Raw genomic sequence first — 144179 nt, 5'->3', positions numbered from 1 at the left:
TTTGACAAGACTAGTGAAATATGCACAATTTACATTACGTTGAGCTTGTTTCCAACAGTTTTAGTTGTTGAATGGGTTAATCAGGTTTTGTACAGTTTAAACCATAAAAGCTCTAATTCATAATATTTAATGCATCAGTATTGATGCTCGAGTTTAATTAAACCAAATGGTCACATTTCAGTGTATTTGGGTTAGTTTTACTATCTGGCAATTTATTTTACTGGATTGAAAAAAGACTGCTGCAAATTTTCACAACGTAATTATTATTTTTTTGTGGGTAAAACATTACACCAAGTTTTTCTTTTTGTGCATGCGCACAGTTTGTCCAGAGTTCTGGGGTCTCATGTATAATCTAGAGAATGTGTGAAGAGGAGTGGTCCAAGATCCCTTCATGCTCCAACCTTGTGAAATGTTATAAAATACAAAGTAGTATTAAAACAAAAGGCTCGGTGCTGTAATAGAAATCTACAAATTTTTTAGGCTATTTGCATACACTTACCAGGGGCTCCTATCAGTCTGTAAATTAAGAAATTGTTTGAAAATATTCCAATCCAGCATGTTTGAGTCTTATCTATTGCAAAGTTTATTTTCGCCACATGACGTGTACAGTCCTAGTTTCCAGCAATGTTGCGTTTTAAATCAGGTGTTGCTGTTGGCAAAAACAAAATAAATTCAGAGCACTTATGAAAAAGTTGACCAAAAGCGTTGTAAACTGAGTTTTGGGTTCTGTATTCAAAGCAAATTTAAAATGCAAAGTTATTCAGTGTCAGCTTCCAAAGATTGGTTACAGGGCATGTGGCAGAGAGAGTAATTAATATGAGAGAGATTTCAGAGCAGCGTCTTACCAGTCAGAGGCAGTAACAGATTGGGAGAACAAAAAAGAAAGGAAGAGGGTAAAGTGAAATCGTGTTCTACTGCAGGCTTATACATTAGTATATTTGTAAAATAGAGATACATTCCTACGGATTTAGGCGGTTTTATATTGAGTAGAGTTGCATCCAGTTCTCCCAGCGATACTTTCAGGTCCCCGTGCAATGCAGTGTGGGAGGATCCTCCATTTCTGTGAGATAAATGAACCAAAACCTTTCTTTGATCCTGGTGTTCATTGCATTTTCAAAACATGCTATAATCAGCACAACTTAAACTCTGGATGCTCTGAGCCTTGCCCTGGTTTATGTCGATTTTTGAACCACAGCATCAGCAGTTTTACATCATAGCCTTTATAGCGTTTCATAACCTTTTGCAAATTCTCACTTTTTATCAAGAGTAGTGTTTTCCTCTTGTGGGAGGCTGGTCTAGCCAGAAATTGAATCAGCTCTTTTTAATTGGATCAAAGAACATTTGTCTGGTTACCTATAAAACATCTGTTGAACTTGTGCCCGCAAGCACTTGAAAGATAATTTCGCTGGGCCTCAAATTTAAGTAAAATCCTGCATTGCACATTCTCTGAAACAGTTGTCTCCAACTCCAGTCCTGGAGAGCTATTGTTTTGCAACTTTTAGATACATCCCTGCATTCACATCTGAATCAAATGACTGAATTATCTCTTCTGTATGTCATAAAGTTCCTCTGAGGCCTGGCAAGGAGCAATTAATTTGATTTAGCTGTGTTGGAGAAAGGGTTGCATCCAAAATTTGTTGGATGGTAGCTCTCAAGGACTGGAGTTGGATAACCTCTCTGCTCTAAATTATAAATGGCTCAGTGTTGAATTTATTGTTGCTACTGTTTGTATGTATACTAACAAGTATTAGCAGAGAGGAATGTAACTTTTTATTTCTGAATCCAGTTTTGCGCCATTATGAATCAAGGGCCTGAGAAATTACATCCATAAAACAAAAACGCACAAGTATCTGTTCCCCTACAAGGGGAAATCTACATGTTAAACTCTGCTGTCCTTGAAAGTGTTTTGTTTTACATCCGTCCGTCTTCTTCCGCTTATCCGGGGTCGGGTCGTGGGGGTAGCAGCTTCAGTAAGGAGCCCCAGACGTCCCTCTCCCCGGCCACTTGGGCCAGCTCCTCAGGAGGAATCCCAAGGCGTTCCCAGGCCAGCCGGGAGACATAGTCCCTCCAGCGTGTCCTGGGTCTTCCCCTGGGTCTCCTCCCGGTGGGACGTGCCTGGAACACCTCACCAGGGACGCGTCCAGGAGGCATCCTGACCAGATGCCCGAGCCACCTCAACTGGCTCCTCTCGACGTGGAGGAGCAGCGGCTCTACTCAGAGTCCTCCCCGGATGACTGAGCTCCTCACCCTATCTCTAAGGGAGAGCCCAGACGCACTACGGAGAACTCATTTCGGCAGCTTGTATCCGGGATCTCGTTCTTTCGGTCACGACCCAAAGCTCGTGACCATAGATGAGGGTAGGAACGTAGATCGACCGGTAAATCGAGAGCTTCGCCTTTTGGCTCAGCTCTCTCTTCACCACAACGGATCGGTACAGCGCCTGCTTCACAGCAGACGCTGCACCAATCCGCCTGTCGATCTCCCGCTCCATCTTTCCCTCATTCGTGAACAAGACCCCAAGATACTTGAACTCCTTCACTAGGGGCAGGACATCCTCCCCAACCCGGAGAAGGCACTCTACCCTTTTCCGGTCTCAGATTTGGAGACGCTGACTTTCATCCCGGCCGCTTTGCGCTCTGCTGCGAACCGCTCCAGTGAGAGCTGTAGATCACGCCCTGATGAAGTCAACAGGACCACGTCATCTGTAAAAAGCCGAGACGCAATCCTGAGCCCATCAAAACTGATCCCCTCAACACCTTGGCTGTGCCTAGAAATTCTGTCCATAAATGTTATGAACACAAAGCATATGTAGGCTGGTTGAACAAACTCCCATGAACCCAGCTGAGGGTGTAGAGCTGGTCCAGTGTTGCACAGCCAGGATGAAAACCACACTGCTCTTCCTTAATCCCAGGTTAGACCATCTGATGGACTTTCCTCTCCAGAACCCCTGAATAAACCTAACCCGGGAGGCTTAAGAGTGATTCCTCTGTTGCATATACATTAATTTTCAGTAAATGACATTTGATTCAGTAACTTGACTCTCAAAACAGTGTAATTACACAAAAAATAATGTTTTTAAGCCTTTATTTCTGAGGATTTCCTGCTTACATTAAATAAAAACATGGCATTTAAGATTAGAATATCACATTAGACCAATGAATGCTTTGCTTTCAAAAGGTACTTTAAAAGACAAACAAGCTTCATCGAATGCATATTCTAATCGATTGAATCTGAGCCTCCAAGAAATTTTACTATTGGTTTAGTTTCTGAGAAATTGTTAGTTTCACTGTATTTAATTGTCTGTAGAAAACTGGTTTATTTTATATTTAAACACTGATTATTTTAGGTTAAGTTTAACAATGACTTTTTTTTCTGCAATTTGCTAGTTCTGGTCCATCCAGTCCATGATTTTTTTTTTTCTTTTTTTTTTTTTTTTTTGACGACTATGGGCATGTTACTGAAATATGAAGTAAAAATGTTAATTTATGCACTATTTTATAGTGTAAGGTAGGGATTGCATGTTTTTGCATTAAAAAAACATGCATGCTACTCAAAACAAAAACTGGAGCAAATTTAGAAGTTTATTTTCTCTTAACATGACTAAATGTTTTGAGATCAGACTTTGATACAAATTGTAATTTTGGGATGTATTTAGATTAAACTATTGTTTTGGAAAACTAAGAACTTTGTCAGTGGTCTCAAACTCAAATCTTCGGTCTGGTGTCCTGCAACTTTTTGCTCTACACGCCTGAATCGCATGGCTAAACTTCCTCACTAGCATGCAGTTGAGCTCTGCCAAAGAGTTTATATTGGAGTCGTGTGTGTGTGTGGAAGCAGAGGCGCATTTAAATGTTACAGGATACAAGTCTTTGAGGAGTAGAGCTTGAGACCACTGCTACAACATGGAGAAATTGTTGATATTTTGACCATTATGTGGGTCTGAATTTTGTACTTTGTACCTACTATAATTGGACACAGAAATCTGATCAAGTAACAGTCGGTGGGGACACATTATTTTCCAGTTATACAGTACCTGCAATTATTTAAAGTTGACTAACCAAAAGGAACATCTCAGAATGTGACCAATATTTGTTCAGGGAATGCACTGCAGATACATGCTATATTCTGAATTTGCTCTTAATCTAAACATGCAAATGAGGCTATGCACCTGCAAAAAAGGTTAGCTTGACAGTCCAACCCACGTGATGCTGAGACAAAAGAAACTGATGAGCGAGTTTAGGCTGTATAGACTGTCAAATGATGCACTTATACCTTAAGGGCCACATGCAGAGATCAGCGTTGCACCTTGATTTCTGCTTTATACCTGTAATCAGTTTGCAAATGGTACAAAACTGGTAAAAATCTTTTCTACAGCTGCAAAAACCTCAAGTTATTAGGTACTTTACAAAATGCAGTTAAAAGGCTGGATTTACAAGTACAATAGGCATTTAGCCTGAATTTGTCTGTAATGTTGGCCATGCAGTAAAAAAAAAAAAAAATTATAGCAAGCAAAGAATAAAAATCCCAGAAATGCTCTCCTAGATGTTGGTCCAAATTTAATTACATGCTGGTGGTTGGAATAAAATTTTTTGTTTTGTTTATTTTACCATCAGGCAAACAGGTTTCTGGTTAAAATTCTGCTCTTGCATGTAACAAACTAATGAGAAGCAGCATGAAAATGGAACGGCTGTTAACAAGGTGACACTTCTTTAACAGAAGTATATAATCAATCACCGCAAGCAAAAGGCCTAGTCACTTTGAAAGCTGGTCACGTAATTGCTCTCCTTTTTCTTGTAGAAGCCATTTTTAATGTTTTTAAAGACAAGCAATCTGAGATATTAATACAGTTCGTTTAGGAAAATTAACCTTTTAGTGTGACACGGCAATTTAAGCATGAAAGAGGTTTCCATTGTTCTGGAAGCTGTATTATTCTGTTCTCTTGGCAGATTGTTCGACTTGACAAAGTTGATAGTCGGGAGATTTAGCCGGCTTTGTGCAGCGCTGTGTTGAAATGCACGTTGCAGTTCCAAGAGGTTGAAAAAGAGTTTGATTAAAATTCCAGCCAACTACAAAATGATGGCTTTTAATAGAAGCCTAAGCGCTTCCCCCCAGTCTGGCTGCTGGTCCAGGCCACGTTTAATTACAGTATGCTCACCAGCTGCTTCGGTCTGAAAGCAAACATTTTTTCTGACTTTGATTTTTGATCGCACCGCGTTTACTATATTGGGTATAAACTTTCATGGCATTTGGGAATGAACGTAAACAGATCTCATCTGTTGCTGGGGTCTAAAGGAAAGTGACATGCTGCATTAAACTGCCAGGCTGCTCCTCACCTCCTAATGAAGTCTGTGAAAAATCCCTTTTAATTAAGTACAGGGGGCTGTGGTCGATGCCTCTCCCTCTTCATTAGAAAATAGGATTTCTCCCATCTCGCAACTGCCAATGAATGAGGAGGTGCTGGTGGTGGGCATGTCTCTCTCTTTACAGTCCAATCTATACAACAGAGCGGGTGGAGGTTAAAGGCAGAGGCGATCAGTTTATGCAAAGCATATCCTCTGTATTCAGCGTGAGATTTTCTGCTTGGCCTCTCGATGAAGTGCCTTCTTATAATCCACAGTGATGCGAGGCCTTACTCCATCAGCTTAACAGAGGAATACTTCTGATAGCAGCACTCATACATCCCCGAGACTTTTGATTATTGAACAGCAGCAGCACATGCTCTGTGGAAAAGGTTATCTGTGAATAAACACTCGCTTGGAGACATGTGTGTGCCTCCCTCTATATATGGTTTGTTGCTTGAGCCTTCTCGTCACCTCAGGGTTAACTATATCAACTGTCTAATTCCAAATTAAACTGCTTAACTTCTTTGTCTGTAGAATATTTGATCTTTTGTAGCTGCCAATGCATTTATGCATGATTTTGAAAATGAATACTTTTTTTTTTTTTTAACCACATGCTTTATGTGACTCATGCCGTCATATTACCACAGCAACAACTGCTGGAGGCAGAGCAACGGTCTAAGAAGCAGATATGATTTTAAATGTGGATTTCCAGTACTTTACAAAAGATTTTATGAGATTTAATCAGTCAGTCGTCAATTCTGTCTGGTGAGAGAACATGACTTCACCAAAGACGGGTTTAGCAGGGATTTCAAGCAAATATGTTTTTGTCTGAATTTCTCTTACAAGTTTTGTCACATATTTTGGCAATACTTGACATATTTGTACAATGTTGAATATTTACACATTCATAAGCTGTGACTTTGAAGGAGCTATACCCAAATTTATTTTTGTCTAGTAAAGAAAAATGCTTTATGCAATGCATTTTGAGTTAAAAGCTGTAATTTGATAACAGTGGACTAATTGCTGATTCCTACTATATAAAAAATCTGGACTTGTTCGATTGCGCAGTGAACTGGGGACAACCCGAGACGACTTTCTCTGCTAGTGGCACGAGGTGCAGAGCCATTACTAAGCAGCAGCTTCTCCAGCGTATGTGTGACAGGGCATGTAAACAGAACGGCATGCATGTTGCATGGCATGCCGTTCTGTTTACATGCTCTAACTGTTGAACGTTCACATGAGAAGATATAATTTATCGAAGACGTTTAACCTTGCCTGCAAGATGAATTTTTGTGGTATTTGTGTTCTCAAATGCACAAAAATGATCTTGTTCTGCTCCCATCTCAAGATCAAACCAAAAGGATCTGGGCCAATCACGTTGCTGTACTATGGTTTAAGGCGGGACCTACAGCTGTGACGAAAGCAAGAGCGGCCGAGTCCACAGCCAAACCAACATAAATATGGTAGCGGAGGAGGAGCTGCTGCCGTCGCATCTGTTTTGTCAGAATCCACAATTTCCCAAAAAGTGTCACTATCCAAATAAGTGCACCTTGACAGGCGTAACTTGTTGTGGTTTCTCATGGCGCCTGCTGCTTAGATCTTTTAATTTGATACTGAGTTTGGCTAAAACAAACATTTTGGTAGGCAGGCACTAGGTGTCGCTTCACCATCACCCTAATCTTTACCCCCCTCTAGATCCTCTATCAGATTCAAGTTAAGACTCCTGCTGGGCAACTCCAGATCATTAATTGCCTTAAGTCAGATTTTGGTTTACAGTAATCCTTCAGTTTCACCAACAAATTTCTTCTAAGTTCTTGCAAAACTGAATTTTATTCCTTATTGTTGAATGTAGCTTTTGTTTACCCATTAACTTTTTTTTCTATACAGCTATTTGAAATACTTTGCGTCACCAATGCTATACAGATGATAGCATGCTTGAAATCGGAACAACTTTCGTAAAAATATTTTGAATTGCTTTGATTCTTCATAGTGAAAGTTATATATTTAAAGCTTGTTGCTATAGCTTGAACTTGTCTTACTTTTTAAACTATGTGGTGTTTGTAATAGCTACTGTGTCTCTAGCAATGTTCCCAGAAAGGCAATAATGCATGGTATATAACCTGTGTGTGAGGTCAGGTAGTGGAAATGTGTCAGTCTCACTCAATGAACACAATATACAGTTTGACTTTCGGCACCATAATCTGAATGATTTATGTATTCTCTTTCACCGTTAGCCTCTCTGCTGCTTCATGGTGACACATGGCTCCAGCCCTGATATTCTGCGTGGCCTTCGGGCGACGGAAGAGCAGTCATAAAGAATTCTGTTTTCTGCTAGTTGCCGTTAAATGTCTGTCAGCATTTTTATCGTGTAACATTTCGGCTAAAGGCGACTGAATGGATTTGTTTTTTCTTTTGGGTGTGCTCCCACAGGCGGAAAGTGTGGCTCTGAGAAAAGAGGGGAGCGGAGTCGTCTTGGACTGCCAGTTACCTCATCTGATGAGCATCAATGAAGACCAGCTCGCCACAGGAGTCTATTTGAAAGTGAATAGATGCAACCTTTATTTAAAAAAAGCCATTTGTTTTAAAATGAATCAGTTTCTCCCTTAAATTTAAGCTTGTAGCTCATGATTAATAATTTCCATATTCGTTGTGGAGAAATATGTAAATGACCATAAACAAAATGGAGAATCAGGCAGCCAAGCATGCAGTTAAAACTTGCCAAAGAGGGACATTGTGCACCAAACTGTGTCCAAACGTAACACAATGGTCACCCAAGGAGAAAGCGGCTGTAGCACCTTTCCAATTCGAGACATGGCTCCAGAGGCTTTTGATAGAAAAGTGGGTTTAAGAATTGCTCTATTGAAAAAGGCTGAATGGGGTTTGTTTTATACTTTTAAGGTTTTCAGGTTTTGTGGGATTACAATGACGTGCATGCTTTGTGTGTTTTTTGGAAATTTAAGCTTTGTCCTTTTTTTTTCCTTCACTGTAGGAGGGCAGAACCTGGATTGGTAGTGATGGAGCCTCATGTAGTCAGGATATTGGTGAGTGAAAGTCTCTAAGCTGAAAGCCCCATGCCGTATCTGTTGCTGCTGGTGTATTAAAGCTTTTCAAATTGTCCCGTAGTGCTTTCTGGACCTGAACTCCTCCGTGAACACTGCCTGCTTGAGAACTGTGCTGGGATTGTTACTCTGCTCCCTCAGGATGGCGCGCTGTGCTCAGTTAACGGCTCTGTGGTCACACATCCCTGCCAGCTGACTCATGGTAAGCATTCCTGCTAAACCTAATTTTCCTCCTGATATTCTTGCATAAATATGAGGAAGGGAGGGAGTAAGACATGACTATAATAATGAAGATTTCTCTCCCAGAGTTGCAATTATTTGGCTTGTTGGAGTCAATAACCCTTTTATCCATTTTGAGTGCGGTGAAATGACATCACTGGATCTCATCTGCAAATGAAATCCACTTTGTGCCGCTGGCTTCCCCATGGAAACACACTCAAGGCATGAGTGGATTGTGAGCGCTGCTCTTCACAGGGCAGATGCCATTTCTCTTACTAAACATTTTGAAGGGCGAGGGGCCCTGGACAAAGCTCTAGACAAAGCCTGAAGCCCTCAATTTAATTGGCAGATGGAGTTGATAGGGCCAACAGGTTTTGAAGTGGGCCAGAGCATTAACCTTTCAAAGGATAGAGGGGAGAGTCTAGTTGAAACTCTGGCCCCCCTGAGCGGCCCCCGTTTGTCGAGGCTGGGAGCTGGAACCGTTTCCTGACTCCTCATCCATATAGCTTTGGTTTTCATGACATAAAAGCCACGTACAGGCAGATTGTAAGCTGGCTATAGTGGTCTCCTTTTTTTACTTTTTGTAACATTTTCTATCTATCCAGCATTCCTGTCAGAAATCACTGCATCTATAGCTTTTTTTTTTTTTTTTTTTTTTTTTTTTTTTTTTTTTTCCATTTTTGTTGAACAAATAGTAATTTTTGATCCAAAAGCAGCTGGAATCGATCACAGGTTGTTTCAGGAGCTTTGTTCATCATCAGTAGTAGTTGTAGGATTAGTATTTGTAGTGGAGGATGAAGAGAAAGAAAAGACCTAGAGAACATCTGTGGATATGGTCCTCTGAAGAAATTAGGTGATATAAGGGTTTCTATCTCAGACCTGCATTCAGCTTTAGAAGACTGAGGCTTCTGTGGACCACTTCCTCTGATAAATGATCCTCCTGGTCAAGGCTGCTGTCAATCATGTGGGGAAGGGGGGATTATGTTCCTCATGGCAACTGAGCAACTTCAATTTCTGCGGCAGGTCAATTCAGTGGAAGAAAAACTCGAAGGCCAAATAAGTTCTCAAAGTTCAGTGTGTAGGCGAATCGGTCATAGAAAGCATTCAGTGTTTCCTCTGTGACTGGTTTCCGCTGTTTTTATCCTTTTTATAAACACTGCAGATTTCACTTTTAATTTGCATTCAGGGAAATCGTATTAGCAGTGCTTAATCCCACATTTGTGCATAATTATAACGTTTAAGATCATAATTCTGGGCCTTGATGGATTCCAGCCTTCTCTAGACTATATAACTTTGTATTCTTCTGATTTTACACGCTTTACTTATTTGGTTCCCTTTAGGTGCAATTATACAGCTAGGAAGAGGACCCATCCTGCGCTTTAACCACCCAGGTGAAGCTTCACAGCTGAGAGAGAAACAGCAGGTACAGTAGACAAACAAGCTGCTTCCTGTGTTACTAATTTCTGTACAAGTCTTGAAGAAATCGCTGTGTCATCTGCGTTGTCTAACCTTAATTTCTTTAAAGCAAGTCAGCATCCTGTTCCCTGTTGCCATAACTACCAGCTGACAGCCTGCAACCTGAAGTGAAAACTGTTGACACTGTAAACTCTTTACGGGCACCCACCTGTCCGCTTCTCTGCTCGTACTCATTTGTTTTTATCATTACTATGCAATAGTGATATTATACGACTGTGGAACTGACTTTGCACATTAAGAGATTTTTTTTTATTTTTTTTCTAAAATATACTAAAATATAGTACAAATAAAAGGGTCCAGGTGCAGAAATTCAATTCGTATGTGCAGAATGCTGCTTAGTGCTGCAGGTTTTCTACCAGACAGGGGACTCTGCAGGAGGCTGCTGCAGTCCCAGGCAGACAGACACAAGGCATCACCCCAGGGCACCAAGCAGCAGAGAACCCACATCACCCCTGGCCAGCATAGGCAGCATTTTAACTGTATTTATACCACGTTATATAACTTGTTTTATACAAAACAAAAGTGAGATTTTATCATTCTTAAAATGGCCGAAATACCAATATTCTATGCATTCTTTGATTTTGCTATGTAGACTTAAACCAAAGTCAAGCACACAGCCCCTCTAAACTTTAAAGTGTGTTTGAGGATCATCATGCACAGAATATTATACACATTTAGGCACTTTTCAACAAAAGCCAGGGCAGCTTTCTCGGGCCAGTATTAGTTGTCTGAATAATGTACTACATATTTTTTCTACAAAGTATCATAAGCATTTTAGGTGGATTATTTTCTAAGGCAGAAAAATCGCTGAAAGCTTTTTTTTTTTTTTTTAAACCACTACAGCTCTGCCACTACTCTTCTTGGGTGTCTCTGAGGCTTCAGTTATTAAACATTTGAATGTGACAAACTTCCCCTCAATTTTTTTTAAATGTGGTTATGATAGTTCCCCCCAGTAAATGCTTTGACATGATTAAGTTTATGATTAGAATAATGGGATTTAATGCCACTGAAGCGACTTCACTTGTCCTGCTTCAAAACCTGTAGGACATGTCTGCAAAATTCATTCAAACTTTATTTTCATTCACACAAACTGACCCCTGCCTCATCACCATTTATTTTTTCACAACTTTGCTTGGCAGGATTTCTGTTAAAATAAACACATGTGAGAAGCATGAGCAAATAAGCATAGTTTTGAAGTATTGCAGCGCTCCAAACAGGACAAAGGTATGTTTTGGTTGCGGTACGTGATCCAAATGGTCTCACTTTGACCATTTGGGTCACATGCTTACCGCTAAGCTAAGACCTTCGTCAGCCAATCAGAATCCTTCAGAGTAATGATTAATGTCAATGTGTGGTGAATCCATTTAATAAAAACTTTTATTGGCAATCTGAAGACAATGCAGAAACAGAAGGGGCCAATACAAGTTTAAAATAATGCTCAGTGGTGAATTTGTATGGGTTTGTGTGGATGAAAACTTTCTAAAAACCATCCTGTGTATATTTTTAAATATTGAGGGGAAATATGTTTTTACAAAGACCCTGCTAACTGTGTACAAGGTCTTATTGTGCCCAGTTTTGCTTTAAGATACATTTCTGACTTAGTAAATAAGTGTCTTGGAATAAATTAAAGGAAAAAGGATTAGTGCACAGCTGTAGTTTTGTTTTCAGTCAGTTGTTGGTATTAACGTCTCCTCTAAATGGGATCGCCTCAAGTTCAATTATTGTGAATATTTTCAACCTCCTGTCATGTTTTAGTTTTATTTTTGCCCAAGTTTTTTTTTTTTTTAATGTTGCAAATTCAAACTCCATATTGTTACTTTTTAACTGATGGAAGCACAAAATAGTTTGTTTTCATGCATTTAATGGGGTTTTTAAACTGTATTTGTCTAAATGTTGGGTGTTTCAGCTACGTTGTTCTGTGAATCTGTCATGGATACTGATGATATACAGTATATACCAAAAGGAAGGCATTGTATAATTCAGACCCACCATAGACAGTTGCCAGTCATTTCAAACTCTGAGACAGGGTTTTTATTCTAGGTGTTTCTCTTTTTTTATCTGCAGAGTGGGCTGCTGTCTGCATCTTCCCTTTCTTTGACTGACTTGTCCAAATCTGGAGAGAATCCATCCAAGGCGAAGCTGCAAAACTCTGGGTAAAACATGCAGTATGCTGGCATCTTGTAAAACACTTTTCACTCTGTCCTCCTCAGTCTGCACAATACCTACTCACTGAGCACCAATCATCAGGTATGTGGATCAAATCAAAGCCATAAATCAAGGCGGTATTATTGTAACGGGTGGGACATGCAAAAGGTCTTTGTTCAGAGAGCAAAGAGCGAGTAATAGACTTACCTTTGGTTTACTAGTGAACAGCCTACTGGGATATTTCCTGAATCACCAGTGTACCTTAAATTCACATCTAACAAGGTCCCAAAATGCAGTATTTATGCTTTTGACCATCATAAAATCTCCTCTGTACTTGCCAGGAACTTTTTTTGTAAAATAGTACTTGTTCAACAACTAACTTTTTTTTTTTTTTTTTAAATGCATTGGAGACATAGTTTTCCTTACCATTTAATAACATATTTCTCAGCCATTTTAGTCCAAAGTTGGTGCATTAAAGTTTAATGGGTAGCTACTAGTAAGGCTGGCCATGTGAACGGCAGTGATTTTAAAACTACTTAAAGATGAAATTAATAGAATAGAAACACCTTCATTGTCTCACAATGGGGAATTTCAGGTGTGCTAGTGGGAAAAAGTCAGTTTAAACATCAAGTAATACGAATAAAAAGCTAGTTTAAAGTTAAGTTCTGAAGAACCCATTATTTCTGCCCTTTCTGATGGGGGGGGGGGGGGATATGGCGATGTGGCATATTCAAATAAAAATGCAATGTTCAAATTAAAATCTCCTGTCAGACTATCTGGAGATGACTTCAGCTCGTTAACAGTCTGATCTGAGCCAATTTAATGAATATACGTTGCTAGCGTGGGCTGTAAAAGCTCAAGCTCTCCATTATCGGCTGGGATGCATTGATTTGATCTGATTTGGGGCTTCTGCCATAAATGCATAACTTAAAAGCAAACCACTTGAATTCTCTTGGGTTTTTAATGTCTGTTTTCAGTGTTTTGCAAATTAGGCGCTTGTGATTTGATCCTGTGGTTTAACCAAAAGCAGCACTGTGATTTTAATGTTTATTTCCTTCAAAGCTAAACTTGCTTTAAATTTAAATGGACCAAACATTTAAAACTCCAAAATTGACTTCTGTCTTGGTTTATTTTGCTGTATGATAATGAGTCGATATCTAGAGCTGAGGATAGAAGTTTTAAGACCAAAAGTTTTACTTTACTTCAACTTTACTGTTGCAGTGCTTAAAAACTCTTTAAAAAGACGTATGGAAAACCGATGCTTAATAACAAACTTCATGCGTTTCAATGAGGGTTATCAAAGGTGTAATTATTTACAGTGTGGATCTTTCTTTCGCAAGACTTATGCTATTTCCCCCAGTGGCTGGACATCAGTTCACCTTTTCTTTTCCAGATGCTCAAATAGCCTGAGGGTGTCTTTATGAAAAAATAACTCTGTCCTCTGCAGTCCAATCCTTATACTTCCTGCAAAACTTAAGTTTGCCTTCAATGCTCTTCTCAGACAAATGTTGCCTGGCGTTTAAAAAGGGCAGCAAAGATGCATGTATTCAAAAATGTCTACCTCACAAGGATTGCAGAAACATTTCACATGCCTGTTGCCAGCAACCTGCTCTTATTCTCAGGCAAACTCTTTAATGGCAGCAACAGAGATGTCAAATGACTAGTCACAAATACTTTTACCTTTTTAGTCTAGTAGAAATTGTGGTTATTTATACTTTAGTGGAGTAATTATTATTTTTTTTAGCCTACTTTTTACTTCTTACATTTTCATGCAATTATCTGTACTTTCTTCCCCTTGTTGAAAAGTCTCATTACTTTTATTTTGGCTTGTTTTTGTTCTGGCTTGTCAAAAAATATTCAGATACATGGCGCTTCCCAAACGGTGATTTTGATTGTGGTTGTTAGCCAAATGCCCCAACAAAAACTTAAGAACAAATCATAGAAGAACAACATAGCATTTTTATGATTATTGGTAATTTCCTTTTTTAAATGCACTTAAAGGTTAAGTGCATTATAGGCCGCTGTGGTCTGGGTGGTTAAAGCTTTTGTCCTTAGTGGAATTGTTTTACTTGAATTACTGTTAAGTATGAAAGTACCAGCTTCAAAACTACTTAAAGCATTGAGTAAACGATTTGAGTTGATACTAGGGTTTAAAAAATACTAGAAGTATCTCTACTTGAGTAATAGATGTCGATACTTTTTATACCCTTGGGTGGTAACCCAAACTCTTTCGTTGCATCCTGAATCCATCCTTCAAGCTGGAGATGATCTGATAAATGGTTGCTTTGGGTACACACCTTCTTGGAGGAAACGATGTTTGACAAAATGTCTTCAAAGACAACTTCCATTTAAGGCATTCATTGTCCTTGTCTGACTTGTCGTGAATTTCATGCATTTAATTTAACCAACTTTGCATCACATCTGATCGCCCTGACTAACTTTACTGCTTAAGTTTTATGGAGGCTGTTTCTTTTTGGTCTAGATTGCTTCACTCTCCTTTGCATGTGTGCCAATCCTCAGCTTTTATAGCTTTGATAATGAAATAATAAACAGAAAACTGGGCTAGATAAAAGCCCTAAGACTGTTTGACCCAAACCTTTTGATCTGATTGTTTTCACACAACGGCAATTTGAAGTGGCATGACGCAGTTCAAATACCCGGATAAACATGTGAACTTTGCATAGTTTTCTACTTTAAAAGGTCGTCTTTGTACATCAGATATAAACAAAAAACAGAATTTATGCTCAGATGAGTCTGTCCCTTAAGCTTCAGTTAAAATCTGTCAACAGGTTTTAAAGTTGGATCTGTACAGCAGCCATTAGTTTGAGTTGACGGTTGTTTTTATCAACTGCTGCTGGTATTTCTATAAAGGATAGCAGAGAAAAGTCTGAGGTATTCTGTGACATCTTTATGCCATGCCACAGCCTTGGCATTGTGTGACAGTTCATTGATCTGTCACTGTGTCAGTGTTCGTTGAATTAGTGTCCACAATCCAATTCTCTTGTCAGTGATTCACCACTGCCTGAGGTGGCGAGCAATTTGAGACACCTCCCCTGGTCTCTTATGATCTGCTAACCCTGATGTTTTACAGCACGTGGAACAGTTTGACGTGTAATTTCCTTCACATTGCAGCACCCCACTCCCCCAGAAAGTGAACCTTCTGCTACTGTGATTAATATAGTTTTCACTCTGACACCTGCAGCTGGCGTCTAGATCGACCGCTCTGTTTGCTTCAGATGTGAAATGGTTAAACTACATGACTGTGGCTTGCAAAAGTATTCATACCTCTTGAGCTGCTTCTATCACAGCAGGAAACTGCAATGTGTTTCACTTGGATTTTATGCGATGGACCAGCATAAAGTGGAGCATATTCAGAGTGAAAGATGATTTCACTCCGTGGTTTTAAAAACAGAAATGTATATGCATTTGAGCGCCGACCCCAGAGTCATTACTCTGTACCATCTTTCAGTGCCGTTATAGCTGCAACAATCTCCCAGCTTTGCACATGTAGTGATTGAAATTGTTGCTCATTCCCCTTTGCAAAGTGCCTCAAGCTCTGACGTGTTTGATCAGGAGCGTTTGTGAGCAACGGTTTTCACAATTTTCTTAAGTGAAAATCTCCAAATGTTAGCCGTATCCTTTACATAAGAATCCAAAGCTTGACATATTGTTTTATAACATAATTCTTTTAAACTCATCCACAATCCCTGCGCTATCTTACTTTTGGTCTACATGCTATTTGTTGATTTCTCATGAACCTCTGTCGCCTTCACAGAACATCTGCATTTATCCTGAGATTAAACCACTGAGAAGAGGACTCTTATCACAAAGATGCCCTCTGAAGCAACTGATTAGGCATAATTGATTTAGGGGGATCAGAGTAAAGGACTGAATATAAATGCAAACCAGTTTTTAAAAATTATTTTTTAGAAAATGTCAAACCTGTTTGATTTTCCCCTAAAATGTCGTAATTGAGTGCTATTTTTGTATTGGTATATCACACCTCTCAAATATAATCTGTATCATGTTGTGAACAAATTCAAGGGTTATACCTTTGCAAGATGTTTTATTTATGTTGCTACTTTTTAAGCACTGGGAACATTTGCTACACTGCTTCCAATGAGTTTACTTCCTCCTGCAGCAGACTGAGGATGTTTGTGACCACTCGGTCACGGTATGCTTTAATTAAAGACATTTGATATAGCGGTCTGACAGATGTAAGGACTGTTCCTGTAAACATGCACCATTCAATCTTAAACTATTGCACTTATTTATTTTTCCTTCTTTAACCTCACTCTATTTAAGCTCTCGAGACGAGCCAGGAGCTCCAATATATATTCTATTCTTGTTCCGCTTCTCGCCTCACTTGGCTTGAACTCCCTTGCAGCAAGGACAGAATTGATCTCAATAATCTTGGAAATAACCCTCAGCAGTAAGTAAGAGCAAATAATTTGAATTCAAATGCTGGCTGAGGATGTGTTGTACTCTGAGAGTGACATGGTATCAATGAACTGACCCGCAGCTGCTCAGCAAAGTGCTACTTTACAACAAAAAAATAGCCTGCCTATTATGGACCACATCACTTGAATTCCGATTTTTCTTTTTCTTTTTTTCCCCAGAGTTGAAAGTCAAAAGAGGAATGTAACTCTATATCTTTACAGTAGGTTGGACTCTGTTTTTAAAGGTGTTTACTCTTTGTGGATATCCAGGTATATTGTTCACCATGTAAGCAATAATCCATTACAGATTTGCTCACCTTCTTGGGTCTTTAGGAGTGACCCACATAAATAACTTGGGAGGTGTTTGGACAAAAAATGTAAAATGTTGAACACCTTTAAATGGTAATGTTAAAAAAAAAAAAATTAAAGTTAGGGAAACTTATGGAAATATAAAAGACTCTAAGTCCATTTTTTGAATAACTGCATGTGCAAGACCATCTTACCTGCTATTCCACTCAAGGGGATTGCATGAAAAGAAACTCTCCCAAATCCACTGGTCTTATTTCTTCTACTGAGGCCTACATCGTCTCAAACTGCATGGTTTGCTTCTTGCAACTCTAGGCCATGTTCAAAGTACACTGAGTGATCAGTGAAGCTACAATGAACGGCTAAAAAAAAGATCGCCATTCGGACCGAACAGCAGAGATTGGTCCGTTTTTTTTTTTTTTTTTTTTTTTTTTTTTTATAAAGGCCTGCAGGTTTCACAGATTAAATTTTTCGGCCACCTTTTTCTGAATACATAATGTATTCACTACTATCAGGATGGAAGGAACATTTCAACCTCTATAACGAGGTGTTTCTGAACATGATTACCCTCTATAGCTTTAATTCCTTTTTATGCCACAGCCTGGGGAAAAATGCCCTTTAGAAATAGTTTCAGTTCTATACTATAGTTACTGTCTTAATAATTTGGTAAAACTGGTAACTGGGTTTTGACAAAATTTTCACGGCTGTTTTTTTTAAGATGAGCCATTTTTCACAAGTGCTGGTTTTGTGCCAATTAACATAGCTAGGTCATTGGGGGGAAAAAAAAACATTTTGCCACATGTTTCAGCACAAACTTTTTAAATGTGAAAAGCCTGGACCTAGTACTAGTACCACTCCGTTTCTTTTTAATTTGGGGCTTATAGGTTGAGGGAAAGATGCTAAACTTTTCTGGGTGTTTAACTTGGCTGTGAGTAAAGTACAGAACACATAATTTTCTTGCCAAATTTGGGGTCGTAAGTTCATCCTCAAACGATTTAGAATTTTACATTTAATGATAATAAATAAATTCAGTGGGCATGATGAAGATAGGAGTATGGTCTCCCTGATCAGATGCAACAGCAGCATGTGGATTGCGGTGAAGCCAGGTGTTCTGTGATGCTGGTAATGAGTAGCTGCTGCAGTGTTGTTGGACCTTAAGGAGAACACTGTAAACCTCTGCATGTAAGCTTCTGAATTTGGACTTTAGAAAGAGAAAAACATAACCACTTCCCTTTTTTTTTCTCTGAGCTGACAAGCATCGGTGCGTACCGGACCTCCTCCGAGCTGATCCTTAGGATTTTCTAAAATCCTTTAATCGTTACTAGGACCTGAACTGTGTCCCTCTTGTTGACGCTGCCAATGCTTTACTTCTGTCGCTTTCACACTTTGGCAACCTGCTGATACACACAAAGCTCTGCGAAAGCTTCGGTTTACTGTCAAAAATCATTCTGGGCTGTATACTGGGTTTCTGCCCCCCCTCCCTCTAGGGCTCTCAGTATTGTATGTAAATCCTCAAATCAACATGCACAGATTCTATTTAATTTCACAGCTAGTAGAGTGTCTCTAATCTCATCCAGCCATTTGGGGTGTTTGCTTTTCAAATCTAATGAATGTGTTTTTTTTATTTTTGGGTGGGGTGGTGGTGAGGATTATTGGGGTTTTCTTTTGCCAACTGTTCAGGGTCTCCAGTGTCAACTCTACATCAAATAATTAAATTTGCTCTCAAACAAAGCCTTGCAACATAAGAACGGAACCTCAGAAGTATTATGCTCTCACCTCATCTAATCAAAATGCAATTTTTAGTCCTGTGAAAGAATGTGAAATGTATTTCTTTTTCATTTGTGTGTCTTGACTGCAGTCAGATGGATGTGCTGGCTGCAGGGAGCGAGTCCAAAGACCAACAAATTTGTCCTAAATCTACTCCTACAGAGAACCTAATTACAGTATGTATTTGACTTTCTTTCTTCCCCCGCCATTTACATATTAAACAATCTGTACTGTGGGTAAAGTCATTGGAACGCATGGCCCGATTACTTGTATCAATGTATAGCAGGATTTTAAAAAGCAGCTTTTAAAACTAAAATCTTTTTTAAGGCAAACTTGAATGACAAATTCGCCCCATTACATACATTTTCCATTTGCTTTTTATTGTGTTTGGAATAGGAACTACAACCAAAATGAAACTTTGTGCCGTTTTCTTTAAAATTTCGTCTTTACTCTATAACTAATCAGGAGGAGGGGGAAATGGCTTTATACGGACAAATTTTAGACTAATTACTCAAATGGATTTGTGTCAAGGTTTCAAAAGGTAAAGTCTTCAAAACTGTCATTGTCATAACGTTTTTGTACTTTTAGATGTCAATGTGCTGGTGACTGAGGTTCTAGTTTCACATACAATTTAGTATTTAAGATGGGGACACTACAAAGACTATATATATTCACGATGACAGACCAATTTTTGTTTTACGACTGACAAACTTGATATCACGCACTTAACTAGACCCGCTGCTGGAACACAGACTACATTTTTCAGACCAATTAAAGCCAATTAAATTAACTCTAACCAGGCGACAGACTGAGGTTGGATTAGACAAACCAGTAGGTGGCAATAATGGAAAACGGGCTGTTTCTGTGCGTTTCCTACATGAAATTAAACGAGGCAACTGAGAATATTTTTCTCAATTTAATATAGTTAGCATAAAAACAATTTTTAGAATAAAGTCAACATTAAGTCTATTCAAAACCCACAAAAAGCTCAAGTTTTCCGAAACAACATAATGCTTTAAACATCCAGTCTACAATACGTTTAGCATGGACCACACGTTAAACTGTATGGCATATTGGTTTATTCTTTATTTAAAGGTGTTCATTCGGGATTTTCAATTTGGTTTAATCCATTATCTTTGTGCAATATGTTAATTATTTGGTTTATTTAAATAAGACCTTTTCATTAATGGTGTTTTAGTCCTAATTATCAGATTATTTGTTTTTAAGTTGTTTCCTTGTAATTAGTTAAAAGGATGGTGATTTGAATTCACAACCTACAGCAATGCAGTGTTTAAAGGCAGACTAGGCGGCATGCATTGGATGTGAGACTGTTAATTAAATTAGACCCGGACTTATCTAGGCTGAAAACCCAATTATATAACCAGCTAATGTCAGTTTTCTGTATGTGTGTTGGTCTATTAGAACAGCAAAAAATAATGCTCAGCTGAATAAGACTGTAAAAACTACAACTAAACTTCATCTTTGCTCAAATCTATACATTAAACCAAAGTAATTTTCTGGGTTTATCTATATTTTAGCAGCAATAGAAAGATGTGTGATTTTTCAGTTTTTACATTAAATCAGTTGGATTATTATATATTTATACATTTTGTGAAATCAGTTTTTTACTTGGAGAATCTCTTAGTAGCAATGCCGAGTCATATAAATCGGCTTGCTCTAAAATTGTCTCTGCATTAGTGATGTTTTACCGGTGAGTAAGTTTGAAGAGCTAGCCCATCTCCAGCCAGGCCCGATCCAGATTTATGAGCCATGAAACACTTTCTCCCATCGCTTGTTATGCATATTTATTATGCACATATTGAAACCCTTCTACATATTCCTGTAGGGGTTTAAAGGAAATGATACTTTATGAAAGCACAGTGCAGTGAGTGCACGCATGCGTTTGTTTTTATAAATGTACCGTGTAATTCCTCACTTCATTTCCCCTCATTTTGTCTTTGTGCATTCAAATATAATTGAATGCATAAATAAAAGTTAGCCTCTAAAGTGAACTGCATTAAATTGGTTCCTTCTCAGCAGTGCCAGAAATTTAAAATAATTTGCATAAATCAGGAATTTTGTTTTTGTCATCTTTTAAAAGTTTAATTTTCTTTTTCTCCCCCCGAATTCCTTCTCTTATCCACCTGCACCACATAAACTAGGCCATTCCTGAAAGAGATCCTGTCCCTCAAACACTCTTCCAGTCGGGCGGAGATGCACTTCAGGGTCAAGGAAGCATCTGGGATGGCCAGGAGCAGGAGAGGGACTCGTGTCATAAATCAGGGCCAGGGCTCGTGTCTGAGAGCCCGCAGAGGACAACTCATAGTGGAGCTGGTGTTGCAAGTTGTGAGAGAGGGGAAGTTTTGTCAGGGGATGGCAGCCTACAACAGACATGTGTCCTGGGCCCCGGTGATGGATGTGGCACGAAGCCAGATGGGAATGCTAATGAGATCCAAGGTGTCGACGCAGACTGCTATAAGGGGAGACCCGGCTCTGGTGGGAGCTCATTAGGCAGCGTGTCCCACCTGCAGAGAAGCGGAGGAAGTGGCTCCTTGTCGGTCCTCCCACAGACCGGCACTTATTCTCAGCTCGACAGAAAACCACTTAGCAGTCAGGTGGCCTGCTGTCCACCCAAAGACGCTGCTTTCCAGGACCGGTACAGTTGTGGCGAGACGGATGAAACTGGAAGTTTGAAGGAGATCAAGGGAGCTGCAGAAAACCTAGTTAGAAAACCAGGGCTGGGCTCCTTTTTTTGCAAAGTTTCCTGTATCGTCCACAACGCACGGAGTTTCCTTCAGAGGTCTCCAGCATTTCTGCACCAGTTGACAACTGAGAAATTGCAACCTGTTGGCGCCTGCCTGTCCAGCTGTGTGTTGTCTATAGTGAAGGACAGCCACATCCTCTCCATGGTCGGAGGCAGCTTTGCCTTTTCTCTCATCAGTAAGACTCCCGTTTTCTCTGCTGTGAAAGGCCTGCCTCTCGTACAGCACATCCAAATGAATATAACTCATCACCTTCAGCCCAATGAGGCAGCTCTTATGATTCAAGACTGCAGTAATCCCAGCAACACACAACTCTCAGCCCAGACGCCAAGACAAACCGTGACAGAGAAATTGGGAGGCGATGTGCTGCAAATCTCGGAGGATTTCTGCAAGAGAGATTTGCAATCACCAGAAAAGCAAGATGGGAATAATATTCAAATAAAACGAGAAGACAAAACTATTCCAGAGCCTTTGCTGCCAAAACAAAGGCTGCCTCTCTCTTACGGCAAAGGCTGCAGCACAAAGGTTTTCCAAGCAACTGAAGATGAAGATCAGACGGGAACTGTTGACGTTTGCATGCAAACATTGATCAAATATCCTAACCCGCTTCTGAAGCTCCAGACTCTGCCACCGGGAGAGCTGATGGGTGTTGTACAATCACTCTCCTCTTCGGCGCCTACCTCCCAGAGCATTGTAGCGCTTCACTGGTTGAACGTAGCCAAATGTGGGCAACCAGATCCCCAGCCTGGCCTCGTGATTCTGACAAAAACTGATCTCTACGCACTGACTGCCAACTCTGGGCCCCTCGTCTTGTTCCATCACCTCCCCTTGTTGCAGCTGCGGGACGTACTGATGGGCTTTGCTGGCCAAAGTTTACGTTTAATGGGCACTACAGAGGAAAGCGTCCTGGGTGTTTATGCTCACAGCCAGAAGCAAACCAAAGAGCTCTGCTGGGCCATACTAAATGCTGTCTGTTGTGGGGACAGCAGGATATATCAGTACCGACTGCTGCATGAAAACTTGATGAAGCTATCCCTAGAGTGTGAAGACTTTGTGCCCGACCTGCTGCTGGACTGTGGTTTAAGGCTTTACTGTCAATTTCAGAGGAGTTTGACTGAACTGCTGTATCTTATTTATTGTAATATGGATCAAGTGGCAGTCACTATAGGAGAGTTGGAGCTATTGATGTACACGAGTGTGGCCGTGCACATGAGGTGTCATATTCATAGTGAACAGATGGCCCAGTTCTTTCTTACTGATACCCATCTTGGTCTGGCAAGAGAGGATGTTGTGTTTTCAGGAGCAAAGTTCCCTCAGTTTGACATTTTGACTCTTTGTCGGTGCGCGGATGTGCGCTGCATTCTGGTGCACGATGAAGACGGCAGCGGATCCGTCAGGCTGGATGTAATCGTTGGAAAAGCAAGGGCCAGGGGTCACCCTGAGAGCGCGACGAAGCCTGATACCCCGTCTGAACATCCTTTCAATTCATCTCCGCACGCAGAAGTGTGGAAATTAACTTTCAGTAGCTCCGCGGAGGCCACCTGCCTGATTAATCACTTGTCAAACTTCTGATCAAGGAGTGAACGGTTGGTAATGAACAGCCCAGCTTGAAAACTCTCTCTCTTACTGGGAGCAGTGGCAAAAAGTGCATTCTAACCAGACACTGCAAAGGATGACTTCTCCCTTTAATGACAGAGAAAACAATGACCTACTTTAAAGTTTTTGAATAATTTTATTTCTGTCATATTAATGTCAAATGGCTTCTGCACTCTGAATTTTATCTTTAAAACACTTGAATATCTTATCATTCACTGCTTAGTTTGGTGTAATTTGTAATGTTTTTTAAATTACTATTTGATGTCTTGGCATTGGGGATTAAACATGTCTGTTACATTAATAGGTTTTGTATTTTGTATTGTTTTTACGTCTGATAAAATGGAAAATAAGGTGATATGTTCTGTTATAATGTATTTTATAAAAAAAAGTATGTGAATGTTTAAAATAAAAGTTGAGTCTACTTCTGCTTTTGAGGTCTTGTTTACTTTTGTATTCAAGATGAGCTCTGATAGTTCAGCTTTTAACTTTAAAAAGAAGAAAATTGAGGCTGATGCATTTCAGTGGTTTCTCAGATGTCTCCCCATCTTCTCAGGCTTTCTGTCTTCTAAAGTGCCAAAGTATTTATTTATTTATTTTTTATTTTTTATTTTTTTTTTTTTACTTCTAGCCTCTTCCTCACAGCCCCTTCTCACATAAATCTGTAATGTACTCGCATAGAACCTGGCTGTGTCGATACAGATTTGGTATGCTGCAACTGAACATTTGAGCATACTTTTCTTTTTTAAACCACAAACAGAACAGTTCATTTTGATCGATTAGTAAGCACAGGTGTGATGTTTCAGCATACCCAATGCATTGGCTGAGGTCATTATTTGGGATCATTGTGCTGTCGGAACAGCCAACTGTGTCCATATTTTAGTGTATTTCTTGATTACAGCTGAAGTTGAACACAATGGAGATGGTCATCATCAATTTTTTCTTTAAAAAAAAAAAAAAAAAAAGCTTCACATTGACTCCTCCAGAATTTACTAATTGTGGGCATATATCTCAATCTCTCTTCTGTTAATGAAACCTTTCTCCAGTAGGCATTCGGTGTAAGTAATAATTTGGGTAAAGTTAAGGCGTTGAAGTTTTTAAAACCAGTTTTAATGTTTGTCTAGGTCTGTCTTCTGTTGGAACATCCGGCTGGGTCCACATTTAAAGCATAAGGCTGATGGGAGGTGAAGTTGAAAAAATGTGGAGGTAGTCGTCGTCCTCCTATTAACTTGCACACAATAGAACCAGAATCACTGGTTAAACAGACCCTGAGTATGATGCTGCCACCACCATGCTGGTTAGCTGGTGCAATGTTGGGTTTAAAAGGTTAACTTGGGTGACTTCTCCAAAAAAAAAATGTTGTGGCCAAATGGTTCAGTCTTTATGCCTCACCATAAAAGATGTTTGTTTTGGAGCAGGCCCCTCTTATTTTTTTGGTGGGCACCCTCACTGGTATTAGTGTTTCTACATTTTCTTGATTGACTGGCTTAAGCTTAGGTGGTTCCTGGGTTATTGAACAACCAATTTGAATGAACTCCACCAATTCTGTCATGCGGAGTTGTGAACAATAACCCGTTTTGTCATCTGAGGGTCACATTCTTGTTGCTTGGACACAGTTGGCTATTCCAACAATATGTTTCATTGAAAAACATTGAAACTGATTTTAGAATGGACATCAAGCATCTTGAGTAGTATTCACACCTCAGCGGTATCAAGAATTGATGGGTAGTGCTTAATAGAGGCCATTGAAAGGAAACAATCTAAATTAACTCCACCTATTCTGCCACAAAGAGTTATCCGAGGAGCTTTTTAATGGCTTGTAAAATAAAATGCGACCTGTTAAACAATTATCCAAATAATGGTGGTGCTGCATTTATAATTTTGACTCTGAATTGCAGAATCCAAAATGAAATCAAACTTTTGCTCAGTTTTGTTTTTTAGGAATTCTTTTCACTACATGGTTTGCCGTCTAGTGAACATTATTCACCCGCACATGTAAATCCACTACTTTTAAAATAAAAGCAACATTTTCAAATTGTTAATCTCTCCACCTCTTCCAGAATGAGTTATTTCATACTTAATGCTGTCGACCCAATTTTAATCTACATGTTTTCTTGACTTGCTGACCCTCTTAACCATTGTAAATTGCATGGGAAACCCAGTGCAATTAGTCCTCTTGTCTGCTGCTTGAGGATGAAGGATGCAGATCTGGCCTCAAGTGGAGAAAAAAAATAAAAAATTACACCCTGCAGCAGTGGAATCTGAGACGGGATCAAGAGATGTGAAATCATTCCCTTTTTCCCTCGATTATGTAAGCCTTCATGTGTATGAAAACCCAGAACAGACACAACTTTAGATCAGGGCTCAACAAAGTCAGCTGAAGAGATATTTGATGTTTCTGTTTATATTGAAAAATCCCTCTATTCCCACAGACTCCAAGTTTCTGCATGGTGTTAGCCCACTACTGGTTTGTTCGTATATACATCAGAATAAAACAAATTAGGGGGTTTGACTGTTTTAGTATAGTTATTTAACAAAAGGGTTAATTTATCTTTAAATTCTTGAATTGGATGCACAACTTTAAGTTTAATGGATTTTCTTTTGCGCCTCACAGTGAAAATTATACATGCACCCCTATTTGGTTCAGTGTTACTACCAACTTGCACCTCGACTACATCGTCATTGCGATCTTGTAAAATTCTGTGAATGTTTGACCCCTTTTTACAGCTAAATCTGAATGTGTACATACCAAGAATTTAACTGTACATTGCTCACGATTATTACAAAACCGGAACCCTTTAATGCAGTACTAAAAATCAGTCTGCGTTATAAAACTATAAACAAGCAGACAAGCTGAGACAATGGTGCAATGAGCAGAGTGCAAAAGATGTAGGAGTTAATCAATTTCTCTGAGGTCTCCTACTGTTCTCCAAATTGACATTATTTAAACTTTTGTTTTGACTTTTTTCCTCTTAAAAATGGGTACATCTGGTCTGGCCTAGCTGTGACACCATCCAGTGGGCCGATCATCTTCCATTACCGTATAACACAGGATTCCTGAATCATTGTGTGTGTCTATGCTTTTTGTGTCTCTGCTTTGTCTTCTCTAACCCCCAGTTGGTCGAGGAGCATTCACATTGAGTCTGGTTCTGCTTGACGTTTCTTCCTGTTAAAGGGGAGTTTTCCTCTCCACCTTCGCTTGAGGGATTGCTGCAAAGCCACCAACAATGCAGATGACTGTCCACTGTGGCTCTACGCTCTTTCAGGAGTGAATGCTGCTTGTCAAGACTTCATGCAATCTGCTGGGTTTCCTTAGCTAGGAAACTTTTTGACCAATGTGATTTGATTGAATTTGACTTTGTAAAGTGCCTTGATGACGTGTTGTGAATTGGTGTTATATAAATTGAATCAAATATTTCCATTGTTTTATACTTATAGGAAGTGGAAGTGATGTACAGGTGCATAAATGCACACAAACATGTCCAGTGAGAGTGTAGAAAATGGGAATGCTGGAATGAATATTATATATGGTCTTACGTGCATGAGGTTGGTAAACTTGGTATGAAGTGTATATACACAATATGAAGATATGAATAGCACTGAAATGGAGACTAATAAATAAATAAGTGGTAGCCAGTAAACAGGTGGTGGAAAAGATGCAGAATTACTGGGTTATTGCACAGGAGTTTTCACAGATCTTTTTGGACACGGTGATTGCTTGTGGGAAGAAACTGTTCCTGAATTTGTTGGTTTTGGCATACAGCGCTTTGTACAGTTGACTGCAAAGACTTAAATTTTGAGTCTGCGTATGAAATGATTATCTAGTAGTATAGGTTACACAAAGGTAATAAGTGCTATTTGAAGTTTTTATTCTTTCCAAACAAATCCAAGTTGGAAGAGTCTGAGATGGAAAACACTGCTGATGGATTGACTGGTTTGTTACTAAAATAGAAAGAAGCGCTTGTTGGACCCAGCTTGGTCAGAGGAAGTTCTAGGCCTCTGATTACAGATAACAAAGCGTCACCACTGTCAGGTCCTGGATCTTTAAATCATTACGCTGTGACCTCCCACTGAGCTTCCAGCTCTAATGCACATTGTCATTGACCGCAAATAACAGGGTAATTTGTTTACCTCCTGCTTCAGAAGCATCTGAACGTGATCTGGTCACATCTGTCGTTGCTTAACCGCTGATGGGATAAATCTTAAAGCTGATTGGGATCATTCTGTCGATTTGTCCTAGCCCCAATTGTTCACTTATGTTTTCTTGATGTTTTGAAATTAGGTTTGGAGCTTACTTTTGTGTATAGATTAGAACGAAGCTCTGGACCAATCTGTTTTACAATTGGTTTCTGGGTGTCAAACTAAACGCAATCTGGTTTCCTGTAGTTTCATTTGCTTGAATCAACTGGTTGGTTACAAATCAAACGGGGAAATTGCAAATCTTTCAGGCTTGCCTGTTTAATGTTGGTAAATGGTGTACTTTTAAAAAGAGTGAGCATATTACATTCAAATGGAAGTTATATTTATACATAAAAAAATCTCAATGTTCTTGTAAACCAACACACTTTCTTGACTAGATGATCTTGTCATTGGAGTAGAATACATCAAAATGTAATTTTCTGTTTCTGCTGTTTACCAATCTGATCAGTCATGTTAAACTAGGCTTAAAAATGCTTAATATTTCTTGTTGGGGTCTTGTTTTTTTGGAACTTGTCTTTGTTTAGGTTGGTGATGCACAAAGGTGTAGAGATGCAGTTCAATCTAGAACAAGTGATCTGCATAATACTATGGCAAAAAAATTTAAAGCAATTTATCAACAGAAGTTAAAAAAGGCACTGCAATGTAAAAAAATATGCCTTTTTAGTGTTATGTTCTATACATTTTTGACATTGTGTTGTTTCTTTACCTAAACAGGGTGTTTGTTAATACAAGATATTTGTGATATATTAAAAACAAGCATATCAGAGGTAGTTTTATGTTCAGCTCCAAGGCTAAAAACTTAAGGCACCAAACTTCTATTTGTCAAAAAAATCTAAAAAGCATCAATATTCACCAAAATAGTTTATTCTCTGCATACATGAAATTGAAAATTTAATCATGCAAATTTAGAAAAACGGTAATGGACTTTTCTTGAGTCTGTGAATGTGTAATTTATAAATGTTTTCAGGCACTGACAGGCTGGTAGCTCGCTTTAGTTATTTTCATTTACATGTTTGACTTTGAGTAAAATGTGTTTAAAAATGAAAGGAATAGCAGGTACCCATAAAAACACTCAGAAATTGCTGTTACATTTGGAAAGCTGAAATCAGTCCTCAATGCAAAATATAATGGCCACCAAAAAGGAAAGCAGTGATGGCAAAGTCTCCAGCTTGAATTTGTGTTCTTAAAGTAAAGATTTATACAATGATTTTCGGGTGAGGAGAATGTTAAGAGAAACGTCTTGAGAGCAGTTAGGAGCTAGGAGACCTAGCAGACCGGCATCCAATACAGGAATTTAAAAGCGCTTTGAGATTTAGCTCTCCATTGTGGAGAATAATAGATTGTGACAAAATCTGTCCTTTAAAACAGATTTCAGGCAACTTTCAGTCTGCTGTTGCAATCTCTGCTTTGGTTCAGACCAACATTGCTGCGCACATGCATCAGCACTCCCAATTCCTCCTGGATCCTCAGAGTCGGGAGCTGACCTGAAGCATGAGAGAACCAAGACACTGCTTAGTCCTGAAACACTGTTAGTGCTGGTGATGTTCTTAATGGGAAGAAGGACCCCAAATCAAATTCTGCTTAAGACCCTAGACACCCTTGAGCCAGCCATGCCAGAAGGGCTCATGTTTTTGATGAACTATAGTCTTTGTGTGATTTAATCATGAGGGTTTAACTACACTAAGATAATTTAGCTGACAAACATTACTCCCAGGACCCCTCTGTCATGCCACTCAAATTCTGAGTCTGTGTACCGTTATAATTGTGTGGCTTATCCATAAAAAATATATAACCCTAAATGCCAGATATGTGGATAAATGGGAAATTAAAATATGACAGTCAGACAGCATTTATAACACTCCTTCATTTGACACAAAGAAAAAGCTCTTAATTGATGTGATCTAACGACATCAGATGGGTTGGTGACATCTAGTTGGACCTTTCTGTTGTGACTAACGTGAACTGTGTTTTTTTTCTTTCCCTTATCTATCCATTGTTCCTTACTTAAAAGCCACAATACCAATTTCTGCCATAACCTTGGGGCAAAAACTATTTAGAATACGTTATTTGTTTTTGGTGGTTTAAAGAATATTTAGGCTTTAGAGCTTTGCATCTTTTTTGTTTTTCTATAGAGCTCAACCACTTTTCCTGTATAGATTTTTACAGCAAAAGTGCCCGCTACTTGCTTTTCCTGCATTCCCAATAAGAAGCCACATATGCATTTAATACAGTACATCCCATTATCTCTTTTTTTGTCAAGGAAACAATTTGTTCTGAGATTACTTTGAGAAATATCCAGATGGTGCTGTTACATATCGATATGCGAATGGGCGCATCCAATTTGAGGGCATGATTTCAAAGACCTTTGTGTCAGAAACGTATTTCATACTTTCTCATATTTTAAACAAGATTTACCAGCTCTAAAATATATTTTAGAGTTTACTGGTCCTTTAAAAAATGCTCAGAAAGATAAATGTCCAAATGAGTGTTAGGCTGATTTCTACAATGTATTAAGTTATACAGTACACTGGCAAACACGAAACTCCTCAAATATAAACTGGTTGAACGTTTTGATATTTTTTAACTGTTGGGATATGGCTTGTACTTGTATTGCGCTTTATCAAGCCCGACGACCCCAAAGCGCACTACACTGCAATCAGTCATTCACCCATTCACACCCTGACGGTGGTGAGCTATGTTAGTAGCCCCAGCTTCCCTGGACTGACAGAAGCGAGGCTGCCATACATCAGCAGTCACTGAGCCCTCTTACCATTGTCAGCAGGAAATTCAGATGAAATTTCTTACCCAAAGACGGTCAGAGCAGAGGCTTGAACGGCAACCTGCCAGTAACAAGACAAACTCCCTGCGCTACTGTCGCCCACAGTTTCTAAACAAGATATTAATAACCTGCTGCTTGAACATGGGTTTTAAATCCCGGTAAGCATGAGGTGCTTTCATACAGACATTTAAAGACTCCATGTTAAATAATAGAACTATCCGGCCGGTTAAAATAGCTCCAGCACCCAACGTCACCTACACACCATCAGTGACGTGGTGTGTACCACACTGAACACGGATCACACGAAGCAAAGGAGAGAGTTGTCTCTGGAGATTAGAATGAAAATTTTAGAAAAACATGTTAAAGGTAAAGGCTATAAGACCATCTCCAAGCGGCTTTATGTTCCTATGACTACAGCTGCATAAATTATTCAGATGTTTAACCTCCCCGGACGTGGCTGCAGGATGAAAATGATTGACAAATTGAAGAGAAAGATAATATGAATAGTAGCCAAAGAGCCCAGAATAAACTCCAGGTAAATTAAAGGTGAACTCTAAAGTAAATGTACATCAGTGTCAGACCGCACCATCCCTCACTGTTTGAGTCAGAGTGGACTTCTTGGGAGACTCCGCTGTTGAAAACAATTTATAGAAAGCTAGATAGTTTTGCCACAATGCATTTTGTAAAGCCGTGAAGATTCTGGGATAATTTCCTTTTTGGAAAGACGTGACAAAACTGACGCTTTTTGCCAAGGCACATCAACTCCATGTTCACAGATAAAATAAAGCATGCCTAGAAAAGAATATCGTTACTGTGAGACATGGAGGAGGCTTGGCTATGTTCTGGGGCTGCTTTGCTCCAATTGGCACTGGGTGTCTCAGATCTGTGCAGGGTTCAATGACATCTTAAGACCATCAAGGTATTCTGGAGAGAAATGTGCTGCCCATTGTCAGAATGCTTGGTCTCAGTTGTAGGTCATGGGTCTCTTTCAAAAGCATAATGACCCAAAACACACAGGTAGAACCTCCCAAGAACTAATACGACTATTCTGAAGTGGCCTCCTATGAGCCCTGATCTAAATCCTATTCCTATCGATAGAAGCTTAAGTTAGTAGATGATGTTGTCTCTCCCAGCCTTCAAAGAACAATGTGTGGTGTGTCATAGTATCTGGCTCAAAGAACCTTTATGTGAGGTGTAAAACGCTGGTGCTGGAACATAAACCCTCCACCTTTTCCATTTTACCTTCATCGTTGTATAACAAAGGATTGGAATCTTAATCTATTGTGTGCTAGATTTGAGGTTTGTATTAAAAAAATTACGATCTCATACAAAACATCTCTGTGCCCTGATATTTGAGTCCAACAAGTGAAAGAACATTCTGTTTTTCAACAGCTGCATACATTTCTAGTTAACTTTCTGTTTTTCTAATTCATAGGATGAGCTCAAAACATTTAGATGAGTCAAACACCAAAGGTCTGGGGTTAAGTAAACATTTTAGCTACCACATACCAAATATTAAATCTCTGTAAATATATAGCTTGTGTAATTGTGGGTTTGCTCGGCTTCATATTTTTACCAAAGTTAATAAGTGGTTCCAGTTCCAGTTCATAAATATTTTATATTATGAACTGGAATTTTCATAATTTTTTTTCTAGTAATATTATTCATGTCAGTTTATTGCCTCATTTTACCTTAAGGAAGCTGTCAGCATGATTTGTTATATTTACTTGTTGCCAATGTGCCGTTTTTTTTTCTATTTAAGTTTTTGCTTTTGTTTTGGCTCTTTTGCATTTGTGTTTTGTGCTGGTGCTTCACTTATGGAAGCCAGCAGTATCATGTATTAATAATTATGATTATTACGGCACGTAACTTTTCATAAGAAGAGATTATTTGCTCCAATCCATTAATTCGTAACTAATGGGCATGAATAAACATTTGAAGCGCCTGCAGACGTACTCTGCATATGAAGTGGATCACTTTGAATTTGGGGTGGGGGTGGGGGGGGACCTGCAATAGGCTGGATTCCCATTTTGTTTACCTGTACATATTATGCAGTCGGTCCTAATAGCTGTGATATGGCTCATCTTATTATGGGTGCTTGGGCAACTCACCCTCCAAAGGACTATGGTTAATACGTAGTCCATTGTCTCATCCCTGTCTTCTGTTGGCCTTCAGACACGCTTTACAACTGAAGATTGTTTTTAAATTATAGTTTAAGTTGATTATAGTTTGAAAGTGTTTCTAATTAGTGACCTTGTTTCTGTGGGGTCTACAGTAAGTATGACGTCACACTGAGGTGCATCTTTTTCTGAGCCACAGTACATTAGACGAGGTCCCATGTTTATCTCACCACCAGACACAGCAAGAATTAATTAAAATCTTCAAAGCTCACTGTTTAGAACACCAAACCCAGAGTGGCATCTCCTTGACACCAAGCCTTTATGTCAGCTTTTAGATCCAGTCTGTATAACAAATGGTTGTTTTTTAAGACATGCAAGAAAAATAGCCCTGTCGCAATTTTAACGTTGGCAACAAGGAATTTGAACTTTAACTGGAACTGTGAGCTTTTCTCTAGCCAGCAGATGGGTTCCAATATTAAACTAAATATGAATATATGTAAAAGTGTTTGCTGTGCAGTGTTAGGTATAGCGGATGATTTGTGTTTCTATGGGCCCTGGGTTCTTTTCAAAAAGCTCTGGTAAGCATGTTGGAGTTTTTGACAAAATGAATGCTTTGAAATTCTGTGACACAGAGTAAAAATCTGGGGGACTTCATCAGTGATTTGAAAATGATTCACCTTTGGGTCTTTCAGTTTGATTGGGATCCAAAACATGACCAAGTTGACATAGAAATGGTTCACCAGAAACAAAATCAAATATCCTCTTTGGCCAGATCTGTTTCTAGAGCTCCAGTCCTCAAGGGCCGGTGTCCTGGAACATTGTCTTCCTGGTCCAACATACCTGAATGAAATGGCTGAATTACCTCTTCAGTATGCAGTCCAGTTCTCCAGAGCTCTGCTAATGACCTGATTATGAGGAAAAAAAGACCTAGGACAATAAAGTACAAAAAAAAGAAAAAAAGAAGTGGTAATGTTATGAGAAAAACGTCGTCTTATGAGAATTAAGATGGAACATTTCCAGAATTAGTAATAACCCTAACCATTTGCAGAATTATTTCACTCCTGTAGTAATAGGGCCAGGTTAGATTATTTTAATAATGTATAATAACATATTCTTTACAGGAGTAAATTCAGGAGAATGAAGCTAAAGGGATACAAAAATAAACTTGTAATATTACAAAAATAAAAATGTTACAAATACAAAGTATATTCTGAGATTAAAGTCCCTCTGATACTGTTTAAGTGACTGAGTAACTGCAGATTTGCCACATTTAACATGGCGGTTACTCTGACGCATCGCAGCATAGGCAGAACCCGCCCAACGACGCATCTACGTATATGATGTCTATGGTGGCCCCTGCCAACCCACATAAAGATCACGTTAAACGTGTAAATGTTTGTGTCTGATCCCTCGCCATGGTGCTGTGTTTACTTCACGAGTTGTCTGTGCATGCCACTGAGCTATATTATACACTGGAGTGCTAATAGTCCGCTGTTAGAACGAGTTGCTTTGAAGCCACCAGCCGCCATATTGATATTCCCTATTTCCCCCCAGTAACTAGGGAATATGTGTGCTACAGCATCGAATAACGAGGATTTTTTCATGTTCAGGGGGGGCTTAAAACTTTTAAAATGTCAAATGCCATATACTTTTGTTATGTTCTAAAACTATCAAGTACTGAGAAAGTCATGTGCTGAAATATTTTGCATTTTATACATTTAAATATACATATATAAAATTTATAAATATATAAATAACAATATACAAAAACATATATTTACATATATGTATACATGTACAAACATTTATATATACATATATGTATATTTAATATGAATAACATGTAAAATATTTCAGCACCTAATTTCCTAGTAGTTGATAGTGTTAGTACATCCACTGACTGTAGAATTACCTGTGAAACGTTTTCACTCAGCCAGAAAACTGCTTGTTGTTGCAACCAAATCCTATGGGATTCTGTGAGAGTAGGGAGTAGCAAGATGGCGGCCAGTGACTTCAGTTTTTCCGGCAAAATCAGCAAACCAGTGTATTATATAGCTCAGTGGTGCATGCCCGGTGTTTTTTACATTTTACATTTTTGTGGCAGTGTCACAGCGCCACCAATGGGCCCGGCATAACTACTACAGTCTTTTCAGTTGTGTTGTGTCCTCTCGTGTGGACGCACATTTTTTTTTCTTCATTCATGAAAATGTACTGTTTTGGTTTCTGTGTAGATGAGGCTTTAGTGAGGACCCAGGTAACTAGATGACTGAAAGTGTGCAAAGAGGAATCAGGAAAATGCTCCCTTGCCCTGGCAAATGTTATCAAAAGAAAAACTGTTACATCTTGCTGGCAAAATGTGGTTTTTCACATTAGTAGTAGTGCCAACAATTGTACCAATTAGGATTTTGTCAAAAAAACCCTTGTCCTAATAAGAGATTTTTTTATTGCGCAACTGAATAAATGTTCTAAAAGATTGGATTTTTTTTCCACGTTTTCTCAGTGTGAGATTGCTGTACTGCAATAAAATAAGTTATTTTTAACACATCTTTATTTGAGGTGCCAACAAATTTGTTCTTTTTGTGGTAATAATGTAGAAAGTTTTTTTTTTTTCCCCATCCTCCACAAAGGTCATACCCTGTTGATTAGTAGAACAATCCCCAGGACTTCACAGCCTGCTGAATCTTCCTGGAAATCTTTTTCACACAGCTGCTACTTTAATTAGTTTTACAAGCAAATCTACAGGCACTTCTTTCCAAAACCACTTCTTGGTTTTCTAAACCTCAGCTTTGCCTCCAACAGTCTTGTTAACTGCTGTTTCTTAATCAGCCTTCATTACAAACCAAGGAAACGGCTACCTGATAACCCTGAGTTTTTTTTCCTTTTGTTTTTTTTTAGTCTCATCCTTCTTTGAGGGCATCAGTAATTTTTCTTTTTGGCCAGCTCAGGTGGGCTTTAGGAGTCTGTAGCCGCTGATTGTTTGAAGAGTCTGAGAATTAGACTTGAAGCACCTGGACTTCCCTAATGAAATCTGCGAGCATGCCAAAGCTCGGTACGTGTAAGCTAATTAAGGAGTAAGACCTTGTTAAAAGTTGATTCTGAACTTTTTAGCTTTTTTTTTTAACAAAATGCTCCAAATAGTTTAGAAAAACGTTTGGTTTTCATCTTCTACTCATGCACTGAAACAGAAATATTGACTAGAGCGTGTAGAGCAGGAATCATCCTGCAACCTTTAACATTTTGTTCCTTTTAGAACCTCAAACTTGATTGTCTTTTTGTTAATACATTAGGTGATAGACCAACACACAATAGTGTAGAAGAGGAAGAAAAAAGGATTTATGGTTTAGTTTTTTTAGGTATAAGAAATTTTAAAATTATGACATTTGTATTCAGTCCCACGGAGGCAATACTTTGGACGGCCACCTTTCACTTATAGCTGTACTTTTTTTGGGGGGGGGGGGGGTACGTCTGTACCAGTTTCTCCACATCCAGGGAATCAATTTATTGCTTGTTCTTTGCAAAACAGCTCAGCCTCAGAATGGATAGTGTCTGTGAGCATAAATTTTCAAGTTTTGCCACTGATTCTTAGAAACCTCTGCCACAATCTCATGTCTTCTGCAACCGATAACACGTTATCTTTTTGGATTGAGTTGTATTTGCATCTATTATTCTGTTGGCCCAAAAGTAAAATTTGTGTCTGTGAGCAAAGCATCTTCTTCTACATGATTGGCACCATCCTACATTGCTGTGGCAAACTTCAAATGGCGTTTCTTTGCAGCTCTTCCATAAAGTCAAATTGAGTGCATGACTAACAATAGTAATAACTAATATTTGGAACTAATAACACTAATAGTTGTCTCAACAAGATCTGTGGATCTACATAGCTGCTCCAGAGTGCTCAGTTTTTGTTACTTCTCTTAATGATGTGCTCCTTTGCCGTCCTGTCAGTATAGGTGAACATCCTCATCTTGGTAGGATTGCAACTGTGCCATTCTCTTTCCATCCTCAGATGATGGATTTAACTGTGCTCTGTGAGATGTTGATTATTTCATAACCTAACCTGAATGTCTACTTTTAAGACTAGGCTAAAAACTTTCCTTTTTGACAAAGCTTATAGTTAGAGTGTCTCATGTTACCCTGAACTACCTCTATGGTTATGCTGCTTAGGCTGCTGGAGGACATCAGGGTCTATTTTTCTCTACTGTTCTACAGTTTTGCATTGCTTGTCGTCATTTCAGCTTTTAACTTTTTGTTCTCTCTCTCTTTTTTCTTCATAGTAGGTACACCTGGTCTGGCGTTCTGTTAACTGTGACATCAACCAGGGAAGATAGATCCCCTGCTATCACCATCTAATGTAGAACAGATTACTAGATCAATGTGTGCTTCTGTGCTTTTTGTTTCTCTTGTTGTGTCTCTGCTCTGTCTTCTGTAACCTCCAGTCGGTCGAGGCAGATGACTGTTCATACTGAGCCCGGTTCTGGTTCTGCTGGAGGTTTTCCTTCCCATTAATGGGGAGGTTTTTCTTTCCACTGTCGCTTCATGCTTGCTCTGTATGAGGGATTGCTGCAAAGTCATGAACAATGCAGATGACTCTCCCTGTGGCTCTACGCTTCTCCAGAAGTGAATGCTGCTTGTTATGACTTTGATGCAATCAACTGGTTCCCTTATATAGAAATTTTTGACCAATCTGTATAATCTGACCCAATCTGTATAATATGACTGATTCTGACTTTGTAAAGTGCCTCGAGATGACATGTTTCATGAATTGGAGCTATATAAATAAAATTGAATTGAAAAATTGAATTGAATATAAATCTTAACCACCTTTTTGCTGAATCTGTCTGAGTTCCTTGTTCTTAATGTTGCTGTTTGTTCATCAGTGTTCTCTAGCAAACCTCTGAGGAATTCACAAAACAGCAGTTTTTGTACTGAAATTAAATTACAAACAGATGTACTCGATTTACTAAACAGGCGACTTCTGAAGGCAATTGTTCGTGGTATCAGATGAATGGAAGCTGAATACAAAACACTTTAATTTTTATTTTTAGATAAAAAAAAATAAAGAATGCTTCATTTAACTTCCACTTCCCAAATGTATTAAATGATGTCTAAGTCTAGAGTTATAATGTGACAAAATGTGGATAGTTTTCCAAGGCCCTGTAACAGCTGTACCTTCAGTATCTGTCAGTGCATTCAGGATTATTTAAACAAAGGTTGAGTGTTTCAACTTGTTCATTAAATAAAACAAAGCCACATCAATACTCTCCTCTAAATGCTTTCAAAGCCACTTTTGAAGCTCAGTTCCCACTGAGCAGAGGTCATAAAAATGTCCAGTATGAGTACCCCTACTTGTTTAAATTCATTTCGCTCAATAGCAGGACAACCCAATTAACATCATACCCATGCACTGGTCTAATGAGGGGTAACGTTTGCCAGCAATGGCAGGTGTTACGCCGGCCTGTGATGGAATGTGTTTGAAGGGGGGGCGACTCTCAGAGGGGACAGACACAATGGCGGTCTGAATGTGACGGGGGTTTGTTTACTTATGCGCGAGTTTCTTTCTGTGGGCCAGAAAGTAAAGAACTCTTGTTTCAAATTGGACTCCATTGTCGCCCTGCTCAGCCCCAGCTCAACTCTGGACCTCACATGAGCTCCATTAGCAGGAGCCATGAGACATTTACTACCATGGATTGTGACAGATTTCACAAGCTCAGTTTTACTGTCAGGGTGGCGAGGAGTGGTGGGGGGGGGGTTACTCACCATCTGTTGATTGTGACTGTACCAAACACTTTCTGCAGTCATCCAACAGGCCACTAACAAAGCTGGCTTATGCAAAAGAAGTGGGAAACAATTTCATTTGCAATTTCATTACCCTGGACAGTGAGACACGGATACGTCTGTTCTTTTTTTTTTATTTATTTATTTTTTTGGGCAAAATAATACAGTATGAATTTGCTGCAGAAAGTTAATTCAAAAGTTTTCGCTTAATTGACAAAATCACTGTTTTACTACCGGGGTTATCCCCATTTTGTGCAATGAAATTGTCAGTGCATAACTTTTTTATTCACTTCAATTTTATTTATATAGCGCCAATTCACAACACAGGTCATCTCAAGGCACTTTACAAAGTCAAATTCAATCAAATCACACAGATTGGTCAAAAAGTTTCCTATCTAAGGAAACCCAGCAGATTGCGTCGAGTCTTGACAAGCATTCACTCCGCCTGAAAGAGCTTAGGACACACAATAAACAATAAGCAATGACTGCAGGTAATAACATAGTGAACAATATGTACAGTTTTTTTTTTAAGCCTAGTCCTAAAAGTAGATCGGGTGTCTGCCTTGCAGACCAAAACTGGGAGTTGTTTCCACAGGAGAGGAGCCTGATAACTAAAGGATTGTTACACACCACCATGGTGTATGTAATGTTCTGATCCAACCTGTAAATGGTTTTAGGATGATGATTTACACACACATGCTAAAAATGACATCTGAAGACTATAGTAAAAAGTAAAAAGGCATTTATTTGACATTGTTTGACTAAGCGAATATAATCAACTTAGTTTTTCATTGCTAGAGGCTCCTGTTATGTTTCTATAAAAACTGACACCAACAGATTGTTCCAGTGACACTCTGCTAATTATGTTTCAGCTCAGCAATTTCCCTTTGTGGGCGTTTTTTTTTTTTAATGTAGTTCCTTTAATCGTGAAATTGAATGAGAAATGTGCCAACTACCACCTTGACAAAGCAGCTCTTTTTATTTGAGCCGGTGACATTGAAGTCCTACGAGAGCTGAAATGGTTCCAGTTGGGTTTGAATAAAATGGGGAAGTGCTGTGCAACCCATCGCACAGATGAGAGTGATCATGATCTTCTGTTAAAAAAAATTATTAAAATGTGCTGGGATGTGAAATATTTTTGAGTAGGGCTAGACAGAAAGGCTTTTCTCTTCTTCCACAGAAACATGTAAATTAGTCAAGGCTTCGCTTTCTGCAAGAAACATTGCATTGATCCGGTTATCTAAACGAACATGTCTTTGGCAGCTCGGCATAAACCAGCTGAGAGACTGGTGAGTGATAAGAATGCTTGACAGTCTGACGGCGTTGCCGTTTAAATATGCGCCTCATGTCGACATCTTCCATTCAGGAAGATGGCACGCGACTCTTTGAGCAGCAGCTGGGCTTCAGCGTCTCGCTTCATTATGAATCAAATGATCATGCCATTGCCGTGTTAATGCTGATTCAGGCGGGTCTGGAGTCACTGGAGTGCAGAAGAGTTAGATCAGTAAATTGTCCAGAAGAATCCTCTGAATTGTGGCTCTGTTCACTTTCAGCCAAAGCCTAATTTTTTTCCAGTCCAGATCTGAAGGGGAAAATGTGAGATGTGACCCCACTATTTGTGTGATCAGGTGAATGTGTAGCAAAATGATTTAATGGATCTAATGATCATTTATTGCTTGTGAGAATGGGTTATTTGATCCCCACATTCTGTTTATTAGGTTGCAAATAATCTCTGAGGAATAGTGTGTGAGAACAAGTCAAAATATGCATGTACATAACACGGCATCAGAGAGCAATCACAACAGGTTTACACGGTCAGAGATCAGAAAAGGAGATCAGTGTCAGGTCAGCAGTGTCACCTTACTGTTGTGCATACAGGTGCTAATCACATTATTAGAATATCATGAAAAAGTAAAAAAAAATTCAGACTCCATCCAAGGAAAAGGAACCCCAACTAAGTATTGAGTGCTGTGCATGCTCATACTGTTCATGTTCATACTTTTCAGTTGGCCAACATTTATAGAAATCCTTTTTTTTTTTTTTTTTTTATTGGTCTTAAGCAATAGTCTAATTTTCTGAGACACTGAATTTCGGGTTTTCGTTAGTTGTCAGTTATAATCAAAATAAAAGAAATAAACGCTTGAAATATATCAGTCTGTGTGTAGTAAATGAATATACTATACAAGTTTCACTTTCTGAAGGAAATCACTGAAAGAAATCAACTGTTTTCATTGTATTCTAATTATATGACCTATACAATACCTATTCACGTATAGAATGGCACAGTCAAAAAAGAGGCCTAAATCCAACTGAGAATCTGTGGCAAGACTTGAAAGTGGCTGTTCAGACCGTAGCCATACAGTCTGGGCATGAATTATTAAATTGAATGGATTAAATTAAGTGTTAACTCAGAACCCAGTCCTAATACAGGACACACGTTTAGTTATTTTTGTTGAATAAATGAATGTACCCCTTGTAACTATCTAGGACATAAAATTGTGAAGGTTGTTGTTGTAATGTCACAACCCCACTATATATGTATATATTTGCTGTGAGAATAGTTCAGTTTATTTAAAAAAATGGGGCAACACATATAAATGAACATTAGCATGCGAGATGATAGCCAAGTAGCCAATTTTCTCTCTCTCGTCCCACATGATTAGTTAATAATCATGTGATTATTAACTAAAGACTTACAAATGGTTTGAATGCACTGTGCCCCAGCTTCCTGCTTTGGTGGGATAAAAACAAAGCATTACTGATCTGTGGGAAAGAAAAGAGGGTCATCAAATAATCAGCCGGCGATAAATCACTGCTCTTATAGGCCCGTAATTGAAACAAATGATAACAGCACATGTTAACAATGGAGATGAGTAAGCTACTTACAGTGCCAAGAGAAATGGGGCGGTGGTAATGCATCACGCAAGCGGATCCTCTGCTTCCCATGCAGCCCCTTCCCTTTACTAACGAACAGGTGAATTATTAGAAATTTTGTACCCAAACAGAATCTCAGGGTGACTTGTTGAAGTCTCCGATCCCCATGGCTGAAGCGACCGCTTAAAACCGACAGTAATGGTATTGATCGTGCACCCTATCGGAGCTGTGCTGATGTGATTCAGCATTGTCATTCATTGACGCTGCAGATCATCACCTTGCGCTGCAACAAATTATCGCTATCTGAAACAATCATTTGCACTCGGTGTAGCTGGCACCGGCAGATGAGGTGCTATGGCGATGATGAGCGCTATCACCACAGCTTTCTCCTCTGGGGGCCGCGACAAACGCGATATTTACGACAAGTCCCCCCTCCCTGACAAACCGGACAAGGCTGTTTTCCAAACCTGCCGCATTTTACTTTTATGGGAAGTGGGGGAGAACGGGTGACAGAAGGAGTTGATCCAGAGTGCTGATGCTGGCAATGTGAGTCTCCTTCCCCACACCTACTATTTCTGGGCTCCCAGCTTCCAGCACGGTGCCATTAATCAAGCTCCAGAAGTTAAGTGTTACTGGAGGCATTGCTGTGTTATAAATTGCATGGGAAATGCATAATTAGTTAGCAACAAATCTATTTTACAGTCATGCTGTAGTCAGTTGGGGATGCATTTTGTTCCAAATGTTTCTGCTGGGATAATGATCACTCCTTTGGATCAGGAGTATTGTTGGCTCACCTGATGCAATTCGATTTTAAGAATACTTGGGAGTACAACTATGGTTTTTCTATCGAGGCAGACACCATTTGTAGATCTATATTTTGTGCGTGTTTGCACCCGGCAAATCCCTTTTGGCAGGATGCAGTAGAGACGCGTTTCCCTTGCTCTCTGCAGTGTCACAGTGCCAGATTTAACTGACGTACAGTCGGGGAAATTGCTTTTGTTGGCCAAGATACACAGGCAATTTCTCCCAATAAGTTCCTGATTTCTTTGACAACTTGACAAGGTATGTCCACTTCGGCAAAGTTTTCATATTTCACAGGATCATTAAGATCTGTGTTCCACTTTTCATGCGTGCTCCGAGATGTCTGTTTGGCTTAAAGTGGAAGAGAAGAAAACGGAAAAGCATTCGCTCATTATTCCCCGCCGTCTCGAAGCCCATCACTGGAACCTTAACCCAGCCGCTGACGGTTTTTATGTAATTGGCGCGGGTGTTGCTCCTGCTGCCATTTTTGTGTTTTTGATACAGCACGGCCATCTGAACAGAAGGAGCAGGGTGCAAAGAGTCCCACACTGCAGGCGGCAAATTACTTCTTAGAACTCCACTAACACCCCAGCGCGGCGCAGAGCTGCCGTAAAGGCAAAACAATTTGTCCAACATGAATAAGTTCCCCGGAGACTGTCTTAAGTGTTAAATGACCTGAGTGAACTCGATACTAATCCATGGCTGGGAAGATATTCAGGCTCAGACGACTAACACTTATACCCTCTGTGCAGCCGTTTGAAGACTGTTTATGCAAATTCAAGGTGATCTGATTTTTCTCGTGGCTTAGTTTACCGTCTCTTTCAGCCCCCTGGAGACTCCCTGCAGTCAGTCCTATTCTTCTTACTCCTCTCCTAACCAAACATGTCAGTGGGAGTGGGCATGAATATAATATGATAAAGCTGCTTCATACTTAATTAATCAGCTTGAGTCATAGTTTGAAAATTTCCGAAGATGTATTTGCCTGTATAGGAATCTAAAATTATGGAAGCCCATTTCTGCCACTGTGACGGAAATAAAAGGATGTCTAACGACTATAAGATCTCTACATCAACATTTAGAGATTTTTTAGATACAATACAAATATGAGATGAAATTATATATAAAATATATATAAAATATAGTTATCTCATAACTAAAGAATAAAATATCTAATAAATATGATCTCCTATGCTGTGGCGTCTCTGCATTTGGGGCCAGTGGGGCCTGGCCCCACCAGATGTCACTGTGGAGCTCTATGTACGCAATAATCAGTGGGACACGGTGACTCTTTATAGAGTAATATTGTAAAAAAGACAGATTCCCTTACCAATAAAATTCTGTTACAAATATTTGTGTCTATACATACTGACAAGCTCAGTAGGCTAAATCTCCTTTAGGCGCCTTGATATCGGGGACGGCCTACCAACGTTTGCTTAGATAACGAACATCTGAAATCGCAGTGCGAATGCCCAACATGCTCTCAATAGACAGCCGTGGGGCACAAATCATGTGACCCCAAGCTCATGTTGTCCAATCAAAATCCTGAAAATACACGTTATGTTTACGTTCTGTAGAAGTGTGCGACCATCTAGGCAAAGAGAATGTATTTATATAGGACATTTCAGTACAAGGACAATACAAAGTGCTTTACATCATTAAAACATTGGAAAACAAAAACGGATTAAAAGCAAGCAAAAAACTGTTGGAAAATGTAACCAAAATAAAACATTGGAAAATGGAAACACTAAAAGCAAATATTAATTTAGTGTTGGTTGTCCTTCTTGGGTCGTTAAAGGTATGATGTGAATATTTTCTGTTCAATAAATTAACAATATGAGTGAGTGTTTATTTGTTATTTTATGTATAAAAATGAAATTACATCTAGCTTATATAAAATGGCATTGGTAGTGTGTTGGTGTATGCTAATTCATCTCTTTAATATAACATTTATCAAAGTCAGGTTGTATGCACCACAAAAAAAAAATTAATTGCTGCTAATAGGTGTTGAGTTTCTGTGCCCCACTTAAATTATCATGCCAGAGATGCTCACATGAGATATCTTAGTCAAATTGGATACAAGCACATAATCTCATAATATGATATAGCATAGATTCACATAATTACCAATGTTTTACTATGGATAGTTTTCATAAATATATAAGATGGCATCTTATAAATATGTGACTGCTAAGTCATAATTTAGATACTACCTCATATTTAGAAAATATTGTTCCATAGTATAGTTTTATCAGATTGTCTCATAATTAAGAAACTGTGCTGAGCTATCTCATATTTGAGATGATATCCTATAGAAATGAGATAGGAAAGCCAAAATTGACACACCGTACCATGTCATATTATCATAACTATGAGATTGGTAGGACAAAATTATGAGAATTTATCTTAATTATGAGATCATTGGTTAAAATCATCTCTAGGATTGTGACTTAGCTATGTCATAATTATATCATTTTAGTTTTATTTTCCAGTTACAACTGCAGAGATGGACTGTATACAAACCAGTGGTGTTTGTTTCATATTTGGTGCCCCCTAACCACCACTTCCCCATTCCTAAAACGTTGTTACAAAAAAAAAAAAAATCTCTTTGTCATAAAAACTATCAAACTATATAACTTTCCAGATCTTTTAAGAACAGAGAAAAGATTGATTGGTTAATTTTTCTGTTTGATAGCAATGTTTTTATTGTGTAAATGGTAAATGGCTTGTACTTGTATAGCACTTTATCAAGTCCGACGACCCCAAAGCGCTTAATACTACAGTCAGTCATTCACACATTCACACCCTGACGGTGGTGAGCTCTGTTAGTAGCCACAGCTTGCGTGTAAGCTAGGCATAATTTCAGCAACATTTGAAAAAAACTACTTGTGATAAAACTAAGCACCCCTTGCTCTGCTTTTACAAAAAGAGTAAAGACTTTTAAATCAAAGTTGTTTAAAATAATCTGTAATAAATATATAATTCTGTCCCATTTTGATCCATTTATGCATCACAGTTCTCTTGCTCGTAACAATCAGAGATGGTCCTGATGCTATAAATTAAAGAAAAGCTAAGTGGCTCTATTTCTGTTTTCACTAATAGAATAAAGTGAGTAATTGTAATTTTAAAGAATTAATATTCAGTGCATAGTAATCCTCTCCAGATTTGATGAGTATTTTTCTTCAACTTTTACAACTCCAGTCTGCACGTAAAGCACATTTAGAAGTATAGCACAGTTTGGATGTCAGTAAACCAGATGAACACATTGTAGACTGTTGTATAATCTCTGTGAATCTGATCCTTTCGTGTGTGGAACAAATAAAACGCAGAAAAATTTATTATCAGCTTGTAGCTACAATTCCTAACAAATGTTGTCTGAATTAGCACAGATTGAACACACTAAAATACCCCATTGAGTACTCCGAAATTCAACTAACGTACTGTATATTAAAGTTAATTAACATCATACAGTATCCTCCACTCATAGGACACAACAGTCTGTATGCCGGGTGCAACAAAACCTAGGATGCAACAATTGTGTAAGCATACTTTTATGACATTTCAACAAAACCATTATCAATTTGCACACAGTAATCATGAAACTAATTGTTTAATTAGTTAGCTCCCTACTTGACATGGAAACAAGCAACAGACAAAACCTTTTATGGGCACCGGTGGTAATTATTTATTTTTTCTAAGTTATTGAGCCGCATCCTGGCAGAGAGGCGCCCTGGGAAGACATAGCACTCAAACTAAAACACAACCCTAAACTATAAATTAAGAGGCCATGGACAATAATAAATAATTTTGTCTGTGGTTAAAACTGTTTTTGATAAGTTTATGCATAGTGAAGTCAAATCTGATGCCTTAATCTATTAAAGGAATTCCCAAAATACTGTTTTTGCCAGTCTTACAGCGTCTATTGGTGTCTGCAGGCCTTGTTATTACAGTAGGGGGCAGCAGTGAGCCACACTGTAGATCAGGGTCTCTTTTTCCTCTTCTCTCGTAAACAGGATTGTGCTCTGCCCTCCAGACATCTGCTGGGTTGTAAAGGGAACAAATAAATAAAAATAAAGGGTTATGAATGACGCTCCGAGAATTTATGTTTGCCTCAAACGTATAAATGTATTATGTTTCAATATTATAATCCTTTATTGGTGCATGCCCTGTTTGTGTCAGTGCTCGTCGTGTTGAAGCGTGTCCCCTGTTTGTGTGGTTATGTCTTTGTAAAATGAGAAAGAGGGGAACGGAGGGACGAGAGCGAGGATGGAGCGAAGTTAGACAGGAACCGCGGCGTGACAAGCAGTCGCTGTACAATACAGAGAACAGATCATTAATTAATGCTGCCGACGGTGTGAAGTGAATCGATTCGCCCCCTGAGCACGACACGCACTAGCACCCCCGTCTAACAGGGATGTGGGGGTAAGGAGTGCTATAGGGGTGGGGGGGCTGGTTAGCTTGGGGAATCCACACTCCCCTTGTCAGCTCACCTTCGTTTTAATCACTTCTGATTGTTTCCAATGGCACGCGGTACATATCCAGCGGGTCCTCCTCGTCAGGCCCCCCCTCTTTCTGTCTTTCATGTTCTGTCCCATTCACTCACTCCCTCTCTGAGTGCTTTGATTAAAGCAGTTGTTTCTAAAGTGTTTTGTCATGCTTCTGTTTTGTGTTCTCACTAAGGCCCCGAGTTATCAGTGCACACGTTGGAGAGCCTCTGCTGCTGTCAAGGGGTGACAGCTGGCTCCCCCCCACCCCACCCCAGACACAAAGAGGCTGCAACGACTGGTGTGTGACCAGAGTCTCGCCCGCCTACCCCAGCCTCCCGTCCCCGCAGCGCGGCCTGCCCTGCTACTTTGCTCGTGGCCCTCTCCGTCTTTGGGAAGGCGCCGTGCATGAAGCTGGTCAGCCATGGAAACCTGCTCGGGCCAATTAGAGGCAGCCGCCAGCTGGGCTTCTCCTCCGCGCTCCCACCCGCGACATTCTAAAACGCTTAACGTGAAAAAGCTTAACGTGGCTTAAGGTAGGAAAACAACGAGGAATCATCACCAAATTTCGCATGGCCATATCTTGTCATGAAGACTTAAGCATGTCAAAAAAAATAAATAAACCGAAATCCAACGATTATAGAAGATATCTCACATTAACGTTTTCTTCTTCATTGGCGCCTATGGCGAGAAAAAGGCTTAACGTGGTTTAATGTACCTAATCAACGATCAATGATCACCAAATTTCTCTTTCATATTGTTCCTAATAAGCACATAAAACTGTCAAAATGTCAAACCCAAAGTCCAATTAGTATGGATGTTATCTAACATTAAGGGTTTCTGCTTCATTGAGGCCTATTGAAAGGAAAAAGCTTAACGCAATTCAATGCACCTAAACAACGCTCAGTGATCACCAAATTTCTCTCATATATTGCTCCTCATAAGCACATGAAACTATCAAAAAATCGAACCCAAAGTCCAATTATTATTGATCGTTGATTAGGTACATTAAACCACGTTAAGCCTTTTTCTCGCCATAGGCGCCAATGAAGAAGAAAACGTTAATGTGAGATATCTTCTATAATAGTTGGATTTCGGTTTATTTTATTTTTTTGACAGGCTTAAGTCTACATGACAAGATATGGCCATGCGAAATTTGGTGATGATTCCTCGTTGTTTTCCTACCTTAAGCCACGTTAAGCTTTTTCACGTTAAGCGTTTTAGAATGTCCCCTCCCACCCCGCCACCGTGGCCCTGCCTCGTCCCCCTCTCTGGTCCTCTCCAGCGGCTTCATGCTCCAGCTTCCAAAAAATCAGAGCTTCTCTCATGCTCTTAATCACGCTAAGCTGATGGGCGCCCTGTCCTCGGCGCGTGGGTGGAAGCAACGATTTGTGACACATCTCATCTCCGCGGACCCCAAAAAGCACGCACTTCCACACCATTCCGTGGACACAAAGTGAGACGGGCAGATGCACACAGCAGCGAGAGGTCTGCAGTCTCCCCAGCCAGATGCTGCGTTTCGTCTCTAGCCACACCAGCTGGTTTGAATCAAAAGGGTTGGAGAAAATAAAGCAGTGTGCGGTTCAGTTTACTCGTGTGGGGACAGCTCTGCTGGACTCTGACACAAGTTTTCTGTCACTTATATGTAGCAATTAATTACTCCGGGGTCATTCTGAAATATGGAGGCTTTCGCTTGAAATCAAGATATTTTTTTGCATTTATAGTCCCTTGCTTCAATTTGATCACGTCCCACGGGATTATCTTTTGGGGAGGAAAAACAATTTTAGTCCGTAGCGACAGCCTTAAGTCATTCCGAGTCTTCCAGCAGGAGATAATTAGTGATTTTCAAGTTGTTTTCTCCTGCTAATAGTTTTCAGTTAATTCCTGTCGTCTCACCTGCAGCGCGCAGAGAGACATGACTGGTTTCGAATCACGTAAAGAAAGAAAGAGAAAAAAAAGTAGCTTTCTTACAAATAAAATGACGGACCCTGCTGACATGGCTGATAATGTGCGTCATTATCACTCATGCAGGGAACAATTGTTACAAAACCAAAAGCTGTTCTGTTTTCAGTAAAACAAATAGGTGGATTGCAATATTCTCATCAAGCCTATTCCTTTTAGAATAGTAGCAAATGTGTTGGTAGATGGACATTGTTTTCAACGTTTTTCACTAATACAGTATGCATCCGGCCATGCTTTCATATTCCCACTGCAGTTGGAGCTGCAAGCGTTTTGGGGAATGTTCGCACATCTTGAGACATTTTAGTCAGGTTGGGGGAGAGCATCTATATAGGCATCGGTTTTTATGTTTGGCCACATATTTCCTTTCAGGCTTATGATTTTGGACTGGATTGTTTTTATCTTGGGCGTTCTAACATAACTATACTGTAAACCAGGGGTCTTCAAGGACCCACCGTCCTCCATGTTTTATGCGTCTCTGCTCCACCACACCTGAATCAAATGATTCACAGAGGCCTGTTAATCACCCATTTGTTTAAGTCAGGCGTGTGGAGGCGGGGAAACACCTAAAACATGCAGGACAGTGGATCCTGATTACCAGGGTTGAAGACCTCTGCTTTAAACCATTCAAGTGCATTTTAGGTCTAGCTGTATCTTTAAATTTGCTATCATGCAGGAAGGTCACCCACCAGCCAGTATTTCGCAGCCAACAGGTTTTCTTCCAGGATTACCCTGCAGTGTCCTGTCCTGGTAGCGTAGGCCAACAGCGTGGTGGATCTGGTTGTCTTGTGGTGTCAGAGGTGGATTTGTTCTACAACAGAGGCGAAATTAAACATTCCTTCTGCCACACAGTGGTCTTCATTAACGTATTGGCACGACAGGCCATACCTGGTTCAGGCCGTTGACTGGAAAGGCCAAACGGTCGTGAAAAGAAACAGGGAAAGAACATGAGGGGGAAGACAAAAAAAAATTATATTAATAATGTTACTACTTAATAATTAAATTTTTAATTCAATTCAATTTTATTTATATAGCGCCGATTCATGAAACATGTCATCTCGAGGCACTTTACAAAGTCAAAATCAGTCAGATTATACAGATTGGTCAAAAAATTCCTATATAAGGGAACCAGTTGATTGCTTCAAAGTCATAACAAGCAGCATTCACTCCTGAAGAAGCGCAGAGCTACAGGGAGAGTCGTCTGCATTGTCCATGGCTTTGCAGCAATCCCTCATACTGAGCAAGCATGAAGCGACAGTGGAAAGAAAAACCACCCATTAGTGGGAAGGAAAAACCTCCAGCAGAACCAGAACCAGGCTCAGTATGAACGGTCATCTGCCTCGACCGACTGGAGGTTAGAGAAGACAGAGCAGAGACACAAAAAGAGAGACAAAAAGCACAGAAGCACACATTGATCTAGGAATCTGTTCTACATTAGATGGTAATAGCAGGTGAGCCGTCTTCTCTGGATGATGTCACAGTTTAACAGAATGTCAGAATACAAGCAGAATCAATGGTAGGGGAAAAATAACTACATAAATAAACCAAATATCCATTATGTCCCCCAAAACACATAGCAGGATTTGTCGGAGATTTTTGCCGTATGCTTCCTGTGTGTGCATGTAACTGCGTGTTTGGGTCTACCACCATTTATAATATGTTGTTCCTTTGTACGCTAGTGTGAACAGCAGCTGTGTGGCGAGGCTGTATAGAGCTCCATAAGTCTTTCCACGATGTCTGAAACGTATCCCTGCTTAGGAAAAACATGCCCACTCCATAATGCTGCCAGCACCCTGCTCAGCTGTGGGGAACTGTGCAGATTGTTGGTTTTCCACCACACAATGTTTTGTATGTAGGCCATAAAGTTCACTTCTGGACTCTTCTGCCCCGAAGAACATCTGTCACATGTTTGCTGGGTCACTTGCACGGCCTGTGGCAAACTGGATGTTTTCTCAACATTCTGCCATAGAGGCCGGATTTGTGAAGTGCATGACAAATAGTTGTCCTGTGGACAGATTCTCTCACCTGAGCTGTGGGTCTTTGCCGCTCCTAATTGGTCTTCATGTGTCTCCCGGCTGATTCTCTAATGATGTCCTTGACCGGCCTGTCACTTTAGATGGATGGCCATGTCTTGGTAGGTTTGGAGTTGAGGCGTACCCTTTTACATTTGCAGCTTTGAATTTAGTGTCGTTACCTAAACTCTGCCTGAAACTTTAAACTTAACCCTGAGCTGTACGGTGTGTTCCTTAGTGCTCCTGATGATGTTTGTTCAGTTCTCTGACAAACCTCTGAGGCCTCCAGAGAACAGCTACACTGAGATTAAATCAAACACGCAGGTGGAGTTTTTTTCACTTGTTAGGTGACTTCACTGACCAACATATTTGATGCGTATTTATGCTTTCACTGGTCTCAACACCAGTCACTGTTTCGGCGTGTTTGATGTTTTCATGTTTTCATGATGTAAAGCACTTTGAACCACCTTCTGCTAAAATGTGCTACACAAACTTGATTTGACTTCTCAAGGCACATAATTGCACTTGATTTCATTAAGGGGCATCAGATTAATGGAGACTGAAGGTATAAAACTCTTTTTTTTTATTTGTATGACAAACAACCGAGGATTATACTTTTTCTATTTCTTTAATAGTGGATTCTCTACTTTGTTTTGCTCTCTCACATAAAACCCCAAGAAAAAATACTTTGAACTTCAGGTTTCTGAACTTTTTCTATGTAGCAAATAAAAAAGTTTTTTTTTATGTAGCTTCCTGCTATAAAGTTGTGCTGTATTTACAAACTCAGACTGGTTTCACCAAACTGTCTCTGCTTTTTCTCTGCTGTCTTGCCTCATGTTTCACTTTTGGTCATCAATCACGGATCTCAGTGTGATTGCTCATGAAGTGGCCCATTCTGAGGTGTGACAGGAGCCTATTTTGCACTGCAGGCACTGATGGCTACGTGTCAGAGCTTGTGACAGGATGCTCTCTGCCCTGTCTCCTGAGGGTTTTTTGGTTTGAGGGGCCACCAAGCCCCTTTTTGTCCTCTTTTTTTTTTTTTTTTTTTTGTAGATGCTCCTCGACACGGCTTGTTTTAGGCAGAGGCGAAGGCGGTAATTGATTTCTCTCTCATCTCTGATGCTACCCCGGGCTCCCGGGCACTGGCTGCATCTCTCCTCCAAGAAACGGATGAATAAAAAGACAGAGCGTGAAGTTTATAGCCAGCAGCCTCAGCGCTGACAGATGGTCAAACCTCACGTTATCAGGGCCTGATAGAAGTCCGGAATGTGGTGGTTAGCTTTTGAATTGGCTTCTGAAAGGATCGGTCATATATATTAGAGCGGGGTGTATTGAGCCGTGAAGAGCTGGAGAGATGGGAGATATAGAGGAGCGCAGATGCTTGAAAATGTGAGGGACCTGTGCTTATATCTGACAGGCTGCATTAATAGATCGGTGCGCTGGTAGATGCACAATGAAAAGCTGTGATGAATAAACGTCTTCAACCCCCAAAATCTCCGTGCATCTCAGTAAACTAGAAGATCGTCAAAAAGCTTGTTTGTAATTCAATTTAAAAAAGTAAAACTCATACGTTTATTAGATATATAGTTCTGTTAACGTTGATTCTTCTTTATTTAAAGGATAAGTAGTCATACATATTTAAGATTTTGGGACCATATACGTGCCATCATCTTGTCTGTATTCTAATATTAAACACGCATAGTAATACAGTTACTAAATGCACCGCCTATTTGCCTTTAAAAGATGCTGTCAGAACATTTACATACTTACCTCTTCGCCATTAGACACATGGATACATGTAGCATTTAAACAAAAATTGTACATGGGGAAAAAAAAAAAAAAACATCTCCAGGAAGCCAGAAGTGCTCTAAACCTTCTAGAATCACACCGTTGCACTGATTTAGTACCTGATAAACCACAATGGACATACACTAACATGTGACATGGCTCATCAAATGATCACTTACTGAGTAAATTTCACATCTGAACTTCAGCTGGTTAGATTTTGCACCTCTGGACACCGAGAGCTTGATTTCTCACTGAAAAGTAAAAACGTATTTTTATCTGTGAATGGGGACTTGGGTCCACTTTTTCCTTGGATTCATCTTTCCATTAATCATCTTGAACACAGCGAACCTCCATGTGGAGGCCGTCAATGACTGTCTGCTGGACAACAGTGGTGTGAGCAGTCTAATCGTCAAGATTGTTTGTAGGCCATAACAAAGATATAATATTTCAGTGTCAAAAATCTTGCTTTTCTTTGTCTTTTTGGTCCAAGTTTTGGATTTCCCATTAGCTTGAATTGATGTTCATCAAGAATAAAAGAAAAAATAGTTTATTGAGATGAAACCATGAATTCCATTGATAGAGTTGACAGCCAAAAAAATAATAAAATAAAATGTCAGCATGTTTGGGATTCATCAAAGCAAATCCTCTAAAAAATTAATTTCTCCAAAGAAGTATGTGAATACGCTACATTAATGCATGTTGACTGCCATTTAATAAGAGGACGTCCAAGAGGCGCTCTCCCTGAGCCTCTATTATCAAAGGAATCAGCGGAGCATTCATCATAATTGTGACCTTGTGTCTTCTTGTCAGCAAGACTGACTTAATCAATTGCAAAAGTTGTCAGCAGTGACAAGAGGTGTTTAGCTCGGTGACAAGAGAGACGGGTGGCGTGGACAGTCTGCAGACACTCTGCCTTCCCTCCATTAATGTCAACGCCTGATTCATTCCAGGCAGTTCCTCCTCGCGGATGTGCTCCACAACTTTGTTGCCCAAGTTTGTTTAACTCCTCGCTTTTTTCCACCCAAAATTTCTCTCCACGCACAGGAATAAATAAGCCAATTAACAGTGAATGAGAAAATCTCCCTGCATGTTGCAGCGTGAGGTGTTGGTGGGTTGCATCTTGCCGAGAAACTGTGCCTTTGTGTGACAAGAAAAGTCTAAAAAGTGGCATCGGTTGTCATGTTAATCAGCTTGTTTGAACTGTTAGCACCTTTGTAGCAAGCTGGGCAATTTGACAATGATGCTAAATGAATCATATTTATTAATGAACTTCATATCTCTGCATCGTGAGAATAAATCAACACCACAGTTTAGCACTCTGAATTTTCCCCTTACTGAGAAAAAGAAAGAATCAGGTTTTTTTTAGTGCAAGAGGAATGTAAGGTATAGAGAGGACAACACATAGGAGGGATGTGAGTTGAAAAGAAAGACGACGCAAACAAATCTCCTCACGTTGTTTTCCTTTACCCACCGCCTACCCTGCAGCACCTCTGAGAGATGACAAGAATGCCTGTCTGCAACCATCCACACTTCACTGCTGAATGATGTGGCAAAATGGCACATTTAAATTGCACGCTGTGCTCAAGTGATTTTTCTGCCTACCTTGATGCCTATTTTGTTATGGAAATTCAGGATACATTAACATAACCAGCGGGAGTTCGGAACAGAAAATAATGAATCCTGGTGGGAAGGAACAGTGGTATCCACCCTTATCTGCGAATCAATAAATACACATACAGTGCACACTCCAGCATGGGTCATACTACGTATGTATATTGCTGTTTCTTATTGTTACTTTTCTTGAGGAATGAATGTGAAGTCGATAATATAATACAGAGGAGAGTTGTTGGAAGAAAAAGGAGTCTAAACAGCTCAAGGCCAGATATTTTCTTCTGTCACAACAAAAAACAATTGATATAACTCCCTTCAATAAGAGCATTTCCTAAAGAAAACTGAGGTCCAGCTCAATTGTAATAATATTAATTTAATAATAATAATAAGTTCATCCTTAGAAATTAATGGCTTTAAAAATAGTACAGTTTTGATATTCACCTGGTTTTATAGTCTTAAACCTACACATAAAAAATGCCCTATTTGATTATTTAAAATAAATTCTGCCAAAATGTGTGGAAAAAGAAAGTACATCCTGCAGTTTATAAGATCATAGAATAACTTGTAGCAGAAATTTAATTCATATTAAGTTGCTCCATTCATATAACACCAATTTCCAACAAATGCCTTCTAAAGATACTTGTTAACAGAACCGATTCCTGTCCAATTATACAATATCCACTTCTGTCCAAAATAAATGTAAATTAATCCAGTTAATTAAAAAACACTCTGATAACATACAGTAGTAATTCAGATCTAATATACAGACCAATTATCTCCAAATGATAATACAACACAATCAAATTGTAGTTGATCAGGGATTGATAGCAAGGTATCTAAACAAGGAATCCCAGTTGACAGGATTCAGTCATTGACAGCTATTGCGACCCCTAAGCAAGCATGTGGTGATGGTGGGAAGGAATGACTGCTTTTTAACAGGGGAACCCTTTAGCAAAAGCAGGTTCAGTATGAGTGGCCAGTGGCGTTGCCAGATGAGGATTGAGAAGAAGAAAAAGGTGCAGCAGCTTTGGTACTTTCTGTGGGACGAAATGTCCATTGAGTTAATTGAGTCACCAACAGCTCTCATACTGGCCTTTTTCAAAGAAAGAAACACAGTTAAACACTAACACACTCGTCCGGGAGTAATTTCTATGGTGCAAATATCAAGAGTGTACAGGATTTGTAGCTATTTCTCAGGACACGACTTTGTCCACAAAAGAAAGCTCTCAATAAAAACACAGGGGCAGGAGAACTTTGATTGAAAAATAAAGAACATAGATTGAGTTAATGAGTATAATCACCACATGAATTTAGTCTGGCAAAAAGGGAGAGCTAAACAGAGATCCGATGAGTCAGGAGTACTTTCTGAAATAAAACTAAACATCCCAGGAGACGGGGAAAAGGAGGTGCCGGGCCCCTCTGCATTGGATTTTTCCTATTGTCCCTGTATTGGCAGTATGCCTTGCTCACCTGCGGTCACTTCTCCTCCTGTTCGCCAAACCCAAAGGTATTCCTGGTTGTATTCCTCTGATATTATTAAAGGAGGTCTTTATTTCTGTAGCTCCTTATTTAGTTAATTTAATTGACATCTCTCCTTCCGTAGGGTGTGTCGTGTCTGCCTTTAAACAGGCTGTGGTTCAACCTCCTCTTAAAAAGAGCAACTTAGGTCCTGCGGCTGAACCCTGTTCACCTGTTTCTGAACACATATAGGACTTAGTATAGCCTGTTACTATACCAGCAATGCTCTGAAGCACTGAAGGGCCCAAAGACTCAGTCATGGCTGACAGGCAAGATGCTGAAAGGCAAAAACAATCAAGTTTATCAGTTTCCTAAGTTACAAGAGAATATATAGGTAAATAATTCATCACAGCGTTGTCAGCTATCAACAGCAGCTCACTTACCCAACAGGATTTTTAGGATTTGAAAGAATCTGTGTTGAATTTTTAAAAACTCATATCAGTTTTTTTTATTTTTTATTATTTTTGGACATGGTGACTCGCAGCAGAAGCCAAGGAGTTGCCTAGAGTGGTTAGGGAAATCACACAAGCAGAGGCTACTGCCAGGATTCATTTGAATAGCTTTCAAGACAGTGACTCATTTTAGCTAATTAGTGTTGTAAGTTGGCCTCTCTGCAGCAAAGAGATGTTCTGTTGCGCACAATTACTGAGTGGCGATGCTAATTTCTGTCTTTTAGGCAAACACTTCCAGCCACACTGATGAAAATTGTGCATAAAAAAAAATTACCCAGCGACTATGTTCTGCAAATTAAGAATCCAGGTTGATGATTAATTTTTAAATGACACGGTCTGTAAAGAATTAGTGATCGTAATGAAGCAAATAAACTGTCATAAACTTATCAATAACATATCTTAAAGGTGCTGTTTATGCATATGTTTGAGGAAACCATTTGCCCATTTCTCTCTTTAGAAGATGTTTTAGTAAAAACCAAAACAACAAAGCAGGAAAGTGGAATATTTCTCACACCAGGATGTCGTAGCTCTTCCATGACATATTAAAGTTACTTGTTTTAAATCTGGAATAAAATGACAAATTCACTGTCATGTTGTGATCACGAGTAAAACGCTTCTTTAGTGCACCGGTAGATATTGAATGATCGGTGCTAGGTTGATACAGTGTTTGTTGAAATATTATCTGAAATATTCATATATTATATTATATCTTGACATTTTGTTCAGTTACAGCCACAAACTTCAGTAGTTTTTATTGGGGTTTTAGTGATAAACCACAACAAAGTAACACATGAAGGAGAAGAAAAATTATGTACAGCTTTCAACATGTTCTCTGAATAAAAACCTGAAAAGTTTTTCTTTAATTTAGATTAAAACTCCTTTATAATTTAATTACCCATGAATACAACCTGTTTGCCTTTATCTGCCAATAAATTATGCAACAGGGCTAGCCTCTGAATAATTTAATCTCAGAACAAAAACAGGTGTTCTGTGAAGGTGGTAGAGACTCGTGGTAACTCTGGTGGAGCTGCAGAGATTCACAGCTCAGGTAGGATAATCTGTGGACAGGAGTGCTGAGAAGAAAACACGGTCAGACAGAAATTTCAACTTTTTGGCAAGTATAATAAAGGATATGTGTGAGAGAAACTAAGATTGCACATTACCCTGAACACACCATCTCCACAGAGAAAAGATGGTGTGGGCAGCATCATGTTTTGGGGATGCTTTTCTTCAGCAGAGACAGATCAGTGAGTCAGAGTTGAAAAGTTGGAGCTGTTCAGCAAAAAAAGTAGAAAAGAAAAGGAACAGCCAAACATTTAAGTCTGTAAATGTGCAAAAGGGAATTACCTCAAAACATCTGCAGCTGTAACTACGCAGCACTTTTTTTATTTATTTAAAAAAATCTCAATAATATTCAGTTTCACAGCAATGTGCAACTTTGTTTTGATTTACAAACTTAAATCACAATATAGAAAAACACTGAAGTTTGTGGTTGTAACGTGACAAAATGTGAACAAGGGTATGCAGACTTTCTCAAGGAGCAGAGTGGGATATGTTACCGTGTAGAGAGTCTAGAGATCTGTATACAGGAGAAGCAGGTTTGTTTAAATTTAGTATGTAGCAAGCAAATGTCCTGCCATGTTGCCACTCAGACACTATGAAATTACATATTTTAGCATGCACAGAGGAGATATGCAAAGGGAAGCATTAAAGATGCGTTTTCTCCTTTTAATAATTAATGAACTTCTCTCAAGTAACAGCTTACCTAAATTGCTGGCATCTCCTTCAGCATTATATAAACGCTTTGAGACGAGGAGCCAGAAATAACCACGGCAAACGGCAGTGGGAAGATGTGCTTTCCAATGTTTGAGATGTAACACAATATCGGGCCTCTTTGAGCAGATGATAGAGATTCAGTTAAAACCGCAAACAGAACAGTGAGCATGAAAAGATTCAGTTTGCACAGTAAGTAAGAAGCAATGCTAATTACAACCAGGGATCCCGAACAAAAGTTGGAAACATGTTTTAGACAGATTGAGTGGCGTGCAATTCACGGAAACAAGATACAGTCTACAGGGTTGTTGAACTGCACAATTTTACTGTGGCATTGCACGATGTTAGAGATTTATCAAGACAGGGAAAGGATTGAGCTAGTTGTGTGAAATGTTTAAATCATGTCTTGTGGAACATCAGCTAATGAGATAAGTCTGTAACACATTAGTCACACGACTGAATATAAATAAAAAATCCTCCTAAAGAGGCAGGGAGAGGAGCTTTAACACAAACATCTCTGGATGCACACCCGGTGGTCCTGCCTTATTACAGGGAGCTGGAAAACCGCCCATTGGTTTAACGAGGAAACTCCTACATTTCTTTAAAAAATAAGTTGGAGGCAGCGTCCGTCGCTAAGGAGATGAGCGACCAATCAGAAGAGGAAACGTGCAAGTCTGTCATAACACACGTCAGCACATTTTACGTTGGATAAATTCTGTGAATTCACCATTTTATTAGAGCATTGTGTTGCGCTATCATGTCAAACAAAAAACAAACCAAAATAAAAAACATATTTTTAGAGACTGACGGGTTCAATTCTTCTGAACACTTTTAGATGCTGCTGCACACCGATAAAACCGCAGCAGTAGTAGTTTTTCTGTATTAACAGAACGATGGCGACTGCGGGTCAGTGGGTGCATTAGTTGTCTTGCAATCTGAAGGTTGTGGGTTTGATTCCTGCTTCCCCAGCTTGTCACACGTTGATGTGCCAGAGGGCAAGGCACTTAACTGGAGTGGCCTACCGATCTGTGTATCAGTGTATGAATATGTCAGTGAGTGGGTGAATGTGACTATAGTGTAAAGTGCTCTGAGTTGTCGGTTTGACTGAAAAAAGGCCTTTATTATTTCAGTCCATTCACCTTCAATGTTTGAACTATTTTCACAACTTTAGGTTAAATGCAGCTCTGTTCAGAAGTCAACATGCACTCATCTCATTGGGCATGAATGTCACATCAGTTTTAAGCAGCGAATGATGCATTTGAACCATTCCCTTTCCTGAGTGAAATGATCACATCACTTAAAAGAAAGCTTGAATCCACAAGTTTAAACAGATTGTGACTTTTCTTTAATCCACAAAGGGTCAACATCATACATATGGGCTCAAACATATACATACACCACCACTAATATCTGGAGAGGTGTCCCTTAGTAAGCTTTTTGTAGCCATGCTCCAGCTTTTCTGGCATTATTCTGGCTGGATATTTGAGCACGCCAGCTTGCTCAAACTAGTAATGTTCTTCTCAAACTAGTTGGTGTCAAGTCTCAGCTCTGCTTTAAGCATAGTCCAGCAGTTTTCCACAGAGTAAGGTTTGGGGGCTATTCCAATAGCATAGTTTTAACCTAATCCAAAACCATTTTTTTTGTGTGTGTGTGTGTGTGTGTTTGCTGTCATTATCTGTGAGGAACACCTAATTGTGTTGACTTTTCCAGAAGGTGTTGACCAAGAAAGAAAAACTGACACCCTCAGGCTCGACTGAGATTTGCAGCTAAAAACAACAAGATGGAGAATTACCTCCAAGATCATCTACTTTGCATCAAATTAACAGCTAAGTGGTTGAAACATGGAAACAATTGGGTGTTTCCCAACATGCATCTATGCTACCTGATTCTGGAATGGACCAAACAGTCCAACATTTAGTTTGACTCTGATCTCCACCCTGTCACAAATATATAAAGAATGTGTGGTCCATATATTATACATTATAGGCCGTCTATTCTAACCAATTTAAATTAGCAGTCAAATATGAAGCCATTATCATTTCAGAAACTTGATGGCCACAAAAACTGTGTGGTGTGCAATTTACTCACTAACATCATACACAACTGAGTTGGGGGTGTTTATGCGTATTTGAGCCTCTATGTATAATTTTGACTCTGTGTGGATCTGAGAAAATCCATAATCTTACACATTTACCATATATTGAAATTCACTATGTTGTAAACACTGTCCGAGCTTTTAGCATCTAGAAATCCACGTTTAAAATTCATTTCCAGCGTGCATCTCTAAAAGTGTTTGACCCACAGCTTCCCCACTAATTTTCCAAGCTGATCTCTGCTCGGTTTTTGCAGTTAAATGCATTCCTATTAGATAGCTGGAGTGAAAGCAGCAGGGCTCCACAAGAAACCCTGCTCGTCTCTCAGTGTGCAAGTCGTTCATCTCTAAATGCATGGCTGACTCATTTCCTGAATCCCAGGAAGCTCAAGATCCAGGTGACATTTAGCGGTAATGAGAAAGAACATCGGCATAACCAAGCTACTCACAAAGTTACAGCTAAATAAGACTAATGCATTTATTAATGTCCAAATTAATTACAGGCCATTTTGGAGCCGTTGCTTTTCATTTTCTTTCATTAGGCTTCCTGGGTGTTTTTTCTCCTGTTGCAAACGACAAGCATGGAAACATTTTAATGACTTTTGATGTATATTTGTTAACAAGGGAAGCAGCATTCTTCATTCCTCCCCCAAATGCGCTCTGAGCTCCAAAACTAAATGTTGTCACTTAAATCTTGTTTCGATTTACCTTTTCCTAAAAGGACATTTTGCACACAAAGAAATTGCATGCATTTGTTTAGATGTCGTCTAAATAGAAGGTTGTTTCCCTGCGTAAGAGCTTTAACCTATTGGATAATGAGAACAGTCCGAAACTAATGGTGCCAAATTAACTAAGGTTTATCACCAGATGGCGTTAAATGCAAGGCTTTATATGGCTCAGGGTGGCTTTTAGCAGCAGTTTAGGCTGTGAAAAGAATTTTATTGCTACATAGCTGGAGCACACAAATTAGTTTCATAACTTGGCGAAACTTCATATTTTACACTGAAGCAAGCAATGTTTTGTAAACGAAAGCAAAAATGAATTCAGGTGTGAATAGCACTCTGGCGAATTATCACCATGTCATTATCCAGAGCTAGAAAATAAGAAAGCAGGGAAATACTCGTTTTCATCTGTAGTTGGTGCTTGTTGCAAAGCAAAAAAGATTGTGCTTAGCAAAGGTATGCACAGCGTTTGTACATTTTGTGCCATTACAACAACAATGCCGGGGTTTTATTTTATGGTCAAGACAAAGCAGGGCATCATTGTGAAGTGGAAGATGTAGGGACTGCTATGTTTGCCTATTTTTGGAGTCATTTTATATTTGTTGCAAAATGCATTATGCATTATGGAGTGATTAATTTTTACAGATTGGATTTTGATCTGGCCTGATCTAACACATAAATTGTCTTTGTGCTTCTGCACTACGAGTCACGTTCACTTAGGTACACTCACAAATGTGCACAATGACACAATCAGAAGTATTAAGCAGTATTACATTAGATGCCTCTAGCTTGTTTAATAACCCAACCCTGCTTTAAACTTCTCCAGAACTTTATTGCTGGCCTCTCTGGTCTCTTGTCCTCTTATGTTCAGCAACAAAGCCCGGAGGCCTTCACAGCAAAGCTGTATTTATACTGAGATTAAATTACACAAAGGTGGCCTCTATTTACTAATTAGGTGACTCCTCAGGGTAGCTGGTTTCACTGAATTTCATACAGGGGCCTTCAGAGTGTGCTGAACACAAATACACACACTTTCAGGGTCCGTATTTGTACGAGACCGAGAAAACTATTTTTAATTTTCCAGCCGCTCCACTATTGCATATTACTTTTGAGTTGGTCTGCCATTGGAAGTCCAATAAAAAAAACATTGAAGTTTGTAGTTTTAACATGACAAAATGTGAAAAGGTTCAAGTAGTCAGGATGCTTTTCCAAGGGATTAAATGATTATAGGTGAAACTCTTCCACGTTTTACCAAAACCTGGACCGTAACTACAGCATTGGAGAGATGTTGCCTCCAATTATCAACTTAATAATTGGAGCAACACCAGAGATAACATATATAATTAGTTTATCAATGTTGCTTTTTTCCCCCTTGTATCGTCATAAAGAGCAAGCATTTCACAAACATGCTTTTGTCGGCCAGACAGTAAATATAATTTGCATACACGTCTTGCGCCGGCGGAGTTTAATCGACACATTCTCAGCTGTTCAAAGCAAACCCGCAAAGCTGCAAGTCAATTTCCTTTCAACATTGCAGTGGCCCTTGTAGGCTTTGAAGAAAGGCATCTATAATGAATGCCGTCAATTTTCATCCCAATTAGAGTGTTTATCTCGAGTTAGTTCACCTATAAGGATGGCTTCTCTTGTGGGGGCGATGAATTTTCACGAAGGACAAACACTGTGCTTCAAATAAAAAAAACCGCTTATGTGGGGTTGGGATTTAAAGGTTTTAGCTGGAATTTCTTCTCTCCAATTTGTTTTTGCTTGCGTTAACAGCTAGCGTGGCACTGGGTTGCCTTGCAGAGGTGGGAGACAGTGGGTGGGGTTAGTAGTGAACGAGTAGAGGAAGAAGTGAAATGAAAGGGAGAGAACAAGGTGATGTGTGTTTATGTAAGGAGAGCCATCACTACGCTTTCATTTGGAGGAAGGAAATAAATGGAGCACATCACATCTACCCGCTGCTGCTTGACAAGACTTGTCAGATGCTGACAAAAACATATCTCACATGTCAATCACCGCTTCTTGCCACGTATAAATACCCTTACCCGTATTTATGGTTCACTTTAATGTGAGGACAGAAACAACGCCTGTGATGTGCTGCTTTAAGGATGTGAGTCAACAATTTGAGCCTCGCAACTTTGATATAAAGCAGAAAATCCAACAGTATCAGATGTAAACTGGGACACAGAGCTGTTTTTGGATAGAAGAGGTGGTTTGTTATTTTAGCATTGAAATCGTTTGTATGCCAAGGAGTTGGTTTGGAGCACCAAGCTCGTTTCCCCCTGACTCCACCTATTGCTCATGTTCAGGGAACCCACTGCTCTGACATGCAACATTTAAATGAACTCATTCAAATTTAAACAGTCACCAGTCCAGGGACAATCACTGCAAGACCTCTGCTTGGCAGGCGACAAGATAATGCAACGGAAAACAGCTGGTAGAGTGGAGTGAAACTTGTTTTTCTTTGACTTGTCACATCAGCCAATTTAAAGAAAAAAAAAATGGAACCTCTTGTTGATGCTTGTTTTTCCAGTTGTATCACCAAAGATGCAAATGAAACAAAGAACGCTTCTCGGGGGAATAAAAAACAGTACACGTTTGCATATTTGATTCAGAATCTGCCTGATACGGTTGTTCAGAACTACTTAGCCGGGCCGTCTGGTGGCGGTGACATTGAGGCATCACGAGACATGGCCGCTAGGCTGCATTCAGCTTTGGTGCCAGACAGCGGTGAGCCCAGTCAATCTGCGGAGAAGTTGGGAGTATTAAAGTTGGTAATCCTGTTCAGAAAGACTTTTTGTTATATGCCTGTGCAAATTCTCAGTTATCCGGGTCATTGCAACAGGCTTAAAGCGGAGGCAACCGGACTTTCATTCAGTTCTTTCTGAAGACGTTTTAACACCTATCCAGGAGTCTTTGTTAATTCTGGTGGCTCACACTTGAACAACCTGCAGTTGGAGCGCTGCTGTTTTTAAGGACACGGAGGCCCATCTTCCTAAAGGCACATTCTCCATAAGATGCAAATCAATGACCCACCCTTTACTGTTCTGGGTGGTTAGAAGCTGTTGCTTGGTGTGAGTGGAGGACTTGGTCACTTGAATCATGATGAGACTGCTGAAGTAATCTCTTTGGAATGTGTTGGAGGACTGAGCTGTAAACACTGGGGAGTTGGAAGCACAATTTATTTAGTATCTATTTAGTGATGGCTTTTCTCTTTTGACCAAGATGGCTTCTTTCACCCCTCTTTTAAACCATCTGTTCTCCCTGTCCAAAATCTGGACATTGGTGTCATCAAAAGAGTGCCCTATGTTCTTGAGGTGCAATTGCAACTTTTTGTTTTACTGGGTAAAATGGTCCTTCCATCCTGACAGTTGTTAATATATTATATAATCAGAAAAAGGTAAAAAAAAAAAAAAAATCTCTGCTCTTGGGTCCAAAAAGCATATGTAACCCCAATGTGTCTGCACGTTCCTTGTTAATTTCTGCTTGTTGGCTGCGCGTGGGCACTTCTAGTGTTTATGTATCCGGTTAGCTTAGCGGTTAGCTTCGGTGTTAGCAGTTTATTGTAGCTCCACTGCTCTCACTGTTTACTTTCAACATGGCTGAGAGTCGCAAAAGCAAACTGCATACAAGTTTAAGAGAAGAAGAGGGAGGCCTCAGTAGAAATAGAAAGAAATAAGACCAGAAGTGGATTTGGGAGATTTGTTTTCATGCAATCCCCTTGAGGAGTGGAAGAGCAGGCAAGACATTCTTGAACATGTGCAGTTATTGAAAAAGGGACTTGGGGAAACATCGGGAAAAATCGTCAACCCTAGCTTTAATTATCACTTTTCCCAAGTGTTATACATCATCAAACCTTCCTCGATTGTTGGTAAATGCTGCTTTTAAACGGTGTTTCTTAACCAAATCTTCATGGCAGTGTTTTACTTTTGGAGAGAATTGTAAGTGAGCCAACTCTGTTTAATAAGAGGATACTTCATTGTTCATCTCAGACCTTAGCATAGACGTCCCCCAGTGTGTTTAAAACTCATTTAATAAATTTTATTTATAAACACACCACTGCATTGGGAGCACAGCAAATTTCAGATCAAAATATGAAAGATGTAGCAAAGTTATCACTCTACAGAAAGGAAGGGGAATCTGGCAGTGTCTTTAAAAACTCATGTACTGTTTAAAATGAAAAATAAATGCTTGGAGATTTAGCTTTCCTTTTGCAGATCTGTGTTGCATTGGGTTCGACCTCATTCCCAACTAGATTGGTTAGACAACATTCAACAATTGTTAGTTTTGCCTTAGGAACATTATGTTTGATGTCACCCAACAGGTTTTCTATTGGATTAAGGTCCAGGCATTGGGCTGGCCTCTGCAGAACATTAATCTTTGTTGTCTGGAACCAAGATGTTGTTGGCTTACTGGTGTGTTTGGCATGATGACTTGCTGAAATGCCCACTTCAAGGACATTTTCTGTTTGGCATAGGGAAGCATGACCTTTTCATGTATTATAATGTAATCAAACAGAGCCATGATACCTGCTATGCGATGAATAGTCCTGACACCACAGTGCAGGAAACATCTCCCTATCTTGATGCCCGAGCCGCCATGCTTTACAGTGTCCTGCGGCTTGAATTCAGTGCTCTAGGGGTTATCTGAAAAACTGTCTGCAGCTCCTTGATCCCACCCCAAAGAAGTACACCTTTATCTGCAAAATATTGCTCCATCTTCCTTTAGGCTAGTTAATATTGCCTTTGGGAATTTGCAACCTGCAAATCTGCAGGGGTATCTTGCAGAGAGCTTGGCTTCACATGTATGTAAACGTTTGTTTTCCTCCCTCCATGTTCCCCGTTAGGTGTTAGGTAGTACTTTCAATGTAACATTTTAAATAAGAAATTGTTCTTAAAGTTTTTCCTGGTGAAATTAAAGTTTTATTATTATTATATCTTCCATTTGTTACAGTATAAACAGTAAACATGAGACCTTTTTGGTTTCCATTTGAAAGCATCTCAGCTGAGCAGCCATTCATGTCATTTTCTGCCCTTTATGCAGTTGAAACCAAACATGCGGTATGAAAAACGACATTAAATCATACTAAACTGTTTTATGTCAGAATTGCCAAAAATATTTCTATTTTCTAAATGCCAGAATTGCTTTAGCTTATTTTTTATTCCTTTAATCATGAATCAGACGTTTTCATACAGCGAGACTGCTATGCCTATACGCAATTTGGGAAAGCCCAAGATAATGATGTTAATGCCTTTTAAGCTTCTGATTGATGCATCACAACATGTGACCTAATTGGAGACACACCTGGGGACGTGTTTTAAGGCAACTCCTCAAACTCACAGATTGCCTGTGTTACATCATTGGAAATATAAAGGAAATCAGCTTTATCAGAAAGAGCCTTATCAGGATAATGATGGACTAGTTCATTATTTCAAGATGCTTGAAGGTGCCACACTCATCTGTTCAAAGGAGAGAAAGGTTCTCTGCCCTAGAGAGAAACAAATTTTGGTGCAAAATGTACACATCAACCCTAGAACAATAGTAAATAATGAAAACTAGAAATGTTCCCTGCAGTTTGTGGGAGTGTGTCACTATCCCTAGTGTAAATAGTCCTGTGCTGAAGGAGGGAGAAAAACATTGCTGCAGGACCGACTCGTACGCTTCGCAAAACAGATAGCATCGTGAGAAAAGAACTTGAGGTAATATTGAAGCAACATCTCATTATGTCAGCCAGGAAGTTAAAACTTGGTCACAAGTGGAACTTCTGAGTCTAAAATGACCCTAAACATGCAGCCACATTAGTAACGGAGTGGCTTAAATGGGACCTGTCATGCTTTTGAGTTCTTCCTTTTAACTTTTAAATCATTCAGCTGTGGTTTATATAAAGTGGAACTGAAATGCTTTAGTCTGAATTCCTAGTTAATTCACCCCACTGTCCCCATTTTGACCCCTGTTCTGAGGTGCGTCTGAGAGAAACTTGTTTTGGCCCCGTCTCTTTAAATCTAAAAGAGGCACTTCACACTCCACCCCCCTCCAGGTCACCATAGACATTATTTAGGTAGACGCCCCATGGACTGGCACTGCCTATTGGAGCTGACGTTTCAGCGTGGCTGCCATCTTGGATGGGTCTCTCACGTGGCCCCAGTGCATTTATTTGTGCTGAGGAAGCCTTTAGTCCAACAGAAATAAATCATAACTCCCTCAATTTTTACCCAATTTTCAAACAGTTTGTTTTGTTACAAATGACAGAGATGTGGTTATGATACAAGACACTGTCACACATAAAAAAACAAAACATGTTTTAAGGCTGAAATACGTTGTTTAAACATATTTCATAAATGTATGCTCTTTAACAGACATATGGCATATTAATGTATAAATATGTGATTTCATACGGAAATACTTAGTTTTATGCTATTTACAAAGACAGACATGTGGCATTACAAATCAATACAAGTATAAATTAATACATTTTATATTTTAATAAAGCCTTGAGTAAGAGAGACCCATCCAATATGGCGTGGATGCAGAATTCACTCCAGCACGTAATGAGGCGTCTACTTGATATCTACACAACACCTGGAGATACTGCATTTAAATTCTCTGAATCCCCAGAAACTCCAAGTGTATAACAAAATGTATTTAAGGGCTAAAATTGTCACTTTTGAATCGGTCATCATAAAGTCCTGATTTCAGTCCAATAGAAAATTAGGCAGAACTAAAAAAAAAGGGTGTGCTAGTAAAGCAACCTGCAAACCTGAGTCAGTTACACCAACTCTGTCTGGAGGAACGGGCCAAAATTACAGCAAACCTGTTTAAGGGTTGTGGGAAATACCAAAATTATTTGACCCAAGTCATAATGTTTATGAGGCAATGCTATGAAATACTAAGGAAATGTGTATTAATATATTAGAACAAAGCAAAAAACAAAAATTAAAAGTGTTCTGACATTTAGCAAATGAAAAAGATTTGGTTATTTTGAAATTGGAAAGGGGTAGTCTGATTGCCTTTATTCTAGCTAAAAGTTTAGCATATTTTGCTCAGTTTGTTACCTTTCAAAATGACTGTTGTTGGTTCACAAGTGTGAAGTAGACAAAACTTGATCAGTATGCACCAAATAATTGACTTTAGAAAACTTTAGAGTAAAACTAATTAGGAATAGTGGACCTATACCCCATCTTGAATCTGCAGCTTACCACCACCTACCATGGCAGGTCCTGCGTATTTGAGAGAAAAGTAGAACAGCAGCAGCTCTCTCCAGTGTTGGCTTTGGTTGTGATCTTGGCCTCAACATCATCTTAGCATCCACTTGTTGGTGTAACCTTTGGAAACGTTTAATCTGACTGGTTAGCACAATAGCAGAAGCAGAACACAAGGTCGCACCTCTCCTCATCAGTGTTGGCTGCCAGCATGGTGACGACTGAAAAGGTACGCAGGATGTTGTTCTGCATGTTTTACCGAGCAAGTGTTCCAGGGAAAAGAAAGTGTGTTGTGAGGCAGTTTTGTGCCATGGGTGTTAAATAAATGCAGAAGGCAGGAATTCTGAACGCAACTAGTTGAAAAGTTTATGCTAATAGCTGACAAAGTGATGTGGTTTTTTGAAAGGGAAGCTTTCATCTCGAAACAGTTTCAGGTGTCAGGTTGCCACACTCTGAGGTTTTCTGCCTCCTGGCTCTCAGTCTGTTGCCCTCAGCGCTTCAGCCATCATCCACGCCTTCTATCAGGGATTATTTTTATTTACTCAATAATTGTCAAAGTAAATACCTTTGTCATAAACATTTACTTCAACTTTGGTTGTTTGGTAGACCAAGCATAATGCCAAGTTTGTGGCAGATGTTTTTTCTTTGGGTTTTTTTGGGCTTTGCATTTTGTACTAATACATAATTTGATAAAAAAATGTCTGTAATAAGCTAATTTTTTATTGACTGACTCTGACCAGTGATTGACAGATCAAATATCAAAAACAAATCTGATTTTTAGGATTTCACGTTTAGCTTACCTGCAGCTTTTTTTGGTAATGCTTCTTAATAAAGATCCCAAAAAGTGTTGTGTTATAAAAAGTAATAAATGATGATCAAGTACCGAGTACAAAACATTCACTCATGAGCAAATTGACACTTTTGTTCAGAGCCTAATCATTAGGAAACTTAATGGTCAGATGTTGGTTTACTGCCAGTAAATGAATTTCTGGTTAAGGACCTAAATTGTGGTGAATAGTTAGTTGTTTTTTGAAGTGTACAGCCAACCATTTGAAGTTAACCTGATCAGGTCTAAAACATGTGGATCATAATTTTGGTCAGGGGCCTGAAACCTTTACACTCCAAAGAGCAAATTCTGTCCTCAGTCCAGCTGAATAAAACTCATGTAGTCATATGACCGTTTTATAAATATCTAGTATGCAAAATTTGTTGTAATTTTTTAAGAACCACAATTTTCCTTATTTTATTTTAAAACCTAGAAATAAAATATTCTTGCAAAAAGAGGATGGATACATTTTCTACTATGATATGAGATATTATTTGGAGAAAGATATATTTAAAAAATATTTCCAGTACGTTTAATGTAATTCTGTTGAAAACATTCAATGCAGTTATTTTATGATAAAGCTGAAAAACGGCTTAAACCTCCATTTTTTATATCTATATTTTAAAACAAAATGAATTGGTACTTTATCATTTTTAACCAATGTTACTAAAAGCCATTGTAGAGGGTCAATAGAGGCCTCTTGTGTTTCAGAACCCTGATGTAGGTTATGACAAAGCTAGAAATGGACAATTATAAGATCACACAGGGCTTTGAATTTAAACTTTATTAGTCGTTTCTGTTATAGTTTAGCAAAGCAAACATCAAAGTATGAAGGCATCATCATTTCATTGAAGTGTAATTCATTTGCTCTTTAGTATGGCACCACCAAAAATAATTAATGAATCATTATCCAACTATGAAAAGAAAGCAAAACCATTTTAAGTTGAACCCAAGAAAACAAAACTAAAAATGATTAACAACAGGTAATAGTCATTATGTATGTGATGTAATTAAAGTACAAATCATCTGCAAGCAAAACACAAGAAAACATAAATCATACTTGGCCCACCTCCAAAAGTCTGACACCATTTTTTTTTTTGTCTGATATGAAATAAGGCAGATTCCTTCCATACAATTAAACAATCTGGAAAGAAGACGAGCAAAAGCGAAGAGGACTAGTTGTAGTTTATGTCAGTGAAATTCAAAGCAATCTTCTGGCATGCACTGAAAAAGGCGAAGAAAACGGGGGGAGAAAAAGAACTAATCAATTTGTTAAGAGACACTCACATCCTGGTTTGTGTGCGTGATCTGGGATGTTAACAGATGATGGGGAAATGGCACATTGACTTGGTGCTGCACCAGCAGGTGACGAAACAAAGCCGGTGTTAGTGCGGTGCACTCTAAAAGCCCCATAAATGCAGAATATTAACCTGTGTACTGCCGTGTTGGATGTGCAGGATCAAGGTTGATGTTAAGCCTCATCCAGTCGGGGGTTTTAACATGGAGGGGCTGCGGCGGCTGTCCACTGGCAGCTTGGCCGAGCTCTCACAGTGGCTTTTAGCAAATGGAGATTTGAACCCGCTTCATCTTTTTGCACCCTGCTGGCAAAATGATGGATGGCTAACACACAGTGAGGTATGGCTCATCTTTTCTGGTTGATATGTTCAAGTCCTATAGCAAGGTTTTGTACATACATACATTTACATACAGTACATACATACTTCAGGGAGGAATGGAGAGGTGGGAAGCTAATTAAAGTTGGGAATGTGAGCGTCGTGTGGAGAAACTGGTTGTCCTGGGCCAGCGTCAGAGCCCATTCTGACATGGGCCAGTCTGACACCAGAGGGGTTGGCCTTTGCACAGTTTTCTGGCTGTCAGATGAGGTTGATTGTTCTCCTCTCAGCAGGTCATTCTTTGTTCTCAGCAGAGTCTGGACAGAAAAGGGAGATGGGATGTAAAATTACAGTCAGATAATTGAGATAGACTAGGTTTTAAAAATTCAAGGTCTTTATTGTCATTGCTAACATTTTAACATTCAAAGAAATTTATTTTGGGAATTAGGCCTCCCACTCAGAAAGATAGAAAATGACCGCTGTGATTAGTTGAATGTGATTACATTTTTTTTTCAATTCCATTTTATTCTATTTATACAGCACCAATTAATATCTTAATTATGTCATCTTAAGGCACTTGACAAAGTCAAACCCGATCATCCAGACAGTTTCCTATCTAAGGAAACCCACTCTTAGGAGGAAAACTCCTCCTAAGAGTTTAGAGCCAGACAGTCGTCTGCATATTCGATGGCTTTGCAGCAATCCCTCATACTGAGCATGCATGAAGCGACAGTGGAGAGGAAAACTCCCCTTTAACAGGGAGGAAAACCTCCGCCAGAACCAGAACCAGGCTCAGTGTGAACGGTAATCTGCCTTGACCCACTGGGGGTTAGAAAAGACAGAGCAGAGACACAAAAAAAGCACAGAAGCACACATTGACCCAGGAATCCTTTCTATGTTACATGGTAATAACAAATGATATGTCACACAAACATATCATTCATAAATCACCAGACCAGGTGTGCCTACTATGAAGAGAAAGAGAACCAAAACTTAAAATAATAAATAATGCAAGATTGTGGAACAGTAGGAGAGTAAGTAAAATAGACCCTGATGTCCTCCAGCAGCCTAAGCCTATAGCAGCATAACTACAGAGATAGCTCAGGGTAACCTAAGCCACTCTAAGCTTTGTCAGAAAGGAAAGTTTAAAGCCTAGTCTTAAAAGTAGTTGGTTCTACAGGAGAGGAGCCTGATAACTAAAAGATCTAAGGGTTAAATGTTCAAAAGAATTGTAGGTATTAATTGGCCTGGGACTAATTAATCAGAATGAAAGATGATTGATACTCCTCCCCCTTGTGTCGTAATTCTGGTAATGTGAAAAATTAACAATGTCTTTGAAGAGAAAGACATTATATTCAGTAAACCACGTTTAATTGTTATACTTATTGGCTCAAATTGAGTTGTATTCATTTTTAGATCAGTGTTTAATCTGTTAAGTTTTGGCCGTGGGAAAGACACCGTCTCAATATCCCTTATTAATGTTGATATTAAAATAATTTGCAAAGCAGTTAGATAAAGTCACTCCTCTCATAATACAGCTGATCAAACTGGTCTCATTAAATTAAGGCAGTTATCCAAAATACACCCAGATTACTTAATTTAATAGATTATTCATATAGTAAAAACATTGAATCCAATATATTGTCTTTAGATGCTGAAAAAGTGTTTGATAGTTAAATGATACATTTTGTTTTGGACCTTTTTTTTTTTTTTCAATAAATTGGTTAAAAATTTTATACAGCTTCCCAACAGCATGTGTCAGGAAAAATAACCAAACATCTTCCAGCTTTTGTCTCCAGAGGGGCACTAGGCAAGGATGCCTGCTTTCCCACTCAGTGTTTGCCATTTTTATTGAAGCACTAGCAGCAACAATTAGACAAAATAATGTTGTTAAAGGTATAAAATGCATGAAAATAGAGCATAAAACTAGTCTTTATGCGGATTATGTATTACTTCATCTCCAGCACTTAAACACCTCTCTCTCTCTCAAGTAAGTAGATTACTAGAATCTTTCTCAAGAGTTTCAGATTATTCTATAAATTGGTCAAAAGCTACAATACTATCCAATTAACTGCTCTAAATATACTACAGTCAGGGAGTCTTAACTACTTAACTACTACTAACTAACTACGTGATGAAATTTAGTTTCAAACTGAGAGGCTGTTCCATATCTCCATTTTATGGAGCTGAAATAATTCATCACTTGTATTTAGAAAAGAGGACAGTCTGATTGTCTAAAGTTGTACTCTAGCCAATTTCAAAAGCACAGGATATGCTGACCAAATTTATAATACAGCATCCCTCCCTGATCCCAACGCTTGTTAGACAACAACCTTTTTCTTCCCTGGCGCTTTGTCTGGCATTGTTAAAGCTTTCTCTTCTCTACACCGCCCCGTGTGTCTCTGCCAACTTATTTCATATGCTGCTACTCTGCCCTATTTATTCAACCTCAACAATCTGTTCATAGCAGATACTTATGTTTCTTTTTTTTTTTCTACCTGGAAAATTCCATTTTGCAAAGCCCAAGTCTCTATTTCTGGATTAACAACTCTACTGAATGAAAAAGAAAACAATTGCACAGACGGAAATGCAAATCTCTTTCCAAATGTGTCAATATACAAATGGACTGCCATCCTATATTAGGCTGAAACTGAATCTGAGAAGAACAGTGGCGTTGTATCCTTATCAAACGTGATTTATTGGTATGATTATTGCCACTGCAGTCTGAAGTTGCTGCATGTTAAAATAGTATACATTTTACAGTTGATTTATTAAACGTCCGATGGTCGAGCTTTCAGGTAATTTATCACACTCAATCTCCAAAGACGTGCCGAGACTTGTGTGTCGCGATATCAGGGTTAACACTGCAGACATGAAATGGGTTGAGTGGAGTTACAAATGCATTTGGCCCTGGAGGAGCACGTACAAACTGCCTGCCTGCCCCTACAGACATGGCAAGATGGAGACAGACGGGGGGGGGGAACCGAGGCAGGGAGGATGAACCTGGGCAACAGTTTCCAGTACAAAGCTCAGGATTCTCTGAATAAACTGAATTTTAATTCAGCAGCTGCGGCCACTGATAGGAATCTTCTTAAAAATAGAGATGAGCGTGAGATGAGAGAGAGAGCCCGTGAGAGGTTGTTAATGTTTCCTTCGTGTCCTTACCTTTGGGCTTTGGGTCTTCAGGTATGTTCAAAGAAGGTTCTTCTGAGATCTTAGCAGGTTTTATTTCCTCTAAGAGAAAAAGGGGGAAAGGGTTAGAAGCAATGCAAATCTGTGACATGCCTCAGCAGCATGTCCTCCACAAAGCTTCTGAATCAAGCTGAGCAAATTCATAGTTCTTGTGAATCTGTCTAAGGTTTAAGATTGGGCTCAATGTGAACATTTCACAATCTAAAGGTAGTTGCTTTTTTTTTTCCCCCCTTCGCAAGACTATATACTTTATCAAAGAACAAGTTTCTGATAGCCGCTAGCATCTTCTATATAGTCTGAATGCTAATATGTATTGTGATGTGCGAGGAATTGGTAAATAGGCGGGTAGGTTGCAAGAAAAGAGGATGAGGCTGCGGGTAGAAGACGGTAGATATGGAAAACCAATAAACTGCCGTAGCTTTTTCCCCTTTTTACCAAAGCGTTCAGCAGATTTGATGTGATACACCAAATCAAGGCAAGATACGACTGAAGTGGGAGAAAACAGATACATTGTTTTCCATATTCTTTGCAAATAAAACCCGAGAAGTGTGCCATCCATTTAAATTGAACCACTTTACTCTGATGTTGTTAAATGAGATCCAGTGCAACCAAATACAGCTGAAAGGCCTCAGAGGTTTATTACTGAAACATTAGTGATGGACAGGTAGCTCTCACTCGAGGTAATGTTTTGTAGAAACAGATTGTGCTATAATTACATTTTCAAGTCTTTTGGCGTATGTCTTTACCAGCTTTGTGCATCAAGACACCGTCATTTCTGCCTGTTCTTCTTTGAAATATTAGCTCAGGCTGGATGGAAAGTGTCTCTGACCAGCATCTTTCAATCCCTAACACAGACTTTGTTGGATTTAGGTTAGAGCTTTGTCAGGGCCATTCAAACAGATGAATATTGCTATATCTAATACTTGTTTGTATTACACTGGGGCAGTTTAAGGGTGTTAGCCTACTGGAAGGTGAATCTCCAGCAGGTTTCCTTCCAATCAATGCCTCCTGAAAGAATAACCCCACAGAATGATGCCATCATTGTTTATTCAGGATGATGTACTTACTTATTGAAGGTATCTAAAACAAATGTGGCTAAATACAGACACAGGCCTATCCTTTCAGGCTTACATTTGTGAATGATTTTAAAAAACTACTCTGTGGTGTCTGTTTGCATAACGTGAAATCGTTCAAGAGGTGTGAAAACTTTTGCATGGTGTTGCATCACTACTCACCTCCGTTGCTGGTGCCAGCCATGGGTTCAGCTGTATCTGTAATGAAGAGCACACAGTGATATCAACATGGCATTCATACAGTTATAAAACCATTCTGCTTGTTGGCACAACACTTATTTCATTTATTTTTAGTCCAAGGATTTTTCAGCGGCTTCACACTTTTGACCTGATGCATTCTCTATTATCCTTGAAAATTTCAGTGCCTTCCTAAAGAGTTGTACTTCACAAAAAGAACAAAACAAACACTTGAGAAAGACTCATGCAAAATTAATTACAGGCTGCCATCCCTGTAAGGCAGCACGATACCCCCCCTCCCCAACTCACATCCCCCCATCCTACTTGTTACCTTTGTAGTCACAAAACTCCTTTATCGTCGCTCCCTGAGCAAACCTCCACATTTCCTTCTTTGGAACAACAATCATCCCAACAAAGCACACCACAAAAATAACCGCTTTCCCCAGGCAGTCTTGTGATAATGTAAACAAATACAACTGCTTAGACTCGACAGAAGATCGTGCAGCATCCAAAAGGATGTCGCCGTTCTGTTTGTCTGCAGTCAAGGTCATTTACCAGCTTGGTAATAAAGCGGTTTGCTGGTTGTCATTTACATTCAAATACCATGCAGCCTTTAAAAGCAAAACGTGTGTGCAGCAATAAATCTTTGTTTCCGTGGCTGTTCGAAAGCTACGGCGAAGAAAAATACACTCTGCTCTTTTTTTTTTTTTTCTCGTATTTAATCTGTTGCAATATTTCAGCATAAACTTTTCCTTTTGTAGACACCAGAGGGACGGAAGTACCGCTGAGAGGCAGGAAGGATGAAGCAACAACAGTCTGAGCCTTTGTATAGCTTTTTGCCTTTTAATCTGGGGCATTGAACTGCCCACAAGGCAAAATAACATCAGCCACAAGTAAAAAAATAAATAAAAATGGATTGTTTTCCTTTTCAGTGAATAATTTTACCCACAGAAATACTTGTCTTCGGGGTTTAACTAACGGTACTGTGAATATTGGATATAACTCTTGGTATTATCGAAGAATTGTCCTTAACATGCAAAACTCCACGGAGTCCCCATGAAGGTTTTTTTTCCTGTGAAATCATGATCAACAAAATTAATTTTTTTTTTTTTTTTTTTTACAACATGCAATGTGCGAATGCCCCCTTTAATCGGACATCTCTAAATAAAACCCAGAGTAGCCTAATTTGTAAATAGGCTTAATAGACAAAATATGTGAATGTGAATATGCATCATGAAGCTTTGAATACCTCTTTGCTAAATAAATTTTTTTTTTATTTGAAAGAGTGTGGCAAGCCAAGAAAAGCATATTCAGGAATTTGAGGGCGCTTCACAACCAGTGGACCAAGGCTGAGTCTGCGTATCAAAAGCCCCTATGTACATATGAATCCTACACATGGGCTATAAATTGTTGTATTTATTGTTTCAACTCCAGAATTACAGGCAAGGAAGAGTGGAGAGCCACAGAATTCCAAAAAAAGTAAAAAAAAAACAAAAAAACAACTGGACTTCTTTCAGAAGTTTGCAGACGTTTCACTTCCCATCCAGAAAGCTTTCTCAATTCAAAATGTCTGGAGTAGTTCCAAGCTTTATAGTATTGCCCAACAAAGGCCTTGTTATGGCTTAGATAGCATGCAAATTGAACATCAGCCACAGAATCCATGTTGCTTTTAGTCCATTGTGAGGTTTCCACAGTCAGTGATGATTTGTAGTGGCACGTCATCTGCTGGTGTCGGTCTGGTGAGTGTTATCAACTCAAACAGCAACGTAGCCGTCTACCAAAACTTTCAAGCACCTTTTGTAAATGCTGAATTGGTTTTCCAGCAGGACTTGTTATCTGCTCACACTGCCAAAGCTACCAACAGCTGGTTCAATGACCACAGCGTTACTGTGCTAGGTTAGCCAGCAAACTGGTCTTACCTAAACCCCATAGAGAATGTAAGGAGTATTGTCAGGAGGAAGATAGGAGACACCAGACCCAACAATGCAGGCGACCTGAAGGCCGCTATCGAACCAACCTGGGCCTCCATTACACCTCAGCAGAACCACAGGCTGATCCCCTTCATGCCACGCTGCACTGATGCAGTAATTCATGAAAACGGATTGAGTGCACAGAAATAACTTTTTAGAAGTCTGACATTTCTGTTTAAAATATACTTTTTCTAATCATCTTACCTAATATGTACATAAGAAATCCTAAATTTATGCTTTATTTCCAATTGTTTATTCACAATTGTTTACACATACATTTGCAATACCGTACTTTAACTGTAATATGCAATTACCTTCCACTGCACTTTCATTTAAATAGCTTCTGTCCAAACTTTATTTATTGATTTTATAGTAATAGCTACCTGTATATCATGCTCACAATTCTGCCTATAGTAATAGCCACCTGTACATATATTCATAGTACATGCAAACTCTGTTATAATAACAATTATCTGTATATTATGCTATTGTACATATCTGTAAAACTCTACTCATAGTAATATCCACCTGTAAATTATATTCGGTACATATCCAGCTGTAAATTTAGTTCACAATACTAGTTATGTATATATTATACTCATAGGACAAATCTATCAGTAAAATTCTGTATTCATCTCTATATTTATTCAGTACATATCCATGTTCTGTACTTATGGAACCATTGTTTATCCTGCACTTGCTGCTATTGCACTTCTGGTTAGACCTAATCTGCATTTCGTTGCCTTGTACCTGTACCTGTGTAATGACAATAAAGTTGAATCTAATCTATCTAATCTAATCTAATCTAATCTAATCTTTTTGTATTTTTATTTTTCTTATTTTTTGATCCATTGTATATATAAGGACACACTGTATATACTTGACGCACCTTTTCCTCCTTTTGGTACCTTCTTTTGATTATTGATTACTGAGCCGATGTGACAAGTGAATTTCTCCAATGTAAGATCAATAAAGCCTATATTATCGTATCTTATCTTATATTAACATTTTCATTATCTGTAAGAAATTATCTAAATTACAAGAAATCAGGGCTTGAAATATTTCACTCAATGTGTAATCTCTAAATGAGTGACTTTCTAAAGTGAAAGAATGTCTTTTTCAAGCTATTGTAATACATCACTGCATCTTTAAAATAAAAACTAGAAGTGGGACTTGTGAAGTTGCTTGATCTGAGAACAAAGCCTGCAACATACAAGCTAGCAGACGTCTCAAAGAAGGAGCTCACTAAAGCACTCACCTCATTCCACACACTTCTAACATCTTGCCTCCAAGGTAATAACAGTACAGCCCTGGTGCTAAGGTAGCATCCTGTTCCTCTAATATCCAGCAGTAATCAAACAAAACAACAAAAAACACAGTTTCAGCTGATTGTGGGCCCAGCCTCCCACTGCCTGCCAGAAGCAACGCAGCAACGTAGTTCCGCCTCACTCTCTAATTTGGCTCCTGTGTGCTGAGAGCGGAGAGGCTATCATTTAGAAAAAGGATCTGCGAGTGCTGTGGCAAACACATAAACAAGATTTTCTTTTTTCTTTTTTTGGGGGGGGGGGGCTGGTCTCTGTCTAGATTATGGTGAAGGAGAGGTACAGTGTACAGAGGGCAAGGAAAGATGAGAAAAACAGCACACAAAAGTAAGATCCTCTGTAGGAAACTGAGCAGACATTACATCAATGCTTCATAAAACTTTGGCATCCTGTTTCTGCTCCACAGACCCAAGCCCTACAAAGCTGCCGAAATAAATCGCTTAAAAGAGGATTTGATCCGATTCTACATATCTGAAAGTATTATAATGTTACTGTGATACAGAGTTCAAAACTAAGACTGAACAAACATTGCCTTGCAAAAGCATTCTCATTTTGTCATGTTATATCCACGACCTCATGCATTTCTATTGACCCCTCTAACTCTTTGAATGAAATCCAGATCAAACTAATCACCTTAAAAATCTGTAAAAATGATAATAATAATTTATTTATATTTTTTGCCATTGCAACATTGTAAATATAACATAAAAGATTGAGCGTAACAGTCAGTACGACACGGATGTTTGAGAGAAACATAAAAGTCAGTAAAGCTCTTGAACTTGCATCAGCGCAGCTATAAGCCTCCTGAACCATATGAGCTAATGCTAGCTGTTATTAGCTTGATGAAAAGCCTCCTTCGAGCTGCACTACGCAACACTCCGCCGTGGGAATGCATCCAGAGAGGCTACGAAACGACACACCAGCCTCGCGACACACAAACATGCAGGCGCGCACGCCCCACTGCCAGCAACTGTACACTGTTATGCTGGAAAAAAATAAAATCCTGGTGAGAACGCTGTGGTCCTGTTTGCAATTTGCCACAACTTATGTAGGGGACACAGCCAGCATGTGGAAGAAGGTTCTCTGGTCAGATGATATCAAAACCAAACCTTATGACCTAAGTGCAAAACACTATGCATGAAAACTAACACTAGATATCATCCTGAGTAAACCATCCCAACTTTGACCTGCGGTGGATAGCTTTTCTTCACCTGGGACAGGAAAGCTGGTCAAACGGGAAGATGGATAAAAACCATTCCTGGAAGGAAACCTGTTGGAGACTGTGATAAACCTGAGACTGGGGCAGAGGCTCACCTTCCAGAAGAACAAGGCCCAAAAAATAAAGCCTGCGTTACAATTAAAGGATCCAAACATATTTGTGTATTAAGATGAACAACTTAAAGTCCAAAACTTACACTGATAAATCTGAGACTTTAATGCTGTTAGAGAAATACCCCAAAATGATCTCCCCTGGGACGAAAAAAATCAAATGAAAACATTAGGCCCGTTTACACTACTCTTTTTTAACCGAGCCGAGACCAGTCCGAGCTCGGTAACCGAGATAACTCTCGTGTTTAAACAGTCAGCAGACTGAACAGGACCGCGCTAAACATAACCGGACCGCGCTAACTGCAGACCAGTTCCTGAGGACTGTTTTTTTTTTTTATCCCGGTTATCTGATAACGAAGAGCGCATGAGCAGACCGCGTCATCCCCTTACAGTCAGCTGACTGTCCGCGGTTTTTCCGCCGTGTCTGGCTGCACGTCCCGATTCACACTCCATTCAGACAAATTTCAGACATTCATAATAATACTAGCTTCCTTACCGTGCTACATCGTTTTCAGAGATGATTCTGCTTAGCAGTGTGATGAACCTCAGCGTCTGTCGCTGTTTCCTGCGTCTGTAAATCCTTATTAGACGTTTGTTTGTCTTATCCACGTCCCAAAAGCCGACTCTGTCAAACCATAACTTCCTGAATGTTACGGGCGCCGCCATTTTGATTTGCTAGGTCCCGCCATAGACATAATATAAGAGTAGACCCCGCATTGACTGTCGCTGCGCAGGAATTACGGGCGCCACCTTGGGGCGGTCGACTTGATACCTAATCCTGCTGATTCAAGCTGACACACTAATGATGCCTCAGCACTGTGCGGCTCATTTTTGTTTAAATCGAGGGACTATTTACGTCAGGGCTCGAGGGATAACTTTCACAAGCAAGATGAAAAGACATTGTTTATATTTTTGATCAGAATGTAAGTTTTCTATAGGAGATACAAACTTGTTGTTAGACATTAGTGAATAAACAGCATATATATATATATATATATATATATATATATATATATATATATATATATATATATATATATATATATATATATATGTATATATATATATATATATATATATATTGATTGATTGAGCTCATTGCTCATTGATGAGCCGTTCATTACAGTTCTCATCAGGTGGCGTGTCGGTTTATAAGAATCTTTTTGCCCAGAAGAAAAAATAGTGACAACTACCGATAAAAATGTGTTCTTCTCCCGAAAAAAACCCTCACCTGCACCGCGGGCTTTAGAAGAAAAAAACGCTACAGAGCGGAGTCACGGATGCAGCGCCTCAGTCAAAAGAGCAGTGAAATACACACGAGTCACTATTTGTCCTACTGTACTTTGTATTTTTTTATATTAATTTTTCATTTTCTCCCGTTCTAATCCAATGACTCGGGTCGCGGTGGGCCGCGCTGATCTCCGCAATTTGAAGCCTTCAGTTCGTATTGATTAAAATTATTATTTTACAGCTTATTTGTAAATAATAATAAAAAAACATTTATATAGTACTTTCATTTGTTAAACAAATGCTTGGGCTGGTAAAAAGGTTTTGTTCTATGGTTTCAATATACTATAGTGTATTTCATTGTATATAATAATTGTAAAAAAATAAATAAAGGTTACTACTTTACAGATTTCGCCCATCACGGGTTCTTTTTGGGAAGTATATGTACATATGTACATGTACAAATGTGTTTGTTTATATAGCAATAAAAAAATTATAAAAAATGTGTGCGTGGCTGTGTTTTGAAACATACATACATCATGTCAGAATATTCTATTACTTTTAACCCCACTAAGATTATTTAAACGCATTGGACCATTTGTTATAATAGCTATAGTTTTAAAGTTTTAAGCAAAACAAATGTGAAAATTAGTTCAACATTAAACGAGTTATAGTTGATTAAAATTGATTCTGCACCTGGTTAACACATTAGACTTAGCGGAGTTGTCGACCGCCCCAAGATGGCGCCCCTAAATCTCGTCAGCGCCTATAGGCGAGAGCGGTCGATGCGGGGTCTACTCTTTATATATGTCTATGGGTCCCGCCTTCAATCCCAGAGAGCAGCAGTACCGCAGATCGTCACTAGGAGGCGAGGAGCAACCAAGGAACCGGGATAGTGTGGTGTGTAAACGGTCGTCTTGGCTTGGTTAACTGATCCAAGCTCGGACTGGTCTCGGCTCGGTTAAAAAAGTGTAGTGTAAACGAGCCTATTAATAACGTATACCCCCCCCCCCCCCCCCCCCCCCTTCAAATTGGTCTAACACAGAGCTGTCACACTCCAGTCCTCGAGGGCCGGTGGCCATCAACCTCTAGATGCGCCTCTGCTTCAACAGACCTGAATCAAATAATTAAGCCATTAGTGGGAGTCCGTATGACCTCACTGCATGCTAAGGAAATAATTCAGCCATTTGATTTAGGTGTGTTGGACCAGGGACACATCGGCCCTCGAGGACTGGAGTTTGACACCCCTGGTCTAACACATAAAATCCTGTGGAGATCTTCAACGGGTGTGATGATTTATTCCAGCCAGCACAGGTCACAGAGTTAAACACAACAACTCTAAAATGATTGCAAACTTTTACTATATTTAGCACTTCATATAAGTTCCAGCCTTCTGGGGAGGAGGGAAAAATGTGCATGTGCTCACATTTCCACACAGAAGAGGGGGGGGGGGGGGGCAGGAAGGAAGAGAGCTGGGCATAAGTCACCCTCATCTGCAGACAAGCAGAAAATTACATCCCCCTACCCTCCATTCATTTATTAGACAAGGGGTAGTTAGCGTTTTGTTGGTCAGCATTAGTGTTCTGCACAATGACCATCAGCCACAGCAGAAAATCCCTTTGAGCCAGGCATAAATGGCAGATGAACATATAAAAGTATTACATGAAAAAAAAAACAGATATTTGATTAGTAACCGCCTTTGTTTGCTAAAATTCCCTCGTTACTTCTCATTGTCATCAAAGCTCATCTGTCACACCACAGTTAACGGTCCTGCAGCCCATTCAGCCCACGAGGAGGTGGTCCCCGTGTTCACAGAGCAGCTTGGGAACCGCATCTGCTTAATGTTCCAGACCGGACCCTTGGGCAGAACAGGAGCTCCTCTTTGTCCTACAGCCACAGGAGATCTCCGTGACATTTATCCAACTCATCTTCTTCAAGAGTGGAAGAAAAGGATCCGAGGAGAAAAGAAATCGATGGAGGTGTGGAGATGTCTGTACCCTGCAGGGTCAGTTCCCCAGGAGAATTTTATTCCCCTTCATTTGATCCCCAAGCCTTGGTTTTGACACGCTGGTGTGCAGTGTGTGAACCGGTCTGGAAGATTTGATCTCCAGAAGATCATAAGCGAGTCCAGCTGCTCGGACTCAAACAATGAACATGACCCATCACAATGTGAGCTCAGGCACGGCTGAAAACTGCATTCACTTCTCACATTGAGCCCAGGGTATCTTCTGATAGGTCCACTTACAGATTAAATCTCTTTCAGCAAATACAAAGCATTTTTATTTCAATACAGTATAATCTCTGTTTTGTGGATTTTACGAGGCACCCGGAGGGCTTTTCCGAGACATGAAGAAAATGTCAAGGTCAGTCGCATTCTCTGTCAAAGATTCATTTCCACACGATAAATTGCTCGGGAGGAGGGATTGCTGCAAATTGAGCAACTCAATGCAATTATTTGATTTTCTGTTGAACAACTTTTAAACCACTAGAATCACATGATTAATAAAATACCGCTTTATATAATAGTTTCGATTGGACTATCAAGTATCTAGATCAGGGGTCATCAACCTTTTTGAAACGGAAAGTTACTTCATTGGTGTTGTGTCATATGTAGGGCTACCAGTACTGATCTTTGAACTGGAAGAGTCAAAGTTGACCTTAACTTTATGTATAAATAATTAAATTTGTCATGCTTTGTTTTAGATATTGTTATTTTTAAATCTATATAAATGCAAGTGTGATGAAACAAGAAGGGTAATGGAATAAAATAAGTTTTGTTAGTGGATTGTGCTTCTTTAGAAATGTGGGCACCACATGTGGTCCTAGAGGACTACTTGGTGCTCCCGGGCGCCATGTTGGTGACCCCTGATCTAGATCATCCAGAATTGGATCTGCGCTGACCACATGTTTGTGTTGTATCACAACAAATTGGATTAAAATTGGACTAAACTGGACTTGATTAAGTTTCATATCAATTTAAACAATTTGTTTTGTGCTGGTGCTTTAAAAATATGGGAGTCCTAAGCAATTTCCTGTTAATTTCCCACAGTTCTCAGTCTTTTTAAGGCCGTCTTTAAAGTACAGGTACAAAAAGTCACTGGAATTTTTTGCAGGTATTTCTACGTGGCTCAGGCATTGAACGTGGAACACCAATGAATATAAGGAAGATGGATGGATGAATGGAATAAATGGACGGACAGACAGAGGGATGGATCCAAGTTTGGACGAAGGGATGGGTGGATGAATTTAAAAAGTAGATGGATAATTGTGGACTGATGGATCAAAACTTTAGAGAATGGGACAGGGAATATTGGACGTAAATAATGGATATATAATTTTCTTCCACATGATATTCCATACTTATCCAGACCTGGAGAACACTAAAATACAATTTCATAGTTTTTTGCAGACTTTTTAAGAACCCTGTAGACAAACAGAATTAAATAAGAGCGAGAATAATTTCAAAACCTGAACCGGGTGGTCTTTAGAGCCTCTGGTCTGCTCTGTATTGAACCATGTGTATTAAACAAGCATCAAAGCGCCCCTCATTGAACTTTGCATGGACTAACAGCTTCGGGTCTGGAATGCCTACCGCAGAAATAATCAAAGACATCCCTGGCGAAGCAAAACAAGAGTGGGCAGATCTCAACAAGTGCCCAACCAAAAGAACTAATGAGCTGGTAAATGTGGAAAGAAGCCTATTTTCATATGTTAATGCTAAATTTGTAGTGCAGGCTAGTGGAAAAAAAGCTTAACTGCACATGCTGCCTCTCCTAAAACAGGAAGGGGAGAAAAAAGGGGGCTATTTGTGAGAAAGGGAGGTGTGTCATTATTGGATAGCTGGAGTTTTCTTTTCTTTGAGGTAGAACACTGTCTGACAATCTGAGCCAATTAAAGAGCACTGAGCTGTGACCTTCGGGCCGTGGAGATGAAAACAAGCCTGTTCAGTAAACACTGTGACTGCCCCCTCTCCACTGTTATGCTCCTGAAAAAGCCAAGAGTCTTCATTAATATGCCGGCTTTCTTCTCCCTAAGAAAAGGCCGAGGGGTTGTGGACACTAAGTAGCATTGTGCTCCCCTGCGGGTTTGGGCAACCTTGCAGTGGTGGCGATTGTAGCGGGGCGGCTCCAAGTTGGGTTAGGGTCCTCTAAGCACGCTGAAAAGAACCAAGCTTATTACACAACCCTGAGCCATGCTCGACTAGATGAGAAAACAAAAAGTACTTTGAATAAGTAAAAAGAGAACAGGATACCATCTGCTTTGGGGGTTAAGCTCCCACTCAGACGAAAGCAAAGATGATTAGAGGGCAGCGAGAGATGGAAGGAAGGAAAATGTGCGGCAACTGAGAGCATATGCTGCAAAAAATTTAAAAGAGAATGACCAATGGCGTCACTTTGCTAACACACTGCCCTATGTAAAAAAACAAACAAAGAGAAAGCATCAAAAAAGCTGCTCCAGTTGGGAGTGTGTCACCTTCTGTCTTATTTTAAGTATTTGTTATCATTCCATACTTCATCCAAGTGAGACAGCCACCGCCGTATGTAAGGAGACAACTGAAGAGATTAAAACAGGAGTCGGAGCGCCGAGATGCTGAGAGATGAAAGGAATAAGTGAAGAGCTGATTAAGTGAAGGAGTGAACGAGGAAGACAACACAAAAATAGACATGGAAGGGAATAATGCAAAAGAGGCCTCCCTGTGTGTGACCTACATACCTGCTAAACCTGCTGTCAGTGGTGGCCTGCTCCGCTCTCATCACTCACTGAAATACTTTACATAATCTTTAGACTCCCCCCGCGCTGCTAGAGGGTCCGCTGCAGGCAGCTGCCCGCTGCTGTTTTCAATACCTTTTGTGGTTTCCCACATCAAGGCAGAGGCTGTCTTGCTGGGGAGCAGCGAATATAGCGCTACACGGTGTGGCTAACCACTGTGATGCATTAAAATGGGACACACACTGCTGAGGGACGTGGAAGAGCGCTGCGTTCGCTGGTTTAAGGGGTTGCCTCTCTGTTTTTTTTTTTGTCACCTCAAGGTTTTCTACATTAGATCCTGGATTGGACTGGTCAATATAATCAAAGCGTCAGTTTTCACTGTAGAGAAAACAAGAACCCAGGAAGAGCATCTGTCAGTGAAAGGTCAGCGAGAGAACAGGCCGACTGATCGACCCAGCTGAAGCACCGAGTGAATATGTCACCCGGCGGAGTTTGAAACTGACAGAGCGCTTCCTCTGGATAATCAAGACTTCTCATAAAAACCAGAACCAGTCATAGGTTTCCTACACCATAACATAACATTTTGCATTATGACTTTCTATGATCGAAAGCAGTTTTCTTTCGAATGTTTTTCTCCTATTTTAGATCCTAAAGGCACAGTAAAACAGCCAATTTGGAAAATACGCTGAATGCAAAGGATATAAGAAGTCCTCAAACACATGTTTAATATCATTTAAGAGCTTTTTCATCTTTAACAGGACATATCCTGCACAATTCAACTAAAAACTACAAAAATGTAAAACCACAAAAAGCAACAGAGACCACGCTGCATAAACCTCCACTTTGTTCAAGCAGACAAGTCTGTTTTGTAACTCAGTTTTTTGAGTTCACACTTACTATTAATTAGAGCAAATTCCTTGGTGGATTTTCTTCATTTTTGCATATTGCATATTTTTCTTTATATTTGCATCCTCAATCAATCCTTAATCTAACGTAATAGTTTGCAGAGAGGTTACAATGGATCCCTATTTTACATATTATCGGTCAAAAGGAATAACTTGGCAGGCCAGATTCTTAATGTGTAGCACTTACGTTCTGCACATTAACAATCTGGGACTACTCCCATCGAATCCATTTAGGGAAAGGAGGGAATTTCAGCAGAACTCTCTGAGCTGATTGGGTAAAGCGACAACCAAAACATTGGTTTTAGCCAATCACAGAATGAAATTAAAACATAAGGAGCAGATGTCACGAGAAACCACAAGACGGTAAGCTAGTCAAAGCACTTTTTGCTGTTCTATCAAAGAAGAAATTGTGGATTCTTACAAAACAGATGTGATAGCAGCAGCTGTGCATGCATCCTGCTCTGACATGTTTATGTTGGTTCGGCTGTGCACCAGTAAGTGCACTTAAACCACAATACTGTAACGTGACTGGCCGTTTTTGGTTCAGACGCAAACAGTCTTTATATTTGGGCCATAATTCTGAAATGATGGCACAAAAACAACACAGCTCATCACCAATAAAACAATACAGCTATAGTGGAACACGCCGGTGGCAGCACCATGCTTTGGGTTTTTCTCCAAATGGAACTGAGAGTTATTTGTCCCCGAGTTAAAGGAAATTACAAACTTTTCTAGATAATTAAAAACCTTAGATATTAGGAGAGCACATTGTATTGCAAATAATCACTGAATGCAATATCAATACCACAAAGAACTGCCTGGCCTCCAGTAAATATGAATTATGTTTGCAACACACACTCAGGGTCTCTATGTCAGTAATATATGTTAATACCTTATGTTTATTGCAGCAAATGTTTTATGAGTGTATTAATCCTAGAAGAAACTTTAATCTTTACCAGAAGTTATTTGTTTTATTGCCAAAACAGCCGCTCTAGCCAGATGCAACTTTTTCAATAAACCATGTTGTTAAGATGGAAATGATGAATTTCATTATTTCCAGGGGCTGTATAGGGTTCTCACAATATGTCTATGCTTGGAGGGAAGCTAAAGCAGAAAGACATTACCACTTTTATCAAAAGGCATATCAATATAATTACATTCCCCAACACCATAGCATATTACATATTTTCCTGATATTATACAACTCCAATTTCAATGCATTGGGATGGCATTAGTATTCAATTGCATGTATATAAAGTGAATTAAACTGTTAATCTGTTAGAAAGGTAAGGATTGATTTAATTTGTCTGCATCACAGTGAGTCCAATAAAATATATAAATCAACAAAATTATTTATTATTATTTTATTTTTGACTTCAAGAATTGAGGAGTAAGGCAGAAAATGTGAATTACAGTATTACCTAGTCAAGATGTGGGATACTAATAGGCTCTCACCAAAATGCTAAAATGAATCACAAGGTGCTTCAGGAAAGTGTTTCTTTTAACAGTGTGCAGATTTATGCAACCAGGTAGTTATTTCTGTAGACTGGTTTGTATCTAAAATTTCAAGAGGTTGAGAATTAGAACCATGTTGTATGTTGTTTTTAGCTGAATTGGCTCGAGCATCATATCATTCCGAGGCAAGCCAAACAGAGATCACACACTCAAGTAATGTTTTATCCATTTGTGTTTGGTTTGTCAGGATGTGCGTGTACCTTGTTAAGACCTTCCCGGGTTTACAAACTCCTCTGGTCAGGAATTTAAATTCCTTTTGGGGATATTTCTGGTTCCCAAGTATGGTTTAAGCCTCAGGTTTGTATTAGGCTGTATAAAATAACCAGAAATAAATGGATTGCTCTAATAAGGATAGCTGTGCAGGCGTGTTTCTGTGTGAGACGTATTCCAGACCTTTCAAAAGCACATTTGTTGCTAGCTGACAAATTCTGCCTGTGCATAGAATTGATTCATTTGTAATTCAAACAGTGGGTTGAGACAGTGGAAGAGAGCTGATCAAAAGAGGAGCTTCAAAGCAGAACAGAAAACTGTGTCCCTTGCAGCCTGTTAGATGCAGCCCCGTCTCTTTGAAGCCGGATTCTGGGCCATAGGTGACCGGCGTAATGGACGGTATACACATTGTTGGTCTTGTCTCGGCAGCAAAGAGGACCGGAGTCCAGTGTTTCTCATCAAAAAAGCCACATTACAAGATGGGGATAGCGGGTGCCATCTGTAATAATACATGAATTGCATGGCAAACAAACAAATTAAGTATAAAACAAAACAGCCAAAATTTTAGCCTAACATCACTGTCAGCCTGTGCTGCCAGTTACTGAATAGTCACTATAGCAACAAAAAGCCTGCCACATGCATATTTATGACTATAGTTTTCCTGTCTGTGCTGTTTGGAGCTTTTCGTTGCATTTGGCGCTTTTTTTTTTTAACTCTAGCATACATGTAGTATGTTGATTAGTTTGTAACTGTAGCATGGTGTGTTCTCATTTACTCAATATTACAGACTTGTTCTCAGTCAATGTACATTAATTATGGTAATATATTATTCATGAGGTCATCTAACCTGGTATTGGTAGTGTGGGCAGGAATCAAGTCCTGCTCAAAAAGGAAATCAGCATCTCCAAAAAGCTTGCCAGAAGAGGGAAGCATGAAGTGCTCTTATTTTTCTTGGTAGACGGCTGATCTGATTTTGAATTTGATAAAACACAGCAGAACAACACCAGCAGGTGATATGGCTCCCCTAATCCGTAATCCAGGTAATCCATAACCTGAATATGTGTTTCTGGTGGCTCGTGAAGCACTTGAAGCACCCATTTTGTGTCTTACCCTCCTTGTCGAGGCTAAAAATAATATTTCTGTATTTAAATCCTGTTTATATGTCATATAAAACATCTTAAGAAAATTTTAAGTGTAAGATGCAATCTTGAGATTGATCACATGGACACACTATATTAAAAATTTCACTCTGTTTTGGGAATTTCACTTTTTGAGTTGAATAATCTTTTTTTATTCTACTTTTTTTAGAAGTTATTTTAGAATTGATGCTATGAATAAAGATTTTGATTAGAAACATCTGTTTCTCTTAATGTAATGCCAGAGTAATTGCTGGATGATCCATTATTGCTTTTTTTTTTGTTTGTTTGTTTTGCTGCAGTATTTAAAACTGATCAAACTCTTAAATAAAGACATACCATTAATTATGTTATCATTAGATATGTCTAGAGTGGAAAATACTTCTAATTTTATTCGTAACAGAGCCAACAGGAGACAGGATCAGTTTGGCATGGCGTAATCTGAAATTATCAACACAGTTTAAAAGAAGCCATTAAATGGAGTTGAAGACAGAGGCGAAAGGCCAAATGCAATTCAGCGATAAAAGCTGCTTAATAGGGATAATGATAAGACTGTGGGTATCCACTCATGGCACTCAGGCACAGTGCTTCAGCTGAGCTGCGACTGCTCCAGCGAACATTACTTAACTTCAAGGTCTGTAAAAAAAAAAAAAAAAAAAAAAAAAAAGAAAGAAAAAATGTCTTTCAGCCATTGGAACCTGGTTTCCTCTGGAGCCATATAGTGTTACAGTACAAAGTTTTATGCCAAAAGTTAATTGTATGCTGACAAGTCACTCCAGGAAAGTGTTAATTTCCCCTCAGAATCAGACTTACATCACCAGCACCCCATCGTTCACAAAGTGCTCAGACAAAAGGCCACAAAACAACCAATTAAGTAAATCCTGAAATCCTTTTTGCCTCTGCAGATGAGGAAGCATAAATGCTGAGCGCATTTCAACAAAAAAATTCAGGGCCAAACATACCAATGAGTTCTAAAGGATTATTCCTGCTGGTAAAAGAAAAAAAATTCAATTGGATTTACAATGGATTACTTTGTTCTTAATGCTCTAACAACAAAGAGGGAACACAAAGGGTCGCCACGTCGTCATAGTTTGTTCAGACTGCCAGTGGCAATCCTGCAAAGGAAGAGCTCACGGTGCCATTTGCACTAAAACATATCCTCTGAGGAAGTTGAATACTGAAAATCAATAATATGACACAACAAAAGGGATGGAACCAATTCCCAAGAAAGTTATTAAAAGGAGGTTTTTGCCCATCCACCGAAAAGTATTTCTGTTTGTGGATCTTAGACAGTAGAGAGCTTTGTGTGCACATGGGAGCACACCCCATTGCCCTCGTGGAGGCAGCTGGGCTTTCTGTCTGAAACTTGTAATACGGTCACCTCTAAGTGGTTGTGGTACAGTTACACTTCTTAATAAAATAGATGTTATAGTCCCACTCAAAGGATTTTTAAACAGATTTTTACACTGGAATACCTGATTACACTCCAACTCGTTTTATGCCAGCAACATCCTTAGCAAGTCATGTTTATGTCTTCTGTAGCTTCTGCTTATAAAAAGGTTTTACACATTATGTTATTGATCTATAAAAATATCTGGGTTTTAAGTCATATTGATGTTTCTGAGTGGTTGTTGTAACATTTAAAATGAAGAAGTAAGTTTAGGAAGCAGGGCTTTTTCTGTAGATTTAGTCAAGATTTAAATGATCAACAAGTCATATCAAGAAAAAGTAAATATACTAGCGTTAGCAGGCAATTCAGAAAATGGCTCAACATAAGGACATTGTCAGCATGAGACAGGTTTATTGCCGGCTGCATGTATGAGTCAGAGAGCTATCTCATAAAAAATAGTAATGTCTTGCAGAGACTTATTTTTGGACAAAAATGCTGTTGCTCTAAAGAAAAAGAAAAAAAGATAGAGGGTGCAGCATCAGAACAATGGTGAATGAGTTAATACTAATGTGGTGTAGGATGTCAGTTTACTGTACTTTCAAGCCACTGAGATTTCTAGCAAATAGACTCAATGGCTAGTTTATCACGTACACTTGTTTAATACCTTGTTAAAGGTGCGTTCACATTGTCGGCACAATATCGCCACTTTCGCTTGCTGCAGCTCGCCTGACATTTCTACAAACATTTGTGAAAGAACAGGTCGCGCTCAGGAGCTCAGAGAACTCCAGCATGGTTTCGTGATAGGATGCCACCTGTGCAACAAGTCCAGTCATGAAATTTCATCATTTCCTAAATTTTCCACAGCCAACTTTCAGTGGTTTTATAACAAAGTGGAAATGATTGGCACCAGCAGCAACTCAACCACTAAGTGGTAGGCCACATAAGCAGATGGAGTGAGGCTCACAGTGCACAGAGGTCGGCAACTTTCTGCAGAGCCATTCGCTGCAGCCCTCCAAACTTCATGTAGCATTCAGATGAGCTCAAGAAAAATGCATAGAGAGCTTCATGGAATAGGTTTCCGTAGCCGAGCAGCTGCAGCCGAGCAGCTGCATCCAAGCCATACATCACCTAGTGCAATGCAAAGCATTGGTTGCAGTGGTGCCAAGCTGGCTGCCACTGGACTCCAGAGCAGTGGAGGCATGGTAGAACACCTATGGCATAATTTAGAGCTGAGACTGAGAGCCATGCCTTCTTGTTCAACATCGCTGTATGAGATCATAAATGAGCTTCTGGAAGAATGGTCAAAATTTCCTATAAACATACTCCGTAACCTTGTGGGCAGCCTTCCCCGAAAAGTTGAAGCTGTTAGTTACAATGTCAAATTTAACCCTATGGATTAAGAATGGGTTGTTACTTAGGTCACTTAAGCAAGTCAAGGCAGATGAGCGAATACTTTTGACAATATAATGTAGGTGCAGAATTTCTCGTAAACACCATGAATACTTGGCTGATGAGTGTTCATACTATAGTTTTTAATGAAAGAATTGGGACTATTAACTACAGTACAGGCAGATGCAAGATCTTACAGGACTCTTAATAGACATCCTACATACTGCATGAGCAGCATTGACTGCTAGAACAGGGGAAAACATAGTTGGTAACTGGATATATATTTACTAAATCATAAAGATGACAAGGTGTAAAAAAAAAAAAAAAAAAAAAGGATTCTAAAGGCAGTCAAAATGAAGCCAAATTTATAAGAAATCTTGTGATGTTCCTCCAAAGTTTGTTATTCCAGTAATTTTACCATTAAAGTTGTGAATCTCTGATGCCATTGACAAGGGGAAAAATCTATTTTGTTTATTAACATTCACATAATTAACTTTGGATCAATTGTTTTGATGATGCTAATTAAAAGTATGTCAGTATTTTTCCCATCTCATAGATTTTACAGCCAAGATGTTGTCTTTATATGTTTTTCTAATGATTATGAACTCTTTGAGCCTGGTTTGCATCTGACCATCACCCTACAGCAACTGTTCTCTCAGCAGCATTAAAGGATCTGTTTTAATCTCATAGAGAACCTGCACCAGGGAGCAGCTTGATCAAAGGTAGGAGGAACAGGGAGGGCTCAGATCTTCCAGATAAGAGGGCAAATATTGAGGAAAATCTCTGCAAAGTCCCTGCTGTTTTTGTCAGATTTAAACCAAGTTGTCTTGCTGAAAGACACATTAAACTGACCAGCAGTCTAATATACTCTACCATCAAAAAGCAACCACAAAAATGTAAATGCTTTATATTTGAAACCTCCTAAAAATATTTTCTTGGGAAAAGAACCATGAGCTATACAGACATGATTATACAGAATAAAATCTGTGTGCAGCCATTGAGTCTTACCTTTGAAACTAAGACAAATGCTATCGATTCCCCAAAGAGAATCTCACTGCATGAAGGAAAAACAATATCTGCTCACAACTCAGATTTATTTATTCCTAGCTTTAGGCGGTCTCATTTTAATTTATGGGTGTTGCACTGAGCTCAGTGAAGCGGCTGCCCACTCTTGCAAGTCACCAGAACGAGGAAAACACAATAACAATGTAGCTCCCATTTTCATTTTAAAGTATGTCATGAATATTCATACGAATAGGCTGCCTGGATTCTGATTCAATTTAGGGGGCCTTTTATAACATCCCAACTATCATAGAATCTCACAGCTTGTGCAGAGCGATATTTCATCCACATGGTGCAAATAGAGGAGAATGCAGCATAATTTAAAATATCCAATGTCCCTTCCTCATCTTCTTTACATATTTTTACTTCTCAGTCATTCTAGGAAAAAAAAAAAAAAACAGAAATCTATTTGATATAAATAATTTCCAATCTTGTTTTTGTCGCATGCAGAATGAAAAACACCAGGTTGACTAAACGCTTGGAATTAACTGCATATTTATTTGATAAAAAAAACCTGCTAAGTAAACAACAGATGGCATGGTTTGGTAATAAGAGCTGATGAAACATCAGCAAATGACCTGAACAGAATCCGACCATTTTGCTCTCAATATGAGGGAGTGTGTGCAGAATGAGCAGATTATTACATTAACACATTATATACTGATGATAGAGGTGAAAATGAATAAAACATATAAATGTGTCTTATTCATCTTTGTGTTATTTACTGCGACTGAGTTGGGACTGAGAGATTTAGCTGTGATACACACTGTGGTGAAAGAAGCTGGGTGTCTTGTGATGGAGGTGGTTGGAAATGTGCAAATTTAAAAAAAAATTAGAGCACAGTAGAGGTTACGACCACAAACTGCTAACTATTTTAATTAGGATTTTATACCCAGTCCAACCCAAAGTAGTACATAAAATAAAAGTAAAAATACAGTGATACATGGTTTTTAAATAGTTTTACAAATAAAAAATCTGAGAAGTGTGTCATGCATTTCCACTCAACTCCCTTGACTCTGAAACACCTTAAAGGTGAAACATCATGCAAAAACCACATTTTTAGCCCTTACATACATTTGGTTGTGTACTTTTTAGGAGTGCTGGAAAATTGAATGCAGTCTGTTCAGGTGCTCTGTAGGTATCTTGATGTTCTTTTGGGGTAATTTTCTCTGTTCTGTAGTACCTTTTTTTTTTTTTTTTTTTTGCTGTAAAGCTGCTAAACAAGGTCAGGGACTTCTGGCTAACCAATTTCGTGAATCCACCATTTTCAATTTTTTACTGTGATTTTGTAGTCCAAGCTGAAGGATGCTGAAGTTACAAGTGGATAAACGTTGGCTTATTCATTAAACCGTCCCCCAGTGTACTACAAAGATGGCTGAAGGGAGCGGAGTGCAACACTCTGTGATTTAAAGAGACAGTACCAAAACGAGTTGCTCTTAGACACACCTCAGAACAGGGATGAAAAGGGGAAATATGGGGGTAAATGAACTAAGAATTCAGACAAAGGCATTGCAGTTCCACTTTACATAGACCACAATTTAATGATTTCAATGTGAAAAGCATGATATGTCCCCTTTAATAAAACCCAGAGCAACCAATGCCCTTTATAAGTCAACAAATTAGTTAAAGGAATCCATATGTGCTACTCATCTCATTATAAATATAGGTGTTCTATGAAGGCCTCAGAGCAAAATACTGATGAACAAACAGCCTCGTAAAGACCAAGCAACACAGCAAACAGCTCTGGGATTAAGTTGTGAAGGAGTTTTAAGCAGTTAGATAATAAAACAATGTCCCAACATTTGGACCACTGTTCAATCAAACATTTGAAAATGGAGAGAGATTAAGGATCAAAACTTGGCCTTCCACCAAAACTAACCGATCATGCAAGGTAACCTTTAATTAGCCAAGAGGATCTTAGTAATTATGGAGGAGCTGCAGAAATTCACAGCTCAGGTTGGAGATTCTCTTAATGAACAACTGTTAGTCTTGCAATCCACCAATCTGGCCTTAATGAAAAAGTGAAATTCAAAAAGTGACTGTTGAAAGAAATCCATAGGAAGTCCAGTTTAAGTTTATTCCAAACCACACAGGGGACACATCAAACATGTGAAAGTTTGGTCATATGCAAAAACAATTCCTCTGAACGCACCATTGCCACGCGGTGTCAGCATCATGCAGTGGGACTGTTTTTGTTCAGCAGGGGCAGAAAATCATATCAGAGTTGATGGAAAACTGGGTGGAACTAAACAGAAATCCTGGAAGAAAACCTCTCAGAGGCAGCAAAATACACATTGAGGTTAGTAGTTAAAGAGTGGCCAGAGGATGAGACATACTAATTGAGCCTTTACTGTGCTCGTTTTCAAACTTGACTGTATCAGAACTCATCTGCCTTGCTGTGTTTCTCTCCTAGATGAAGTCACTAAAGAAGCTTCTGACATTACATTGTTTATTCTCTCTCACATAGTAAGTAAGAGGAGTTTTCCCCTCCACTGTTGCTACATGCATGCTTGGTATGAGGAATTGCTGCAAAGTCAACAACACCACTGTGGCTACAAGCTCATTCAGGCTATAAGTCAATGACCTGATGCAATCTGCTGGGTTTACTAAGATAGAAAAGTTTTTTTAAGCAGTATGTCTGTATGGTTTGATTAAATTGACATTGTAAAGTGTCTTGAGATTATGTGTTGTGCCATGTGTGTTAAATAAATAAACTGAATTGAGTTGAATTTGATGCATTTGTGTAAAACATAAAAAACATAACAAAGCCCAGTTGTCTAATAAAAGAATCTTACGTATTCTTTCATAAAAAGAAAACAGTTTCACAAGAATTAAGCGTAAAATTGGCTCCAAGGTGCCACTAATCAAAATCATTCAACTAATCAATCATGGTCTCGTTAAAAAAAAGCACATTTTTGGGCAGTTTGCTATTAAGAGAAGAATTGCTGCCCATCAGTCTGAGAAATATCATTTCACAGAGGGGATATTTGTTTTGTTGAATTCATAAAAAAACTGAATGTTTCAACAAGTCTATGTTGAGGTCATACTGTGCAGTCTTCTAGAAAAATTACAAAACCCTAACAAACACATCTGAGACTCTACAGGACTGTCACTGTGCTAAACCTTAAAGGTTCACAACAGAACAATTAAAAAAAAAAAGGCTTGAATGGCTTATTTGTAAAGGTTGCCCGGAGGAAGCCTCTCGTCTCTCCTCAGTTTTAAGCATCAAACATGCAGGATTAAAAAAGCAGGAAAACTCAATTTTCAAGACAAAGTAAAACTGAAGTCTATAAAATGTCACAATGTGCCCACACACCCTGTCAAAAGCAACAAAAAGACATTTAAGAAATGTAATTGCCTCATAGCTCCATGTGACATGAGTCAGGCTTTCACATGCCAGTAATTACATGCCCCTTCTCCCTGCTGTCTCAAACCACAAGTTTACATATTTTGGACTCGGCTGAATATAAATCCTACGATGAAGCCCCAATTCAAACATCTGCTGCTGTACTCCATCTGTCCACACTGGAGCTGCCTTGTTTTCAACCAACTTCGGCTCGTCTGCCTCCGCTTTCTAGAAACATTCTGACTTCGGCACTCCTCATACATAACTGGGTAGGCTACCCGGATGAAATTCTGTCCTTTGGGGATTTTATCTGTAGCATCTGTGACAAATGTGACGTGAGTGACAGTAAGACTCTTGTGAGAAGTGCACAGGCTTACATCCGCTGCCAGTGCAGAGGGGTCTTTCTGATCCCTCCATCCACTCAAAATCTGTTGAGGTTAATATAACCTATGAAACCCAAACTGATTCATGTCTCAGTATAAACATTGATCTGATAAGGGTGGGTGGGTGCTTTGGGGAACGTCAGGGGCTTTATCCAGCACAAAAACAGATGTGAACTGTTCTTTGGCAACCTATTAAAAACAGAGGCAACTTTGACAGGTTTTTATTCTATAGCACATTCTTTATGCTTTAATGTGTAGGCATCAGATCATTGTTAAAGTGTGTCGGAAACTCTTTTCTTTTCTTCTTCTTCTTTTTTTTCCTTTCTTCTTCTTCTTTTTTTTTTCTTTTCAAAAACACGGTCCACCGGAAAAATGAAAATCAAACATGGTAAAATCGTTATTCTGGTACAGAATGCTAAATATGCTGCTTTAATTTTCAAAGACTAAACATTATTTTAACGCTGACTTCTTTCGTTGTTTGCTTGTGGTAGTCATGTAAGAGAGGGGTTCCTGTGTGTTATTTAATCTCAGTTTTAACCATCAGACTAAAAAAGATCCAAATGATCATCCAAAGTTCTGACTTCATAATGTCAGTTTAATTGTGGAAAATTTCAGACTTTTCGACTTAATAGAGAACATCCAAGTTTTTTTCTCGCAAACTTGAAATTCATCTACAAAAAATATATTACCTATTTCATGGCCAATAAATTATTTTCTTTAATCTGCAAATGGCCTCATACAATCTTTTCTGGGGGAAACAACTAGAATAAAATCGTATTAGGTGTACAAGAATATAAAACATTCCGAGAATAAAGTTGTATATGAGAATAAACTCATATTACAAGAATAATGTCACATAGTTGTTTGCAGAATCATTTCAAAGTTCTGTTACTAACAATTTGATGCTAATGTGCCAAAAGATATGTGTATTTGTGGGGGTTGCAGGCTTAAAAGTTTGGGAACCCCTGATGGAAGCACCCTCTTACAGTCCTTCAGCTGTGCGTCATTGTAAGCAGGCTCTGCACAGGTAAACAGAGAGTGAGCCGAACTACCAAAAGAAGTATCAGCTCATGCTAAATAATTGTTGTGCAAGAAACTTTTTTTTAATGTTAAGCAAATATAAACTTCCATGTGTCGCATTTTGTTGTTCAGTTGCAATTTCTCCTGCTGCCAGCAGACAATAAAAGCTGTATCTGCAGTAGTTAAATGTCTTGGTTTTTTCGTTTAGTATTAGTATAAATTTACAATGTTTCCAGAGGCTGAAGCTAAATGACTAGTTCGGGAGAGCTGAGACCAAGTGGTCTTCTACCGCCCTAAAACGACTCCAATCACAAAAGGCAAAGGAGGTTTATTTGTATAGCACGTTTCAGTAACAAGATAATTCAAAGTGCATTAGAACATAAGAAAGAAAACATACAAAGGAAAGTAGATTGCTGTTGTAGCAATACGTAAAGTTGTATTACAAACTTAATCTAATGATGTTTAATGAATGTAATAGCAGTTTATAGTAATACTAGTGAAATGGTTGGTTATTTACCAAGTGGTTGATTATTCACCAAGTATCTGCTTGTGTGATTCTGGGAATAGAAGATCCGAAGTGTTTCCACTCAAAGTAAATACCTAAAGGTGCTTTTAGACCAAAAGATCAAGTACGGCACAGCACCTACACTTGCATTAGGGAGCGTGCAGCTTGATAAAGCCTGTGCTGTGACGCACTCTGTCGCAGCCAACAAACAGGAGATATGTGTCAACTTCCTGACACTGCAGAAAGTAGCGGATCAATGTGGAAACAGCTCTTTTACATGCCCCAGACTGCTCTCATTCCGCCTCATCAAAACACACCTGGCTGTTTGTCGTCTAATCTAACTCACTATAGCAGGGGCAGTTCTGCCATAGATTTTAACGAGTAACAAATGGATCGTCAAAGCCGATAGCACCGCAGCGATGCACATTAAAAATAACACAGGAAAAACAAGAGGCAGTACATAATGTCATTTTGAAAACTCTGCTGTGGAAATTCGGGATCACCACTGCCTCTTGCTGCAAGTTCAGTGCCTGCTGCTTCTAGAAACAAGTCTGGGAGCCACATAATAAAAAAGTGTAAATCTTAGGGACTGCAAATTATAAGAAAAATCAATAAAATTTGGATAGTGAAATGTTATAGACGGGGATAAGTTTAGGATTTTCTTCACTTCAACTCTTTCTTGTCTATCAACACGATGTCCCTACAACTCTCTTTGAACTTTAGGACCTTAGACACTAAAATCTATGCATTAAGGGCATAAAAGACAGTGAAAATGTGCAAATGTTTATTGAAAAGAACAGATCAGGCCTTTGAAAGTCATAGCCCATTAATACTGTCTCTGGGCAGTCCTTTGTGACTGCAATATTACACACAATGATTTGGATATGATAATAGTGATACGATATGTAGCGGCACTCTAGTACAAAGCAACAAAATTGTAATTTATTTAAACTGCCATAAGATTTCTACTTTTTATACAGCGTTATTATTGTATCAGATAGCTGATCTGAGCAAAAAGGCTCGACATTTACTATTTTTAGTAAATGTCCCACACATGAAGGTCATTGATGGCCCACTCCGACCAACATCCATTTGCAGTGTAAAAAAACATTGTCTTCTGTGTGTCTAAAATTCAATGCAAGTGTAGGGATGCTTTAAAGGTTCCTGAAACAGATTTTTGATCGGAGTTGTTTAAAGGATGGAAAAGGTTTGGTTTGGTTTAGCCCTGTCTGGGATGAGCTGTTAGCTTCAATCTCTCTGGGTTTTATTCTACCTGAATGCATTTAAGAGTTATCTACTGAAACTGCTTGTAACTTGTTAACAGAACCTTGCATAAAAATCCTGAACTAACCTTTCAAAGAAATTATGCTTTTATTTTGTTATATTATTATTTTTTGAGTAACTTGAGGTTGATTTCTCACGGTATTTGTGCGTCCACAACCATATGAGAATCCATCTAGTCAAAAACGGTTCGGGCCAATCACATTGCATTATTTTGGTTTAGAGCGGAGCATACAACTGTGATGAAGGCAAGAGCTGCTGAGCCCACAGCCAAGCCACAAAGAAACATGGTAGTGCAGGACGACACAAGGAAAGCTTCTGCTATTACATCTGTCTTGTTAGAATCCATGATTTCATCTTTGAAAGAAGGATAGCAAGAAGTGGCGTGACTAGCGTACCTTCTTGTGGTTTCTCATGACGCCTGCTGCTTACAACATTTTCATTTGATACCGTGATTGGCTAAAGCCAATCTTTGGTAGGCGGGCACTAGGTATCGCTTCGCCCAATCAGCTCAGATAGCTCTGCTGAATATCCCTCCTGTCCCCAAACGATTCGATGGGAGCAGTCCCACATTGATAATGTGCAGAACAGAGAGTGCTGCACATCATCAATCTGGTTTGCCAGATTATCTTCAGGTAACGGAGTCAAATATTTCACTCTCCTTACACCAAAGTATTTAAGAGTCACAGATGCCATTGACTCCTCCAACCTCAGTCCCCAGAACAGACAGCCCAGGACAAGTTTACTCCTTGTCCCGAATCACTTTGTTGGCATAAAAGTGTAACCAATTAGTAGCAGAGTCATACCGATGATCATTCATAACGTGAATAATCTTAGTAACGCCATATTCTGCTTGATTTATTATTAATTCCTCCCTCCACTGTGAGGCATTTCATGACTGCTCTCAATTAGGCAGCTTTAACTTCCACAGGCATGTGTAGGCAGCCTGATTACAGTTATTATTTTTAATAAAAGGTATTGGCTCTGGAATCGTTTGGCCTTGTCTTGCGAATAGCTGGTTACGCATGGCTAAGCTGTTCTCTATTGGGCTGCATGAGCGTTAATATCTGAAACAGTTCAGGCAGCAGTCTGGCCGAGGCCCCTACTTTTCTATACAAAATGCAATCTGCCAGCAATCAGAACTGACACTACTGTTTACTGCCTGACAGTCCTGCCAAACAGTACACAGCTCATGGTATGCAAGACAGTGACAGAAAGTGGCAGGCTCAGCCAAGACAGTCAACAGGCTGGAGCGACACTTTTCAAGGAAGGAAAGCCTGTATTGGGGGGTAGGATATATTCTGCTGGCTTTTCACAGAGGATGGAGAAGGTTATCTCAGCTCCATCAGGACCGCTCACTCTTTCCCCAAATTAATTGAAAGTCAGTCGAAGGGAAAGTGAAACGTAGGAGAGAAAGTGACTCCAACCTTTGTGTTAGAGCAGAGGTGGAAGATGGGCAGCCGGGGTTTAAAATTCAAACCTTTAATGCTCAGGAGAATACGCTTAAGGAGTGAGGAGCCACCAAAAATTGGGAGTAAATAAAGACGGATGTGTGGTAAGAAACATAAACCTCAACTAAGATGAAAAAAATCATATACCAAAGATGGCTTGGAGAGCCAGAATAAATAAAGATTAGCTACAAAGAAAACTGTCCAGATGAGACATTTGTTAAAAGACCTTTTCTGATCCAAATTACTTGATATTTCTAAATCTCTTTCTCAATAACAACTTTTTAGCCTCTCTACTTTGTGGGTTTCAGTCCTGAATCAAATTTTTGGTAATATTGCACAGTAATGACACAAAATTACTACCCGAGTCAACTTAAATACACGCTGTTGGGTTTGTGGCGAAGACAAATAACCTCTATTAGACTTTGGCTACACCCACAATACTTGTTGTCAAAAGACATTAAAAATGATGCAGCTTTTTATATATATTTTTTAATAAACGTGTTTATTTTATTTTTTTTGCTGCTGTGTTTCATAAATATTTCCTACTCAAAACCGACAAAACCATAGAAGGGGAAAAACACAAGCTGTCAAGTTGCTTCTTCGCAATTGATCACAATCAGACTGACAGGTTAGCTCTACACTACACCATTGCTATACTGGACTTGTAAAATGTCAGTACTATATCTACTTTGCATGCACAAATAGGAGTATTATACTAGGGCAGGTAAGACAGAACTTAATGTTAATCATTTAACAAAAAATCTCATCAGTGAAAGGATTATTTCTTCAATAACACCATAAAAATCATAAAAAAAAATAAATGCTCATTTGACATAGAGTGAAGCAATATTTGTAAATTTGCAGTTTTTTGTTTTTTTCACAACTATTTATAATTATGGTCATCATTTAAATGTGAATATTACATAATATTAAAGGAGAAAGGGTTGGGAAGGGTTATAAAGGGTTAGAAAGGTCAGCAAATTCAGCAACAAATGAGAAACAAAGTCAGTGACGTCTGTAAGACTATAAAGGGTTACAAAGCCATATGTAGGGCTTTGGGACACAACAGAGCCACTAGCCACAAATGGAGAAAACACAGAACAGGGGTGAACCTTTCTAGGAGCGGCTGCCCAACCAAAACTACTCCAGGTGGGCACTGACAACTCATCCAGGAGGTCACAAAACAATCCAGAGCCACATCTAAGTCACTAACGGCCTCACTTACTTGAGCTAAGGTCAGCGCTCACAGCTCAACAAGAAAGACTCTGGGTAAAAATGGCTTTCATCAGAGATTTCCAAGGCAAAGATCACTGCTGAAGTATGGATAATTATTAGCTAATGGCACCATGAATTATGGCCTCAAATTGTCAAGACAAGTGTGCCAAAATGCCTTCATGTGGAAGAGAAGTATACTTTAGAGAAGACCCGGGGAATAATCAAAGATCCCTCTCTGCAGCCCTAACCCCGGTGAAACGGTAAAGAAGACTAAGAGCTTTTCTTGAAACCAATCTTTTCTTAAAGCCCCACACACATTGAATGCACACAAATAATTTGTTTTTTATTTTTAAATAACAATCAGTGTGACATTATGTTACTGAAACTAACAACGTATTTATTTGAAGCTCTTCGACACATCGTTACACAGATCAGTGTGACAGGCGCTGTTTAACAGTTTTGATTATTATCGCAAATTGTTGACGTGCTGCTTCAAGCGTCTCCACCATAGCAGCTCTCTGAAATGTGTTTTAGGCTCCCAGGAGTGTTTTGTACCTCCTGTAGAAGATGCTGTTATATGGGTGGTTGAATAGACCGAGACTGATTTCAAAGGAAATGTAGTGTAACTTACAGCAGGAACAAAACCCACGGACCATTGTAATTCAATACACCAGCGCACAGATGGATCAAATTGGAAACAAAAATCCCATCAATAAAAAGTAACTCATTTAAAAAGGGCCAATCGGTTTATATTAAATGGGACCAAATGAAAGACAATCAGATCTTACCTCCCACCTCCATGCTAGCGTTTTGGGGGTCGTTATCTTTCTCTGCGACAGGTTGCTCTTGCTCTGCCAGGAACAAATAAAATATGTTGTCTAATTTGCTACGTGTGTGACATCAGCTGCAGCCTTCACAGAACAGCCTCGCCATCCGTTTGCTTAAGTGGGTAATTTGCTTTGTGCCCTGAGAAAAAGAATTGATAGGAACAATATTTTCTGCTGTACCGAATCTGCCGTTAGAAACATACCTTTGTCATCCTCCTTATCTTTGCTGGTTTCCTTTCCTTTATCGTCCTCTTCCTTCTCGTCGATGGCCATTTCCTTGTCTTCCTCGTGCTTTTCGTGCTCATCATCATTCTGCTGTTGCTCTGACTCCATATTAGTTAGATTTTCATCTTGAGGGAAAATAAATAGAAACAAAGAATAACTAAAAGGAAGAGAGTTTTGACGGATTAACTCAGGCATTTGAGAGTCAAAAAACTTTCGCATGAAATCTTTCAACATGTGGCAGAAACACAAGCTCATACTCTATCACTGCTGGCAGAAATCCATCTGAAACATTTGCACAGTAACACTTTGCTCTTTTTTTTGTTTGTTTGTTTTAATGGAGGTTGACAGATAAGAAAACCATCAGACAAAAAAAAAAAAAAAAAACGTAAGCGGGAGAAATATTGGCTGCAACTTTTGGTTTAACAGCACTAGTGGCTCTTTCTTTTTTTTTCTTCAGTTTTCACACAATAAGCTGACAGGAAAGGGGGTTCTGAGAGAGAAGGGAAGACATGTGGCAAAAGGCATCAGGCCAGAATTGAACCCTGGTCAGCCGCATGGAGGACTAAGGCCTCCATATATAGGACGTGCTCACTACCCATGCGCCATGGGAGCATGCCCCTAAAAGTCAACTTTTGTTTTTTACCTTAAATGTTGTACAAAAAGGTGTCTCCAGAATAAAGTGGTATAATGCTTTTGTGGATATCAGTGAATGGAAAAGGCTCATGCTTAAATGTAGATCAAAGTGATAAAATGTGGTGAAAAAGCACAATATACGCAAGTGCACAAATTAAAGGGTTTCCTGCAAAGGTATTGGCACCCTTTGAACTTTTCCGTCACGCTGTGTGCATTCTGTCCCTTTTGTGCTGAATGCAACCAAATGCCTACAGAAATCATAGTACAATGAGTCCACCTGTGTGTTATTTAATCTCAGTTTAAATCCAGCTGTTCTGTGAAGGCGTCAGAGCTTCGTTGGATGCATTAGTGGACAAACACCATCAGGAAGTCCAGACTGATCAGGGAGAAAGTTAGGGAAAAGGTTTGAAGCAGTTACAGGTTTTAAATAATATCTCATGGTTTGTATATCTCACATAACGCTGTTCAATCCACCAGCTGAAAGCAAAATGAGTTTGGCAATACTGACAACTTACAAAGACACAGCTGTCTAACTAAACTTCCAGGCTGGGCAACGGAGCATTACTCAAAGAAGTCACCAAGAGGTGCATAATAGCCCTGGAGGAGCTGCAGATGTCCGCAGCTCAGGGGGAGGAATCTGTTACCAGGGCAACTATTTGCTGTGCAGATTAGAAATCTGGTGAGAGTGGCAGGAAAAACGCCATCGTTGGAAGAAACGTCTGTCTCCAGTTTGCCACAACCGATGTAGGGAGAACCAGCAAACATGTGGAAGAAGGTGCTCTGGTCAGATGAGAACAAAACAGAACTTTTCAGGCTGTATGGCGATGCTAAGTGTGGCGGGAAATGCTGCACATCAGTCTGAACACATGGTAGCATCACGCTGAGGATGCTTTACTCGAGCAGGTGCAGGGAGGTTGTTCAGATTTAATGAGAAGATGGATGAACCTAAATAAAGGTACGTAACCTGTTAAATGCTGACCGTGTCTCACCCTGAACATACACCAGAGATGCAGGGGAATGGTTTAAACCAAAACATAATTATGTGTTAGAATGGCCCAGTCAAAGTCCAGACTACACTTGGACATCTGTGAACAGAGACGCTTTCAATCCAGTCTGACTTAGCTTGAGCAGTTTTAAAAAGCAGTATGTGCAAACCTGGTAGAGACATACCGCAGAAGTCAGCTACGACTGCAGAGAAGGCTGGTTCTACCAAGTATTGACTCTGTGGGCTGAATATATTTCCAAGTCACAATTTTCAGAATTTTTTTTTTTTTAGTTCACAACTATGTGGCACTTTTTGAACTATCATATAAAATTTCAAGCAAATGCAAGAAAATAGTGGCTCCAATGAGACCAAACGGCTGAAAAAAGGTTCAAGGGGTACGATTGCCTTTGTAAAGCGCTGTAAAGAGGCATTTCTGTTAAATAAGTCTTTTTTTGCTCTTAACTCCCCGTTTGTGTCTCATGAGAAGGTAATTACACATCCTAGATATTGGATAGCATCCCAGGGCAGCGTTTGCTAGAACTTGCTCACAGAATGCCTCCAAAATTCATGCAGAGAGAGGCTCTATCTGTCAAATCACTGTCAATGGCATGGGATTTGAATAAAACAAAAACAGAAGAGAGATGAGGCGCCGCTCGCTGCCAGTATGCAAATGCCGAATCTTAATTATATACCAGCAGCACAGAGGATATTCGAAAAAAGAGAAACGGATCTGGCTCAAAGTTAATGGCTGTCAATGTGGCAAAAGAAAATGCGCAGACACACATATATATATACTCGCTGCCTTTACGTACAGCTTTTAATGTTGGTGCCACAAATCACAGCAGAGCTTTGGGATGTTCTACACTGATGTATATGGAGATCTGCATTTTAATCGCACTGCTATTTCTTAATTCTAACCAAACCGTCCATGCAATAGCTTTATCCTTTAAGCTTAAGAGGAAAAAAAAAACCACAAAGCAGAAAGCATCCTGCCAGTAAACTTGTATAATTTGTACTTGCAAAAGAGATACCAAGCGGTTCAACAAGCTACTTTATGGGACGTGATGGTGAGTGTATTGGAAAGCTACACTCAAAAGATGATCACATCGGATCAAACGCAGTTTGCCGTGGGGTTTGGACTCCAAACTGTACTATACCTGGGGTTTGACTCGCCATCTCTACATCTCCCTCGTCTGGTCCCGCTCCTACAAAAAACAGAAAAGGAATTCAAATGAGGGGAAAACATTCAGGTTTGGTGCGAAAGCTGTGAGTCGAAATGACTCGGCTTTCCATATCACCTCAAAAAGACTTTTTCAATCCAACTCTTTGTACAGCTTTGTCTTTGTACTGCAGTATGAGAGCAATGGAACCACAAAGACATGCATAAATTAAGAGACAAAAAAAAAAAAAAAAAAAGAAAAGAGAAAGAATGTCACTTCTAAAGCCATACATAATTGAAGGATTTCTTTGTTCCAAGCGTGTGTGATAAGAGAAGTTTTTTTTGTGTGTGCCGTACAGGAAGGAAAGGCTGAGCAGAGACGAATATAAAATTCAATTTTTGATGACAAATGACATCAAGAAGCATTGGTGGAGCGGAGAGACTGAGAACATGTTTTAATGGTCCGTGGAGCTGCATTACCATCGTCATTCTCCTCTTCGTCAACGGCTTCCTCTTTACCTAGAAAAGAAGAGGAAGGAGCTGTCATACATTAACACAAGCATGAATGTGAAAAATGCAAGCTGTTCATAACGGGAAAACAAAGCAACCAGTCACACTAATCATCAGTGTTCATCTTCTCTCTGCAAAGGACTCATTTTAGTGAAGCTGACATCACAGTTTACAAAGTGCTTCACAGAAAAGTTTGTGCTTTCAGTCCTGGTTGTTGTCTCAGTAAATACACACGATTATAGGAGGAGGGTTGAAAAATTCTGGGGATTTTTAAATCTAGAAAATGTCAAGGGGATTAATGGGAATTTGTGATAACAAACCCAGAATTTTAAATATTGAACGTTGGCTCCATGATAAGGGATTCTAAATGAAGTTGGAGAAAATACTTTTTTTTTATTTATGATTTATTTGTGGGATTTTGGTTATAACAGATACATATTACACCTCATCCATGAAGAGAAATTAATACAAAGATTAATTTTGTAAAACTAGGTACTAACAATGAAACAGTTTACCCCCAACTCCCACTCCCTGCCCCCTTCCCTCCCTTACAGAAAAGTATATGAAATAGAGTATAATGGGTTTTGACACAGGTAATCTCGGTAGTGATAATCTGATATAGGCCATACATGCCTTCACATATCAATGCATAGACAAATAGTACCTAAATACAAGCCATGCATGTTCATCGTTCACAAGGACAAACAAATAACACAAAAACAATTCCCATAATTAAGTAATAATAATAATACTACATTAATCTTTGGACAGGACAGCCTAAGTCTTGCCATCTAGAAATCTAGTCTTTATGGAAAAGAGGCAGTAGGAAAGCCGCTGTTTGAATAGCTTATAAGGAGTCCCATTTTCCAGGGACACTTTAAACATGTGAAAAAAAGGTCCTTTGTTCAGATGAAGCCATAACACACCATTCCCACGGAGAAATATTATTGATGACAGCCTCATAATTGTCCAGCAGCACAACACCTCTAAAGATACAGCCTAGTCAAAGCCCAAACCTAAATCCAACTGAGAATATGTGGCAAGATGCAAAATTGGATCTTTGCATTTGCTCTCAAACCAATTTGACTGAGCTTGAGCTAGTTTGCAAAAAAAAAGAAAGGGCAAACCCTTCATCCCTCTAGATGCCTAATGCCGGTACAGAGACATACCCCCACAGACTGAACACCTTAAATTGCCCCAAAGGTTTGTTTAACAAAGTACCGATTCAGGATATGCACACCGCACTTTTTAGATTTTTGTTTCAACCATTTCCATTTCCCAATCATGCACTACTTGATGTTGGTCTATCAGAGAAAATCCAAACAAAACACATTGCAGTTTTGGGTTGTAAGTGACAAAATGTAAAAAGGTTTAAAGGGTAGGAAAACTTTTGCATGACACTGTATGCTGTCTGGGTAGAACAGTTACAGTAATAAATGCGATGATAGGTCTCCACCATTTAAAAATAAAGCTGTATAGTTAATGGAATGTATTACGAGTTTTATGACTCAGTATATAACACTTGATTTAGACTTAGATGCATAGTTTACATGCATATCATCACCACTCTTAAAGTCTGGAGACACATCTCCATCCCCCTTTGGTTAACATATTCTAACAATATGCCAGCATAAAAGGTAATATATGCGTATACATTTTTACAAGACATTAATCCGCCATCATATCTGCTACTCTCATCCTCCTTGTCCCTCTTTACTTGCTCTTGCACTTTCCCATTTACGCACCCACATAAACCAATGACATTTGGGACAAATTGAGTAAATGAAAGCCATGACACCAATAAGAGAACATGCTTCACAATGGCTATTGTGCCGCTTCTATAATTGCTTTTTTAACAAGCTGCAGCGAGAGGCCATTTTTTCATATCTATGCAATTTTGCAATGCACTCAGAACAATAAAAATGCCAGCCTCTATTAAATGGGGGAAAAGGCCAGTCCTACCAGTGCCACATGTTTGTCCCAAGTACCTCTGTCCATCACGCCGAATGCCGGAGACACACAGATGGCAGCGCTTTGTATTAATCATGATTGGCATTTTGAGAAGGAACCACAGACAGGGGGCTGAAAGGAATACTTCACTGGGAGGAACTGTGTGAGAATAACACTTTCCCAGCCTCGACACCATCCTAAACCTTTTCTCTGTGTGAAAAAAAAAAAAAGGTTTTCATGGCTTTCTAAATTGATCTATATAAACCATATATCAGATACAACAAAGTACCAAAAGTAATTTCCTCCAGGTTATTTGTCCATTTGTGTTTGGCTTATTGAATGGAACAATATTCTATTTGTGATAAAGGATGCAAATGGACAGACTGGACACTCCCACACACACACGTCTAAAGATCCTCTGTTGGGTTGATGTGATTTACTACGCCTCCGAGTTAGGCTCACTCAGAACGTCTCCTCACAAAATGAAACCCAGACAAGCACACCAAGGAGGACGCTCGACCCAAAACGCTCCAAACAGCAGGTGGCAGCATTGTCCCAGCATTCTTTACCAATGCACACTATATGATACTGTCACAGCTGTGAAGCAGTTTCTGACATACTTCACAGGGAAGGCTTCAGCAAACACCGCGGCATTTCCAGTGTCAATACGTCCATGAAACCTGCTTTGAGAAACGTAGTAACAAAAAGGCAATTTTAAGCACTCTACTGCACTTGTGTCAACAAAACAAGAAGGCTGGAGTGTATTTCTGCAACAACAAAAAAAGGGGGGAAAAATACAAATATTACTTACTCTGAATGATTTATTTATGTTAACATAAGAGCCAGCAGGATTACATGGACATTAATGATTTAGTTCTTGATATGTAACTAGTGCGTCCTACTTGCACAACCACTAAGTAAAAAGCGACTGCTGATGATACTTTCCAGGGAAGCCAATGGGGTATTTATGTTCAATAAAAATACCACACAATTTTAATCAGAGAAAAAGAACCAAACAGCAAAAGAAAAAAAAAATACAATCAAATTATGATTTAATAATATTAGCAGAAAAAAGCTGTTCAAACCAATCTTGTCAAAAAGTAATTGCCCCATTCCACAGGCAAGAGCCATAAACCCATTTAAATGGTTGTACCAACCTTACTGGCAACAAAAGCTTGCACTAACTGGCAAAGAGTCCGTTACATTGCTGAGGAGGAATTTTGGCCCGTTTTCTTTAAAGAATTATTTCACCCAAAGTGGCTGAATTTGGTGAGCGATCACTGATTTTTTTAAGCCATCACAGCCACCTTGCTGGTCTGCACAATGCACTTCTGTTTAAATGGGGCATATCATGCTTTTAAGTTCTTCCTTTTAACATTTAATCCATTCAGTTATCAATAGAAAGTGGAACTGCAATGTTTTGGTCTGAATTCCTCGACCAAAAACAGGCCCCTATTTTACCTCTGTTCTGAGGTGCGTCCGAGAGCAACTCATTTTGGTACTCTCTCTTTAAATGCAAAGGAGGCACTTCACATTCCACAGATCATCAAGATATATCTGACAAATATGAGATGGGTTGTTTTTGGTTAGCAGCGGTTTATGTCTACAAACTCTCCCTAGTCTTTTTTAAGAAAAGCAATCTTAAAGCTAGAGTCTGCGATTTTTCCGGGAGTTTCCCCAAGTCCCCTTTTGAATAACTCTTCCGCTCTTCAGGGGGTTTGTGTGGAAATATTGCCTCAAATCCAATCTGGTCTTATTTCTTTCTACTGAGACCTTCCTCCTCTTCTCATAAACATGAACGCGGTTCGCTGTGACTCTCAGCTATGTTCAAAGTCTACGGTGAGAGCAGCGGAGCTACGATGAACGGCTAACCGCTAACCTCGCTGCTAAGCTAACCGGATACATAAACACTGGAAGTGTACATGAGCAGCTAGCAAGCAGAAACTCAGAAGGAAAGAGCACACACACTGGCGTTACGTGAGCACGTCAGAATGATTGACATGTGGGACAACCAATAGATAAGGTTATGGATAAGGTGATACCCCTGGAACTTGAGGGAGAGGGGTGAGAGCAGGAACAAAACTCTGACAAATCCATGCCCTTCGGTCCAAACAGCAAAGATTGGTTATAGTTTTTACAGGCCTGCAGCTCCCACAGAGAAATATTTTTAACCTCCTTTTTGTGAATACATAATGTATTAACTACGTTCAGGATGGAAAGACGATTTTACCCAATATAACAAAAAGTGTTGCTGAACAGGATTACGAACTATAGCTTTGACTGAGTCAAGTGGTGTCTGACATGGTTTAGACATTGCTCTAGGTTCTTACGCAACCTCCTGAACACAATACAATACACTGAGAGTAAATATGGCAGCCTGCCACTCCTGGTAAGGTTTGAAACTGTTTTCTCTACTGGCAGATAATGGCTCTCACTCTGGTTCAGCAAAAGCCTTCCAAATTACTTTTAAATCTTTCCATGTGATAGATCTCGATGAGTTTCTTGATAAATTAAACTTGTTTGTTAAATTTCTTTAGAATATGGCATGATGTGTTTAATTTTTTTTAAATATTTTACCATACTTCATGTACCCAGACAAGTCCCATTTAAGTGATTTCTTGATTTTAAATTGGTTTGGATAGCTTTTCCTTCCCTTGATGAATGAAATCATTGGAAAACTGCATTTTGCATTTACTCAGGCCAAAAGATCTCCAGAACATCGTTTGGCCTACTTCATGTTGTTAGACAGGTACTGTTTCAGTGATTTCTTGATTTTAGGCAAGCAGTAACTTACCTGAGTGTGGCTAGTGAAACATAATTAAGCTTTACCAAGTATAAGCTTAATTCATGATTTAACATGGTTAACCTTTTATAATATCAAAATGTATTTAACAATATGAAACAATAAAGAAAACGACTAAAAATGAAAGCAAAAACCATGCAATAAAAAACAGTAAGCGGGCTGATACTTTTTCACAGCACTGTACATATACTCAGAGTTCCAACCCATAGTCTTGTCTGTTGTTTCTTTAACTGAATCCACTGAAGCACAAGACAAAAAATAGAGAGATCTTAAAAAATTCATGAGACATGTTAAGAAAAAAGGGGGAAAAAAGCTCTGGAGTGACCCATAGAGGTCATTCTGAGACCTTCTGCATGTGAAATTTGTGTGTGCAAGCAAAGCGCAAGTTCGTTTGTGAGCCACGTTTGACAGGCAGCCACAGTGTAAAAGATGGCATCCCATAGAGAGGCTGGCTGTCAGTCCACACAGTGTTATTAATCTACATATCTGTCCACACTCGCACAGAGATGTGCCATCTTTCACCATCAAGCCCCTCTCTCTACCTCAGGTTATTCTCAGCATGCTCCCAATGCCAGCCATTGATTTCTGGCTCGGTTTTCACATTTTACTGTGTCTTGCCCTGTGACATCTACTAATCTTGCTAATTCCAATCTGATATCAGATAATAGACACTGCGAGGTGTTTTCAACGAGCTTATATTTCACCTTAGACCTCTGTGCCAGCATTTGCCTCCGCGGGTGGCCCTCCCGTTCCTTCCCCCCACTTTTATTTATGTAACTTGCAGCGTGTTCATGCTGTGCTTCTGTTTCATGTGGATTATATCACAGCACAGCTCATTGCACACACAAACACAGTTGATCTGTGACACGCTTTTTTTTATTAGAATTTCCTCTTATTTTCTGAGGTTTCATATATTGGCATATATTCTTAGACACTCAATGAATCCCATGATTTATGCCCTTTAAATGATTTAAACTGTCTTTTCATATGGTGAAATGATTATACACCATTTGACTTCAGTTAATTAAAAAAAAACATATAACCCCATTAGTAATTATTTAAATGCTGCTTTCAAAGTTGTTTTTGCTTCTTTTATAATCTTGCCTGAATATTTGACCACTCTTCTCATCAGAAATGGTAGAGTTTTCTTTAATAGGAGGATTTTGAAACCCTAATATTGGCCAATTTTCTTTGTTTCAAAACCACCTCTGATGGGTTTAATGAGTCAATGTCCCGACTCATGCTGAACATTACATTTGTACAGGTTTTGATCATTTGACCTAAATTGTTAGATGAAAAGAAAATTGATTTGGATGTTCAGAATAACCCAAGACCCACCCAGATATAAGCCCGTTACGGACTGAAAGAAGGAACGAGTGTCGCTGGTGAAAGAGAAGCAAATTTAAAATCCAAATTGACTGAGAGGCTGTTGACCAAAAAACAGGTTTCGTTAAACAAGAAAGTGACACTAACATAAATGAGGGCTGAATTATTCCCTACTTATTGGTTTGCTACAATAAAGAACACTAAAATTAAGTTTCATATTGTAATTAATCAAATGTTTTACTTTTAACCAGAAATCACCCTGCGCCTTCAAAAAATGTTGTTGCAGTGTCCAAAATGGCATTGAGTTAAATTTTTCTTAGTATCAGTATCAAGCTTAAAATTTTACTATCGTGACAACCCTATTAAGCACAGTGGTGGATGCATAATGCTGAGGGTTCCTGTTAGCTGGAAATTAAGGAACATTTATTCAAATATTAATGAGGATATGAGTAGATATTTGAGCCTGTATGTCTAAATTTGACTCTGAGATCAGAGAAAATCACATTTATGTTTTTAAAAACCCTTGAGTCCCCAAATTATTCGAAGATATAAATTGATGTGTTTGACAGATAATTGTAATGCAATCTATAGTGAAGCCTAGATTTAAGTTAAAATAAAATTTTTATACAAATAAAAACAGACCTGTGCAGACAGAGATGCTGCTCCTCTGAGCAATATGGCTTTCTCTACCTCATTTTCTCCATTTTATGTTGGTCGATTTGTCAAATCCAACTGCTTTATACAAACAGGCAATCCCAGTAAAATGCTGACAGATGAGTATATATTAATATCAAATAGATGATGTAGCACAGTAAATTTGGCTGGAGAAAATTCACTCAAGTTGAAGAAAATTCACTCAGAAGGATAACATTTGATCCCTCTCAAAAATGTTCTTCAGTTTGAGTAAATTGTACTCAAATACATTTCCAGTGAGTAAAATGACCAGTATGGCAAGAACACATAACACTAAGCAAATCAAAGAAATTATGTAAATGAGGTACATTCAAACATTTTGATGCTGTGACAATTATTCAATTGTCACAGCAGACGTTTTATCAGTATGTTACACATTTGTTAATCCATTCTAATATATTAATATATCTCCTTTGATCGCTAGGATCGCATTTGTGTGTGTTTTTTGTTTTGTTTGTTTTTGTGCTTGTTTGTTTCTTGTACCATCAACCAATCACAGCTCTTAGAAGACAGCCTCACACCTAGCAACGGGGTCAACCAACATCTCCTCACTGAGATAAAAAGTTCTGTCATTTCCTTACTCACAGTCGCTCTCAGCAACTATCTGAATCATGGCAGGAGTTTTCAGGTTAAGTTAGGAGCTCTCTGATAAGACTCTTTGTGAACACGGGCACGGGTCTTTTAGGTTGAAAGGCCTCCTTGCTCCTTGATTCAATTCGGGACTCTGACTGGACTGCTGTAGCGTTCTTAATACAGCTCACTTTCAGAATATAGTGTGATTTCATTATTACAATTTTCTTCCTTTAGTCCATAAGGGTCAAGAAGGTGGCAAAGTAATTACATGTAGCTGTTGTGTATGGAAGAGAGAGAGCAGGGAGGCCCTATAATAACCTCCGGTCCTCCAACTGTAAATAATTCTTCAAGGAACAGTGAAGAACATCTAAACACCTTAATGGGAGATCTAGCGAAAGGAATGAGTTTACCCCCGGAGAAGCATGAATGACAGCTGCAGAGTAAAAATACATTCCTAAAATTAAGAATAAAATAAAAATCCCCCTCCCCCAGATTGATGACACCAACTCAGAACCCAGCTACAGACAGGGTACAGTAAAATACAACAGTGTGTTTTCAAAGAAGGAAGCTCCTTCTGTGTTCTAAAGCATCTTACGGTGCCCGTCTCACGCAGCTGACAGTGTGGGTTTCCAGCTCACTTTTCCTCTGCTCCGTGGTATCTTGACATCTGAGCGTTTGCTATGATTAATCCCTCCTATGAGCTACGTTGAACCACACCTAACCTTTACAGTGCAGGCAGAACAAAATCATTTCATTCCCTTCCTCTGAGAGAGGTTGTCTCAAGGACTGACTGTTCCCAAGCTGGAAAGCTGCGCCAAGGCCTTTTGTGAATGGATTAGTTACTATTAAGCTGCGGGGCCTGATAAATTAGGATTTCTAAAGATTATTACAAAATACTTATGCCCTTCTAATGCCGGTGATTGAATTTTTGAATCATCCTGAAATACCGCTGTGGATTAGAGGGAAGGTATCTCGCAGAGAGAAATGACTTATTATGCTTTGTTAGACAGCATAAACTGTATTGGCAGCCTTCAAGTGACTGCGATATCCTGTCCGGAGGATCGAGAGGTACAGGTTCTCCAAAGAAAACAAGTACGTCTGTGATCTTCAAAAACTTCCTGCAACTTTAGGGCTTCCAGAGAAATGGATGGTGAATCGGATTTTAATTGTCTACTAACGCCATCCAGTGTAAGGATCTAATTATCTTTGGCCCATCGTTTTGGAGAAGCCTATAATTGTTTCAACATTACACATCCAAAGGGGCTGAAGCTGCAGAATAGCCAGATAATGGCTTCTTAAACAAGTTTGCCTGAAAAAAAAACATTCTTTAAAAAATAAAATAAGGACCAAGCTTCATCCTGTATGCATTTCCCCGAAGAGGAGCAAGGTATCAGAGAGCGAGAGATTACCCAGCAAAAACACATTCCATTAGTTTATACATGCTGGAAAAATCTTTCTGTAAATACATATGAGTGTAAAACGCTCCCCCTAACCAGTAATGCCGCCTGGCATGCTCAGCATTAAACGAACTGGAGTAGAAAACAAACAGATCCATGCAGACACAGAGCATTAGTAACAAGCTCACCCTTTTCACCGTCCTTGGTCTCATCCTTGGTTGTGGATTTTGTTGACGGAGGTGTGCTGTCTGTAAATAAACAATGAGAGTTGGTGCTTCAGTGATGTGGGACTGATGCATCTCTACCCACAAAGAGCAACAAGATGCAACTCTTTTGTCAGGTCTTGTCGATATAAACTGTCAAGTGAGTTGAAATGGGTGAATAAAACTTATCCTCCTACCCCTGCATCTGAAATGATAAAACATTTTTTTCCCCCTTGACTCAGAGCACTTTATTTTGTTTTGCGTTCTTCACAGACTCCACTATTCAAAATCTAAACTCTGTGTGTTGTTTTCAGATATACTGTATATCTGCAAAGAGTGATAAAAGTATCAGGATCAGAGGCGAACCTTGTCTATGTTTTTCGCTCTCTGTGTCGAGATGGCAAAGCTGTGTATGGAAATCTTTAAAAGGCTTCAAGATTTTGTAAATCGATACTGAAGCAGATCCTGTTTAAATGTCTATGGGGAAATCAGAATACATGTATTGCAAAGGCACCATTTCTTTTCTTTTTGGAAATAAAGTTTGACTTCTTCGAAAAACAAACATATGCCAACCAAGTGAAAGATTAAATACATCCAAAAAAATAAAAATAAATTTAGGCACCAAAAAAATACAAAAGAAATCCTATATACAACATATGTATGTTTTAAAGTCTATTACAATAATAACAACCATGAATGTAATTTAATTCACTTATCTACATAGTCCCAAATTATTGGAAGAAGATCTTTTGCAAAATAGAAAACACCGCTTTGCAAACTAGTTAGCACTTTATGCAACAAACAAGCTACAAGAACTACATGATCAGAGTGAATTAAACTGTACTGCGCTGACGATGGGTTCCTAAAATCTCTTAGTTTCCATTTCCCCAAACTCCCTGGGGTTCCCTATCCTCACAGAAGAGATCGCTGCTAAAAAAAAAAAAAACGTGGACGCAGCAAAAGTCACAAATGTAACAATTTTAACAATACAAACATTTATACAATGTTGAATCTAGATGTTAGCAGAAAACAGCATCGGCACACGTGCAATATCTCTGCAAACGGTTAATCTTAACATCCCTGTTGTTGTGATATTAGTTAACTGTCAAGCTTTAATTATGAATTATAAAGCAAGCAAACCAAGTAAGTCGAGGATGTATTTAGGTGGAAGTGAACAAATCTGGGGGCTTAAGACTGACGGTAATCATCAACATGGCACGTTCGGGGGTAATAGGAGAGAGAATGCTCATCATAACACCAATCCATGATGTTATTGGGTGGTGCAAATTGCATGGGTACACAAAAACTGTAACTTCACAATCACAGCATAAAGGTTATACAACTAGCTGTAGACCCAGGTGGCTCAACAGATGTATTTCTTATGCTTATGCAGGCTGTTTGAGCTTTAACATTTTGTGGAAAACTTGGAAAAACTATATTGATCCTCAGATATATATTGATGGTTACAACCATCTATTAATATGATGTTAGCATAATAATAGAAGGTTGTAAGATAGTATTTAATTATAAGTACTGTTGGTTTTCTAAAATAGTGCCCTACACAGAAGGTCAAATTTGTTGCAAAACTGCATGAACAGAAAATTGGAATCTGCAGGGGAAGCTATGGTTTCCTTTGTTTTCAGTCTCTTTGGGGGTTTAGAAAAGTTTAAAGGTTCAGCAATTTTATTGGCACAGTAGAAATTGACTTTTAGAGCAATCATGTGTGGACAGATGTAGCAAAAAAAAAAAAAAAAAAAAAATCTCAATCTGTCCTGGACAGATTGAGAGGAGATTTACCTGTTGCTGAACAGCACGAGTAAGACATGTCGCTGCAGCAGAAGGACTTGCTGTATTCAACGTGGCATTATTTATTTTGGAGTTGGTGGATTTATTAAATAAAGTAGTTGAAAAATTTGCATACATGTTAAAGTATTCACTATAGCATTATTAGGCAACCAATAATTTACTCAGCCGAAATTTTTGTGAAGAATGTATAAATGGTGGAAAAAAATTAAGCTCTCACTCTTTCATTCAAATCTTTATTGTGCTGCCCTGTTACCACTATGGTAGTAAAATTATTTTGTGAAATATACTTAAGAAAACAATGGAAAAAAAAAAAGGTTAAAAGGTTCATCTTGTCCTTGGCGATAATTTAAAACAGGAATACAATATTCCTGTTTTTTCACAGTAGCAGTTATTTCACAGTGTAAAAGGAATTAATAAAGGATGTTAAATGACTAACTAAGCAGAGATTCACATTCTGTTTATACCTAGCAATCCTACATGAATTAAAAGTTAAAATAATAAATAATAACTTTTTGCTCTTTTGGACAACAACAGTATTCCATCCATCCATTTTTGGACCCGCTTAATCCCTCATGGGGTCGCGGGAACAGTATTCATAATCTATAAATAAATATTGCCGCTGATATAGAGTAAAAAGATGAGTTTCGTAAAAAAAAAAAAAAAAAAATCAAAGAAGGAAATTCAAAAGGAGGAAATACTGTCAAACATCTGTTTAGCTAGTAAACTTATATTAAACTGTTCTAACTTTATTTAACAGCTGGTTTAGATTACACTGAAGTTGGCCTCTGGTTTGTAGCTTCCAAATGTAGCATTAAATTAGAAAAACAGATTGTTTAGAACTAACAGATCAAATATATATATATATATATATATATATATATATATATATATATATATATATATATATATATATATATATATATATAAGTAATATCAAAGATCTATGAAATGAAGATGTCTTTTATCAGAAAGGCTCAACACGATGTTAAATCACAATAAATCCAGAGGCAAACTGACTACATTTGATTCTGACTTCCTGCCCCCTAATAAAGACGAACATAGTAGTTTTAAACCATTTACAAGTTTTTGGTGAAAAAAAAAAAATCACTATCCCATTATATTTATTTTCCAGGGCTTTTAATGTGGACTCAGGATCTAAATTCCATTCAATCCTGTTGATTTATTTAACACCAACTAACAAATGTTAGCTTAATGCACTTTATAAGACAACTGGACCAATTTAATTCCATTTATATAGAAATATACAAAGACAGAGTCATACAAAAGCAGAGATAGGACTCAATGATACTGGCTAATCTGCATCTAAATGTAAATTAATGTTGTCTATTTCAATTTATAATGCCAATTGGTCAAGTTATATATAAGGAGGTTCAGCCAATGAGTCAATTATTTTGCAAGAATCCCTCATCCTGAGCAAGCATTTGATGGCTTGAGGTAAAGTTAATAATTCAATCCAATCAAAATTAATGTCTTATTAAATCATCATTAAATTAAACAAAGAAATAAAAAAAGAACAATTTGCCAATGAATGCATTATGGTTTTATTTAGATTTAAAAGAGGCCCATACTCTAAAAGAGAGTTTTGATACCAACACTCTCTCTTGGCTGCCTGAGTTAGGCATGCCTCTGAGGAAACTGTAGAGCTCTTTCCTGTGATTTTGTTACCTGCCTGGAAAAAAAAAAACAAACATAAAAAGGGAGATTCCAGAGGGAGAGGAGGGAAGAACGTGAGGCTTTGAGACCATCTCCAGACCAGTGTGTGAGCCAAAAGCCTCATTCCATGTTAGCATAAAAGTCATTTGAAGCTTTGAGTTGGTTCCAGGCAGACTGATTCAAACTCTGGCTGATGGAGTGGAATAAAAGGCCGGTTCTTGGCACCCGCGAAGAGGGAAATCAAACAAGGCCAAACTGGATCAGGACAGGAATGGTATGATAATACAAGAGAGCTAGGAATTATCAGGAATTGTTTCAGCTGGCTTTTTACGGTCTAGTGGTATGTTATTATAGAGTATGCAGTGTAAAACAGCTGGTGAGGAGCTCTTTCGACATAATGTACCCTGTCTGGGCAAAAAAAAAAAAAAAAAAAAAAAATCTCAAATGCATTTGGTCTGGGCCAGATCTTTATGATGCAGCCATTACATGCGTGCAGTTTCACTTTGAAATATCACATTTTACAGTGCACTTATAAAACAGCTCTTTTATGTTTGCCCCAAAATGGACTCCCTTTGAAAACACAGATGCGTGTAATTGGCAAATCATGGGAGTGACTTTGGGAGGAAAAACATTTTGATAGCACCCCGAGCTCTACGTTTACTGTAATGTGGCCACTTTCTCCGACAGACAGTAAAACTAATGGTGTTCTCTGCTGAGTCGGGTTCACGTGTGTCAGGAGATGTTTAAGAGCATCGGTCAAATTTGGATCTTTTCTCTTACAAGAGAAAGCGTCATCAGGTGCAACGTACCCCAAGAGAGCAAACAGCTGCAGGCGGGAAGCTGCTTTTCATAGAAATAAATCTTTTCAGCAGTGACAACAAAACTTGAAGCTAAACTGTTGTGCAGCTATTGTTTAACCACACACACACACACACACGCATGCGATTCCATGAGGCATTTTGTTTGTGCCATTGTTTATTCAGGACATCAGAGCAGGGATGAATGTCAATAGTTTATCCAGATAAGCAACATCTGGGAGTTTCAGGCTACGTGCCACACGATGCGGTGGAGATAAAAGCATCATGCGCTGACAGTTGTGTTTGTACTATCATCTGGCTTATGCAGCGGAGGGATGTCAATCCGCAGTTTCTTTGTCACCCGCTTTAGGTGGTCTAAAAGGCATTGTGGTCGTAAGCCGGATGAAGGGAATGTTGTCGGGGAATTAGCTCTGGATAACAGTTCTCGTAGTGTAACGCACCTGACATGAAGTATTTTTATACCAGTATGAGTCAGGCCAGGGATTCGGCTTGTCAGCAGATGCATAAACATTCAATTTCGTCTCTGCCGCATAAAACCCGGCAAATCACTGTCACAAGCCAAAGCCACGGCGCTCACTCACCCTCTGTCTGCTTTAATGGAGGTGTTAAGGTGAAAAGGCAACCATGAAATATTCTGTCACTCACCTCCCTTCAGCTGCTCCTCCGTAACCTCGATGTCATTGTCTGGAAGAGGAGGGAAATAAGTGTGTTAAAGCAGGCTGTTGTATAATGTACAATGCAACCTGTCACCGGCAAATTGATTACACCGTTAGAGCACAGTATTTCAGTACTGTCCAGCGTGTCTACTTCGTGTCTTCTCAACAAAAAGCCGACAAACGTTCATCTGAGGTTTATGGTTGGAAGTATTGACACACCGTGCTGTGAAAAAGTGTTTGCCCACCCGCAGCTTTCTTCTGTTTTTGCATTTATTTTGTCACACTGATACGTTTCAGTTCATCAAATTCATTTTAAAATCAGACATAGATAACCCGAGTAAACACAAAAACACCGTTTTCAAAGACCATTTCATTTATTAGGGGGAAATAAAGCTATCCGAGGGGTGAAGACACGGGAGGCTGCGTTAAAACACGAGAAAAGAGGTTTCTACCACCGAAACCACAGATGGATCAAAACAATAATAAAATTATTGGAATTTTGTTGTGTCTCTGCTCTGTCTTCTGTAATCCCCAGTCGGTCGAGGCAGATGACCGTTCATACTGAGCCTGGTTCTGGTTCTGCTGGAGGTTTTTCCTTCCCGCTAATGGGTGGTTTTTCTTTCCACTGTCGCTTCATGCTTGCTCAGTATGAGGGATTGCTGCAAAGCCATGGAAAATGCAGACGACTCTCCCTGTGGCTCTACGCTTCTCCAGGAGTGAATGCTGCTTGTCGGGACTTTGAAGCAATCAACTGGTTCCCTTATATAGGAAATTTTTGACCAATCTGTATAATCTGACTGATTTTGACTTTGTAAATATTGCCTCGAGATGACATGCTTCATGAATTGGCGCTATATAAATAAAATTGAATTGAATTGATTTGAAAGGTATTGAAAGATTAGTTTAATCCAAGATACTCCAACCAGTTAAAGCCCTACACAAATTCAATTTAAGTGTCTAAAACCTGAAAAGTCCAACTGTTTCCACATCACATTTGAGTGCAAAGATCCAAAATCCAAAGTGCCCGTGATAGCTCAGCTCAGGTTCCCATCGGCCGTCTGTACAGCCTCTTGTTACGGCAAAGCACTGAGCACGGTGGTACGTGTTTAAGAGGGAGATTATTTTCAATTAACTCTGTTCTGGAAGACTCAGCATGAATGACACAAAACCTTCTATTTCCTGAAATTACAAGAACTGCAGACTGGCCTGGACAATTGTGCCTTTTAAAAATGATTCCCCACCCCACCCCCCCTCCTTTGATTCCCTCTACCTCTGCTGTGAGAGACAGACTTTGAGGTGGGTTAAAGGTGTCTCTGGATGAATAAGTTGAGTTGCACCGCGGGAGACGAGAAGCAGTCTTTGGGAGGTGCATCTAGACGTACCGCAGAGTGAGAGATGGAGCTCCTGGTTCTTTCTCAAATACATTCCTACACTCAGATCTTAAGCAGCACAGCATCCCTCAGGGTGTGTTGTGTCATGCCACAACAGTTTGCGTGCTTGCTTTCTCTGAGCACACTTCATATGAGCAAAGTACGTACTATTCCTGAGGGAGTTTTAATATATATATATATAAATATATATAAATATATATATATATATATATATATATATATATATATATATATATATATATATATATATGAAGCTGGATATGACTCAGGAAAATGATTGCACTGTGGTTAACAAGCAAAAGAGTGTGTTCGCTTTGATGAAAGGCTGTTGTCATCTGTTCTGTGGAAGTGCAACCATCAGAGCTCCCAGCGGATTCTGCGACAGGCTTTTCTTTTGTATAACACTGAATAAAAGGGTACAGTGCATTAATCTAGCCCTGTTCTGGGAAACAAAGGAAGGCCCACTGATACAGTAACAAGAGTGCAAGAATGGAAACAGAGGGCGCTTCAACTACTGCCAAATACTATAGCATGGTTCCAGCAGCCAAACACTCGTCCAGGCAGAAAATGAATGTCCCTTGGTCACGAATAACCGTATGCGACGCCTTTGCCTTGTCCCCTGTTTATTCTTGTTTCACCATCAATCATTCCAGCAAAGTTACTTTCACAGCCGGGGACAAATGTGTTAAAACTGACAGAATCTGTACGGCTTCGGTGTCGGTAGAACTTTTCATCAGACATTTTTCTGGTATACTAAAGCTGAATATTAAACTTTCTTTAAATATCAAGGGAATAGGATTAGGATCTGAGGAGTTTTCTCACCAGTGCTTCAGTGTTTTGGTCATTGAGCTCATTGATTATCACTCTTAAGTGAGATGTTGCTCCATCATGCTGGAAAAAGCATGATGGAGCAAAGCTTCCTCGATTGTTAGTAAATGCTACTTTTAAAGGGTGTTTCTTAATCAACTCTTTATGGCAGTGTTTTTTTTTTTGGAGACAACTCCATTTAGGAGGATACTTCACTGTCAGCATGACAGAACTCATGACAACATTCACCTTTTCTTCTCTGAAAATTATTTACACTACAAAATTTCTATAATTGGCTTCACTGGAGATAAATAACTTTACCCCAGTTCTTTGTAGGTCAATCCTGGTACTTACTAATTATCTCAGGTAGGTTTAATGTTATACGAACAAAAAAGTAGGGTATCTATTGCCCTTCTTGACACTTGGCCAACATCCAAAGGTTTCAACTTTACTGTGTGCAAGTCATTCACACCTGCCTGCAGCCAATCCTGAACAAGCTCTGCACTGGTGCTTGCTTAGCTGAATCCTCTTTAGATGTTCTTACTCATGTTGAATTTTCTTACAATATCCTGAAGCAGCTTCTTGAAGTTTTTGATAAATCGAGGTCAATACATGCTGTGCGAGAACAGAGAAGTTGAATCCTTTCTCCCAGGGCTGCAACAACAAAATTACATCACTGGGTTCTTGCTGCCCTGGTTGGAGAGTTGCTGCTTTTTCCTGTCAGAAATCAAGAAGCTTTATGTCGTTATGTGTTACCATAATGACATTTTTGATGGGCCAGACACCGGCTCAGGATGCACATAATTACACATCAGGTTTATTGCAGACACAAGAGATAATCTTAGAATTAAGTGAATAAATAATAAATAAATAAACAGTTGATTGCAATGACACAGCAACATTCCCTGAGGGGCATATAGTCCTTAGCAGCTAATGGACTCGTTTCAAGTCAAAAAGTCAGACAGCAGTCTACAATATTGTGCAATAAATTTGAACTTTTTTTTTTAAGTATGAGTTTTTGATTTGATGTTCATGAATCTTTTCCCTGATGGAAGTGGGACAAGCAGTGCATCGCCCAGGTGGGATCTGTGGCAATACGTCTGGGCCTTTTCTGCACTCGTGCAGCATGTCTAGGGCCTGTAGACCAGGGGCTCCCAAACCTTTCAGCCTGTGACTCCCAGAATAACAATACAGAGACTGGAGACACCATTTTGTCAAGCAGGATTTTTTTATTTGTGTGTAAATTATGAGAACAAGGTTGCAAAATTAGGAGAATATTTTTGTAAGAACTCTTACAAAAAAGTGAAGCCGACCCCCGTGTTAAAATGAGGAATGTGGGGTATCTTAAATCTTAAATTAAAGCAAGAGTTCTGCTGAAAATCAACAACAGGGATTATATTTCTCCAATTTTAGCTTCCCTTGAACGGCTTTCCATTAAATCAAGAATACAATTTAAAATTCTCCTTCTCAAGTATAAAGTCCTTAATAATCAAGCTCCATCATATATCAGAGCTCTGATTACCCCGTATGTTCCTAACAGAGCACTTCGCTCTCAGACTGCAGGTCTGCTGGTGGTTCCTAGAGTCTCTAAAAGTAGAATGGGAGGCAGATCCTTTAGCTATCAGGCTCCTCTCCTGTGGAACCAACTCCCAGTTTTGGTCCTTGAGGCAGACACCCTGTCTATATTTAAGACCTGGATTAAAACTTTCCTTTTTGGACAACGCTTATAGTCATAGTGGCTTAGGTTATCATTAGCTACCTCTATAGTTATGCTGCTATAGGCTTAGGCTGCTGGAGGACATCAACAATTATCTCTCACTCTGCTGAGTTCTCCTACTGTTCTCCAATTTGTATTGTTTGTTGTTATTTAAACTTTTTTAATTTTATGTTCTCTCTGTCTTTCTTCCCTTCATAGTAGGAACACTTGGTCTGGCGCTTTGTTAGCTGTGACATCATCCAGTGGGGCAGATCATCTGCATTATCATATATCATTGAAAGGATGCCTTAGATATGAAACTTTTACACCAATCTGTCTGTATGATTTGAATTTAACGTGTTGTGAATGACATGTTGAGATGAATTTAATTGAAATTGAGCCTTCTTTACCCGGTGGGAGGTATTCCAGGGAAAATTATTTTTCTTGTGTCATGTCTGACCAATATGGCTTGATTGTTCAGATATTTAAAGGGGAGGGGCCTACTGGACTTCTCAGAAGATCTGAATCAGATTTTTGTAAAATATTTAATATCCTGGCCAGATAAAACTTTTTCTCTGGAAATTGTAATAATGAAATATTGAAATTATGCTAGCAGGTCATTCTGTTGCTGAGCAAAATCACAGAGCAAATAAGGTTTTTGGGATTTAACTTTCAATAACATTGCAATTAATTGAATTTTATCTGATCACTCTAAATAGCAACCCAGACTCAAGAAAAAAAGAGCATGTATACTGAAACAGGACAGTTTAAAACAAAAACAAGAAATAAAACTGAGTTTCAACATATTAAATGCAATTGTCTATATCTTTTCCTCCAATCCATTTGGGCAATAAATGAATGTGATTATAAAAGCAGAAACTATTATTAGAAAAGAAATTAGGAAAAGTCTCCTTTGTGCCCAGGCACGTCAGGTTCAGCAGGAGACTGTTAACAACTCATTCGGTTAAGTCAGACGTGTCAAATATCAGAGAAACATCTAAACCATGCAGTATTTGGCCCCAGTAAAAACTGACTTTGGATACAAATGCTCAACCCACTGATTATTAATTTAGAGCCTGGAAGTTACTTTAAATATTACCCTACAAAGTGGGACATACCTTAAATGATCAAAGAATTATGAATGGTTATGGATTCTGTATATGTCAACATAATACTAGAACAAGTATCTTAATGACTGAAAATTATCCTGAATACGCTGCAATATAAAACATTAAACAAAGAAATACAGCCCCTTAAGTATTCATACTTTATAACAAAATACACCGAGGTAAGTGGCACAGATTTGTACGTGTTTTGTATTTTTCCCGTTCTTGGTGATTATTCTTTTGTTTCATTTGTCACAGATGTTGTAATTTTCCACTTGTGGTGGCTTCATAACCATGGGATATTTTGTACTGATCACATGTTAATTTGTACGCCCCACCGATATGTTTTGTATCCGCTTCAACAAGGGATAGTTTAAAAGACTTTTCTATTTTCCACTTGCAGATCTGCCAGCAGGAGGTCCCCTAGAGTAATTATGTTTCCATTCGTGAGCCATAACATGTCAGAAATACACTCAATAGTGATATACAAAGTTTTAGAATACTTAACTTCACAAAAATAGACTCTTATGTCATAGTTGGGTACAAAATAGATGTTTATAGGTGAAATCGGAGTAGGGTTAGACGAAATGGCAATTCCTTAGTACAACATGGGGACAAGTCTTTTTTTGGTCACTGTTGATATGATTGTTGTTGTTTCCCTGAACAATGCTGCCATTTTTGTCTACTTATGGTTAGATCAGATATGCTTTATAGTGAAATTAGGTCAATATAGCAACAGAAGCAATTCTATCACAATTCTCATCTCAAATTACAAGGCAACCAGACCCACGAATGTTTGCCAAAGCTGCCATAACATGACACACAAACAAAAAAGCATATTGTTGCTGTGACTAAACGAAAAATGTTGACTAATTAAATGGGTGTGGATGCTTTTGCAAGGTACTGTACTTTTTGTGACAGTAACCTATTTTTAAAGGAGAAAATTAGCATATTTGCCAGCAAAGCACATACCTTTACATTTCATGTTTCCACCATAAAACTGTGCATTTGAAAGGCTCTCCCCCTCCACCCATCCCAAGAAAGTGTAAAGAAAAATGCAAAAACAGAGATAAAGCTCATTCTAAGGTGCAAGACAGAATTACTATTACATAAGAATTTTAAAAGTTCAAAATGTAGCAAGAAACATGACTTACACATAATATTACATTGCACATTTATAGAAGTCTGTTATATTAAATTAAACATCAAATATTCCTTCCCTATAAAAGGATTTACTATAAATGACAATTTTCTTCGGTAATGTTACAACTCGGATTGAAAACTCTTACAAGTAATGGTTCAAACTGTTTATGTTAAAACTGAGCTGTACTACAGCCAAGCAAGGCCAGTAAGTAACCGTGTCAGCACAGCGGTAAAATGCTGATAGGCAAAAATTCAGGGTGTACATGTCTGATTTATGCACAAACATGAATATTTTTCACTGATACCGAGCTGAAGCTGAATCCTCGTGCTGCCACAGCTGAGCCTGTGCTTTCTCACAATCACATCACTAACACACCATGGTTTCCTCATTTCCCGAACCTGAGGAGTAGCTTTGTGGAACCAACACAGGCTTCATTTTCACCCCTGACAGGGTTCCCATAGCCCTTCATACCCTCCCTCAACAAATTACATGTGTGTGATAAAAGCATGCACATACCATAGCTTTACTTCTTCCAAACCAGGAGGAGAGCTGTGGCACTTTTGCAGTAAGTGTGTGCGTGTGCTGAAATGCTAAGAATATGGAGTGTATTAAGAACCATGTAAATAAATGTCAATTGGAAAGTCGGTGAAACAGTCGGAGAGAATGCAGCAGCCTCGGCAGATCTGTGGGCTGTGTTAATATTGTCAGCACCGTGGCTGATTGAGGAGAAGAGGAGATGGAGCCCAGCTTGTGGGCAGCCACCCGGATCATATTAGGAGAGGAGTGTACCCAGAATCAATTTCTACATGCTTTTTACTCTCTACAACCACAGCTGCCTGACTGCCTCCATACTCGCAAATAACACGAGCCGAAACAAGCATGTGGTCAGACATGACAATCAGAGGCAGAATATGATCACATCATTGAATAAATTAACTGAGAGGTGTGTGCACAGCGCCGTTCCAAGTTTTCACACACCCATTGAACTTTTTTATTCTTCTGTTTTTAGGATTGTGGGGTTACACAACCAAGAACATGAGATTTTATTGGGATTTTATGGGATGGAAAAGCACAAAGTAGCAAGATTACTAAAGCGTAAGGGAAAAAAATGATATAGTATTCAAAACTTTTGACAGAAAATGTATTAAAAAATGTGGTATTCTTTAGAACTGACCCCAGTTTGATAGCCTCAAATAAAATGCAAAGCAGTCAACAACCTTCAAAGGTCACCTAAATGGTTAATAAATTCCTCCATGTGTGCCATTTAACCTCAATATAAATCCAGCTGTTCTGTGTGGGCCTCATAAGTTGGTTAGAGAACATTAGTTAAACATACAATAGTATAAAGACAGAGGAACACAGCAGACAGGAAGGGGGACGCTTTGAAAACAAAAATCCCAAGTTTTGAATGTCTAATAATTTATTATATAAAGCACAGTTCACTCTATAGTCTCAAAATGAAAGAGCACAACACAACTGCAAGCCGCCCACAATATTGCCGTCAATCTAAACTTGCAAGCTAATCTTCTTCCCACCGAGCAGTTTAAAGTATGACGCCGCGTACATGCTTGTAAAAACTGAGCTCTGTGCGTACCCGTCCATGGACTCATGTCCATCTTGTGGAGGCCTTGAGACATAAATAGCTCAGAATGCAATCTGCCGATATTAAGAAAGGCTAATCTTACTAAAGTTAACCGCAAACACCTACAGACGTATAATAATTTACTACACGCCGTGACCTTCTTCGGGGGGGCAGGGGTGATTTTGTTGGTGGGCCGGGACGCCCCCCTTTTAACATGGTTGGGGAAACACTGGTCTTTCACATAAAATGGCAAGAAATTATGGTCAACATGACAAAATGTGGAAGGTGGTTTACGAGGCACCGTAAATCTAATGATGGCTGTGTGTTCATTGATTAAAAATACACAACCATGTTAACTATCGTGGTTCTGATCACATTTCTCCAAGTAGCACAAACACTGGCGGTTCCTTTAACAGGACCAGACTATGTTATTGTTATTACACCTTTATATATGCAGGTAGTTTCAGTGATACACAAGCTCTCATTTACCACCTGTTAGAGGTAACATTTGGTCATTATATCAGTGCTTATTGATATAAATAAATCCTCTAACTTGGCTAGGTTATGGGTAGTGATTGGTGCTATGCAGGTGAAAGATAGCGGCGGCGTGCACAAGCCTCTTTATGCGTTTGCACATTTCGGTCTTTGTGTGCTTGAGAGGCCTCGTGACTCTGAATCCATGGAGTGCTCCTTGAGGTGGTGATACATAAAAGACCTTTGTCTGCCTGTATCAGTACTCATTAAAAGAGCCCGCTCGAACACAACATACCAATGCAAAGCAGAACGTGCAGTCATTTGTTAGCATGTCAGTAGTGGGAAATCCAATACTCTACATGGTCTAACTACCTGTTTCCAGTGTGCGCCGTGGCTGGTGTGCACAATTATTATTGTCAGCAGAGGCTATTTTTCAGTTTCCTCCTTCTGCAGACAAGTAACCATATTTTGGCTCCCTCTCGTTGACAGCTTGTGGAGATTCACATTGTAATAAAGCAATTTCCTGTATGCAAATGTCCTGTTTACACATTCTTGCTCCAGTCATTGTCACTTGACAGATTGCTTGAATACGAGGAGAGCGGCTATACAATGAAAAACGGGAGCAGCAAGACTTCAAAATAAAAATCTATTTTGTCTGCTCTTAGCTCAAGCATTCCTGAAACTGATGAAACCGGGGAAGAGCCAGACTTTCAACATGACCCCCCACACATACAAATAATATAAAGAGCACAAAGGGGCACCAATCACTGCAGCTCTGCAGCAGCTTGCTGATGGAAGAGGCAATGGAGAAGCCCCTCCTTGATGCAATGGGAAAGAATGATAGAAAGTGGGGGAATACGGTAATGGGCAAGTGAACAAGGGGAGGCGTGAGTGAGAGTAAGGAGAGGAAGAGAGGAAAAAAAAAATGGCTGGTCGATATAACAGAGGGTTATTGAAAGCGAGCATGCTGCAGGAGACAGAATGATCTTAAGCCTCTGTGTGCGGCTTTCAGTGCTGCTGCAGGAGCCGTGCCACTGTCTTCCCCTGGCAGTGAGGATGATGAGATGTTCTGAAAGTGCTCAAGCACACCTGCAGAGCTAATTCACTGCCTCTGATTCACTACTGCTAGTCTGCACAGGCTAAATGCAAGTCTTTTCACACTACGGGGTTGTGCATTAGCTACAAGGTGCAATCATACCAATCAGAATTTCCTTTCTTTACGGCAAAACCTTTCCACGACCTCTGAAACACATTTACATGGAACAGCCGGGCTGGATCAGCCATATGAATTCACTCCCCTTCCATCAGGATACGGTCTACATTCACAAGATACTTAATTTCATGTGTCTGTTCCTCCTGACTGAATAAGTTGAAAGAGCTTTAGTTTTCATTGAAGACGTGGTAAATGCTTTGATCTTGCACACGAGGTGAAAGATTAGAACAGGTGTAGGTGAGAGTGGAGGAAAAATGTCTGGCTCACCGCTGACATTGATCCAGAGTGGAAGAGTCACACTTATTTATTCTCCCCTGCCCACACATGTTCGCAGGGCAGGGATGAGCGTGGCCCTCAACCCAGAGGGGCAAAGGGCAGATGATCCATGAGGCCTGTTATGGTGTTGGCTGCAAATATCAATTAAATGTCTTGACTTTTGCTTTCCAATTTACTGCGTTGTGCAAAAGTTTTAGTACTTCTCGAACTTTTCCAGATGTCTTCATGTTACAACCTCGTCTTTGCGTTCTTTTGGGAATATATATGATATAAATTAAAGCTTAATTGTGAATTGGAAATAGAAATTAAACATGCTTTTTCAAATAAAAATCTAAAAATGTCCTGTGCTTTTGTAGGCAAGTCTCTTTACTCTGATCCCCCAAAATAAAACCCAGTGCAAACAAATGGCTGCGTTATTCATCTTTATTTACTAATTAGATATCTTCCGAAGGCAATCAATTGCAATGGGTTCTATTAAGGATATCAAAGTAAAGGAAGATCACAGCTTTATATATATATATATACATATTTTTTTTGATTTTCTGATTATTTTAAGATTTTCTGATTTTAAGATTATATATCTATATATATATATATCTATATATATATATATATATATATATATATATATATATATATAGATATATATAGATATATATATATATTTTTTTTTTTTTTGTGTGAGGAAATAATCAGTGATGCAGCCAAAGGGGTATTAGTGCCTCTGGAGGAGCAGCAGAGATTTACAGCTTAGGTGGAAAAGTCTTAACAGGATAATTATTACCTGCGCACTCCATGAATTTAGCTTACAGGATGGTAAGAAGAAAGCCTTAATTAAAATACAGCCCTTATAATATACCATGAAAGCTTAATACAAACCATGTAAGGCACAGAGCAGGCCTGCTGAAGAAAGTGCTTTGATCATATGAGAACAAAATTTTACTTTTTGGCTTATATGCAAAGGATCGAAGCATAAACATGTGTTAGCAGGGACCAGCGAATGTCCAGATCTAGTTCCTATCAAGGATCTTCCTCAGTCTATTGTGACTGAGCTTGTGCTCAGAATAGGCAACATATATTTGTTTCTTGATGGACAAAGCTTGCACTGAAAGAGTTTTTCTTTGTACAAAATAAAGTAAACCAATGCTTTGCCCTCACGGTTATGGACCCCAGCCAAAAATACAGTGAAGTTTTATCGTTGTGATGTGACAAAGTGTGAAAAAGTTTAAGCAGTAGAAATACTTCTGCAGGGCAGGGTAATTGCTGACTCCCTCTTAGTCGAGCCAGGTTTTGATGGATTTACCAGTAAGTATATAAATAAACAAATTCTGATTGCCACGCACTCTTGGCGCCTGTCATTTTATTTTATCCCTGGCCCCCAGTTACAAAGAGATATGGAGCATTTATCCCCTGACTACACTTTTAAATGGCGAGAGAGATAACTGGAGAACAACAGCACCAGATTCTCATCTCAAAACACTAATATGATGAGACGGGCGCTGGGTGCAGGAGGGCAGGCAGGCATAATTAAGGTCTCTCCTCAGAATGTAATCTTTCAGGCAAGAGCCTGGGCGGAGGGGCGGGGGAGATGACAGGAGAGCAGGGAGAACAAAACACTCTCCATCTGGGAACAGCCAGATGAAGGCCTGAGAGCCGGTATTCCGCTGGGGAGGTGAAGAGGGAACAGTGAGGTAAATGGGAGGTAATGCTAGGCTGGTGAAGCCAGCCATCCTCTTTCAGCTCCCCAGCTATTCAGCTCAGTCCTCTGCGGAGCCCCCATCAGAGCTGGAGACCGCTCCCTGTCCCAGTAAAAAGATGATGGCATGAAAAGGGGCGAGTGACTCGAGAGAGGGACAGAAAAGAGAGTGGGAGTAGGAGATAATGGATGTTTGTTTATTCCACACGTAGAACCGTGGAGCAGTAACCAGGGATGATATGTTGCTATGCATATGTATCCCCGAATGTTTTTTAGCTCCTGCTGGAGAAATTCAAGTCATTATTACACTGAGAGGAAGCTGCCATTTACATCTCACCGAGATTTCTAAAGCTGTAGTAAAGACGTTCAACCGTTCTAATGGTATTTAAGCAGTGCGTAGTGAACTTGACATTTGATTTGACAACTTTCAGCACAGATCTTCATTGCGTTTCATGCGTTAACATTTGAAGACGTCACTCAAGTCTGACAGGCCTTTCAGCAGCTGTTTCCAGGGGGGGGGGGACAACACAGAAAGCAGATTCTCCCTGCCGCTGTGCTGATTATTTGCTATAAAGATATTCATTTCTTTCCAAATAGTATGTTACCACGGTAACCAGTACTTAATTTGTTTTGCTCAAAGCAAAAACAGGCAACAAAAGCAAAACAAAGGAAAATGTGGTACCGTATTTTTCGGACCATAAGGCGCACAAGATTATAAGGGGCAATAAATATTCTTCCCAAGAGTGTAAAATCACTCCACCCCTCCCCTGTACACCGCTCTCACAGAGAGAAAGAGAGAGAGAGAGAGAGAGAGAGAGAGACAGACAGAGACAGAGAGAGAGAGAGAGCTATCCGTCTCTTTCAGGGAGACAGAGTAGTTGGACTACACTGCCCTGTTTCTAACATTAGGCCAAAATAAATTTAACTTTCATATCAAATTAACTTACTGGGTTTATTGTTGCTAGCACGTACTCCGGGCGCGAGCTGCCTTACATGAATGCACTTCTAGTTTAGACATTACAGTCAGGCAGTCTTGTAGACAGCTCAGGGGTCCAATCAGGTAGTGACAGAGTGTACCGTAATGCTTCGAATATCCATTGAGTGGAGTGGCTTCCTTGCTAACCAGAGTCGTACTTACACTTTTTAACAGATTTTTGAGCACATCGTACCACATAAAAATCACTCAGTAAACACAACGGTAGTCATATGTAAGGCATACCAGATTATAAGGAGCACCATCAATTTTAGAGAAAATTTAAGGATTTTTAGTTTGCCTTATAGTCCGAAAAATAGGGTACTAGGGTAAGTGTCCGTACCTTGAAAGATGGCCATTTTCTTCTTGTAAATGGCAAAATCGTTCTCAAGGAAGACACAAAAAATGACCCGTGTGATCTGCAAAACAGTGAAAACAGACAAACAAATTAGTGATAATTGAGAAAACAGCTACAAAAACTTTCTTCTGAATTACATGGCAGGAAACTGGACAGATTCAGACGTTATAAAAGCGTGCAATCTTTAGCAGCAACATAAAAAGCTACTCTTTAAATAAAGATCTGAACAATAGCAGCAGGCAGATTTAATGAATCTGTGAAGGGAATGTATGTATTTCTAGGTTATTTTTTCATATAACCAAAGAAAAAAAATACTAATGTTAAGAAATGTTTTTTAATTGTAACTATTTTTGATAGACAATCTTTCTTTATCAATTACAGGCTTTAGTCAAGTTGTTTTAGATAAAGCTTAGAAAATGTATTAGAATAGTGTGGGATTAGAAAAAAATCAGTCAAGATGAATAGCACTACTTTAATTTGTCAAAGACGACCAGACTTTCAAGGATGCACGTTTCTTTCCTGGTAAAGTCTGGGCTTTAAGAAGGTCATTTTAGAAGATTAAAGTATCCAAACCTAGTTTCTATGCTCATTCTGTTGATACACCAGAATGCATCTAAGTTTAGCCATCGTGATGTTGATTTAATTTGAAGTAGAGCCCTCCTTTATCGTTCCTCCACTTTGTGCAATGCACCACAACACCTGACCGAAAACCAGACCCCTCCCCCCTGGCATGGCGGCACCACCACCATGCATGAAAATGCCTGCATTGTTCGTGTAAAGAGACTCGCTTTGTGAGAAACATTTGTCTTGTCACTGTGGTCAAATAGCTCAAGCTTCGCCTCATTTGAAATTTCAGTCAGTCTAAACGGTTTCATTTCACTAATAAGCTCTAACTTTCAATGCAATAGTCCCATGTTTGTTAGGAAACCATTACAAAATTCAGAACAAATTAAAAAATGTGTCAGCAACAACAAATGCCATTTGTGTCAAAAAACCTTTTAAACATGTATGTTCTCTATAAATTTAGCTCAACACTTTCAACACAACATAGCAGTGGCTGCCATAATATCTTGTTAAAGACATAATTCACAGGAACTTTGCTACATCACCCACCAGCACGGCTGGTGCATGAAAAAAACAAAAACAACAAAACAGGGTTTTGTTTGTTCACTACAAAGAGATCAAACAGCAGTCCAGCACTTCTGAGCGGCTTACTGAAAACAGCTTACTTGTAGATTTCATGTTAGACACAGACTTTATAATTACAAATTAAAATATAATAACATACAGCAATTTTACTTTAGTGTTGGTAAATGAGATCACCATTTTTATTTTTTTTTGCCCCCCGGGGAAATAAAAATCCCTTCTAAGCTAAATTAAAAACTTGAATTGTTTTAATCAGAGTCTATGTTTTCCTGGGCATACGGCGGAAAATAAAACACATAAATCAAGTGTAAATAAGTAACAAATTTAGTAAAAGATGCTAATTTGCAATTTGTAAGAATGAATGAATAAAATGCTGATACAGTATACAGATTTCCAGCAGCCCAACACACACACACACACACACACCACCCCCTGCACAGACACACACACACCGTGATAATGGAGCTAAAAGCAGAAACACAAGCAGCTTTTAAGGCTGCAGAGAAAGAGGTCACCTCTTCCACTTTTGCCCGTCTCCACTGAATGTGCAGGCATCAGTCACAGAGAAGCATTAGACACCAGGCAGCACGTCATTACTTGACTGAATAATGGTGATTTTAGACACCAGCCACGGTTTCTGCACGCCATCGTCCTACGCACGGTGCAATGATATTTTGAGGTGAAAAAAAGTGAACAAAAAGCCTCATTCCCAACACTGCTTGACACTTGGGTTCACTTCGAAAGGGGCAACCAACTAGTGCTCATCCACACGTGCACTACACCCATCAATACTTTATGATTTGGGGGTTTTTCAGTAAGTGTTAGGAAATGCACTCAGGACACAAACGTTATATTTTGCTTATTGTCATGATGGGAGCTTGTTCCCAGCCTCAGACTTAGTCTCTGCACTTTTCAACCTTGGTAGGAATTTAACCTGATGATGGCCTGACAGCCTTTCAAAGGCATGGCCTCGGTGACATGAGATAAATAAATAAATAAAATGATAATGCGCCAAGATAGAGTACACCACCCCATGCTGGTAGACCAAACGATAGCAGCTCGCAGGGAATTTCTATCATAACTTTTTCGCACTCCATTCTAAAAGCGACCGCCAACTGTGATTTGGGATGAAGCATGGATTGAAGTTTTGCATCATGCAGAATGATCAGTGCGTGGAAATATGCACACGCACACCGTCTGATTTCTATTATCTTTATGCTATGGTGGTTTTAATAGTGTTAAAACTCTGAGCTGAGTGCGTTCTTGTGCATCCATGTCATGTATATTTTCCCAGGTTCTTTTATTCCCCGTGTCCCTAAAGCAGCATGTTGAATTGTATCGTATTCAACACAAGGCTCAGGCGAGTTCCTTTATTCCACAGATCAGAAACAGATTGAATGGACTTTGACATATATCAACCAGACTGAAACACACAAAAAGAAAACTCAAACGTGGGCGTAGAACATTGACATTCTGCTTGTATCCAAACAAACATTGTTGGCCGAGAATTCGTAGGAGTCCAAAATGAATCAGACAGAACAGAGAAAGTGATCTCTGGCTTTTTTTCCCCCTTTTTTCAAAGCATACACGGTACCAGCAGGAACTTACCTCTTCCTCTGGTGTGCAAATAAAAAAATGTTAAACAAGAAAAATGTAAAAGATGACATGCAAGGGACAGTTTTGATCTTGCACACTTTGAAATACCCTATTTATATTGTGCTGATGCACAACAGCAAGCAGCATTCCTCTTCTATTCCTGCTGTGTTTTAAATGATGATAAAAGTAAAAGTACAAAAGAAATTGGTGACAAATATGGTCATAAAATTTGTTTTTAAAAAAGTATGCATGCTCCTTTGACTTTTTTCACCTTTTATCACATTATAACCAAAGACCTTTATGCATTTTACAGGGATTCTGTGTCTTAGGGCAAGACGAAGTAGCTCGCAGTTGTGAGGCTGATGAATGCCGTAATCAAAAATTAATGAATTCGCTCTTGCAGCTCTCCAGAAGCCATGTAGACATCTCGGCAAATATGTGGAAGAAGACGGTTTGATCAGACAAGAACAAAATTAAACCTATTGGTCAACATGAAAAGCAACGTTAATCAACCTGAACACACCGCTTTCCCGGCGTTTTCCTGTCTGTGCCTTTCTTCAGCACCAACAGCAAAGCTGATCACAGTTAACAGGTGGAGGTAAATACAGAAGCTGAGACAGATTTCAAATCGGGAATGAGGTTGACCTTCCGGTAGGACAATAATCCAAAACATACAGTCAGAGCTAAAGTTGAACAAATAAATTTAAAGTATATCCATGTGATGAAGTGGCCCAGTCAAAGTCCAGACATAAATCCAAATGGGAATCTGTGGCAAAACCTGAAAATCAACATTCCCAGACGCTCTCCCTCCAATCTGACTGAACCAGAGCTATTCTGAAAAGAAGAATGGGCAAGTTTGCCCTCTAGAGCTGCAAAGCTCCAATATACAATGATAACAGCAGTTGTAAGGAAGAACGTCCTGGCACTGCAAAGAAAGTAAAAATTCTCTTCTGGCCAATTACGGCGATATCAAGCGTGACTGAAATGATGACTACAGAGTAGAAAATGCACCCAATAACCTCATTTCAGGTCTCTAACTTTAGAGTAGCATTCAGATATTTGGTCTGAAGCTGCAAAGTGCGTGTATGTTGAGTACGCACCCTGCAGTTCCCAAGGTTGAACAAGTTAATGGAAGACTAATTAGAAAGCTGGGATCACTGCATGCCAACCTATCCAGTCATTACTCATTCCTGATTTGGAGGGGCTTTGTCAAAGGGGAAGCACAAAACGATTGGATCCCTTGGTGGCACAAAAGGAGAGATAGTCGAATTGTCAAAAAAAATAAACGTGTCCCGTACGGGTATTATTCAGGGTAATAATTGGTTGGAGCGGTCATTTTATAAGCTGATTGTAGTGAAAATCCAGCCAGATCAGGAAAAACTAAAACTACTAATAGATATTTCATGTTTTCTTTCTTAGAAACATTTCTATTTAGAAAAATGTTTAACTGTTTTCCCATTGTGCACAGGATTCCTTTAATAAATCTAACAAGAAGCACTGCTCGCCAACGAAATAATAAACGGAAAACATTTAAACTAATAATTTTCCACTGTTGTGTGAACTTGACACAAATCCCAGTTATTAATGTCATCACCAACCATGTAGTTCAGGAACACTTCCTTACATCTGTCACCTTTAGAGATGCTAGTTGTGCAGACGCCAGCGATGCTGCTGTGATGTAAGATGTTTAATAACGGGAGTTAAAAATCTCATCTGAATTATTTCATCTACTATAATTAATTCAAAACATAAGGCTCCTGCTTGTTATCGAGCAGTGGCTATATGACAAGATGCGGCTAATTAAAATGATAATGACACCGGCTCAACTCGTGCATCCTCAGCTAATCTGCAGGTAAATGACACACAATAAAACAAAATGTGAGTGATAACTCTGTTTGTGTTGATAATCACAAATCATAAATAGACTCCTGTTTCTTGTTTCGTATAAGAATATGCATATGATTATGAACTCGTGTGTTTATGGCTCATCGTTCTGGCACAAGGCTCACCAGGTGCTGTGCGCTCCTGCTGGCTGGCTAACAGATGAGCTGTCATTGCTGGCCACCCATGCCCATAATTACATCGGGGGCACTCGCAGAAGAACCCAAAGCACTAGCTCGGCACACGCCTTTCTTTCCTTTCCCTTTTTTTTCTTCTTCTTCTGCTTGCATGTCCTTCTTGATTCGGTCACAAACAATAATAGGGACACGTTGGCGTTGCATGGCAGTTCCAGCTGGAGCCCAAACCCACGGGAGATCTTTGTCTGTGCTGCCCTGCTTGTTACTGAGGCCCAGCTGATGCACGAAGATATATACGGTATGGCTACATCCAGATGGACAAAAGTGTCAGGATACTGATCCAAAATAGCATTTTATCATGGGCTAAAAGCAATGCTGTTATTATTCAGTTACATTCTCTACTCAACTATATGGCAAAATAGACTGAGTCTGTTTAAGTAGTTCAGCAAATTTACTATATATATTATGTATGTATAAAAAAATACATGTTTTTTGTAATGAACTAACCATGCACAACATTTGTAATTGTGTCTGTTGTTAACGCTGTATAGCAAATTAAAAGTTATACGCAGATACTGAAGGCGTGAGAACCTAACTCGGTGTGTCCTTTTAGCTCTGAAACTAAATGCAAAGTCAAGACTGCCAATTAAACCGCTTCAAAGAGCAAATCTTTCTGCACTGACACAGTTTGCCCACATTTTACTGAGGAATTATGCATGCATTTTAGGAATGGGCAATTAAAGAGCTGTTCATTGTTAAAGGACATAAAGAAAATCTTTGTAATAATTGTTTTTTTGTTGTGAAAATAATAAACAAACCCCTAAGACTTGCATGTTGGCTGGGATTGTTACCTATCTTCCATTGTGTGCGCCATGAGATTATCATTAGTATATAATGATATATTTGAAAGTATGATTAAGTACAATTTTTATATGCCGCTTAGCAGTACAACTTCAGGGCTTATGGTATCTAGCAGTGGTATAACTCATGATTCAGACTATGTTTTAGTTTTAAAATCATACGTTGGTAAATAAATAGAACTGTATGATTTTTTTTTTTTTTTTTTACTTCTGCCAGCAAGAAATAACCTTGAAATGTGTTTCATTTTATGTTCAAAACTTTAAAAAGTGGAAAGTATAGAATTGAATGGAGATTTGTTTGGAGTTTTATTTTTTAAACAATGAATTACGTAGTATTGCGAGGCACAGCCAATGCCCGGATAGACAGATTATACAACAACATAATCACCTGAAAACATTCAGTGTTGATGTTCAGAAAAATGTAATTAAGACTGATCATAATTGAGAACAAAACAAGATAAAATCACATTGGAGATGTTCTGATATTGAGACAACTTAGTATTCCTGTTGTACCTGAAGGCAGAATGAGCAGCTGCTGGGAAAATCTCCTCTCCTCAACATAGATTCCTATGTTTTGCATTTTCAAGAATCAAAAATCAAGAATCAACTATCTTTACTGTCATTATGCAGCCATAATGAAATTTTGCTGAGACGACTGCTCCAAAATGTCATTATGGCTGCAAACATTTATAGGATGTGTGGAGTCTGGCTACAGACATTCAACGTTGTTTTGGATGAGTAATTCAGTTAAGTGGAGAGCAAGATAAGTACCTTATTGTTGTTAAAAATGTATACAATAGCAAAGTTTTGGTTCAGTCCACATTTCTTTCTCCACTGTAGCTGCAAAAAGAACCTTAATGTTCCCAAAATGCAGAGTTCAGTGATAGCTGGGAGTCCTCTCTGTTTTGTTGTGGTGTCAATCTTTAAAGCTGCACTGCAGAAAGTTACAATATGCACTTAGTTTTGCACATAAACGTTCTGCATCTATTGAGGTAGAAAAAAAGGCTGTATTCTTTTAGTACACATGCATAGTGAACCAATAGGGCTTTACCAGATATATTTGAGCATGTGTGTCATTAGAGCCCTAGTATCTGGTGTGCTAAAATAGCCCATTCAATAATAGATGCATTTTATTTTTAGAGCAAAGTTTTATCTGTAGGCCTCTGTATTTAATGACATACCTCTTTTTTAATTAAAGTTACTGTATAATAAATAAATACTTTTTTCCATTGCTTATTAACTCACAGCCTCAGTTTGTCTAAAGAACTGTGGATATTTGCAAAATAGGTTCAACTTGGCTCCTTCTGTTGGACTTGTGCCTGTTTGCATCCTCATGTATTTAAGTACATATTTGTTTCCATTGATACACTAATTTGTAAATTCAACGCAAAAATAAAGCAAATAGTGGGAGCAAAACAGTTGCAGAAACTAGTGTAGATAGCTCTGCTTTGTGATTATATAATATATATATATATATATATATATATATATATATATATATATATATATATATATATATATATATATTAAATGTGAATATAATGAACACATGATTGCTTAAGATGGATTACACAATTGTGGAAAGTTTTTTTTTTTGAGCTAGAAATATTTTCTCATAAGACACAGCCTCCTAGCTGCATTATCAAAGCTATTACCAGTGAGGACTCATCTTCTTTGTTGTCAGAAGCACTAGATTGGATAGAGGGTTCATTGTGTGACAGGTGGACCGTATCCAGGCTTTATTACTGATGTAATTACACCCAGCTGCGCCCCTTTAACCGGTCTACAGGCACAGAACTTGTAGCTTGGAAAAGGAAAAACTCAGCTCGGGTATTATATACAAAGTCAGAGCTGTGAAAACACTCAGCCACACAGACATCCTCAGATCATTTATGACCATAACAGCACAGCTTCTTGGTTTACGATCTGCTGCTTGAAATATACTTGTCACAGTGACATCCCCTGTGTCCTCTCCTTTAAAAAAAAAGTAGAGATTAAGCCAGCAGCAGAGCTGACAGCAGTAGCAGCCAGGAACTGGCACCCGGTACTGAGGTGAACCTGTGAGCAGCCGCTTCATTTGACTTTGATTGACCTCTCTGCTGAGAGAGCTCTAGTTCCACCTGCAGCAAGTTGGAGAATTATCATTTCAAAGAAGTGCCCAGAAAAGGTTATCCCTTTGAACAAAACGCCTCCATCCATACATCAAAGGACAAGCTTGACACTGCTCTTTGCGAAGGCTTGGTTATGACCAAAAGCCCAAGGGAAAGGGCTGAGCTAAAGTTCTTAGCTCTCAAAGCCAGAAGCCAGTCAGCTTTAGAGGCACGCCCTTTAACCACAGGCGTAAGAGAATAATCAATGGATGCAGCTTAATTTCGCAAGACAAATTATGGTAAATGTTTACGTGCATGATTATGCATGAGTATTTGGCATCGTGCGGCTAAACAGAAGTGATAAAACTCTGGTGAGCTGCCAGGTTATTTCATCACAGAGTTAAATTCTAAGACCGTATGAGAAGTGGAGTATAAAAAAAAGAAATTTCGTCAGGAAAGTGCTGTACTGCTAGATATGGAAAAGTCCATAAGATAATATATCAGCAATTTGTATGTTAATTCAACAGATGCTGCATGAGCTTCAAATATACTACACATTAGAGCTGAACAAATAGCTCCAACTGTATTATTTGGGTTTTGCTGCTGCATGGGACTGGAAAATTGGAGTGCGGCATGCTTGAGGCATCTAGTGTTTTAGCTCACATTTTCAAAAATTGTTCTCTCAAACTGAAAGAGACAGCGTTTGACTTTCACAGGCTTTGAGCCATTCCTGCCAACTCCCTCTGCGAGCAGCAGAAGTGCTTTGTTATTGGGTTTAAAAAAGACAGACAGGTTTTGGTGGAAAATCTCCCAATTTGTTGCTCGCATTTAATTCACATCTACAATGACCCTCGCTTATTATCTTTTATCAAAAGGAGGCCAGGCTGCAAGGAAATTATAAATTGGGTTTCATAAAATCCTCAAAAAATATAATTTGCTTAGACAAAATCAATAGTATAACACACATTTGCACAGAAGACTGGCAATGTCTTCCTCCAAAAAACATGTTCAATAAATACTGGAGATGGTCTGAAAAATCAAGAATTTTTATTGTCATTATGCAGCCATAATGACATTTGGTGAGATGTCGGCTCCGAATGCACACATAACACACCAACACTAATCAAAAACACCCACAGCACTTTGAATGTCTTGTTACTGAAGATGCTATTAAATAAACTTACCTTACCAGAGGAGAACAAACATTGTTAGAGAAGACCCTCAGGAATGCAAAAACTTAATTTTTAAGTTTTAGTCTTCATTTTAAAAGCTAAATTTAAGGTTAAGCTGTACAACAGAGGAAAAAGACTTAGCAGAAATTGGCTGATAATCGAACTAGCCATTTTACGCCCGATTGGTCCTGATCGTTGATCTCTCAGATGGAAACACTCTTTGGTGTGGAAGTTGTTACTGAGTGAAGACTTAAAGTAAAATTTTTTTTTTTTTTTACCATCAGTGAGGTATTTAAAAATTAAGTCAAAAGAAGCCTATAAGGTGTTAAAGCAAATAAAAAAAGGAAGAAAGAAAAGTTATATACCATCAGTGTTTCTCCATTACATCGTTGAAACAGTCTGATTCTGTTTATTGTGGAACATGTTGAATTAGGAAACAGCAGGAGTCTTTTGGAGGTCTCATGGATAAGGTAAGAATCTGTTATGTTAACGCTGTAATCATCTCATCAATATTTTGAAATATTAGTGAAATCCAGTTTATCTGCAGAGCTGTGTAACAGCAACTACTAGTTGGTCCAATTTTTTTTCAATTGTTTACAGAAATTACTGATGCACCTTATCCTGAAACTTACTGCAATTTACTGTGATTTTTCAAGCTGTATGCAAACAAAATTTCGTTCTGTACGCACTCTCTGCATACATAATGACAAATAAAGTTGTCTAAGTCTAAGTCAAAAAAGATGAGGGGAAACTATCAGGAAAATAAGAATTAAACCAAGAAAAATTTGGTTTCCTTTGTTACACCCTTTTTGTTTCACCCCGTTTAAATTTTTTAGGGTTGATTATAACTCACACAGTGAGATATTCTTAAAACGGAAAATGTTAGAATCAGTGTTGGGTACAACACAAAATATTCACTGTTTATCATCCACACTTTGTAGTAAATAATAATTTAGGGAATAATATGCCTGCCTTTTACAAAGGTAAAAGTGGGAGACCCTTTTCATGTTTCGGATCTACTTGCTCTTTTATATTGAATGATTGACAGATACCTGCTCTACAAAACCTTTGTTGATTTTAATTAAATATTGCTTGGTAAGAATAGTAAAATAGGGATCTTTCTACTCTGCTATTTATTTTTTAGCGGACCTGCTTGGAAAAAATAAATATTCTGTAATATAGTGCAGATAACATTTTAGGTGGATAAAAAAGGTTATTGAGCTACATTATGTCTTGTAGGGGAGTAAAAGAGATTTGCTGTAATTCTTTTTAGTTGTGTTTTTATAGACATCCCTGTGCCATAAACTGAAAGGTTTTACTATTTGCACATTTTCAATGATGTAGAGAGGGCCAGTACTGTAACTCTGAGCTGTTGTTAGGAAAGTCTATAAACATTTCAATGTTAAGTCAGTTCAAGTTTGAATTTATAAAGGCAGTACTGTATTTTGTTGTAAATAATGAAACACAGAAAACAATCTGTGTTTTCTTGTTATTTACAGTCCTTGAAGATTTGATGGAATCAGTTAAAGTGAAATTGTCGGGTCAGACCATTACAAACTTGTTGATTGAAGTCAGCCACTAAATTATCTGATTGGTGTATCCTTAGTAAACGGCAATATGGCTACAAAGATCTAGATCTAAGCTAAAAGTGCTGTTAGGTCTTTGCCATTCGTATTTTTAAAAGATGCTGTAGGCAAAGACTCAACAACTCCTCTTTAAATAATTTAGTCAGTGGGTACCTGTGGAGCAACCGGGAAAAAAAAAATCTATCTTCAAAAACAGGGGGAACTATCAACTTTAATTTCAGAGAAATGCAAAGCCTTGTTTACAACAAGACATCATGTTTTCTTTACATGATCCAAAATGTGCATAACAAGGAATAAACATGGTAAACACAGTGGATCATTTTGATCCTAACTTGGCATAAAATATTACATCACATCGCTAAAGATTTCAGACTCTTACAATTTACATTGTGCAAAAGCCCCATTAAACAGGACTCTTTTAGAAGCTGTGGTAAAAAGAAAGTGGACAACATCAAAGGTACCTAAATAATACAAACACATGATATCAAGATGAAACAAGTGCAGGTAAGATGGGAAGTAGTTTCCGTGCATTGCTAAGCTTAATTTGTAGGTTATTCCCTTTAATTGCAGGCAGGAGATAGTGGTCATTGTAAAGTAAAAGTATTTCTTATTCATTGTGCAGAAGTTAATTGAAGCTGCAGCATTTGTATTTGATTATCTTTCGAATTTGCCTATATGTAAAAAATAAAAAAAAAGTTTAAGCACACACATTGTTTTAATGTATTTATGTGTAAAGACCGGCGTTCTCCCAACATAATGATTCAAATGTAATATCAGAATCTACATAGTTATATGTACAGTATTTGGGTACTATTGCTAGTAATTGGGATTATAATATTAAATAACATATATTTCCCTGATACTTTTCTTTTTTTCCTTTCTCTACCAATGTCCCTAGGTGTATAGAAATAAGGACAACAAGACTCCGTCCAACTGGCAAAAAAATAAAAAATATCAATATTACACACCCTTATAGACAAGTACAGGAGTCTAGAATTCAGTCCAGAGATCCCCCAATCCATTTTATAGGCCCTGATCTGATCCTGAAATCTAATTTTAAATACATATATTTTTTAAAACTACATGTTCTCTAGTTCCTACAGCTGTACAAGCAAAGATGAATAAATCACATGAATACCATCAGTTATGCCACACAGGGTAGCAGACTGTCCACTGACCGTGGCTTTCCATGACCAGCTCTTCTAAAATCATGTGGTAAATCTAACAGTGCTTCCAACTCCTCTGG

The 144179-nt window shown here is 39.0% G+C and overlaps 2 protein-coding genes across 2 annotated transcripts in view; one reads left to right on the top strand and one right to left on the bottom strand.

Annotated features, from left to right (window-relative positions):
• Positions 1-23549, top strand: part of kif16bb (kinesin family member 16Bb) — a 35885-nt gene extending 12336 nt beyond the window's left edge. The window contains exons 12-18 of the mRNA XM_012874852.3: positions 7773-7883; positions 8332-8383; positions 8466-8603; positions 9961-10043; positions 12161-12249; positions 18845-18929; positions 20916-23549. Coding sequence (XP_012730306.2) covers positions 7773-7883; positions 8332-8383; positions 8466-8603; positions 9961-10043; positions 12161-12249; positions 18845-18929; positions 20916-23087 — 2730 coding nt within the window. The 3' untranslated portion in view covers positions 23088-23549. The remainder of the gene's footprint in view (positions 1-7772; positions 7884-8331; positions 8384-8465; positions 8604-9960; positions 10044-12160; positions 12250-18844; positions 18930-20915) is intronic.
• Positions 23550-68856: 45307 nt separating this feature from the next.
• On the bottom strand, positions 68857-132531 carry LOC105934718 (mono-ADP ribosylhydrolase 2). The gene is made up of 10 exons (XM_036128666.1): positions 132451-132531; positions 119739-119777; positions 114781-114840; positions 105821-105859; positions 105339-105386; positions 102542-102688; positions 102300-102362; positions 74131-74166; positions 72869-72937; positions 68857-70020 (listed from the first exon to the last, which is right to left on the bottom strand). The coding sequence occupies exons 1-10, from the start codon at positions 132464-132466 to the stop codon at positions 69998-70000; spliced, it is 540 nt and encodes a 179-aa protein (XP_035984559.1). The 5' UTR covers positions 132467-132531; the 3' UTR covers positions 68857-69997.
• Between the last annotated feature and the right edge of the window lie 11648 nt (positions 132532-144179).

The sequence above is a fragment of the Fundulus heteroclitus genome, unplaced genomic scaffold (assembly GCF_011125445.2).
Source record: "Fundulus heteroclitus isolate FHET01 unplaced genomic scaffold, MU-UCD_Fhet_4.1 scaffold_106, whole genome shotgun sequence".
In the NCBI taxonomy this organism is placed as follows: Eukaryota; Metazoa; Chordata; class Actinopteri; order Cyprinodontiformes; family Fundulidae; genus Fundulus; species Fundulus heteroclitus.
The sequence above is the reverse complement of the archived record's forward strand: the minus strand, read 5'-3'. Positions and strand labels throughout refer to the sequence as shown.

Bases quoted from the DNA above. Each gene is read 5' to 3' on its own strand.
- LOC105934718 (XM_036128666.1), bottom strand. The intron at 105,387-105,820 runs GTAATGCAGCTC...TGTTTTTTGTAG, and splicing joins CGAAGAGGAGAATGACGATG to GAGCGGGACCAGACGAGGGA. The intron at 102,363-102,541 runs GTATGTTTCTAA...TGTTCCTGGCAG, and splicing joins AGATAAGGAGGATGACAAAG to AGCAAGAGCAACCTGTCGCA.